The sequence below is a fragment of the Poecilia mexicana genome, unplaced genomic scaffold, assembly GCF_051168715.1.
Source record: "Poecilia mexicana isolate PSO_F unplaced genomic scaffold, ASM5116871v1 scaffold_3, whole genome shotgun sequence".
NCBI lineage: Eukaryota > Metazoa > Chordata > Actinopteri > Cyprinodontiformes > Poeciliidae > Poecilia > Poecilia mexicana.
The window spans coordinates 22,881,609-23,025,787 of record NW_028263372.1 but is presented as its reverse complement, the minus strand read 5'-3'; the positions used below and the strand labels follow the sequence as shown (position 1 = coordinate 23,025,787).

At 39.2% G+C, this 144,179-nt stretch overlaps 7 protein-coding genes and 2 non-coding genes across 14 annotated transcripts; 7 read left to right on the top strand and 2 right to left on the bottom strand.

Moving 5' to 3' along the window:
* Positions 1–43,132: 43,132 nt before the first annotated feature.
* trnar-ucg (transfer RNA arginine (anticodon UCG)) lies at positions 43,133–43,205 on the top strand. Its single transcript has one exon. It is a non-coding gene; the product is annotated as a tRNA-Arg (tRNA).
* A 612-nt stretch (positions 43,206–43,817) lies between these two features.
* trnar-ucg (transfer RNA arginine (anticodon UCG)) lies at positions 43,818–43,890 on the top strand. The gene has a single exon. It is a non-coding gene; the product is annotated as a tRNA-Arg (tRNA).
* A 5,967-nt stretch (positions 43,891–49,857) lies between these two features.
* Positions 49,858–84,263, top strand: LOC106921992 (chromodomain Y like 2). Its single transcript, XM_014994045.2, has 7 exons — positions 49,858–50,156; positions 68,134–68,740; positions 74,299–74,516; positions 80,814–80,986; positions 81,067–81,274; positions 81,375–81,518; positions 81,618–84,263. Exons 1-7 carry the CDS (start codon positions 50,133–50,135, stop codon positions 81,774–81,776), a joined length of 1,533 nt encoding a protein of 510 aa, XP_014849531.2. The 5' UTR covers positions 49,858–50,132; the 3' UTR covers positions 81,777–84,263.
* Positions 84,264–86,135: 1,872 nt separating this feature from the next.
* On the bottom strand, positions 86,136–89,214 carry cmc2 (C-x(9)-C motif containing 2). Of its 6 annotated transcripts, XM_088004342.1 has the most exons (6): positions 89,076–89,210; positions 88,915–88,961; positions 87,803–87,870; positions 87,530–87,600; positions 87,381–87,452; positions 86,136–87,266 (listed from the first exon to the last, which is right to left on the bottom strand). In XM_088004342.1, the coding sequence occupies exons 3-6, from the start codon at positions 87,837–87,839 to the stop codon at positions 87,186–87,188; spliced, it is 261 nt and encodes an 86-aa protein (XP_087860468.1). In that variant the 5' UTR covers positions 87,840–87,870; positions 88,915–88,961; positions 89,076–89,210; the 3' UTR covers positions 86,136–87,185. The 6 variants fall into 6 exon arrangements, with proteins under 6 accessions (XP_087860468.1, XP_087860469.1, XP_014849532.2 ...); XM_088004343.1 differs by lacking the exon at positions 87,803–87,870 and having other exon boundaries at positions 87,530–87,638; positions 89,076–89,207; XM_014994046.2 differs by having other exon boundaries at positions 88,915–89,203.
* Positions 89,215–89,832: 618 nt separating this feature from the next.
* cenpn (centromere protein N) lies at positions 89,833–93,485 on the top strand. Its single transcript, XM_014994051.2, has 10 exons — positions 89,833–90,177; positions 90,341–90,386; positions 91,023–91,082; positions 91,492–91,565; positions 91,653–91,826; positions 91,905–92,006; positions 92,175–92,229; positions 92,334–92,443; positions 92,551–92,674; positions 92,962–93,485. The coding sequence occupies exons 1-10, from the start codon at positions 90,007–90,009 to the stop codon at positions 93,054–93,056; spliced, it is 1,011 nt and encodes a 336-aa protein (XP_014849537.2). The 5' UTR covers positions 89,833–90,006; the 3' UTR covers positions 93,057–93,485.
* A 171-nt stretch (positions 93,486–93,656) lies between these two features.
* atmin (ATM interactor) lies at positions 93,657–103,205 on the top strand. Its single transcript, XM_014994054.2, has 4 exons — positions 93,657–94,436; positions 97,625–97,750; positions 98,650–98,849; positions 98,954–103,205. The coding sequence occupies exons 1-4, from the start codon at positions 94,134–94,136 to the stop codon at positions 100,719–100,721; spliced, it is 2,397 nt and encodes a 798-aa protein (XP_014849540.2). The 5' UTR covers positions 93,657–94,133; the 3' UTR covers positions 100,722–103,205.
* A 1,403-nt stretch (positions 103,206–104,608) lies between these two features.
* On the bottom strand, positions 104,609–107,258 carry LOC106921997 (uncharacterized). Its single transcript, XM_088004341.1, has 2 exons — positions 106,620–107,258; positions 104,609–105,475 (listed from the first exon to the last, which is right to left on the bottom strand). The coding sequence occupies exons 1-2, from the start codon at positions 106,725–106,727 to the stop codon at positions 104,702–104,704; spliced, it is 882 nt and encodes a 293-aa protein (XP_087860467.1). The 5' UTR covers positions 106,728–107,258; the 3' UTR covers positions 104,609–104,701.
* A 55-nt stretch (positions 107,259–107,313) lies between these two features.
* On the top strand, positions 107,314–112,397 carry LOC106921998 (protein phosphatase 1 regulatory subunit 3E). The gene is made up of 2 exons (XM_014994059.2): positions 107,314–107,395; positions 107,513–112,397. Exon 2 carries the CDS (start codon positions 107,776–107,778, stop codon positions 108,658–108,660), a length of 885 nt encoding a protein of 294 aa, XP_014849545.1. The 5' UTR covers positions 107,314–107,395; positions 107,513–107,775; the 3' UTR covers positions 108,661–112,397.
* Positions 112,398–140,699: 28,302 nt separating this feature from the next.
* Positions 140,700–143,811, top strand: LOC148160223 (uncharacterized). The gene has a single exon (XM_088004340.1). The coding sequence runs from the start codon at positions 141,062–141,064 to the stop codon at positions 143,645–143,647; it is 2,586 nt and encodes an 861-aa protein (XP_087860466.1). The 5' UTR covers positions 140,700–141,061; the 3' UTR covers positions 143,648–143,811.
* The last annotated feature ends 368 nt before the right edge of the window (positions 143,812–144,179 follow it).

The following is a 144,179-nucleotide window of genomic DNA, read 5'->3' as shown; positions in this document are numbered from 1 at the left end:
CCAGACACCCTACAGGGAAAACTAATTTTGGCCGCTTGTATCCGTGACCTCGTTCTTTCGGACATGACCCAACGCTCATGACCATAGACCCAAAGAATATACTCTATACTTTTCTGGCTCATTTATTTAAGCATTTATTTCTATAGCTATGAATTTTTATTTTATTTATTGAGATGATAAAAGAAAGAACCACATTGATCAACAGGTTTTGCATGTCATTCAACACATTCTCTCTTGGTTTTCTCATCCAGGATGTCAGACACACACACACAGGCACACACACACAAATAATACACATGCACAATAAAGTATAGGTGGTAATGTTAGCTAGTTGGTTAGATAAGTAGTGTTGGCTAACTTTGAAGAAGGCTAATATGTTGATACGTGACAATAACGCTGTCACAGTACTCATGATTGACACACACAAACACATTTGTGAGGTAAAAAATAAAGATAATACTTATATGTAAGAGTTCTTGCTGTGTAAAATAATATTATTCAGGGGTGACACTTAGGTCTCACTGTGTTCGGTTCACAAAATGTTTTTTGTTTTTTCCTGACACTCACAGTTGGTAAGAAACAAAGATTCCTATTAAATTCCATAGGAAATGAATGCGGGTCATTTTGGACCCACTCAGGGAAGAATGGGGTAGTAACATAAAACATGCTATTTCTTAAAATGTATAAAAGGTAAATTAAAAATTTGAATTGCATGATATCAGTAACATGTTTCTTGAGGAATACCTGGAATATGAAGTGATGAAAACTTTTCTTTACAAAGATATTGCAAAAAGATGACCTCACCGGGTCAAAGAGGACCCACTTACGCATCTGATAAAATAACTTGTATCAGACAGCTTCCACTAAGGTTGTTATTTAGCCACTCAGTCTATTGTTGTTCTTTCATGACAGAAACACAGGTTCATTTCCTGACTACATGGATGAGCTGCCCAATTTTATGCCTGCCTTTGAAGATAATTTAATGTTGCTCGGGCTTCTCTGATTTCAACATTGTAGGAATTATTTACAGAGGAAAAAGGGGCAGGGTGGCTGTATCAAAATACTCTACGCCCCAGGTGATTATCCACAAGTCTAAGGCTGGACCTATTGATGAAATGGGCTCATGTTTATGCACGCGAGGGGGATTACTCTTTCAAACAGTCGGACCGCCATTCCATTTCTTCAATATGTAATTATAAACGGATTAGTCTGCATTCGAAATGCAAACACTCTCCTTACTTGGAACCATATCCTGTTTCAAATATCATTGCCAGATTACGCGTTAGACAATAAATGGAAGGGGTGTAAAGAAGAAAAAGACGTATAGGGTGAGACAATGCTTTTCGCTTCAAATCCACGGAGCTTCACAATGTTAAAGTCATATTGGGCTGCAGGCAATGAGAGCAAGAAACATGGTGAATTAATTAGCCTGGCAAAGAGAGAGGAGTGCCGTCCCGACCCTCTGATTTCATTGGTCGCTTAACCTGTCTGCCAGCTACATAATCACCAGCATTACTAATTAAGAAATACCAGTACACACTCTGTCCTTGTTTTCTGGCATTAGGCAGTTCTCTGTACTAAAGGTTAAATAATTAGTATTCCCAGAGTTTGCGATGTCACCATTCGTCTCCATACAATGATATTTTAGAATTATTAGCCTAAGTTTAACAGTGTCGTGGACTGACTAGTTGTCATAAAGATGTTTTTTTTTAACAGTTAAGGAATAACAGAACCAAAACATTAAACCACAGATTCACTACAAAATGTAGTCGTTGTGAAGGAAGGTTTTACATCTTACCAGCTTTTGGTTGAGCCACATAGATTACAAACAGCAATTATAACATCTACGTGACTATTCATAGGGAATACAAATCAATCAGCTGAGAAGCTTTGCATGTTGTTAATGAATAGATGCATCTCAAACAATTAGGATGTGGCTGAAAAGTTGATTTAGTTTATTTGTCAAACAAGACAAAGATAACTGATATATTTTAGATTCATTACAAACTGTGTGACATATGAATATCTATATCATTTTCTGTCATTATGGTTTAATGCTAAAATAAACCTAGGGTTATGTGTCTCAGATATTTAAAATAATAAATAAATAAATTGCATGGCACGACTGCAAATCTACTAACGCTTGACAGAAGCCATGTAGGAAACCCAAGAAACATGGTGTATTGTAAGATGAAACCAAAATGAAACTTGCTGGGTTGCATGCAAAACTCCAAGTGTGGTGGAAAACAAACACTGTACAACACAAATAACACATCATCTGTATCAAAAAACATGTTGGTGGCATTATGACGGCACAAACTGGGAAGCTGGTCAGAACTGATGGGAAGATAAATGGAGCTAAAGTCAGGGTAATCCTGGAAGAAAACCTCCTAGAGGTTGCAAAAGATTTGGGATTGAGGAGAAGGTTCTCTCTGTCACAGCAACATCACTCTAAAATAAAAGAAAACTCACATATTAAAATGCCACAGTTATCATCCCACCCTAAATATAATTGAGAATCTGTGCCTAATTTTGAAAATGAATGTTCACAGACCCTCTCTTGCAGTGTGACTGATCTACACCATGTCTGCAAAAGAAGAGCAGGTAAATAATTCAGAGACATACCCTAAAGGTCTTGGAGCTGTAAATGCACTAAAAGGTGATTCTACAAAGCATTGGGTCTGCAAGGCTGAATACAAATGAACAAAACTTATTTTTATACGCAAGAACTCGCATAATTCTTCTTCACTTTACAATAATGAAGATCAGATAAGTTCTTATTGTTACTCTATATGTATATATCTCTCTTATTTTTAATATATTTTATTATATTATACTGTTCTTTAAAAACTCCAACATGATCACTTTAACATTGTACTAACAAGATATCAAACTTGATGGCTGACTGAACTAGACATATTCAGCACACATAGGTTTCCTGAATGTGGCTCTAAAACAGGTTTCGTTAACTTTTAGAAACTAGTAGTGATTGTGTGACTCTTTTCCCTTTAATCAGTAAGATGTCCCACTGCAGTGTTATGATGTTTGCAGGGAAGCATTATTACAGCTAAGGGAGCATTTTGGCACGATAAAGAGGTGGAGGTTGAGAGAGTCTAGCCTAGTCATTCGTCCAATATGGAGGAGTAACATCAGAGACAGAAACAATAACTGCTCCTCCTCAGCAGTGGAGCCCGCATGCATCCAAATGCAGAAAAATGACAGGAGGTGACGTTCCCGGCTGCATTACTTTTGAGTTATGGAGGCGATTTGCAATTCAAAGAGTCTAAGGAGTGCTGACCACAACACTATGCCTCCACAGGCCCACTGAGGCAAATAAGACCAGGGGCAATTTGCAGCACTTTTTGCTTGGAAACAGTTTTAGGCCAAGTCATGTAAAATAAAAATATGATAAATACCAAAACTAATGAGGCCAAATTTTGTTTTGAGATAAAAATAGGGGTGGCGTTGGGACTTCACTTAATGTCAAGGATACCTGCTCTTGGCTAAACTTTATTGGCCTTGAGCATGTTACGAAGCAGCTTAGATGTTCCACGGATAAATGGATGCTTTGCATATCTGCTTAGCCAGTGAAATCGCAAGTTAGGTGTTCTATTTAAAACAACGTGCACATTGTAGAACTCTAGAACCGATCATATGCAACAGGGACCAATTACTCCTGCCAGCTATAACGCCTTCATCAGGTCTGTGTTGGAACCACAGAAGTAATGGTGTAATATTTCTCAAAGCATATCTTCTAGTCGAATGCAAAAAAAACAAAAGATTTTTGGAGTGTGCACAGTAAAAATAGTGCATTTCTTTTTACCCTCACATGAGTCGTCTTGAGATTCTCGTTTTACAGTTTTAGGTCACCATGCGCATGTTTGGTCAGCTCTCTTTTGGTGGCCTATGGTGGCTCAGTGATAAACTAGCAACTTGTCACACATGAATTCATTCATTTGCCGCTAAGTTTCAGTCGCACCTTACAAAACTGGACAGAATGGAAAAAGAGCCAGAGTGGTTTCAGAGCTTTTTGAAATTCAGAAAGAGGCTGGCGTAGAAAAATGAAACAGTAAAAAAAAAAAGTTATGTGGTGCAATATTGTCCAGTGGATGAAAAAATGTTTCAGATTCACTGTAAATAAATAAAAGCTATCCAATGATTTAATTTCAAACATCTTGAAGGGAGCGATTAGTGACTAATACTAATCTAAATTTCTTCTGGGTATAGGACTGGATTTAGTGTATATATTTTAAACTTGTGTACTACAGCAATGATTTGCAGATTTTCTTGCATGACCACCTGTAAATCTAATTGATTAATCGACAAGTTGACCTCTGCAATGTGAGAAGGCAAAAGCCATTTTCTCATGCAAAAGGATCAATCAACACAACAAAAAGGGATCTGGCTGCTAATCAGAGAATGCAGGCTCAAGGTGAAGATAACCAATTTCAGGTTTTCTGTAATTAAAACCTGAAAAAAATGACACAGTCCGGTGTCATTTTTGCGTATCCTCAAGCTTTTCCATCAAATGTAATCTAAGGTAAGGTGAAAAGAGAAAACACTGAGTTTTAAGTTGTTGTAGTTTCTTGACAAGCACACATGACAAAAATCACTTTGATTATGTTTAACTTTAGCAAAGTTTCAGTCTTTTTGGTCGATTTGGTTTTGCGTTTAAACCAACAAACTCATCCTATGAAATGTGTGGCAGTTCAATTAAAACTTGCATTCGGTCTCAGTAAAACTGGACATTTTCCAAGTGTGCATTTTACACAACACAAATACCACTGAAATATTTAAATATTAAACCTAAAAAGGGCACTGCCAGGCCTTTTAAATATCTAAGAGAGTATCCACATTAAAGTCTTTGCAAAATAACAAGCTGTTTTGCATTTGAAAGAAACGAAGCACTAAAATGATCAGACATATCATCTTACATTTAACTTAAAAATGTGCACACCTCAGACTGACTTCAGAATAGCAAATATGGGCAAACGTTAATACTGGTGCAACTCCATTAATAAGAACAGCTTTTAAAAAATAACTTATTTCAGTAATTCAGCTTAGACAGCAAGCCCTACATTATATAGATTCATTACACACAGAGTAATATATTTTGATTATGTCTTGAAGCTCAGAAAAACTCAAAATTCAGAAATTTCAAGTTATTAATTACAGAGTTGTCAGTCTACTGACAAGAATGCCAATGCACTGTAAGGTTTATGATGTCAATACTCGGTCTGGTTGCTTTTTGCATAAATTACAACATCAGTGCAGTGTGGTATGCAGAGATGTGAAGTTATTAGTAGTGCCCTTCATCCCATCTGGATTGTTTGGTCTGATTTGTCCCTCATGCTCCTATTGACTATATCCGAGGCCATCTGCAAGTTTTGGGTCTGACAAGCTTGCTGGACAATCTGACACAGAGATACCAGGACATTTAACTAAAGCATCTGTGCTATTAGCAGCATGGGCAGGTATCAAGCCCTGCTGCAACATGAAATAAGCTTCTTCATAAAGAGAAGCTGTGATAAGCACAGGCTCCCCAGACCATCACTAACAATGAAACTTCACACTGAACCGTAAAGCAACTTTGATTGTGTGTCTCTTCAATCTTCAAATCAAATCAACATTTTACCTTTCTTTGGAAAGAGGCCGTTGGATAACAGTCCTGTCATTTTTTGTTGCCTTGAAGAGGCTTCACACATAAATTGACATTTGTGGCGATGTGATGGCACTCGAAACACTGACTTCACCTTGTCTATCACACTTTTTCCTTTTACTCAACTTTCCATTAACATGCTTGGATACAGTGATGCATGAACTGCCAGTTCTATTGCTGATTGGTCTCTCGGATGTTATTAATGACTCTCTTCTGGACAACTCCCAAGTTAGTTGCCATGTTTTCTCAATGCAACATATTTCTGTAGATTCTCATTCAAACCACAATTTCAGAACCTAAACACAAAATCCCAGTAAGTGTTTAAAAATAAGTAAATATATAATTGCTACAGACAAAAAGCATTGGAATTTTTTTTTCCCCACAGAGGACTCAGACTGAGAACAAAATGTTCACCATCACCCATTTCTGATGATTTTCAATTTCCTATGAGTCACTGCCTTTGGCATATTCCTGAAAACAAACTGTTTCCAAGCCCTCAAATCTCAAATAATCACCAGAGCTGCTTTATGCTCGAACTAACATCATGTTAGCAGGTGGAGAAGCTACCAAAAGATGCAGACAAATGATTATATAACACAATACAATAACAAATCCTATTAATTTTAACACCAAGGACACAGTTTTCATTCAGAACTTGGATCCTGTTTTATTATTCCTCCTCCAACCTATTCCTATGAGACAACAAACAACATAAATGCTCCTAATAGGATTATGGTCAATGAAAATATGTCGGTGCAAAGTGAAGACAAGAAGGGAGCCAAGTGAAGGAGAAGAGAAGAGGGAGGTACTTTCCAAATTTCAAGGACAAAAATAAACAGAAATTCTCTAAGGTGGTTATCAAACCTGTTTCCTCTGGATCCATAGTTAAGTGCCGAGTTGTGCTTATTTATTTAGCTTCTGAAACATTCCTCAGGTAAAGCCAACAAATAAAATAGCAATCCATGTCTTAGTATCAATCTTCTTGATTCTGCATTCCCCTTTTCTCAGGTTTTCTAAATTACTTAAAAACACATCTGTAAATGAAAAACAACCAACCTAGCTTTAGCTGTTAAATAAGAAGCAATTTATCATTAGCACTCATCTCGCTTTGCTTTTCTCATGTTTGCTTTGGCCTGAAACTGACTTCTGCCCACAAGGTTATGAGACTCAGCGGTGGGATCTAGATCTGCTGACATCCACAAATACAGGGCAGCCGTCATATTTACACAAAACGGCACAGGGTGGGAAAGAACCCCGTTATGGCAGAGTCTGAAAGGGGATAAAAAAGGACAGGCACAATTTTGCCTGTCACTTTGCATTAGAAAATAAAACCTTCCAGCTAAATGTGCACCAAGAAACTTCTAAACAGGCGTTCCTTCTAACAAACCACTGCTTGGTGATAAACGGTCCTGTGCTTCTAAAGGACCACCTACCTGACAGGAAAATCAGGTCATCCACCTGGAAGTGGTCAGAGCCACAGACACTAACAAACAGCGTTTGATTAAGGTTGGCTATTACTCAAGACTTTGGCTCACACACAGAGTAGACAGAGGTGTAAAGGGGAGGATATTTAAATTGAAGTTTCAAGTAAGCAGTGCGCTGTATGTGTTTTCCACAGAAGAGGATGATGAGGGTCACCAGAAAAAAATAAATACTTCTGAGTTTAATCTCAGAATTCTGATTTTTCTTCAGAATTAAAATTGTTTAATTCTGAAGAAAAAATATGGGATAAGCTTTCAGTGTCAGTGTGGGTAAATTGCATGTTTACAAGTCCTATAAACAAGGAAGAAGCCATTATGTGACTATTTCTCACACAGCGTGCTATCAACATACCTGAAATACATCTGAGAATGTTTGGCTATTTATTTGGATTTTACCGTCAGCCGACTCAAAATTTGTCAAAATCCACAGAATCTGATTTTAAAGTTTAAAAAGAAAAGTCAAAATTTAGAGTAAAAAAAGACATAATTCTAAGAATAAAATCATAATTTTGAGACAAAAGTATATTTTTTCTTTCCAGTGGCCCTAATCTTCTTCTGTAGCTTTTTCTAAAACTGGACAATAATAAAACAAAAGTTTAGAAATTAAATATAGATTCTCACTGCATCCAATTTTTGGTCATATTAGTTTATTTGAAAAAAAAAACTTCTTTAAATCTGGTTGTACAGGTTTAAGTACATTTTCACACTGCAGAAATGAAAGTGTGGCATAAGCTGCAGGTGCAGGAACATCTTGACAGTCAGATTTAGACGGTATTCTTGCTTGTAGATCTTTAATAATTAAATCTGGTCATACCATTCTTCCCTGGTCTGTTTCATGAACTTCTGCCATCCTTTTTTAATTCTGAAATTACTTAGTTACAATTGTCTTAATCACTTATGAGTCTGTGGGTGGAAGTAGAGTTTAGTCTTTGGACAGCAGAGGAACATCCCTGCAGTTGTTTTCCCAGTAAATCCGATAACGTCCTCCAGCAAGCTGGCCATCTACCTCCTACTGTGACACATTAATTAGCACTTCCTGTGCACAGTCTATCCCCAGCCATAAATACATAATGGCCAAAAATGAGTCATATTCAGACAACAGATATGAAGCATTGAGTAAATACAACCATTCAATTTAAACAATGGCCAGATATTAATGAAACCCAAAAAATAGAAGCAAAATTTTGCCCTCGTCAGTGGGAAAGTGGAAATTATTTCAATTTATACGTTTTAGTCAGTACAATTTCCAGCTATAACTCAGCTGTGTCACCTAAGACCAGATGAAAGTGACAGACCAAAAGGAGAACCTGTCACAGTCAAGCACAGAGAACAAGTAAATATTCTTCAAACTCTGACTTTAAGTCTTTTCTTTTTGGTCTAATTAATGTGTTAACATGGATAATAACTTTAAAGTGATCCTCCTCTCAAAAGCCGACTCCCGTCTTTGCTAAGGACGATGAAAAATGCAGCAGAAACTGGCAGGTCATTCATCTCTGTTGCCCCGGTGGGTGGCGCTGGCTACAGGTTGACTAATGGTCCTGCTGAAATGCTTCACATGTCTGAATAATGACAAGCTATAAAAGCTAAGCTGACTATAGAGTCAACTGGCTGTTTTGTAGCGTTGAAAGCTGTAAAAGTGTTAAAATAAAGAAATCGCACTGGATACGGTGATGTTGGGCCCAAGCATTTAGGCGGCACTGACATAATAGAGTCCCAGGTAAACATGAAGAGCACAAAGGTTACAGTGCATCCTGTAAGAGTGCTATTTGATTCCAGACCTTTTTTTTTAACTATTTAGAATAACGAATAAAAAGATAAAACTAAACATAATAACAGGTCATTGAGTTGTGTTTTTTTTTTTCTTATTTTCAGTTTTCTGAAGGACAAATATCTAATAATGCTTAATAACTGGTCATAAATTACATCTCTTATCTTTGATTTGTTTTTTTTTAATAACACATCGACTGTAACATTTTACTAATCAGCATTTTGGGATTTTTACTCACTGACTGAATCCACAAACATTTCAGATTGAGGTTAAATTGGATTTCTGGTCATTAAACTGGCTCCAGTGGAAATGACAAACCACACATTAAAAGCGCTATTGTTTTTTTTTTTTTTTTGTTTGCTTGTTTTGTTTTTACCATAAAAATTAAGATACCAGATTGTGTTTTAAATAATTTGTATTTTTTTTTTTGTATAATATATTTTGATCTGGAGTTATAGATTTTGAAACAGAGCTTGTCCAGATGGCGAAAAGCAAATATGTGGCATTATTCCAGGCTTTTAAAATCAAAAGCCAGTTTTCATGTTGCACTGTTTCCTGGTTTGTGCATCAGAAAACAATAATATTCTACCATTTGGCATTTCAAAGTGAATATATTGCACTCACATATGTAGATTGCTATTTAAAAGTGTAGAAAAAAATTTTGAAAGGAGAAAGTTGGATCTTTAAAAGTATGGCATTTTAAAATGTAGGGACCACGAGGGCCCAAGGAAGACAGCGCTGGCTGGAAGAAGGAGGGCTAAATTCAGGAGATGTTTTGAGTTTGGAGTTTTACCTAACCTGAATTGCTCCTGCTAATGCCCCTCCCCGCCTCCAGCCTTGCCCCCCTCTTCTGTTATTGCTCCTTCTGCTCCTCATGTCTGTTAAGTCAGCATGACATTTTATGATGCCTGGATATTAAAACGCAGTTTCTATTATGTGTGAGAGGGAAGTGGAAACAGCCACGCTCATGCTCGGTAATTAGGGGAAGCAGGCCGAGGGTGTATTTATGAATGCAGGGAAAGGCTAGAGGGGGACCAGGGGAATTGGTGTGTAATGTCCTGCCGTCAGAAACAGTTTTCTCTTTAACTCAATACAGAGCACCGTTAAGGGTGGAAATCATTTTGAATCTCATTTATGGTCCATGATTCCTCTGAATCATTTGGTTCATTTGTCCTCTGTGATCAGTCCAACAGAATAACTCTTGTTGGAGCTCTGATGAAAGTAGCGCTAAACCGTTTTAGCAAACGGCGCCGTGGCAGGATGGATTTGATTATACCTGATGAGATGAACGCAGAGGGGTAACACAGTTAGTTTAGTCTGTAACACAGTCTGCTTAGTGCTGTCAACAAAGCCATTATGTTTGTACGTTATTTTTCCTTATGTAAAAGTAATTGCAATACAGTCCAATTCCTAAGATGTCCTACAGCTAAAAATAGTGCACAAGCTGGTCTTTGGGCAAGAACTATAATAGGTCCAATAAGCATTATTCTGAATTTGCTTAGGAATACAAAAACATGCATTTTACATGACAACCAGCTCACGTGTATTTTCAGAACGTTTTGCACTTTTGTATTTCTCTTCTTTTTTTTTGTGAACTGTGCAGGATTCTGCACCTGGGAAGCAGGGAAATATAGACTTCTAACATGAAGTAAACGCTGGAGCGCCTTCTTCAATGTTCTCGGAAAACACGATTGATATATTTTTTTAATTCTTTAAGATAAAGACATATCCAGTTTTTGTTAACATATTGTTTACTTTTTTTATTTTTTTCAACTATACACAGCTGTAAGCACGGTAAATTGGTAAAAACCTAATCAAACCTTTAATTGCAAAGTGTACCGGTTTGGATTTCACGAATAATGGAGCAAATGCTGGTTACCAGGCAGTCAGACTAATAAATGACTCAATTTACAAAATATAACCTTTTTAAGGTTACACTGTACAATCAGCCATTTTAGGCAGCATTGCCAAATTTCGTAATACTATTCTTTCTTTTTCCTTTTTGTTGTTTTTTTTTAAAGGGTTTTGGCAATTTACACAAGAACAGTAAAGTGAATCAAAACAATTTTGTGATTAATATACAAATGATTCCCCCCCCAGTGTCTTTAGTTTATTGACCAAACCTGGAGATGACACATTTTGCCCAGGTTACTTTTCACATCAAACAAAATGGCGATTTTTTTTCTAGAATTTAAACAAGGAGCTCTATCTTCAGACATCAAGAGGAAAAAAGAGTTTATGGAATAAAGAGACTGTTGATTAGTTATCAGATTTGCACCTTTTATACCTTGTATATTCAAGATGTGGCTTCGGCCCAGTGAAGCCGTACTGCAGCTTGCTTTTCCCTGCACAAGAACATTAAACAATATTTTTAGTAAGACCCACCAGGCCCCCAGCTCAATAACAGTTTGGGGCTGTGAGAGAAAAGAGTGGAGGTGGTTCAGACACCTCTGAGCCTGGAGGGCTGCTCCGGGCTCTCCCAGGAACCACAAAGCAGCACAGGTCACTCTCAGGTTTGTTGCTTTTCGTTTTCTCCACAGCTCAGGGACAAAATGAAGCCTTAACCTTGTAATCCAACCAATGTGTCCCCTGGTAGCACTTCTGGATTTAAAGCTGGGAAATTACACTTCAGGCCTAAGAGGTAAGGCGGGAGAGATGTGATGTTCAGCAAAGCCGACAGAAGCCGACAATTTAGATCACAAAACCAAGAGACCCGGAGTAAACGCGGACTGTTGTTTGATCACACCTTCAAGTGCAATACTCTTTCTGACACAGGCACTGGAGTGAGTTGTTACTTACATAAACAAAGAATATATAACACCTGTGTTTATTTTTGATCTGATTTTATCTCTGATGGTTTTGTTTGGAAAGGTGGAGCAGGCTGAAAAGTGACAGCAGTCACTCTGCCACCTGTCACAGTGTGGTTTCAAGAGAAAACACACCAGCATTCTTTCTCCTCAGAGCCAGCTCAGGCCCTTCAGCCCACTCCATCTGCCGCACAATCAGCCCTCTGTTTGAGACTCTGGGTGGGTCCGTCTCCTTCCACCAACACTTCTGTGAAAACAACCTGATCTCAAACACAGACTCTCCCTCTCTCGCTATTCCATGTGTAAATACATACGGCTGAACCCACTTCTAAACCCACTGCCCACCACAGAGCAGGAGGACCTATGGGGAACCCGACCCCATTCCTGCCACTTACCATTATATTCACGCCCTTCTACTTGATGGAAAACATATGCGTGTGTGTATTTAGCGCAAAGATGCATGTAAATGTAAGTCTGCCAAGGCTACGCTGAAGCAACGTTGGCTGTGACCATGCACACCTTATTTCAAAAGCTCACAAATGTTGGCAGGACACATGATTTAAGCCATTTCATGCCTTCACTTGAAACCTTGATCTTTACCTACCAGTCAAGCATATTTCCACAAACAGCTATTCTGACAAATCTAACCGTGCCATCGTCTGACCACTGAGGTCAGATTAAATCGATGCAACAATTACACACACGGGCTTATTTTGCGTGCGCAAAATGTTGCAGGAACAAGTCTGCTCCGTTTAATGTCTGAATAAGCATTCTCATCAGACGTGAGCATCACAATCCTTTTCGACTGGACTGAGCAACACTTCTGCACAACACGATACGTTTTGCTTCTCAGATTAACAGCAGGGGTTGCAGCCACACCAGATTAGCCCCTGTGCACACAGAGAGAGTTTGCCAAAGTTTGTGTACATGTATGGTTATTTACAAGGCACATTTTGGAAAACAAGTGACACTCAGAAATCCTTATCAATTAAAATGCAAAAGAATGCTTCCAGCAATAAATGTCTGATCTTGTTTTATTTGTCTCTGAAAAGAAAATGATTTGATTACAGGTAGGCACAACAACTGTACGTTGTTTTAGTCATAACACCAAGGAGAACCCTGAAGTTTAAACATCAACAACCACTTTTACAATACTGAACAAGGATGTTATGATCATGTGCACCTGATGTGATATGCCTATATAAAATTAGAAATGGAATTTGAAAGTGGAAATGAACGTGGATGAGTCCTAATTCATTCGTCCTCATCAGCAGAACTATGGAAATCATGAAACATGACCCTTGTTTACATTCGAAACAGTTTTGTCTTTAAAATCCATGATGCTCTTTAACATTAGATAGAGGTACAAAATAGCCATGAATTTCATGTGGTAATAACAGGTCTGTATGGTTTAAGAACTAAACAGTTTTATTTCCGTTTTGGTTGAAGGAGTTACTCCAAACAAAAGAAGAAAGGTAAACTCTCGATCTTACATTTATGCCTAAGAAGGACTACATGTACTTGTCGTTCCCTCAGGTAGTCATATGATTCATGGTCCTGCTCTCTAACACCTTAACAACTCGGCTACGACTCATGACAGCAGGGACGAGGCTTTTTCTGTGTGAGCATCCTCTGTACTCTCATTATGTGCTATGACACCAGGGAAGCTCTTAATGTATAATGATGAAAATGTGCCACTTTGACAAAAAAAAAAAAAAAAAAATTCCTTGGCTCACTGAAAGAAACACATGAGCCGACATATGGTTCAGTGTATTGCAGTCGACATTGACATATTGTAAGTTGAGCTGCAGAGGGGCTTACATGAAGAGGAGGCTCGTCCAAACGCCCGACTCCATAGATCATCAGAGACAGAGAAGTCTCCCTCAGCCTGTTCGTGTTCCTGAAGTGGGCTCATTCAGTCTGAAATGAAAACAGAGAGGAAACCCATTTACGTTTGTGGAGTATGACTGCATTTGTGTGTGGCATGAATCTCAGACGGGCCCAGCAGGGCAAGTCGATTTTCTTTGCTCAGACCACACATGCAACATGCTTAAATGCACACATTTGACCGCCAGAACAACCAAATAACACGCAATTTAAAGCACAAGCCAAGAAAAACATAAGCTGCACTTTCACCACATCCATCCCCCGTAACAGAAAGCTCAAATAAGTATTTTTTGGTTGCACTAGTTAAGGACTCTCAGAGTCTTTGATGAACTTTGTCAAATGATACGATAATTACAAGTGCAAGTGTTTGCCAGAATACTCAGCCTCTACCAGCTCCATCCCCTGGGGGGGGTGGGGGGGGGGGGCAGTCAGCCAAATAAACAGATCCGGTTTCTAATAGCTGAGACATGTAATGAGGAGTCATGCCAGATCAAACTGCTACCCATTACGCTCATTCGTCCGCTGAAATATTCCTCAAGTTGACATTCCCCATTCACAACGGTGATCGTGCTGTTGCTGGAGGCAGGAGTCTTGTTTATACTGCCTTTTAGTGAGGCTGTCTCTATTTTGAGAACACACTGGAGGATTTTGTGTCTCCAGAACATCTTCGGCACACACAAAAATAGACAGGAAAGAGTAAAATATACAGTAGATAAGCTCTCACTGACAGGCACACACACAGACGATAGCCCAATTCATTACTTCTGGCACCAATGCATCACTCAACCCATAACTCACAATGAAAGGCAGTGATACACTGTCTTCATTTTGAGACAATAAAGAAGAAGAGCAATTTTTTTTATTTTTTTAAAAAAAAAAAAGACTCTAACCTGTGTTTTTTCATTACAGTTTTGTTCCTTGAAGGCCACTTTATTGACAGCAATTTTGTCCCAGAGGACACCATCTATGCTTGCTAAGACCAATGCCTGTTATCATTAGATCCTAAACTCAGGTATATTTGCGCTTGCCAGTTTCACAATATTTCAGGTGGTTAATGTGAGAACTGACCTCACATCGCGTACGTCCAACATGAATGTTGTCCAGGTGCATCTACGTAGATTGGAATAGCATAAATAAGCATATTTATCTTTTTTTTCTCAAATAAAATAGCGAATGTTTACTATATAGATACACTACACACATAGTAGTCAATTTCAGCATTAGGAGATCAACACCAGAGAGTCCAGACTGGTTCTTCCGAGATCAAGACCAAGACTAAGATCAGATCTTCCAAGACCGAGACCAAGTCCAAGGCTGAATGTTTAACTTCAATAATTATTTCAGGACATTGTTTTTTTGTACACCATAAAATGTAAAGATTAATGGGAAAAACTGTTAATTACTCAACTAAAAATACTGTATTAAACTAATAATGGTAGTAATAAACCAATATTCAAGTTATTAATTGCAGCTACACATAGATACACATTGTCTAAACTGAATTAATCAGCTGACACTGCAAAACGGTTGTATGAGAAATTGGAAGGGAGAAAAAAAAAAAAAAAGTATCAGATGTTAAAAAGCACACTGTTCCTAAAAACGCATCCTGGACATAGCGATACATTATTAGGCCTTTTAATAATATTATTAGTCCATGCAGGTTTGCCAGTTGCCTCACCCTCACAGTGGGAATTCACAAAACCACCAGAGCCAATAGAATCTATGGTATTTGTAAAAATCTCCAAGCCAACACAGATAATGCAGGGACAACAGATCACAGGAGCCAAATGGAAATATTTTCTGTAGCGCAGATCATAGCCATGGCTCGATGAAATGAGCATTAGTCTTATTCTTATTCTACCAAGGGCGTCAAAAACTCACTTCCACGTACTTAAACATTCATATTTGAAGTTTATTTATATTTTGGATTAACCAAGAGCACTGTAGTTGTTTATTGATAATATAATAATCCTCAAAAATAAGACTAGCCAAATAATTGTGCACACATTACGGTGCAAGTTTCACTTTTTCATTTGATTACCAACATAAATTCAATATTTGATTATATTCCAATGTATTCAACTTCACTTGTGTTTGGGTTTTAGAAGTTTACACTTTGATTCAAGTGGAACACAGTCTGTTGTACTCGTATGAAATATAATGCACAAAAAAGAAAACAGGCAACAATCATCAACCCCTGCTCAATAGTAATATTTTCTACCACTGTGATATTGATAAAGCTGTTTACATGTCTATAGACTCGGGATAAAGAATGTGCACATTAAGTGTCATATAGATAACTACAGTTTGGTTGATAAAACTCAATATTGACATATTCAGATAATCCTCCACCCCCTTGTCTTTTGCCTTCTTTTGCGCCATCCTTATTTCACTCCTGGTAATAAGAATCTGAATACATAAAAGATGCTGCTCAAGTCCTTCCTGTTTATATTAATGTTTTATTTAGTGTTTTGTATTATCATAATCAAAGTTCCAATAAAAATAACAAAGTGGAATAAAATATACATATCAAGTGACAGCCTAGTTCTGTAACCTGTCCCGTGTGGAATTTTGATGTTATGTTAACAAACAAATTAGCATTTAAATGAGTCCTGCATTTTATCCTTCAAGGTTATGTTGTTATGGATATTAAATTAGAGAGTGTGGAATTGCTTGTGTGTGCATGTGTGTAGCCGTGTGTGGTCCACGGGCTTGCCAACCAGCCAAGTCCCCCTGAGAGGTGTTCGAGCGGGTTTGTTTAGGGTTGGCTTGGGACGGAGCGCGGGGTGGAAACGTGCACGTTCCAATGAACGCGGTTTTCGGCCTGCAGACACTTTAGCAGAGGCCTTCCAGACATTTCCAAACTATGGAAAATGGACAACAGTTGGAGACGATTGTTTCCTTAAAGACACTGTGCATGTGGTTTCTCTGGGTTGGAGGAATAAGGTCTACTACACACAACACTTTGTTCCCATGGGCAGAACGGTTTGTCTATGTGCTGGCCTGGTTAGGCTTCTCATTGCGTTGGCTGAGCTCCTAGGGTAGCAGGAACGGCAGTAAGTGTTTCGACTGTTATTGCTCTGGTGCTACGTTGTTTAAACAGTAAACAGTGCTTAGCGGCAGCTGCCAGAAGGCTCAACTGTCAGTTTACATTGTAAACTCCAAGACCGAGACTTTCAGAGCTGGAAAAAAGTGTTTTCAAGATTTCCACAGCGATTGATCTCACGAAATTACTGCAGGGGGATACGAAAGTTAAGATAATCGCTAGTTTTTAAAGCCAGGTGTGAGAGTTTCTGATAAGTGCTGGCCGTTAAGGTTTACTAATAATTTTGCATAAAGTGGCAGATGAAGAAACAAAGGAACAAGAATTTTAAGTAAAGGGTATTATTTTAGAGAGAACTGTAACTTCTGTCACTGTCACGCGTACCACTGTGGGGTTTAAAAATATAGATATATCAGAGTGAAGTTAGTTTCATTATCCTTTCGCTTCTTCGCAGTAGGAAACACATGAATGAAGCAGAAAGGGTTGTTCCATTGCACCTTCAGAACATACAGTTAAGCTTCAAATTGTCCCTGCCACTCGCAGATTAAGGTTTCAAATATTCAAAAATTTACCAACATTTTACCAACACTTCATGGCCGCTTTGAAAGCCATTTTATTGTCACAGAACCACATATTTCAGCATAGCTACTAGTACATGGAATCCCATTAACCTTCAGCTTCCCAACCCTATTATTTTCACAACCACACAAGCCAACGTGTTACACCAACACACAATAAGGAACCCACAACGCTTACGTTGAAAGAAAATGTTGAAAAAAAAAAAAATATATATATATATTTCATATACCTTTCTTTTACAAACATCTTAAAACTGTAGCATGCATAGTCAGTCCCCTTTACTCTGAAGCCTCTCAATAAAACGCATAAGTCACCTAATTAGCAAATAGATTTCACCGGTGAGTAATTTGGTTTGATCAAAACGGAGGGAAAGAAATCAACTCCATTTTTGTCGACTGTACTTGGCAATATCAGATCAGTGTTAGTGAAGCATCTAATCAACGACATATAAAGAAACAGAACTCGCACAGTGATATCAGGCATAAATATTGGCTCTGTCTTATGTTGCAAACATTAAATCTACAACTAATATTGCGTTGAGTTCACACTTAATCTCTATGGCAAACTAATCTCCCATATAGATGATTCATGAACCTTCTCAAAAACAACTTTTTAATCTACCCCTTGCCGGCTCAGCAGCTACAATAAAATTTGGATTAACTTGTAAGATGGGTGATATGTGGATTTTTTTTTTCCCCCCCTGATTCTTATACCAGAGCAGCTTCATCTGTCTGCAACAGTAAATATGTATGCTAATACAGCACCTCATAAAGTCTTTAAAAACACCTTCCTGTGATATTATGGGCTGGAAAAGCCTATTCAAACACATGCACACTTTCTGTACGCCTGTACAACACAAACAACTTGCCTCCAGCAGCAAGTGTGCCGACTCTGCAAACTGACAACAAATATTTATTTTTTTAAAAATTAGTGCATGTGTTAACTTGTTAAGTAAAATAAATCAGACATCATTTATTTCTGTCATGAGAAAAAAATGAATGTTTTTTTTTTATATATAAATAATGAATGAAATAAAAACCTGGAAAAACTGACAGTTTTTTTTCAGGTTTTTATATGGAAATTTTTTTAAAACTAAGCTTGAGGGACTTGAGCTATTTCACTTTCAGAGACTTTCTTAGAGAGCCTTGGTAATTTTTTTTTTTTTTTTTTTTTTGGTACAATTTTTGTGGTCTACCACACCCCTTTAATCCATCGGTGGTGTCCAGCGATTTGATACACCTTGCACAGAGCTCCTTTGATTAAAGCCATGTGGGCTTGGTTACAGTTGGGTCCACTCCTGCTTGCCTGTTGCCTGAAACTGAAACATCTGAAACTGTAGCTACACTTCAAGATCACCGTTCGGACATTCCAAAGAAACACTGATCCATCACAAGGATGGAAACCTGGAAGCACTCAGATCCCCCCAGCAAATCATTTCCTGGAACCACCCTTAAACCATTATCCTGGCCATAAATTTATTTATTTGGCCTCACAATCCTGAGCAGTTTGGTTTCATTGATAAAACCTGCCTGGAGAGTTGGAGAGCTTGGTTTCAAATATGAGCCGTAAAGAAATGTTGGATATGATTCTGCGGGTTGGTAACAGGAAAAAAAGGATTTACAAATGAAGTGGAAATCACTTTAGTACTTGAGCATAAAAAAAAAAAAATGAAAGTCCATATAACAGTGCCATTTCATGGCAGCGGATCTGCTTCTAAGCCCATTTACAGGAGTCAAAGGATGTTTCTGGTTTTTATTTTACTTCCTTAGCTGTTTGCAGCGCCACAACAGCTACATTAGGCACACATGTCTTATTTTGAATTGTTTAATGACGTATACGTAACTTTCAAAGTCTTAGATTTAGTAAAATCAGGGTCAAATTTAGATCGATGTGGGCCTCCGTGCCAAAGCCAATTCCGGTCCCTTACACACACACACACACACACACCCCCACACACACATGCACACACAGGTCTCTTTGGTGTGTACACATTACAACTGTATCTGTATCAACTTCAACTACAACATGTATCAACTTCATGGTTTTTAGGGAAAACCAAAATTCTGCTCTAGTCAGAATTTTGTAAAATTCTGACTAGAGCACCAGTCTGCGAATGTATCACTCGTTAGACTTTTGCGGCTGTTTTTGTGACAAATGCAACAAAATAACTTAATTCATTTCCTATATATACGGTTTTTCTTTACAAGTTTTACATTGGTCTAAAAACTTTCCTCTTGCTGTTTTGTCAGTCACATACTTAGTTAAGTCCTTATGTGAGTTTCATTCAATTTGCTCGTGAAATGTCTGATTTACAGTTAAAAAGTAATTTCCTACGAGCTCAGAGTTCCTTCTTTTCAGGTCAGAAGTTCATCATCAAGTCGGATCTCAAAATCGAACATATCCCATAACCCACAACAGTGTAAGTTCCATAAGAAAGGATTTGAACCGCCCAACCCATTTAACTGTCCTGACAAAGACAAAGCTTCAGTGACATATGATAAGAGTCTTCCAGCGACGTCCGTAGACAATTATAACCCCGGAATCGACGTATTAGAATTTTGCAGATGCAACGATTGTGTGTGCAGACAGCGATGACAAAGCTCCTACAAATAAAGTTTTGCCAAACACAGACCAGACAAAAAAGTCAGAGTTAAACCACCAGCAGAGCAAATAAATAACTATGTTTATTTAAAAAAAGAAAAAACAAATGTTAGATTCACTTTTATGTGCATTTAAAAATCTAGAAATGGTTTGCATTCATGGATGCAGTGAACATGAAGGGAGTGAAGAAAGTGCGCTTTTCTTCCTCTCTGGCACACACACACACACACACACACACACACACACACACACACACACACACACACACACACACACAAAGATGAACGTGAACGAGGGACTTGAAAGACCTGCTTAAAGCGTTTGAACTCATCATTACAAGCTCCAGCCTGGGGATCTGCTCAGCCTGACAGCCTTGTTGATAGATTGTAATTGTATGGTCGCAATTGATTGACTGAACCTTGCTCAATGTAATATGCATTTGTTAGAGGTTATAGGTAAAGGGAGAGGGAGTAATGACTTCCCTTCGCGTCCTTTGGTAAATGACTCTATGCAAACTCTGACGGACACCTTTCCAGTATGAAAGAAGCATACTTCTTTTCTTTTTTTTGTTTCGGCATAGATATTCTGCTTCCAAGTGAAAAGAAATATCACTTGGTTCTTTTAATCAAATTTCAATTATTTCAGCAAAGAGGAGGAGACATTCCAGTTTTATGGCAGAACCGTTGTGTGTTCTCTAAAAGCAGTGTTTTCCCGCAGCACCTCCAGGTAATTAATCATCCATACATGTTTTAAAACATCAGCGACTCTCCTCCTCTGTTCTCTTACTCAGTACTTTGCCTCTGTTGTACCAAGGCGTGAGTGATTACCACCAAACTAAATATATTTCATATTCCAAAGTGTGGAAAAAACACATATGGCGTGTTCTTTGAAGCTGTATTTTAATGTGAGTATAAGCGATGGGGGAAAAAAAAAAAAGGAGGTTCAGTGGAGAGTGACTTCCAATGTGCAAACTCGAGAGGTTCAGCATTTTTCTTTATGAAACTTAAATGAGCCCAACATTTGTGTTGGACTCCACAAGCTATGAATGAGATTAAAGCAACTAGTAAACATAAATATTTATCAATTTTATGTAATTTAAACATGTTCTTGTATTCATCTTTAGAGTTCATCAACTTTCTGTTCTCCCTTGGAACAGCAAAATTTTGTTGTCAATACCTGAATATAGATATTAAGTGTTTCTGTACCCAAGCAGAGGACTTTGCTTCTCTGAAGGCACTTTTATTATTGAAAGTTAACATTAATAAATGAATTATTTGTTTTGGAAATACAATGGAAAAGCTGAACTATAAATACTCTAGTCAAAAACTATTGACAGAAGAGATGCAACTCTTCAATTCTTAATTTTTTTTATTTCTTTAATTTTACTTTGTCAAGAAAAAAGACAAAAAGGTCACACACACACACACACAGTAGAACTGCAAAATTAAAATAAAATATATATACTAATGGCCCGGTAAACATCCATGATTAAAAAGTAGATACTTGTGATCTTATGTGAATTTCATCCAGGTGAAGAGTTCTGTGAGAATAAATTGCATTATTAGTATGTTGTATGTTATAACATACTAATATGTATGTTACTACATATTAGTAATATGTAACAATATGTAATATTATTACATATATTTTATTTTATAAAATATATTTTATTTGCTTGAAATAAAATATGTTTAGTGGCTTTTTTCTTTTATTCCTACTATGATTACTTATGTTTATGGTTAAAACATTCCTCTTTTCCGCAATAAAAGTTAAGAGGTGAAGTCAAATCAGCTTACGAAAGACTAAAGACTATTTCTCGCACAGAACAGAAACACTTCTCACTGCAGATTGTGTGACAAGCACATATGGCGGAGACACATGGCTCCTTCTTAGTGACACTCACATACTTTGCACACAAAGTTCCTGTATCCAACAATACCACCATTATTCTTTTGTTTCATTGAGCAACCTGGTGGAGCAGAGCGGATCTAAATCAAGCTTCTAAAAGCTGCATGTGTGTCTGAGATGTTTCCTGGGTTATCTGACAAAGACAGAGGACAAAATGAGAGACAGATCGGTTTCACCTCCATCTATTTCTCTTCTTCCTCCCTAAGCTAAGTCTCTCTGCTCTGCTATCCGGAGATACAACCGGATGACACCAGGCCCATCTTCCTTGTAGAAATAGAGAAGGGCTGTAAAAAGCCTTTTCCTGACGTCACCATGTGAACAGGAAGAAGCGAAGAGAGAGGTTATGGGCAGAATTTTTTTTTTTTCTTTAAAAAGTCCCACACTTGAAGTGTGCTTTATGTTTTGCAATTTCTTATTATCAGGTTGTGGTTGTTTTTGTTTTTTTTCACTTTTGTGTTTGCACCTGCAGGTATAGTCAGCAGCTAATTGTTTGTTGACTTAGGGATGAAACATAAAGAACCAATGATCTTTGATGCTTTGAGATAAACTTGGACATATGAAGTAGGTGAGGTCTGGTTTCATATTATTGTTTTAAGCTTTGGCCTCCTGCTCCATTTTATGGGTCTCAGAGGACAGTGGGCATAAAGTGCTAATTGGTTCCAAAGCGAACCATAAAACAGATTTCACCAACGACTGTCCGCCTTCATCATCACAGGACCGTAACGAGTGTTTTGCAAACAACACAGTGGGGCTGATAGGAGGCCAGGTGGGTAATTGATGTGGTTACTAAGTGGCTTATTTGCATTCTTTACGCATATCAAACTGAGCAAGGAGAGAAATATGGGGATATTACACAGAGTTGGGGGAAAACTGAACACCTAAATGACAACAATGGCTGAAATTCTTATTTCAGATGGAAAGCTTTATACTGGCTGTTTTTTTGTTTTTGTTCCTCTTAACAAATTTTTTATATCATACATTTAGAGAACATAGAATTGATATTAATCTTGATATCTATTAAATCCGATCGATATCTGTCTTTACGTCAGCCTGAAGCAAAAAGCTTATTTTTAAGTTATGTGAAGTGATTTTAGGATGCTCTTTGAAATACTTGCTCAAAGAATGCTAGCATGGTTAAGTGAAAGCTTAGAGTGCAAAATCCTTTCTCATAATCTGATGATAATATCTAAACATCCTTTAATCCCTATGTGTTGTACTCTTGGATAAAATGAACCATATTAAGATATATATAGTATTTATCTTTTGAGAGTTACCAGAGTTGTGCTTTTGTCAAGATTTCCAGCTCATTAACAGAAATATTTAGCTGGCCCCTGTGACAAGAGAGAGGCAAGAAATAATAAAGGCTATATGTGGGTTATTTGTGAACAATGCAATTATTAAGCATTTTCAGACATAATTTTGCCATGCCTCCAGTGTGTTGAGCTAAGTTGGTGTGTTTGCATCTTGCATTAAAATGTGTCCAGGGCAGACATGTGTCACTCAACATAGAAAGATATCTAGAGCCATACATGAACCAGCCTGCCGTGTAAATTAAAGATGTAATCTGTTTCTGCAATTTTACAAATTCACTGAGTGAAGTAAAATTTACCATCATATAAATGTGAACATGCTTCAGATTTACTGGTGTCTCTTTTATTAAATCACAGTTTTTAAACATTTCAATAAGCCTGTTTATGTAACAGGTTTGGCATGAAGAGTGAAGAGGCATGGATAATTGCTCACGGTTTTGCCAAGCTTGACATGTTTGCAGCCCAATTCATAAAAAAGGAAATTTTAACCCCTTAAATTTAAGCAACACACGTTGCCGTGCTTTTAAAAGCTATTTGCAATTTAACCGGAGCTTAATATTTTAATAAAACAATTTTGGCAGCAGTTACGGCAATTAAAAACTAAAACTTAAAAAACTTAAACTACAGACATAAAAGCTATTTACATTCTCGTGTTTAGTTTTTTATCATTTAATTCATGTTCACGCGTGCTTGCCAGTCACATTCTGCTGCTTTTATTTCAGTAATGTGGCACACCAGAAGGCTGTACAACCTGCATTAACAGGGCAAATTACTTTATTTTCTCTGCATGACTAAATGGTCTGCAGCTCTTCGTACTGTAATTACTAGCGTACCTTGGATTATGTTCCAAAAACCTAGCAAGGTGCTCGAAATACGATTCAGTCTTTTCTCTAGCCAGGCTTCTGCTCTCTGGAAGCCCCCAGCAAACCAAACAAAAATATTTTGTTTAACTCTTCTCTTCTGTAAAAAAAAATCATAATGTGCTTAAAAAACCCAAAGAAAGGAGCAGACTGGACGTATAGAAGATCAGGAAGAGACTGGGCAACACAGAGGAGAAGAGACTTGCTGTCAGCTCCTCTTCTGGTATAAAGAATCACCAAAGCTTTCTGTGCCAGATGTTGGCCAGGATCATTAAGCGTGTGGCTAAAGGAGAGGCTTTTACTCAAAGAGAGCCATGTACCAAACCTGCATAATCAGATCTCCCTGGTCCCCTCCAGCTAAAAAGAGAGCCTCTCTTAAGTAAATGAAACTAAATAAAAATGAAAGTAATTTATCAGTGTAGCGGCCACTCAAGTTGTCACTCTTCACACCTGCCTACTCAATCATTTATTTACATCAGAACCATCAGCCCACACAAAGCAAATTTAAATAGAACCAACCTGAGTAATAACAGAATAATACTTTATTAGTCCTAAAGGGAAATTAAATAGATCCTGTAATTGAATGCCTGGATCAGGATCAGAATAATGGCAGACGTAAGCCAGAAAGGGACTTCTCCAGCTGTCCGTGAGGACAAATTAGGATGCAGATTTGGGTACAATACAAGTGGTGTCATTTCACTCCGATTAAACTTGCAATTACGATTTACCACACAAACTTAAAACTCCATGCCTGTTTATTGCTGAAAACCTGACAGTTAAGGAAAGACCATCAATTACATAAATAAACAGAAAATAAAGCAAAAAAAAAAAAAAAAACAGCTCAGATCCTGGCAATAAGAGGTTTACATACTCCTTCATGTCCAATTACCTGCTTCCTACTTGCCACATTGAGGAGATTTTGATGCTTCATTCATCACGTGAGCTGCCAACAGCTAAAGAGCTCAAAGAGTGATCCCCGCTGCTACTGTGTATCAGTGATGCTGCTCCGCTGTGGCAGATTTCCCACCGAACACACAGAAGTGGGAGACAGATTATTTTCGCCAGACTCATCCTCTCCGGGGAGCAATATGTCTGCGTTACAGTAGTGTTAGTCACACAGATAAAAGTGCCACGCTCCGCTGCAGCATGCAGAGTTTGGCTCCTTCTTCCAAAGTGGTTTTAAAACACAAGTAATTAGGCATGATGTGTTAACGTAAATGAGTGATTGTGGCACGCGCTAGCTATTTCCTCCCTTATCAACCATAACAATTGCATTGTAGTAAAAAGAGGAAATAGGAGGGAGGCTTGCAGCCTCAGCGGATAAGTCATTTTGGATGGTTTAATCACATCTGCTCTCTTGCGCTCTTAAGTGCTCAAGCAGGTGAATTAATAAATTCGAATCAATAACACACTAACCTGGGACTATCTCTTCTAGTTGTACACCTACTATGCTTAGGAACACCAGATCTCTTTCATTTACGTATACAGAGTCTTGCAAAAGTATTCATACCCCTTGAACTTTTTCACACTTTGTTTCACATACATAAACTTTGTGCTTTTAGTGGGAAACTGACATCAAGGTAATGCATAATGATTTAAAAATTACAAAGTTTTGAAACTCAAGTTCCCTTTATGAAGTTATATGATTCGTGAAAAAGAATCCACTTGTGTATACTTTAATCTCTTTATGACTATCTTCTATGACGACCATAGAGCTGTGCTAAAGCACAGGTAATAACTTTTATTTTTAAATTAGATTAGGGGTATTAAATCATATCACAGGCTTTGAACATTTTACAGCGACATTTTACACAATTTAATCATGCAAAGGCGAAATTTTTAAGTATGGCCATGCTGCGAACCTACCAAGCATGGTTGTCCACCACAACTGACTGAGACGATTAATCAGAGGAAGCCAAGAGGCCTCTGGTATCTCTGGAGGATCTGCAAAGATCCACAGCTCAGAAAATGTCAACAAGAAACACGCCGCAAATCTGGGCTTTATGGAAGAGTAGCACTGTAGAAAAATCCCACTAAAATGCAACTTGTATTATGTCACCAGCTGTTTAGAGGCAAACATTTGGAGGAGGGAACTCTGGACAGGTGAAACCAAAGTGTAACGTTTTGGCCTACATGCAAAACCCAAAGTGCCAATTGCAACATGGAACCAGTAATGCTGGAAATCTGACTGGAAATCTGACGAGAATTCAAAGGAACACAGTTGGATGCAATGCTTAAAAATCTTTTACTGCCTGAGAACTGAGTAGTTTAGATCAATTCAATTCCTTCGAACACATTCATGCGTTCGAAGGAATACACACGCAGAGATGAAGGCTTGAAAATTGATGTCCACTTTTTAATCGGACAACAAAGAAATAAACCATGCACGTTTCTCCTTCCACTTCCACATTATGCATTAGTTTGTTTTTATCGATTACATGAATTCCCATGTGTTCAAGCGGTATGAAGACTTTCCACTGAGCTCTTGAATACCAAACCTGGAAAATAATACATGCTCTTGTTCTCCTTCTTTCTTAAAGGCCATAATGAGAAGACGGGCATCTGTGGTTTGCAGCAACCTATTCAGCAAGATATCCATGTCTAATGTGGTCATAATACGCTGCAAGATGGCTCTATCTGCTGGGGAGAGACAGCTCTCTAAGCAGCCCTCAGGCCATCGCCTGAGGTCCATTTCAGGGGAAACTCTCGAGTGTTTCATAATCTGACGTTTTGATCACTGAACTGTATTATCTTGTCTTTTTAGCAGTTAGTTGGAGTGTGGACAGGCAGATCATTACATGTTTTCATTATTGAAATAAACGCCTGCTTATGTTCACAAATAGACAGGTGTAGTTTATCTTAACTGGTCACTCTGATTGAGTGAAATAATTCACTGGAGACACTGTGGGCAGACAAGCTAAAGCAAGGGGGGGGGAAGCTGCTTTTTATGAAGAAATGTTGCGTCAGCACCTGAAACTCCAAGACTTGAGATAGAAAATAAAAATAACAGGAAATGGCTTCTTTATTGCATTTTATTCTATTCCTATATTCCAGTACGTTGGTCTCGGAGGGGAACTGGCATCGATTGGTGAATTAATGCAAGCGTCTGTTCTTCCTTTCTCTCGTCACTCCTCCTCCTCCTCCAATTCAGTCTGGTTAAAATGCCTCTGTTAATCAGATTTCTCTTAAAAGCGAAAATAGAATCAGAGGTCTTGTGCCAAGATGCACTCTATGATACTCGAGTGTTCACTTCGTCTTTTGTTTTTCATCGGTTTTCCCCAAGTGGTCTCAGAGATGGGTCTCATTTTTAGCTTAGTTAAGCATGCGCTCTGAATCACAGAGAGATGAGAAACAACAGAATGGGTATATATAAAAAATAAATCTAATAACATAAAATACCTGAAACAATGTGGGGTTCTTGTTTTGCAGTTCATTGCTGTGGCTCTCTGCCAGCATTTTAGTACTTTGGAGATTTTTATCTGATCACCTTTAGGATTCTTTATGTCTGAAAAGAGGCCAGAGAAGAGGTGGTGACAGTTTTCATTGTTAACAACTGTGTTAGTCCCTTCCAAGGACCTCCTTTTGCTATCTGTGTCTGACATGATTTACCTTCCCCAAAGTTATTGCGCCGAAGCCCAGAGAGGACAGTTTGTTGTTTATTGAGCAGAACCTGGATAAATACCGGGTGTGTTTTCTGTAAGGTGTCTATACACACACGTGCGCGCGCACACACACACACACACACACACACACAAAAGGGCTACCTTTTTCTTTCAACCCTTGTAATATGTAGCATCATCCCAGCTACCGTTTGGAAAACCATAAAAGATTAAAGGGTGTCATGTTTTTTTTTTCTTGTTTTTTTTTTTTTTTTTTTGTTGAGGCAGTTTATTTACCTTTGTATGGAGGTAGCCAGAAACCTTCACAGAGACATGTTCATATAATACCCAGAGAGATAAACCACAACTGTTCTGTGACTACAGGAAGTGTTCGGGAAGGTTTAGCAGACTCTGAAGTGTTGGTTTACTGCTTGACTGGGCAGTTCCATCTGCAAAAAATATAACGTTTCCTGTCGCTACGTCACACTATTCGGTACCATAAGTTAGCATATGAAAATGTATGTTTTTGGAAACAAATTGTGTGGACTGATTATAGTATTTCTTTGTTTGATATGTTGACAGAGGAGATGGCTGTTTATTTTTCTTAGACGAGAAGTTCTTCATCCTGTAAAATTCATGGATCTGTCGTGCTTTGGGCTTGAGTTACAGCAAATGACCCATAGGACATTTACAAAGAGAGAGGAAGGGTTCAGTTGAACAAATAAACACTGCAGGAATATCTAAAGCCGAACAGAGGATATCGTCTCGCACAAGACCACTAACCCAAGTTAAAAAGAAAACCCAGAGATCTCTACATAACAGTGCACATGCTGAAAGATTTAGCGGAGCAACCTAAACACTGAAAATCAGTGTGTAGACCACAAAAAGAGCAGTGCATGAACGATGGCCAAAGATTTGAACAAAAACCCTCTGTGGGAAGCACAAGAGAAGTTAAAATAGTCTATAGCTTGCTGTCCAAAGTACAAGCAACGATCTGTGTCAAATGGGGGTGTTTAGAAGCTCTTTCCAAAGCAGGCTAAAATTTACTTTGCCACTATATTTGCCACTGTGTTTTCCTGCCTCTCTGGGAAAAAAATACTCATCTCATGGAAAAATGAACAGAAACCTGTGTAAAACATTTTCTATCATCTTCCTGCTAAAGATGATATTCATACATAACTGAGTCTTTCTGTTTTTTTTTCATGTTTTAATAACAATAAATAGCTGCCAGCACAAAATATACGATTAACTCCGCATATGTCAGCCATAGTAAACTGATTTATAACCTATTGAGTATAATGGATATTGTGAAGACATACTTAAATTTTAATTGCCAAATTTAGAAAATCTCAACCTAACTCCGCCACGACTTGCTAAGAATGATTTCTTAATAAAAGTTGCTTTGTTTATTTGTGGGGTTTTTTGTGTAATCATCAATAATACATGATGAATAAATTTGCAGATTACACATCAAGATATTTGTTGAACAATTAGCCGTTTTTCTAGAACTCAAAAGTCAAAATTGTTTAAGTAAAAACAAATAAATTCCACAATACATTTCCTTATTAAATAGCAATTTTCCCTCATTTGTGCCTCTCTTCCTTTATAAGATTGTATCCCTCTATATGATGTCAGCATGATGCTTGGTTTACTCACATTAAATAAATTAGAGACAACTGTGGCAAAACTAATTGGTGGCGAAAGGAGTCAACTTTGATATATCATGTATTTAGTGTTGAAAGGAACAGATGTGAAGTGAGAGATTCCTGACATTTAACATATTCAGATATGTACTGTATCTTCTGATAATATTGTCCCTGTTATTACAAGTCATTATTTTCTTTAGCATTACCATGAATCAGTTATGTATGGTTTCCTGCTTGTTTGATATGTTCGATCATTAAAATGTGCAGTTAAATTAAGTGTATGATTTAATTATGCAGTATGAAAATTAAAAAAAAATGTGTGAACAAGACAGTGTCGGTTTACTAACCACAATTACTTGTTGTAGTTGGATCCTTTAAGAGGCCTTACATTTCTTTGCAGAAGATAAGCAGCTCTTGCACTACCATGAGAGCTAATCATCACATTGTTCCTGATGAATGGGCAGCCAAAATGATTAGGCACTCTACAAAAACTCTTAATTAGCAAAATCTCTTCCTCAATCAAGTATCTAAATTACATTTGTACAGTTCAGTGATTACTGACTGAAAAGGAAGATTCTTGAGCTGTAAAGAATAAGCTGGCCCATAAATGGTCCCACTGAATGGGTGACCACTTACTGAATGAATCATGTCCCAATAATTAAATTGTATAGCATAGCAAGAGTGTTAACTTTAGTGGATGTGCATTGAGCGGTTCTGACTTCTCAAAAGGCTTTTAAAGAAATTAAGTGATGGACTAAGACAATCATTTCTCTTTTCTGGGTCATTGATTGTTCTCCTTTTTTTGGCTTCTTCAGACACGCTTTGCTCTGCTCCTTGATTAATATTGTGGGACCCCTGCCTTAATCCTAGAAACTCACATAAGTTAAGGCTTGGAGAAAAAAAAAAAAAATACATCGGGCTGAGCTTTACAATTTAGAATGGCAGTAATTAAAAGGTCTTCGTTGAACTTTTTGTCTCTCCGGATTTCTTTTGCTGTAGAGACGAGCTATCGACATCACCGTCAATCACTGGATTAAGTGTAGACTTATTTCAAATATAAATGTAAAAGAAATTAAACATAAATCAGCTTTGGCTTCATTACCGAAAGAAATTTATGTTCAAATGCATCAGTATGCTAATATTCAGCACAGATCAGAATCTGAATATATGGATATTGCTCACCAATCTATCAAGTTCTGCAAATGTTCATGCCGAATTTGAATGATCTCTCTGGCTCATATGTATTACTTATGTCATGCTAATGGTGGTGCTTAACCTTTAAAATGACAAGCTGGTTCGAAAAGCTTGATGATAGGGGTGTAATATCGACACCTTAGTGCCTTCTTCGTGAGAAATGTGTTGGACATTTTTTCTTACAGCGCTGATGACGTCCAAATCCTGCAGATTCCTCAGATTACATTTTGGACCTCGTCAAATTAACAACTGCTATCTGTCTGGATCTGACAGTTCTTTAACAGGTAACTGAAACAGCATTTTTTTATTTTATTTTTTTACATTTCATTCCAATGATCAAAAACAATTAGTGCTTTAATCTTCTCAAACTTTAACACACAGTTCTGTCCTTGTTATTCTGTCATTCTTTAAACATCCCCAATGTCACAGTTATTCTCTGACTTTCGTTTTTCCTACCTAATTTTTTAAATGAGTTTGAACAATGTAAAGCTTCTTCCTAATCAATAAGTAGGACCGTAAGCTAATGCCATTTATCACCTTCCAGCTGTCACTCCTGCTGAGTGATAGATCTCCCATGCAGTCTGTATCTAAAATTACTCATAAAGACCGATTAGGGTGAAATCGGAACCTTCCTCTACTGAAACTTCAACAAATCATCAAAAAAATAGCTTTCTCGAGTCAACCAGCCACATGATCGACGAGCATTTCCAAGCGCAAGGCCAGGGTATTGTGTGTGCCATGAAGCTTATTTTATAGGGTCCATGATCGATGTTGTTTAGAGCGATTTAAGCGCCCCTTATGCTGGTGTCAGCATCTGACCCCTCCGCAGTGATAAAGCTATCAGAAGGAGAGAGAAGAAGCAGAAGTGAAATACGGAGGGAGGGTACATGTGTGCCAGATAAACTCCTGCATGCTGGGCACTCGTCCAGCTCTGGAGGGAAAAAGCCTTCGTCTTATCTGCATAAAACGCAGGAAACACAGGCAGTGGTTTCATTTTTATTACCTGTTCAGTGCACCAACAGTCCGATGACACGGAAAATTGCACAAGTCATTAATAACCTATAGGGACCAGGTGAAAGGGATGGAAACAGGTGAAAATAAAAGTCAATGTCAAGGGTGACCATGCTCTTTGCAACATCACTCACTGCAAATTAACATGCTTCTAATTTGCAAAAGAAAATACATCCAAATGCAAAGACAAGAAAAGACGGTATTTGATGATTAATAACTTTTCCCAGGGAAAAAAAAAAATTTGCTGGCACAAAAGTGGTCATCATCACAGAGGTTACTCTAGAAAGGAAAATCCACTGGGACAATAACCCCTCCCATCCTTTCTCCTCCAACCTTTATAATATACCCCCTACCCCAAATGAGTAGTTGGGGCTGTCATATGAAATTGAGACCTATTGGTTGTAATCAGGAAGCACGACACCCTGTCCCCTCTAAGAGCAGGTCACCTCTGCTCCCCTGCCCTCTTCCTGTTCTCGTCATTTCAGCCTTCATGAGCCCCATGTTTTATTCCCTATTTCTGTCTGCTCACATTTGTCTTGTCATTTTTCATCCTGCTGACTGATTACTGGTTACGCTGTTGAGCAGATATCCTCTCACAGTTCCCCTTCCTCTGTGGCTTTATGACATTATTACATCTTTATCACCACCATCAATACTTCTGGACTCGTGGTGGGATATTTGAACGCTGAGTTTGTAGTGGAAGCAAACACTGCCGGCTTGGATTTAAAGTGTTGTTTCTTGGATAATGAGCTGAAACACTAACCACAAGTCTTTGACTTAATTAGTTTTCCATAAATTTTAAATTATTGACAATTCATTTAACCTGTAATATTACGCTAACTCTTTTGGTTTTCATGCTGAAGCCTGAAGGTTTTAGGCTGGAGGATACCGTGCTTTACCGGACAGAAAGAACCTCAGCTGAGCCTTTTTATATAGGTTTAGCATTTTCGCATTTTCTTCTTCGGCAAATATGGATTTTCCTGGGTGTGATGGAGTAGCAACCTGGTCAAAGTTTGTTTCCGACATACAAAGCATCAATGCATTGCACTTAAAAATATAAGAATTCACTGTATAGTGTGGTCCAAGAAGAGTTTTATTCTGAAAATGCACCTGTAAATAATGCAGCATATTTTGCATCTCAGAAATGGATATTTCTGTAATTTAAGGTTTTATTTCAATTTTTACTTGTTTGGGACATACTGTTTTTTTGCTGCTCTGTGTTATGTATTTAGGTTTTTGTTTCTTCACTTTTTCAAAAATAAATGTTGGAATGATCTGTTCCTTTCATTGTTTAATGGTATATCTGGTTTAACCAACACATGCTTTGTGGTGTGATCTGGTGTGTTTCAAGAATAACTGATCACGTTTATGAAGTTTTTATAAGTCATAGAAACTATGCAATAAAAAAATGTAACATAGTAATTCATTACATGAAACATTAAAATTCAAGCATTCTTAGAACTTTACAATATTATAAGACCAATGAAAAAATGATTTTTAATACAGAAATGTGTTATACGGTCCACAAGATCCTGGAAAACTGTGCAGTCACTGAAGCCGCAAAAGGTTATCATTAAAGAAGTTGGCTGCTAAGAGTACTGGATTCAAGCATCTCAATGAAAAGTTGCGTGGAAGGAAAAACTGTAATACAAAAAGCTGCACAAGCAACAGCGATATCCACGAATTTCAGAAAACTGTAGAACAAAGGCCAGTCAGGAGCGTGAGAGAGATTCATAAGGTGTGAACTGCAGCTGGAGTCAGAGCTTCACACATACATATTCAGAAACCTGGGCTACAACCGCTGCATTCCTTCTGTTGTAAAAATGTCATTAGAGTCTTACCTGGGCTAAGGATGGTAGTTCAGCTATCAAAAGTCCTCTTTTCATATGTAGGTGAATTTAACTGAATTTAGAGATCAAAGTCTCACAGTCTGGAGAGCTGGTGTTGGTCCGCTGTGCTTTAAAGTCAGCTCCTGTATTTAATGCAAAAGGAGGGATGACCAACAACTATGCATGTGCTGAGTAAATATTTAAATAGGCAAACATTTCTGTGGAACAAAAGTGTTTTTTGTTGTTTCATGAAAGTCATAATAATTCTTCATAGAAACAGATTATTGAAATTTATATGAATATGACTACAACTCTAACTCTAAAATAATAATAATAACATTTTGATTTACTGGGAAATCGTCTTACTTTACAATTCTCACATTTTGAAATGGTTCCAGTTTTGGCTTTGGAACCTTGAGATTTCACACAATGACCTGGAGGGTGTTCCTGGAAAGAGGGATGTCTCTGTGAACCAATGATCTGTGAACCTTAGATAAGCAGAAAACAGCAGATTACACACATTTTATCTCACCTTAATGACCTTTCATGTTTCATAATGATCCAAGCAGATAAACTAAAAGTGCACTTGAAGGTAACACTGATTTCCAAACATTAGCTCAGAAAAAGAAGTCAACTAGCTTTAATGTCTATAATAATAATTATAATAAAAACTTTTTACCAAAAAAATAAAAATAAAAAAAAACATTTTACCAATAGCCGAAATATTGGTGCCAAAACTATCTGATTTCTTCCTTTAAGTTATAGTTGCAATGTGCTGTATGTTTTCAGTTCCAGTGTGAGAACATGTGGACCTGGAAGCTTTTATCCACTTTAAATTAACTCACAGAAGGTGTAACTAAAAAAAAAACATGTTGAAATTTTATTTTTTTTGGTTTGAGATAAAAGTGTCTATCTCAAAGACACTTTAAACACATTTTTCTTTTTTAATTTAAGTGCATTATATTTTTTAATGCGCCTGTAAAATGTTAAAATGAAAAACTACTTTTCTGATTTGTTTTCCTTCTCTACCTGAATTGTTGTGTTGGTGTTGTCACGGTGGATGTCGCGTGTCTCTGCGTATGTAATTGAGTGACTCTGAGGCAAATAACAGTACGAACTCCAACATTAACTTGATTGAAATGGCAAATTTTAACACGAGTAAAAGCATAATCTTTGCCTCAAATAACACACAGCTTTAGGGTCAGAGTAGTGGAGCACTGGTAGCAATTACTATTGACATCACGCTAATCGTAGCTGAATAATTAATTCTCACTGTTTTGGAGTAGAGAGACCTGAGAGGTGAGAAGTCAGGTGACTGTGGCAGAGTCACGCTCATAATGAAATTGTGACAAATTACAACTGGGAATATTTTATTTATTCTACCAGCAAAATGCTATTTATTCAAATTTGGTTACATTTTAAAGAGGAGCCTCTCAAGGCTACAGTGTGGAATCTTTTCATCAAAATACACTTGACTTGAACCCTAAAATAGGACAAAATTAAGATAAAATGTTGGAACTTCATCTGATGTAACAAGAAGACATTGGTGCTTTATGTTTGTCGAGATATGAATCCATTCAGATAGGTGAACTAAGTGTCACGTTAACCTGTAATGAGATTTGCAATGCTTGTCTGCCCTCTATTGGACAGAAAGCTAAAATGTACTTTTGTTCATGGAACAACATTGGCATTGGTGACGAACATAAAATGTGTTTTATAGACAAACCTCTTGAGTCTCTTCCCTGTGGAAAACAACAAGAAAACAACCATGAAGTCATAAACTGAAGTTCAAAGAAGGGGTTAAGCAGAAACTAAGTAGAACATTTCTCGTTTGTCTTAAACACTTTGCTTGAGTTCTTGCAGGGTGCACTGAACAAGTGATTGGGACTTTATTAACTTTCCTGATTTAGATTAATATTTAATCTGTCCAAAGACATACAGAAAGTCAAAATCATCTGTTCTATACAACTCTAGTAAAAATAAGAAAACACACTGAAATAATTCGCCTATTTAACGCATTTAAAAATTTAAAGTTCTTACTGTTCATTGTGTACTTTCATAGATCTCTATAAAAAAAAGGATGGCCAATTTGCAAGAAAATTGGACATTTGAAGGAAGGTGAAAAAAGCTACTTATTTACCACAAAAATCCAAGCAAGAATGAATTATTGCTCTGTTAAATTTACGATACTAGGACGAAAACAAAAGGAGACACAGTGTTCTTTTCAATGGCCCTGTCTGGAATGCTGTTCCTTTGGACCTGAGATTGGTGGTCTCAGGGGGATTTTTTTAAAGCCAGTTAAAACATATATTTGTAAGCCTTTTGGTATTTTTCTCTAGCTTTTTATGCATTGTTGACTAGGGTAAATGAAGTTTTCCTTTACTTATTTTTTTTACTTTATTTCAGTTTGTTACAAAGAATCATTTCTGTAGCTTAAAAAGAACTAAAAACCAAGATGTAATTTTTAGTCTGTTACTTTTAACCTTGTGTCAAACTGATCACAAATATTAACTGAACATAATTCATATTCATATTGTTCTAAATTATTTGGTCGTAGCTACACTCTCTGGGAACCAGTTTGGCAGAGTAAAAATCAAGTGTCTTGCTTAAGACACTTATATATAGAAGACAGAGCAGGGCTCAAACCAGCAACCCACCAATTACCCAACAAACGCCTACCACCGTCCCCACCATCACCCATTGTCCTTAAACCTGGTCAGGCATATTAAAGAGACATTTCTTCACAACTAACTAATCTACTGTTGGTTGTTAGTGGTATTATAACAAGATGGAAGCAATTAGAAATAACAACAACTCAGCCACAAAGTGGTGGGCCATGTAGGCTCACACACCAAATGCAGACGTTGCCAACTTTCTGCAGAGCCAATTGATACAGACCTCCAATCTTCACATGGCCTTAAGAGTAACTAAAAAACAGCACAAAAATATAGGAAGATTCAAGGCAGAGCGACTGCACCAGAGCTTTGCATCACCAGTCTGAACTAGAGTAGTGTTCTCTGAAATGATGAATCATATTGCTTTGCTGGCAATCAAACAGATGAGGGTTTGTTTGGTAGTTACCAGGATAGCAGCAGGTAGCTGACTGCATTTTGTCAAGTGTAGAGTTTGTAGCTGAGGGAACTAAGGTGTGGGGCTATTTGTTCAAAAGAGGAGCTCTGCTCCTTTGTTCCAATAGCGGGATATCCAGCCTACCAGGAGGATTTTGGTCATTTCATGCTTCCAACTTAGTAGAAACAGTTTGGAGATGGACACTTCCCTCTGCAACATGGCTGAGCAGCAGTGCACAATCCAAGATACAGAAATCAATGGATGAGAAAACAATATCAATTATCTTATTTATATACCTTTATATATTGAAATCACAAAGGGCACATTCACATGTTGATAAAAAGCAACAGGGCCCCAGCTGCCCGGTGGCCTTCACCAGCAGGCAAAGCGGGTGAAGGTCTTGCCGATTGACCCACCCATTGCAAGGCCCCCTCCAACACAACTGTTGCCTCAATTCAAAACAACTGACTGAAATCAGATTTGAAAGAAAATGACTGACCTGCGAAGTCATGCACCTGAGTCTCAACCCAATAAAATACCTTTGGGAGAAGCTACAACAGCCAGGTCTTCTCAATGAACATCAGCACCAGACGTCAGAAAGGCACGCCAACAACTATTTTTGTCAAATTACACAAACGAGTCATACTGTAGGGTGTTCTTGTGTTTGTGTTGGAACTATTACAGCTAAACTTTAAAAACAGATCTTGTTGGTTTTCAATTTTGAATTAACTGGCTTAGTTCCAAACTACAGACAGAAATACCAGAAGTATTACGTGTATTTCCAGTGTCCTCTACACTCTAATACTTTTACAGTACATTTGCATACTTTATCTAAGTAGACATACATATATGGGGAAAATTCATGCACTTGAGATGAAAACAATTAGGAATGCACCGGCATATGGGCATCATTTTACAGGTAAGTTGTCTAATTATGACAACCCTGACACAAAGCAATTCAAAAGAGACAAGTAAATGTTATCTGACTCTGCTACCGTTAAAGTAGTTCCTATTAAATGCACTTAATTTACAGAACTACATTTATAAAAAATGTTATTTACCACTGTATAAAATGTACTTAATCAATCAAAAATAATATGTTTTGTTTCTCCTTTTAGAACCAATTGCAAATCTTAAGTTTTAGTTTAACCAATCTGTCGCTAAAAAGGTTGATTGGCTACACCATTACTGAATATAGGACAACACTGCCATCTAGTGAATGAAATAGGGATGGTTTCCCAGTCAATGCTTAACTACCATAGAACTTGCCTTTGACAACTAAAATATCACTATTTATTTTCTAAAGAAATACATTTTAGGGTACATCATCAAGCTTTTGTCCTGTATTTTCTAAAGTGAAAAATATATGTATATAAATCCTCTGTGGCATACTTTTTGTGACCTGATTTTGTCTCTAAAAATAAGGAAAAGGGGAAAGTTAGTTCAACTTTAGTTAAAGCTGGCTATTCCACACTGTAAAATGTGGCTGAATTTGTTATGTCAGGGTTTGGTTTACAAGCTGGAAGGTGAGAAATTTACTAACTAATATTTTCTTGAAAACATCTAGTCAACTTAAGGACTGCACAATGGCACAGTTGCTGAATAGCAATAAAGTCTGGAGTTCTAATCCCAGTCTGGATAATTTGCATGTCTTCCCTATGCATGTGTGGGTTATCTCCAGTTACTCCAACAGACGATAAAACATGCCGGTTCAGTTATTTGGTTACTTTGAATACCTTTGGTATGAGGTTGTTTGTCCTGTGAGTCTCCTTGACTGTGATGCTAGACTAATGACTTGTCCGGGGTGTATCCTGCTTCTTGCCTAATAACTGGTGCGCATGTGACCTGAAAACAGATAACAGGTAAAGAAAACAGTTGAATGTATTAACAGTCAACGTAAATAGTGCAGTTGTTTCTACTTGTTACTTGGCAGTCACGCACTACTGGCAACAAACCAAAGCACTTCCCCTTTGAAGAGTTCATCTTACGTTCAAAGAAAACAGGCTGGTCAACAGATCTTAATGACTACACAAATATGTGCTACTTTCATTGTGTCAGGAGATTTCTGAGTCAGAATGAATTCTGAGGTAGCATAAATGATGAACTATCTTTGCAAAGAAATCTCAAAGGGCAACAAATCTCTAATGAATCCTCGTGGTGACCTTACCTTTGAATGGCTGTGTTGAACAAGTCGAACCAGAAAGATCTGTTCCATCATGTTTACATTTATTGCTGGGTGTATAGGTTGTATTTTCTTGTTCGTTAAATTACCTCTGACTGTCAAGCTCAGAAAGTCCTCATTTTGCCATCATGAAGCTGGTTCAGTGATCTTGACGCCTGTTTTGAAGCCCATTCTGTCTCTCAGAAGACTTTTGTTAAATCTGTTTCCCATCCATCTCCACCCTTGCATTTGCCCTTCCTAGCCTTCTACCAGCATAATACATCAACAGCTACAGACACAATCACTTCTGTAAGTAAACTACAAATCACCCAGCAGGGTTCCTGGACATCAGGAGGCTTTCATATCATTGGAGCTTGAAAGCAGGGTGAATGCTCCAGATCTTTTGTCATCACCTTTATGTTAATCTTTAGCAGCTGTTGCAGGAATTTATACAAAAACGTGTCTGAAATTGGGGGAAACTGGAGTTGAATTTCTCACTGAGTCTGCAACATTAATTAGATAGGGAAAAATAAGTAAAACGTTATGGCACCTAAGACAGTTCTGTTGACGAAATCAGGCAGCATTTTGACTACAGCAGGTCACGTATCTCGTTGAGACTTCAAAAGGTTGTTTCATTTTCTTCTCTTTTTAGACCCGGACTTCCAAAGCCTTATCATTTTAACACATTTTGACAAATTAGCCTGGAAGTAAATAAATATAAAGAAATTAGTATCCTAAACAGGATTGCAATGGCATCAATAAATGTGCAAAACACTCAAACTACAGCTATTTTGACTTCAGAATTGAAAACTGAAACCCCCAAAACGGTGATTTCAACATAAAATGGTTGTCTAATATGTAAAAATGAACTTTGCTCAATATGCAGAGTAGTACTTCATTGCACATTCAAATCAAGCTCCAACAAATGGCCAAGAGCACAAGAGCTCTGTCCATGAATCAATAATTTATTGATTGGAATAAGGAAGCCCTGTTTACTTGAATTCTATAAATGCTAACGCAGCTTGAGTTCATGATAAAGCCTAAAAAATTATGTAATGGAAATCCCAATTTCTACCAAGTACGTAGGTTTTTCAGGGAATTTTCTTTGTTATGTTTGATTAAACAAGTTCAAAATCTGCCAAATTATGTGTTTAATTTTGTCTTGAAAGTTTTAATGTATTTTAAATTTTAATTTACAACGTCCTATAAGAAGTATTTTCTTACTTATTGCAGGTGCTGCAGCAGGTTTTTCATCAACCTGTTTTTTTTTCCATTTGTTACAAATCCCAGTTTCTCTAAAAAAGCTAATTAAAGGCAAAGTGAGATAAAAATGGTCAAGCTGTTTCTTAGCCTTGGCTGCCATATTAATCTGTTACCCAATGGGCTTTTCTTCACAACTACTTATTTAAGTCAAGCTCAAGAGTTAAAGGATCTCCCTTGCCCAAGATGAAGTGTTGGCAGTTGGGTATGATTTGAACCTTAGCTACTTTTTCACAAAATATTTATTTAATGAGGATTACAGAGAAACACCACGGTATTTTGTTTTGATTGATAAAAAGTTAAAAAGGTTTCTCATTCTTTCTTGTCTTATTAGCCTCCTTAGTTGTTTGTTTTCTCCACAACAGAGCAGCTATGATGCAAGATGACTACATTGGAATACAGTCTAAAACTGGTGCAGATTTGAGCTGCTGTGCTTCACAATTTATGTCCTCCTACATCTCCGAGGCAGAATTTTCCATCATTTGTGTAGGTGTCCGCAAAAATGGATGGAAGAAAAAGCTATCCTTTCTGGGTCATCAATCCTGATTCACTCTAACACAAATCCACCACATCCTCATATTTTGTAACACTTGACACATACTACAAATGCACTGCACAGTGTAACACAGCACAATTTGTGAAAAAGATGGTTAGTAACATGAAGTCCAGATGTTAATCAGGACAGCTTTGATGTGCATAAGCTTTGTAAGCATATGCGAAAACAGAAGGTGAAGCAGACTGAAGCTTTGCTGTGACTGCACAGAGCATGAGGTTGTTTAGTCCATGTGGCATTAATCTTCAAAGACCATATTAATCTTTAAGATTGTTGTTTGGCTGCAAATGAAGAACTTAGCTGATAAATTATAAAGCTGACTGGGAGATCTTGGGGTGAAAATGTAAATCAATAAATTATAATAATGTTTTAACTCCCATAAATATTAACCTATCCATGCTGGCCTTAACCTTTGTCTCAAACAGTTGGTGAGTTAGATAGCCTAAACTACATGTATTCCAAAATGTTTAAAAGTAATTACTATGTTGTTGTTTTTTTTTTTTTTTATTTTCAGATGAAACTGTTTCAGTGGATTGTGAGAATGATCGTGACACGGATTTATAGGGAACTAATAAAACTCACAAAGACATTGAAAAATGTTAAGCCTCCATATCACTATAACATCAAACCTAACAAACTGAATACGAAATCCATTAAAAAAAAAGAAACTGCACCTATTTGTTTTCCATGATTATAAAGTGTGGTTATCACTAGTGGCTTATACCTTAAATGAAGCTCGAACAAATTCTGTGAACTACACTCACAATTCTAAGAACGAGGGCTGTATAAAATGCAATTTTCTGGCCGATCACCAATTGTGAAAAAGCCTGATCTGCCAATTGCGATTTTGGCTGATGCCAGGTATTTTACCAACTGGGTGGGCGGGTTTGTCAGTCAGCCCTCTCTCACTGCAGGAAAGGAGCAGTAGCCGATCTTCAGACCTTTCAGGAGGTGGATCAGCTAAAATTAAGGAAGTTGGGGCAAATCAATTGGTGCATCCCAAAAAAGAACAAAATTTGAAATCAGAAGGCAGAACTTTCAAGCAGTGGCAATTCACATGACTGCATACTGATGAAAATCCCACTTTTCAATGCAATGTCCTCTATACATGGCTACACAGTGCCAGACTTAATCATAAGCAATATGAAGGTTTTTAAAACTGATGATAAATAAATAAAAGCTCTGGACTTTAGTTGCCGTTTGTGTCAATTTCTGTACCTGGCCATTAGACATATAAAGCCTGAAAAGCTACATACAGCAAATAAGCAGCTTTTGGAAGTCATGTTGTTAAATGATGCAATATTTCTGAAACACCTAACTAGTGAGTCATTCAGAAGGCTCCAGTTGTCTGAGAGAACAGCATTACTCATTGCAGTTAAGATTTTTTTCAAGTGAAATCATTCAATCAATATGTTTTACCAATGTTTTATAGTCTCCCTTTAACTACTTTTAGAGTGCCCTGTGTCAACAACTGTGAGCAAATGTACTCATATCTAATAAAACAAGCAAAAAAAAAAAAAATGTTTGATTGTAAAATTCAATCACTATTTAAAACTTTAAGGACAATATTTGATAGTCTGAGGATGGACTCACATTCAGAATCCTGCAGAGGCAGTACTTTCCAGGCACGTTGTGCCGTGTTACAGCTCAATCAAATGACTGTTGTTATTAAAAAGTTGTATTTATCAAACATGATTTAAAAGAAATTTGACAACCTTGCAATTGTTTATTTCTCAAACACTCATGAAAGATTCACAGGTATGTTTTTAATGAGGCAACAACATTACGACATGATGCAAAGCTCCAAAAAATCTTACATAATACCCACCCCATTTAAATGTTCAAGTTATATGGATGTTTCGAATACAGATCGGATCAGACTGTGAAAAGGATGAATCTGTAAACTGATTCAAAGACAAAAACTGCAGCAGGTATACAGATTAATAGACAAAAAAATGTTTTACCTGATGTTGCTGTGCTACGTTGACTCCTAGATACATTTGTTTCTCTTTTTATGTCTTTTGCCCTTCTTTCTAGCTGAGAGCGTGTCTCTTGGTTTGCTTTTGTCCATCTCTGCTTTATTTATGCCCCTGAGCATGGACACCGTCTCCTGCTAGTGAGCGATCTGCTGTCATCCCACCTGCTCATCATTACTTTATCAACACTGCAGTAATCGAATCTTTTCTCTCCAAATTGTTCTGTCTTCCACTGCAGCGAGACACTCTCAGGTCAGCCAACCTGCTTAAGTTAGGTCCCTGTTATTTTTCGCTGTGAACCTCAGGTTGTCCTTCATGTGCCTGTCAATGTCAGTCAAACTCTTTACCATGTCATCCCTCATGATGTTCACTGCTGTCATTCTACTTCTAAGAACCATCATCCCCACTCTCTGCTGTCTTTCGCACACTCTCGCTTTGGTTCACTCATTCGTTGTTGTTGACTTGGCTCAGTTTGCCTCAAGCTTCTTTTACTTTCCTTCTTTGGAGGCCCAAAGTACTGTATTTGCTGTTAACATTTTAAAATATGATTTTAACTTTTTATTTGTATTCCCTTTAGTTGCAGTTCCCTACATCTACCTTTTATTTTTGAGTCTTTTTGCTGTATTTCATTTTATCCACTTCTGGTTTATAAACGGAACAACTTTTTAAATACATATGTGTCGGATCATGGTAGAACTTCTGAATGAGTTTTCCTGGACCACCTCATTTGTGCCTTTACACCTTTTGAGCTGTAAAGGTTACACAACTTACCCTAAAATTAGCTCTTTTTTTCTTCAAATTGGCTTAGCCCTTGAGATTCTTTTTTTTCAAGAATGTCAAGAGTACAAACTATGCTTAAGCTAAATGCAGTACCTCTGTGCTTCTTACTTGGTACCTGTATGACTCAAACAGCCCAGGCTTTGGAAAGTAGGACCACGTGGCCTAATGGACAAGGCGTCTGACTTCGGATCAGAAGATTGAGGGTTCAAGTCCCTTCGTGGTTGTTTTTACAGGATCGACACAAGTATCAGATAGTGCATCTCTGCAATATTACATTCATATTTCTGTTCATGTTAGTCAATTAGCAAAGATCTTTCTCTACATTACATTAAGATTTAAAAAAAAAAACGCACACATTTCATGTGAGCACTCATCAACACAGACTGCCTGACATGTTGTTCATGCAAGACAAGCCAAATCAAGAACAATTTTCTGACTTGCATCTTAAAATTCTAAACACTTCCATAAAAAAGTCTCAAGATGTGGAGTCCCTATCAAATCCAAGCCAAGGCAAAGTCAGTTTGTTAAAAATATTTAGGCCACACACTACACCAATCAAAGTTTAGGCTTATTTTTTTTCTTTGTTCTTCTATTTCTTCATGAGATATTACTGATTGGAATCTACTACAAGTCTATTATTTTTCCAAGCTTCTTCAAAGAACCATCCATTTAAGATGGCTTACCTCTTGAGATTTCATTTCTTTTAAGGATATCAGCAGTACCACAGATGCTTCCGCTAACTGCAGTGCCTCTCAAAGGTTATCTTACTTGACCTAAGTGGTTTGGTAACTGCTCAGGACTTGGCCTTCCAATCACTACACTGATGCAGAACCCAGGACCACGTGGCCTAATGGACAAGGCGTCTGACTTCGGATCAGAAGATTGAGGGTTCGAGTCCCTTCGTGGTTGTGTTTAAAGGAGAATTGGCAACATGTCTCCACATCATCCCTTTCCTATTCCAATGAGGTTTGACAAGAAGTAGAGGCTGTTGTCATGATAAAAAGACTGGACACATTGCATGTAATCCTACATCAATAAAGGCTGATGCTCTATTCAGGCAAGATTAGCCAGGCCATACAGATAATTCACATCATTTTTGTCACGGGGGGGGGGGGGGTGGCAGACCCGCAGCAGAAGAATGGTCCCGAATAAACCGGAGCAGCCTTGGTTTATAGTGTCTTTCAGTTCAAATTTGTATTCAAAAATACATTTATGGCCATTTGCATGTTATACATACATCAAAAATTGTATTTATATGCAATAATTTACTATTTCCTTTATAATTATATTTAAAATAAATAACCATTTCTATTTCTATATGTATGTTCTTTAGCTTTAATAAACACATATTACTAAAAAAAATAGTGCTTTCACTTGGATAAGTCTGTAGCTTTCCATACAATAGCGAGCTTACTTTTAATATGCCCAATTTATTCTTCTTGGTTTGCAAATCAATCCTTTGTTTATATTTCTCCAAATCAATAATAATATTAAATGTACAAATGAAACTAATAATGCTACTAGAACCATTTCCTTTTTAAAACAGTAACACCTTAAGTCCATAACAGCGTATGGGATTCTACACTACTAGTAGAGTAAAAGTGAGGGTGGAGCGCCATGTCTGCGTAACAAGCACAGCCTAGCCGTTCTGTTTTAACATGGTATAACTTTGATAAAACCACACATGAGTTGGTTTTAAAGCACCGAAATCATGTACAGTCCTGTTATTTGTGATTTTGTATGCTTTTTAACCAATATTACCTGAAACAACAGGAGAAACCATGAGACGGGAAGCAGCATGCTCTGGTTTGAAGTTGCCTCAAGGTTCACAAGAAGGTTCCCTCCGTCTAGCAGACCCTACTGCCTTTTACACTATACTGCCCCTTGTGGCGCACTCCACAACCGCATTCACCTCAGGCTCATCAGATAGATATTAAGTACTTGCTAGAATTATTTTTACCTTAAAACTATTCTCAATGTAACATAAACAAATGCTGCTGCACAATTTGTGTGTGTCACATTTTTAAAGAGGCACGGTATTATATGTTGTTTAGACACATAGTGCCGTTTTGTCGCACAGTCAAGTAACTTTTACTGTCAGTTGTTTTAAAAATGCTGCACATATGAAACATAACTCCAGCATCACAACAATGCTTCTCCATAATGTCATTTCTTTTGAAACTCTGACAGAATATCTCCTGTCTGTCTTTCCACCATCTCCCCTGTTTGGGCCACTGTTAGGCTCACTAAAAGTCATCCTCATTACTTCTAACATTTTGTCACTTTAAGGGCTCACTTGAGGTGTAATGTGCTTAGTACTAAGTTCAATTTAACCAACACAATTTTATTTGTACTTTTTCTTCCACTCTATCCATGGTTGCTCTTAGCTGACCCGATTGAAAAGTACATTTCCTCATCCAAAAACATTTCTAAGCATTTTGAGCAAGTATGTTTACACATCAGAACTTCAACATCACTATCACGCTACTTTGTACTGTACAGTGTCATTGGCGTTTCATGTAAATGCACGTACTGAAGCTGCTGAATGAATGTTTTACTACTGAATGCAACTACTGATAATAAAACTGAGCGATAGTGAAAGGGATGACAATGTGCCAGCCTTTTGGGGGAAAGATAATAAAGTATGAGTCAGATTACACAGTAGATGTGCTGCTTAGAAAACTGAAAGGCTCCTTTTAAACTAGACTGAACAATAAAACTCAAAACTCCTTGAAGTTCAAGAGATGTATAAATAATACGCAGCCATATATTAGTAGTTGTTGCTCAAGTTGCTCAAGATTTATCTAAACTGTTTCCAGGAAGATTTGTACATTATGTCTAGGCTTTGCAACACAATGTTCAGTTGACAACAATGTATGATAGTTCTAGATAAAATAGCTGAGCTGAGGTTTTTGATTTACTAGCTTATCAGAATTTATCTGCTATGAAAGTCCACAACCGCTGTCAACAGTTGGGATCTTTAAAAAGAGCTTCAGATTTTTCATTTCAAATTGTTAGATGTTGTAATGAAATCCAGAATTAACGGTAAGTTTCTCCGCTATTAGCTTATCCAGCAGCATTGATTGACAGCGCTAAGACTCTCTGCCTGTTCTCTGAGGCCTTTTTTACGCCGCCAAATGTTTTACTCCACACTTGCAGTTAGTCACTTAAACTGGTAATCTTACAACATATGTCACAAGCAGACTTTATACATACAGAAAGAATTACTGGAGAAATATGCCCAGACATTCTTTATGAGGATCTGAAATTAAATTTTTCCCTATTTATTTATTTTCTCCAAAATGTTCTCAACTTATAACAAAACAGAAATGATTCTGTTTAGTAGTAAGGACTCTATAGTTCCTCTCAAAGCCCTTTACCATCATTCAGTCAATCCTTTATTATAAACCTTGGAGTAACTTCTGATACCTTTTGCATTTCTTTAGCGATTTAGTTGATGGTAGTAATTATTTTCTTGGTCGTGTTAGAAGATTTTGAACTGTTCGTGAGTTACCAGATATTTGAACTTAACTGTCTAGTAGAATGTAATGAACTAGGGTAATTATTATAGAAAAATCAAGGAAGTCTAACCAGAATTAATTTAGCTAAAATAGTAAAAGCACCCTGGGATTATAATCCTCCTGTATAAATTATGGATAATATGCTGTTTAAACTTTGTGAAAGACTTTGAAACAACAAAATTTAATTTGAATTCAAACTTAAACCAAAATGATTATTGTACAACCATAATTTGTCTATTGTATGTAAGTATATCTAAACCAGTATTTAAATTGCCATTATTACATAGCATGCTGAGGGACTTACTTTCATCAAAATACCAGCATATATTGCAAGATAGGAAACATTGTGGCAGCAACATCATGCCATTGTGCTATATAAACTTCTCACTTTTTTATTCATTTAAACGCAATATCGCTGCCACAATCCAGAAAGAAGTATTAGTAAACTGATCCAGATCACTGATTTTAGGATTTTAAATCACTTCCATCCCCACAGGTGTATAAAATCAAGCACTATACAGATGCAGGGCAACATTTATGAAAGAAACAGTCTGTTTCAGCAGTGTGTATTCCAGCATGGTACTGTAATGGAATACCACCTATTATGACACAAGAAAAAAACACCATTTGGGTGATTTAGATAATAGACTAGAACCTAGTGCTTCCAGTCCAACATCAGTGTCTGACCTCACAATTGTGCTTCTGAAGGAAGGATGAAAAATTCCAAACAATTTGATTGCATAACTTGTGAGAAGCCTTCAGAACAGCTGATGCTGCAATGGCTGGGCAAATATCATGTTGAACGCTGTGAATTAAGAATGGCAAGTCAGTCAAATTTATATAAGTTTAAAGGGAAATGATTTTGCTAATATACTATACATAGCAAAGAAACCTCCTCAGCATTAGACATATATTACAGGTATCTGCATTTCATAGACATAGGAGAAGCACCAGTGCCAGTGACTGTAGATTGATGATAAAACTTCTAAATATCTGCCCTCCACAATGTAGCAATAAACATAATGTATTGGAGCATAAAAGACCTGAGTAGCTGAGAGTTTTGAAGTATTTTCTGTCATGTTAGTATATTAATACTTTAGTTTGATGAGGAAAAGAAGACTAATTTTAGTTAATATTTTCCACATGTGCTTGAGAAAGAGTATTGTTTAGCCAGCATGCCTAGGTGGGCCCCATGTGGGAGGAAAGGAGGGCTGATATATGGGTCCCATATGGGTTTGTCCACGAGTTCCACGATGGCCCCACATAGGTTTGCCCATGTAGGGCCACAGCCCACATGGGCCCTACATGGGCCCTAAATGGACAAACCCATGTGGGCCACCACCATATAGGGCCCATGTAGGGCCCATGTGGGCTGTGGCCCTACATGGGCAAACCCATGTGGGGCCATCGTGGAACCCGCAGACAAACCCATATGGGACCCATATATCAGCCCTCCTTGCCCCCCACATGGGGCCCACCTAGGCATGCTGGCAGGGAGACAGACAGATTTGCAGTTATTGTCAAATGAAATGTAAAAACAAAACAAAAACATCAGAGAAGCTTCTCAAATTGTCTTCAGATTGTTTTAGCAACTACTTTGGGGGTTGGTATTTTGACTTTGGTCTCATACGGAGAATTAGGTATGTCTCTTCTGCAAATCTGGAGGCTTGTAAAGTAGAAGTATAATATTTTCTGCGAGCTTATTTGCACAGGTTTCTGTACCAGCGTAGTGAAACAAGTTTGTTTCTCCTAGACACAGAACATTTCCTGAAACTCGCTGCTGCATTTTTTTGTTAGATTTTTAACTGTCAAATGAAATAGGTTCACGTTAGGATAGGGGTTGTGATTTAGTTTCTTTTCATAATTTATTTATTGGTTAAAGCAGAGTGGAGAAGAAAGTGTGGAATATATAACAGCTCTAAAAGACAAGTCAAATGGAAAGGAGTAATTAATTGCTTTGTGAAATGACATACTTAATACCTGCCTAAAAGTTATTATTTTCAAAAGATACTTTTAATCAGACAAACAAATCTCATTGGAAGGCACATTCTAACTCAATGAACATGACTGATAGGTATTTGCTGAGTGATCAAGCACAGTGATACCAAAAGTCAATAAACACGGTATTGGCACTTTCGGCAGGAAATACGGGTGCAAAGTCCTTCTTAAAGATTAAATCATCATCTCCTCATCTCCACAAAGCTTGCCAGCAGAGGAAAACATGACGTGCTCGAAAATCTCCTGGGAAGGTGTCTGCACTGATTTTAAACTTGATAAAACAAACTGAAACAACATCATCAGATGACAGTCCACATGTAGAGAATATCCCCCAAACTCCTGAATGGGCTTGCTTAGCAACTCTCTGTAGAAATGTGATCGTACCTGTTCATTGTACAGCTTTTGGAGCTACATGTTTTCCTTCAACTCAATTTTCCATTCCTGTAAGGAGCACACTGTGAACCCCCAGCTTCTTTTGCAGTTATTGATTACAGTTTACCCACCTGGTGGGTGTCACTATCTGCCTGCTGGAGTATCTTCAAGTCACCAGTCCAGCCCATACAGTGGAGTAGAACATAACATGGCCATAACATTCTCTGGGTTAAACATCCTTTTTATTGCCATATGTAATCTAATTTTATGATTAATTAAAGCTTGGGTTTGATTGGGTGTAAAAGAGTTTGACAGAGTGAAATCCACCTCCCTGTGATTTTCACTTGTTGAATTGAATTGCTGAAATAAAAGAACTTTTTATTATAGATTCACCTGTATGCTGCTCAATTTTGTACAGGTATGTTTTAAAATACGAATAAGCAAATAAAATAAAATCAATCTTTGGATGTTTTATTTAATGTATTTTCTTTCTCTTAATATATTTCCTGTACAATCGGAACACATAATCATAGTCCAGTTTTTCATTATTATTATTATTATTATTATTATTATTATTATTATTATTATTATAGAAGGTTAAACAATACTATCACACCCCACAAACACCCAGTGATCTCACTCATATCACTAAAATAAAATTACCAACATATTTACATACATTTAAATAAAAAAAAAATTAGATGGGGAAATTTAAAATTAATGATGCACATGTCACTGAGCCAACATGGGTGGTCTGGTTCCCATTTGGCCTCCAGTCACTGTACCCAGCATAGTTACTTTAAAAAAAATAAATAAATTAAGAATATCAGGTCAGAAAAGTGGGCAGGTAGAGTAAATATTAGGAAATGATCTTCCAGCTGCTGTGAGTAAATACAGAACATCTAACATATCCCCCGCTGAGTTGTTGGACTGCAACAGAGCTCGGATGAGCTTGGTGCATGCAGACCATCAGTGCTGTGGATTCTTTAGCCGGGGACTAATTTCCAGACCTCCACTTGGGTCTGGGTAAACAGCACCGCCCCGATGGTTGTTTGTTTTAAGTGTGGAACGATCCGTCGCACAGCGCCGGGCTCGATTGACACTGTCTGCTATCTGCTACTGCGGATTGCTCAGAATAACAAGGCTGCTCGCTAATTCCCGTCTATCGGGGCTTTCGCCGAAACACCGAGAGAGTAGGGTCCAAAAAAAAATCCAACAGGGCAGGCAAGAACGCCGCGCCGCCGTTGTCCGCACCCCAGAATGGCTTCAGGAGATCTTTACGAGGTAGGATAAAAGCACGTCCACGGAATATGCTCTGTAATATTGACGAATAATGGAATTAGGAAGTAAAGGGAAGGGCGTCACGTATGTAAAAAAGCGGTGTCCTAAGCCCTTTAACAGGCGAAACTAACCCTCTTCACGCTTTACAAACACGGGGTCGGCTTTATTAATGCTTCTACTTAAAGTCGCTCCTGATATACTTTAGCATGATTCTTATCGGCTGTGGTAAATAGGATGTAATAGAGGGGCTGAACTCCTCAGTGTGTCGCCGAGTTGAAAGTCGTGGTAAAGTGACAGCAGCAGCGCTGAGCGGACGGGCATGGTGAGCTGCCACAGACTGAGTGATGGGCTCTCAAGGTGCGCATATAACATACCAAAATGTGTTTTGTCATGACAGTGTTTATTGGTTGGGTGAGTGTGTGGCGAGATCAAGCAAAACAAGGCGGCAGTTTATATTTAGCGAGCGCTGAAAAGTGGTTGGAGTGTGCGGCTGGCCGATGTCTGTATTTGTGAAATAGTGACTCTCGCAGCGTGGGGTGGAAAAGTTGCCCCCAAATTGGAAGGTCACGCTGCCCCTTCGTGCGCGGCAGCATCTCTCTGGAAACAGAAAATACCCGAAGTCCTGGCACTTTAGCCTCATTATCCTGTTATGGTGTCAGATGTTGTCAGAGATGAAGGTTTGATTGCGCGATGACGTTCTTTTCAGACAAACAAGCATGCCTTTTCCATCGTTTATTAGCCTGTATGTGATGTGGTGCACATTGTTTAGACTTGCCTCAAAAAGTCCAGCAGATAGCTGCGGCTCTCCCTATTCTCATGTAGATAATCTCTTAACTCCATAGAAAATACTGCAGGATGAGTTAAGGACAATAAATGAAGTCAAAAACACTAGGTCATAGTTTTCACCCTGCTATTTTTTTAAAATGTGCATTTCAATGTGTGTTTCATGTATGAAACCGTAGAACAATACCACTTTGATTGTTCTCAGTTCTAAATACTTTGTTATCCACTTTTAATGTAGAGGAGATAAATTCAATTGTAGTTTATTTTATGAATAAATCTTTGCCTCAGTCATGTGAGCAGTACTTTTAATAGAACTTTTATAGTTCTGTCTACCAAAATTAGACATCTTCCTGTGCAACAAACACTGGTTTTGATGGTTTTTGATAAGAAATGGGTATTGTTTTCATTAACTATGTGAAGTATGCATTTTGTTTCTCTGTTTTTAAATGCATGATTTAACCAATGCACTCAAAACTAACTGAGGAAAGGCTGGTTTGAGTTGTTTCTCTTCCAATATGATAACAAAACAGATGTTGTTTAGAATGAGAATATTCTGGAAGTGTATAGGTAGAAGACATGCTTCACACAATAAACTAAAAGTATCTGGGCCACCAATAACATATAATTTAAAAAAAATTACTTTTAGGGCTTATTTAAAATGCATAATGTCTATTTACCGTATCTAAAATAATTTGTAATATGACGAAAATCCATAATCCAAAATTGAATTTATATAGATTAAGGACACAGAGTGAAGTTTGGCATATCAAACCTTCATTTCTTGTAGCTTTTATAATTATGGCTTTCAGTTAATGAAAACTCAAAATTCAGTGTCTTAGACAATTTAAATATAATTGAAATGAACTCAAATATTGAGTTGAGTGACAAAACCATATATAACTTTCTCACAGCATTAATTTTTTTGAAGTGTGCCTGTATAATTATCTATGTACAAATAATCCATATAAGTTGTATTTCCAACCTGTCTGTCTGTCTGTTATTATAATTTTATCAATATTTTTTTCCTCAGAAAGTATCGATTTTTCATCCTCGAGTATCGATACGTCAAATTGTACTTTGAGTTTTATGTCAAGTCCACATGATTTAAATGACAGCTATCACGCATGACATTTTTTACCCAGTTGCACATGTACATTAAACTGTTATAATTAATGAAATAATGAAATGAAATTGAAAAATTACACTATATCTAATATAAAAGGTTATTTTTCTTCATAACCATATCCACAAAGCCACACAATTAACATTTAAACAAAGCAAATGCATAACAGAAACATTTATTACACCACCATTTCAATTAATTCAATTCAAGTCTATGGAACAGCCACAAAATGTCACCAAAATCACCCTGTCCATCTAAACTCTTTCAGAAAATCTTAGAAATGTATCATATCAAATTGTATTGTATCATTTGCTGAATGTCGTGATATATATCATACCGTGAGCAGAATATCGCACATTGCATTGTATTGTGAGGTAAGTGTATCGCTGCAGCCCTACTAGTTTTATTCTGTGTCTAAGTTTACTGCTGACAACACAGGGGTATTTGAGGCCAGGTTTAGATGCTGTTCTCACAAACATTAGTTGCAATGCTTACTTTTCCTTTAAGCACTTCTGGGAGAAGCAGTTTTGGAAATTCCTTGAGGGTAACTTCCACTTGTGTATTAGGCTAAAGATTTTTTTTTCTTGCACTAAGAATGTGCCTAAAAGCCTGTGGTGCTTGATAGCTGGTAAAAGTTGTTTATTTTTATGGCTAGTAAAAGACAGTGTCCATCCAAAATGTTGTGATTTATTTTTTTATTTGTCTGGGAGTTTGTAAAAATAATAAAATAAATTAAAAACAGCTGCTGATTATGGACGAGTTCTTTGACTCGGGACCATACTTCTGCAAGTTTGACATCTTTCCTTCATTGAAAGCACCTGATTAAAATAAACATGCCATTGGGAGGCTCGTGTAGGTCTTGTTAAGAGGCTGAAGATATAATTCTTTCTCAGGTTCATTGGAGCACAGACATATAAAATGTGTACTTATATTAACCCTTTTGCAGTACTCGCACACACATTTGTTAAATGCCAGTTTTAGTACTTCGCCAACTAATCCCACACTTATATCTGGGCCAACAGCTGCACACCACCTAACACTTACTTCCTGTAATGCTAAATGTGTAAACTACCAGGCCAACTAGTTTCCCCTTGATGTTCTGAGATCAAATTAAAAAGTAGAGGTGACTGAGCATCGGGTGTGGCTGCCCCAAGATTGTTGACATAGCCATACTGCTCAGACCATAGAATCATTCAAATATTTGCTAGATTATTTGAGAGTTTTGGGGGGAGGGTTTACCTTTCCTTGAAAGTTACGTGAGATACTAAATAGTTTTTCTTTTACTGCATTTTGCATTCTGCATGTGTTGTATTGTTTGCTTGGGAACTGGTTTTGTGATACGTGATAATACATTTGACCTCAAACTCCCACTTTTTTCAGTCTGTAAACACAAAATGTATTATAATGTATTTCTTTTCCCCACGTACAGTAAAATTGCATGTTTTATTCCTCCGAAAAGCAATGGAATAAAATTGGAATTAGCAGATGAGACTGGGGGGGGGGGGTAATTACAGATTTGGTATTAACCAATAAAGGCTTAATAATTGCATTTTTAATATTTATATAAATAGAGGAGTAGGCCTGGGCGATATGGTCTAAAATCAATTTGAAAACCTTGATAACGATAAATGGACTTTAACACATTTTATCAACCTCCCCATCTCTTTCACTTCTTGCTACAAACTGGATAGGTCACATGACTCCAACCTACAGACTGTACATGTAGTGCAGCGTCGTAAAAGAACATGAGCATAGCCTGTGTTAGCTATCCTTCGCTTCGTACAAAGGGTCTGAACGCCTGGCTATTGAGAAACGATTGCTTGCTGGAGGCATGGACGTGGTTGAAGATGCACCTTTACACAGCCGAAATGACAATACTTTTCTTTTTGTTCGTTACAAACACCAGAAATACCAACATGGGCAAAATGATGGGAGTCATTGTCCGAATTTTTGGTGTCAGTTAATTTTGAGTTTATCACCAAGGCTTAGAGTGGATAGTGTCCTTTGAACTAAGCCTTCTTTGTTGCACATTATGAAAGGCTTTTAGGCCATTTTTAATTTGAAAGATCCTTATGTATAGCTATGACTCACAAGCAGAAGCATGAATGACGCTGCTGTCTTCTTGTATCGTTTTTCTGCTTTAAGAAACGATTAATGAAAAAGGCTTTAAAGTGTGTACAAACAGACTTCACAATTTCACTGCTAATACTTTATTACTCAGGTATGTGTTTTGTACACATATATATTGTTACTTTGACACAATTTTTTTTTTTGTATTTCCGCTATACAAAATTAATTCTGTCTTGCTACCTTTGAAGTGAGATTTTATTTCTGGTTTTGTCATGTTTTTTCTTTACCATCACAAGGATTCATCATTTCTTTCATTAATATTACGAAGGAGCTCATCTGATGACGCCATAAACAAATGAACATTATAATGCATAGTAATTGATTAACATGCAATGATGCAAATGCATTTCCAAAAGCACTAAGCCAGTGGTGTCCATTTCCAGTTCTCGAGGGCCAGTTTCTTCCTCCAACAGAGTGGATTTAAATGGCTGAATTGGCTCAACAACTCGCTGTGAAGTTCTGCAGAGGTCTGGCAAGGAAACATCCTTTGATTCAGATGTGTTGAACCAGAGAAAATATCTAGATTATATTTACCCCAAGGGCTGACATTGAACACCACTGCTGCAAGTCATTCATTTGAGACAGATCAGGGGCTGCTCATTTTTCCCATGGTTGTGCTTAGAACCTCTTTACTTGTGAACTTTACTTTAAAAACGTCCTTTAGCTTTGTCAGTGTGTCCTTGTTAAATTAAGTAATATAATTGAGCATTTTAAAGAAATCACAATAAATTTTCAAAGTTTTCCACTCCTGCGCACTGTAGAAGGAACTTGGCAATTACCTGATATGTCACATTTTCAGTTGTCGTCGAGATTTTTCACCAGACTACATTTTGCTATATAGTTAGCCTGAACAGCAGCTTTGGGGGGTTAAAGGTGAAACCTAACTTTCCAAAAGTACTCCTGTGTGTGTGTTTGGTTTATGTTTGTTTCACATTGTTTAGCTATTTGACTTTAAAAAAAAATGCACATATACTCAGATGGCACTCATACATTTCATATTAATTTGACCTTTCAAGTCATCTGGCAGGCAAGGAATAAGGTGGAATATTTTGTACAAGGACATCTTGAATTAATTGAACTCCTCGTAGGAGATTGGTAAGTTTTAACTTTAGGTCATTAGCTGTCTTTTTTTAGCTCTGTCATAACAACTGCTTCAATAAGATGTAGTCAAATGGATGCAACTTAAAGACTGAAGGAACTGAGATTAGCCAGGTCCTGAGACAGACACTATGGTTAAGAATTTGACTTGAACACTTTGTCACTGAATGAAATTTGGAAAGAGTTCAATGTTTGACTTGAGATGGTATATCCAAATTCCATACCGAGTATCTCATGCTGATTTTTTTTGTTTTCTATGTGGAATACTCCACAAATGTCACTTATGAATTTTTTAGCCCATTGTGAAGTGGCTACAGAAAACAAAACTTATTTCACAAAACATACGGAGAAAACAGGAGATTTATTTTGTATAGTCCTTACGTAAAGCTATTGGAACACCAGTACGTCACGCCTTTTCGTAGAGCAGAGTGCCATGGCGAGCATGCCGTTCTGCTTCCTGCAAACATGTTAAAATAATTTTTAGATCAGCACCATAGATCAAATTCCAGCAGTCATAGCAGTATTACGGTATGCAGTACTTCAGTTGTAAATGACTGTTTGGGTGGGTGGGTTCTCTGGTAGGATATTCCTATGACCACCACCATTATGCCACACATTTTTCTATCCTCAACTCAATACTGAGCAACAAATGCTATCCTAATATAAAGCCTTGTTAATTTTTATCTAGCCCTAATAATCTTTCCAAGACCTGGTTGAGATGGTGTACTTTATGGCTAGTTTCAGTGCAGTCTAAATCTAGCATGCAGGGGATTCCTCTAAATGAGATTGAACTTGGAAAGCTACAAAAAGTCAATTTTGTATCATAACGTAATGCCTCCATCAAAAACATACAAGGAGTGTTGTTGCTTTCGCTCATTCATCCATGTTTGAGAAATCCTTGAATCTCCTGTGGCAGCCATTCAGAGATGCCTATAAACCCCTACTTATACAATGTACCACCTATTTACCTGAGGCTCCACCTTTGAGCTCAGTCCTCAGACAAGTTTCCACCCCACAGAGCAGCCCTCCCCTGCAAGAACGGAAAGAAAGTAGTTCTCTCTCTCTCATGGTTGCATGAAGAATATGACAATCTCTTATTGCACCCAGATCAAGGAGTTCTTGTAGCTTTTTTTCATACATCTTTTTAACAGAACCTTTTTCTTGCATGGTGTCTGAAAACTAGTATATACAAATGCCATAGTTGGCGGAACCTTAAAAACTTCAGTTTTTGTGAGGTATGAAATGCCGTGGCAGGAAATAACTTTGCTCTGGTTCTTGCCATCTCAAGTAAAAGTACTATTTTCTGCTTTCGAGGAGCATGTTGGGGTTAAGACAGGTGGAGCAGTTTCCTAAGGTCTATAAGCACACTGCAGACTCATTTCCATACTTAGACATGTGCTTGTATTCAGAATAGAAATCAAAATTACAGAGTGATCAAGCAGGCATAGCTTTGTGCCTATTTGATCTGAAGAAAATGCACCATTAATCACAGCATTAGTCATCTCATGTGTTGAGTTCTGTGGCTCACAAATTCAAAATCTTAAGCTAATAAACAAAAAAGCTTTGTGTCATCTTGACAATTTCTCTTCTTTGGTGGGTGGTGTAAATCAGATTTTAACAAGAAAAAAAATAAAACTATATTTTGAATAATGGACCACAGCAAAGTAAGTAGTAAGTACATAAAGGTTATTTATTAAGCCATTTTCACTGACAAAAGTCACAAAGCACTGTTCAGCATAAATCACAATTAATCTTTAAAAACAAGCTTAAGAAGTACAATAAAATCCTAACAAACCTCTCATTAATTCCATGTAATAAGTTCTTAACTGACTCTAACTATTGTATTTTGTTAAACAATTTTAGGAATTTATGTAATAATTATAAACATATTCTATTTTAACGGCAATCCTGCTGAAGCCCATATGGTACTGGTGTTGTTAATCCAAACCAGAGTAATGACTTCCAACTTACCCAGGTAGATATGACCAACATTGACTGGACTGGAAATTAAAAAAAAGAAACCAAATCAAAATCAACCAGGGGAAGCTTTTAAAATGTGTCCTTTGTGCTCATTGTGTTTTTTTTACGTGGATCTCTCTACTCATTATGTCTTGTGGTAGAAGATTCTTCAGTGTAATGTTTTTCGTCATTTTATGACCAACTCCATTAAGAATGGCTTGATGGAGAATGGCTAAGAATTATTAGAACGGCTAATTTTAGCATTCTTTTGCTAAAAAGGATTTCAAGTAGCTTTTCAGTTTGTTTGCTTATTGACCAAAATGAGTAATGCAACAGGTGACTCCCATGGTGCTTTCTGCTAATCGTTTGCACTATGTCTTGGGGATACGGGTGTTTTTCTCAGTGTGAAGAAGAAATGATCATTTGTAGATTCTGACCTTTCCTATCTCCAGTATGGCCAAATATTGCACTAACGAGTTGCAGGGGATCATTTTTCTACAGCTGTGAAATATGCAGAAAGCTTCATATGCAGGAAGCCTCATAGTAGTACATTGTGGAAACATCAGAATTGACTGAGTGTGTTTTCTTTCTCTTGCTGTTTACACGTAAACAGTGATCAAGCTTAGTGACTGCAATTGTCTTTTACGTTTACTTTTGTTTGTTTTTGTTTTTGCAAAGGGGATTCAAAGATTTTTTTTTCGTTGTTTTCCACAAATAAGCATTTCAAAGTGCAGTGTGCATTTGTGGTCAGCTCCCCTGACTCTGTGCTTAGTGGAAACAGATGCAGCCGCAAGATTTTCAGGTCTGTCTACCAGCTTTGCCAGCATTTGAAGAAATTTTACACACATTCTCAATCTTCCCTTCAGATCTGACCACTTGACACTAACTTGTTGTAAAGAAGCATCCACACAGCATAATGCTGCCTCCATATTTTGCTCTGGTGATTCTGTGTCTTCTATTCCCACCACATAAAGTGATTTATATATATGCTGTTACGGCCCAAGACCTTTTCCGTTGCGTCTCTAACATCCATGTTTTGGACTCCTTAATTGGTGCTGATTGGAAGTGGAGACAGCTGGCCAGTGTCTCCAGATGAAGTCAGATCCACCTTAAGATGCACCACTTTCTCTGACTAAGCAGCTCATTCTTTCTGTCTCCCTGCCACTCTCTCCCCTTTCTCACTTTCTTCCCCAATCAGTTATGATTTTTATTAAATAAATTCCCTTTGAAGTTATCCCATGCGTTGCTATGGTTTAAGAGCCAGACCATAACAAGGCCAAAAAGATTATTTTTTATTTCATCTGACCAATGTCCCCACTTCCACATATTTGCTGTGGCCAGCTTGAATTTTTGTTTTATTGCAGGTTTTCTTTTTGCATCTCTTCCCATTGAGGCATTTGCTCTGTGCATGCAAATAGTTTTCATGTCAACTCCTCTCAACTATCCCACCTGTGTATGGGAAGTAAATCTCTTCGTAAAACTGAGATTATACTAGGATTAAATTACACACAGGCAAATTGTATTTGCTAGCTGGGTGACATCTGAAAGGAATTAGTAACTCCATGGTCAAGTGGAAGAAATCTTATTGGTCTGATGGGACCAACATGGAGCTTTTTGACACATCAGATAAGACACTTAAGTTTGGTGGACACCAAACACTGCACATCACCACAAACACACCATCCCCACTGTGACGCATAGTGGTGGTACTGTCATGCTGTGAGGACGTTTCTCGACAGCAGGCCCTGCTAAGGACTTTAATTTAACACGTTTTCCAATATTTTTGTGAAAATATTCATACAGAAATATTCGCAAACTTTTCCAAATCTTATTAGAAAGCAGAACAAATTGGTTATAACTACCTAAAATAAAAGGCCAGTTGCATACCTAATATTTTTTCATGGTTGTAAATTAAATCATATTTTGAGATCAGTTTGAGATCAGGCTTTGAGTCATGGAATATTTCACTACTGAACCAAGTTCAAACAACTCGCAGTTGGGTAATTTCAAGCATGAATCACCAGTCTTTGTCCTGCTTGGACACCTTGTCACTGATGAAACATTAAAATGATTTTGATTGAATTGTTTCTCGTCTGTATTAAACAGATTACTGGCAAGTTCAAACTTCAATTTCTGAGATTCCCTGTCAGCAAATCGATTTGTGCATTCGGTACTAAGTAGCCTGAGGTTTTAAATAAACAAAAGCACATCTGCCTCTGTATTTTCAGATTCTCTTTGTTTCTGGCTTTTCACTTGGTAGTTTAAATGTTCACCCAGGTTTCAGCTTGAAATGCTTCAAAGGGCAAACACTGGGATTGCAAGGCTTGACCTAATGCTGTCCAAATGGATTTGTAGTTTAACTGAGGGGCCATTATGGAAAGTATGATACAATAAACTAGTCAAAACTGTAACGCTGCTCTTGAGGATTACATGTATGTTACAAACTCTTAACTTTTCGTAAAAGAATCATCAATATTTCTCATTGACAATATACTTGTGGCTGACTTCTATTGCCTTTGATTAGTAAGTCCGGTCAACCCGTTACCGGTCGTGCTTAACTTTAATTAGCTGTGATGAAGAAAAACATACATTGTTTGACTTTCAATTTTGTTTTAGCATAACTCCTATCTTTTCTTGTTTAATTGTTGATTAGATACACACTTATTCATGTTTACAACTCGCACAGTACGCTTCATATTTTTTTCACAATAACTGATTATAATTACTGTAGATATCAAAATGCATGACGTCAAGTACTAGGCAATTGGATACACAGATCAGTAGCAGCGAATACGTTCTCTTCATGTAAGTCTAGTGCAACATTGAAGTTGGCTGTAATGACAGTTGCTTGATGTTTATGTTGTTTACAATAGTTTTGCATGTAGTTCTCACTAAAACCAAGAAGATAGAGCACATAACACCAGTTTTAAAGTCCCTACACTGGCTCCCTGTAGCTCAGAGGATAGACTTTAAAATACTGTTGCTAGTTTATAAATCACTGAATGGTTTAGCACCACAATACATTAAAGATCTGTTATTGCTGTACCAACCGTCTAGACCCCTCAGATCTTCTGGTTCTGATCTGCTCTGCATCCCCAGAACCAGAACCAAACGAGGAGAAGCAGCATTCAGTTTCTATGCACCACGGATTTGGAACAAACTTCCAGAAAACTGTAAAACAGCTGAAACACTGGGTGCCTTTAAATCTCAGCTTAAAACCCACCTGTTTAGAGTTGCTTATGGCAATTAATGCTTTCAACGTATTTGATGTTTTTAATCTTTTTAACGATTTCATCCTTTCTTTTTACTTTCTTTTTATTTTTCTTTCTCACTGTTTCCTTGTCAAACGATGTTTTGAAAATCATGTAAAGCACTTTGAAATGCCTTGCTGCTGAAATGTGCTATACAAATAAAATTTGATTGATTGATTGATTGATGTAGTGAGAAGCTACTTCCTTTTCTCACATGTTTTAGTGCTTGTTCAGTAGGGTAGTCTAATGCTTGTGGTCAGAAATGTGTTCAGCTGCACATGTAACCAAACTTAAAAATGATGTCAGTTGTGTATTTTATGAGCCCCACGCATCTATAACGGGCTTTTTGTAACCTCTTGATTTGGGGTGAAATTTGTGCAGGTGAGATTTGATAACATCAATAATTCCAGCCGTACTTCACAAATAGATTCTGTTTGAACTTTTTCTAAACTGTTCTTCCAAAGTGTGGCACACGTTGTTTATGAACATTACTCTGTTAGGCTTCTGTGTGACATAGGAACTTTTTCTGCTGAAGTTCTTGGTTTTTCCATATTTTGTCAATAAAACTTTTTACTGCTTTTACTGTGCACAAAGCATCTGAAAGCATAAAGTGTTACTACATGCAAGTCACATTTGAATAAAAGAATAGACTGAAAACTGTCACCACAGGAATGGAAATTGTACTTGTGGTTTTATCATGCAAGTTGGTGTAAGAAATAATGCAGAGATTTCAGAAAATCAATTCATCTAAACATCACAAATTTGGGATGCAAATACTATGCATTTATTCAAGAGAATGAATAGAGAATGAGATCTGTAATCCAAAACCTTCCCCAAGTGCTAGAGACTAAGCCTCACAAAAGAGAAGCCCGTGTTTGCCATATCAGTCATGAATCAAAATGCAGAGTATGCTGAGATATGTCCAGAGACAGTCTGACACATTTTAGCAGGTTTAACATGAAGACAGGTACAAGGAATTCTATAATCTGGAACAGTGTTCAGGAAAAGTTGTGCCAAACATTTATATATAGGCAATCTCATGATGTACCTTGAGTTTGGGTACCAGTTTCAAGGTATACCATAGTTAAAAAAATTCTACAGTTTTCACAGTATCATTGTTTTCAGTAATTCCATTCAAAACCAAATAAACCGCACATGACGCTAACATGTTTGGTCCTAAAGTTTGTGATGTACAGCCACACAGCAGAAGCAGCACACTACACACAAATTGATTTACTTAGATGTCAGTCGGAAAATCTTGCAAAACCTCTTGAGGCCAAACGTGACTTCAGAGTAAACAAATATGGCGGACTGAGCAAATGTGATAGTTCATGGACTATATTTAACATAGAAAAAGCAATAAAAGATGTCTCCAATGTCCACTGGACGCTCTGGTGCACCATGGCAGTTATTTTATCTCCGTTCCACCACATAAAGGACCCCACATTAATACACACCAGTCATAGTCAATGAGAACTTTACACTGTCTCTGCATAACTGCCATGCGCAACACCTCCACATCACCATCTGTCTAAATTAGAATAGATCTTATTTTCTGCCAGACACCAGAACAGGTCTGGACTCGATCTTCAAAAATCACACCACACCAACAGGAAAATTCACAAGTACAGCATCCGTATTTTCAAAATAATTCACCAAGACAGACTGCGTTTGCTCAAAATACTAGCCACATTAACGAAAATATGGGTACATTTATACTGTCAGCATCTATTACCTATGTCTATGCATACACACAAATGTGTATAATTCTGAAACCTATTAAGTCAAGTTCTCTTGCTCAATTCAGTGCGTTTGAATTGAGGCAGAGTATTTTATGATGACACTCATCCTTTTTATCACTGGCTTTATCGTACAATCTCTCTTTTCCCACACATGCTTCTTGGAGGACTTCTGAGGTTCGCAGAGGAGCGGAGTCTCACATAGTGTAAATTACATCAGATCCGTTCATGATTCCCTTATCAGCAAAGTGTGCAGCAGAACAGAGATGCATGCAGTGTAAATCCGGGCTTAGAATATGTTTAAACCTTCAAACTTGTACATTCATGGTAAAGGACCAGATTATGATTTTTCAATGCCTAATCTTTTTGGTTCTGTTGGTACATTTACCCAATCATACACTAATCTGCACACATGAACTTTAGCATCCCTTTATGAATACAATGAAACCTCCAAATATAAATCACATTTGGTTGAACAGACAATTACTATCTTGAAAAATTGTATCTGGAAACAAGTTAACTCATTAAAAATATTAAAACAGTTCCTTCCCAACCCCTAGCCATAGCACACCCAGCATCCAGTCCCTATGTAACAAGCAATAGATGATGAAATATTAATGAAACACAAAGAATAAACACAATGAGCACTGTGCCTGTGGGACATCCACCTGTTTGACATGAATACAGTTGAGATGATGTTTTATTCTTTTTTTTTTTAAAGGAAAAAGGCTATTTGATTAAAAAATCAGGGAATATATCACGATTCCATCCTACATTTTGCACTGGAACCATAAACAAGCATTTAAAAAGAAACAGCTTTCTGGAAACATCCAGCTGCCTGCATTGACGTTGGACAAAATGACTTGGCTCACCAGCCCTGTTTTAATTCATTCCAAAGGTACTCAATCAAGTTTAAGTCAGGGCTCTGTGCAAGCCACTCAATTTCCCAAATCTGTTCATCCATATCTTTGTGGAACTTGATTTGTGCACCGGTGTGCAGTTATGTTAGAGCTAAAATACAATAATATACACACATACAAACTTTAATGAAGATGATGTTTTGCTCTCTGTGACACTTTTTGTTTTAATCATATATACAGCTTGTATGACACACCTTTAAAAACAGAGGCAGGAGACATGTATACTCTAAGGTGGCATCACATCGGTCAGCAGACGTGAGCTTTTGCTGAGCTTTACCAAACTAGAACCTTTTGTAGTCTGTTAACGTGTTAGCTAACAGCTGATGAGCATTCTGCTAGTTTGTTAGATCAACCAAATAGTTCATTCATGAACCCACTATCTAAACCCGCTTATCCTGGCAGGGTTGAGTGGGGGCCTTTTCATGAAGGTCCCTGGGAGGTTGGAGGGCATGTGAGCCCTCTTAGGCTTCAAAGAGTTTTATTCTCCAGATAAGTGACAAAACAAAGGCAGTGACAGATGAAACAAAGACCCATGCAAGCTCAATGGTACATTTGGAACCACTAACTATCCTAGAAAACGTTTTTTTTTAACTGGGGGATGAAGCTGGAGCACTTTAAAAAAAGCCCCACGTGTACAAGATGAGCACACAGGAATTTAAATCTGTAATTTTCTTGCTTGTTGGGTGACAGTGCTAACCACAAGAGCTCTAGCAGTTCTTGGTGTGGTTTCTCATGCTGCTATGATTTTTCTTGTGCATCATCAGATCTAAGCTAAAAGATTTCTTAAAGCTTCGAGGAATATCTCAGAAATGACTCCAATTTGCACAGTGAATTTGAAAGGACGCCAGATAAAGATGTGTGAAATCTCTGACGATTCCTTGCTTAAAGCAGAAAATAAATGGTTGAAAATATATAGCACCTCTTTAAGCAGTAATTGCTTATCACTCTAAATATCACATCTATTAGATTATGGGGATCTTGGTCCTAACTGCAGAGAAAGGATAGACTTTGATCATGACAGAAATTAGCTCAGAATATTTTTCCCAAGAGAAGGATGAAAAGATTATTTGGCCTGAGAAAGAAAAAAATAATTATTGGACAGCCACACAGAATTTCTTTCAAGTCTAAATTAAAGAATATAAAAATCTGATATGGTGACAAAAAAGTAATAATAACCAGCCTGGTAAACACTGGAAATTAATTAGATAATTGCTAAGAACATAGGCATTTTTTAACATCATTCGCCGATGTTTTGAGGCGTACACGCTGAAGGTTAGCCTGCTTCTAATTGCAGGAGGCTAACCATACTAAAACCGACCATTGGAAATATGTTTTTATTAAACATATAAGTAACCTTCTAGTTGTGAACTACGTTTTCAGCATCATTTACCTTGCGATTCTCAGGAAAAGCTTCTTGTTGGGACTATCAGAGCAGCGTGAACCCATTGGAGGGGGTAGAGAGAAAGTCAGTCAAGCTATGATGAGCTGTCACAGCAGCGTATCCATCTATCTCAGATGTCTGGTGAAACATCAAGTGAAAAAATAGGTGTCTGTAGTGATTCTCCATTCGTTTTCTTCACGTTTCTGCAAAAAAAAAAAAAAATCAGCAAATACTGACCTAGTTACTGCTGTAACTACAGTTCCCTCAGGATGAGTGTGATGGGTTTGGACAGACATCGCTCTTTTTTTGTTGTTTTTCATCTATTAAGCCCTCTTCAGATGGGGCTACATGGTATTGATTTCCACCTGGAGAGTTTGGTAGGTGTAATTTGGGGCATGAGATAAGTTGCTTCAAACAAAGCATTTTAAACATTCCATAAATGTAGAATCAACCATAAAATGGCCATATTCTTACAGTAACATAACATAATTAACATGTAATCTCTGAAGGTTGCATCTGTTAGGATTTTGCCAAGCACATGTTGGTCTTATCACTTCTGAGCAGGGGAATCAGCAAGCTGCACACTTTACAGCAGGATAGCTGATCTAAATGTCTGCAAATGGAGTAGAAGAGATGGGGTTCAATATGTGTCACCTTCACTCATTCATTCACATCCTCTACAAAATCCTGTCGGCTCTGGTTCTGTATCAATTCTTCTGCCTTTGTATTTGGTTTTTCTTAAACATGTCCTGTTTGTTTTTTTCAGAAGACTGCTGGTAGCTTTTTTCTGAGTTGTCTTGCTGCAGTGAAAGGCTGCAAAGATTTGATTAGTTAGGACTCTTGAATAACTTTTTGCTCTGGTGGCACTAATGTGGCTAACGCATTTTTAAGGTGCACCCAAATTTTCATTTGTTTTACATTTAACATTGAAGTTTTACAGGTCCCCCCTTCCTGTCCAATCAGGAAAGGGGGGGGGGGGGGGGGCACTTATTTTTATTTAACAATCTAGGAAACAAAGTGTCCGTACCACAGCCAATAAATATCCTTATACACGAGGTAAAAATAATGCAACAAAAACATGTGTAATACATGGAGCCATTTTGGTAATGGTTTTTAGCGGGTCGTGCCCAATTGAGGGAGAACCAATGGAAAACATATAAAACACAAGCAGATGAGAAAATGGGTAAATAGAAATTCCAGTTGAAGAGGAGTAGAGCTTCTTCAGCTGCAGCTTAGACTGTCATACTGCTGCAGTGATCGTTGCATCCAGCAGGCCCATAATGAGAGAAAATCAGAGGATCTCCGCTTATCCTTCTCTGGCCCTGTGGGTCGACGCACATTTATGGGTCGGCCCGGAGCTGTCATAATTTAACCAAAAAGTATGTTGAAAATCATTTTTTAATTGATATTCTTGGAAGAACGTCCAATAAAGTCTCTCAGCCCTCATTTGTATGCTTTTCTAACTCATGCCATGGTTCGTTCTGGATACTTTCCGCTACTCTTCATTTCAAAGTGCTGATGTTTGTGTTCTCTGAGGTCTTTTCTGGTGAAATTCTACTGTAAAATGCCCTGTTACTTGTGGTCTGACATTAGAGAAATAATAGCGCCTCACAGCTTTTCTGGGCTGCAGTGTGCTCACTTATCTTTCCTTTTCAGAAGGCTAGCTCTTATCTTGAACTTGGCAGATGTTGCTAAATGTACCTCAAAATGTTGTCACTCCCCGGTTAGACTCATAATGGAGTACAGCAGAACGTTTGTCTGTGTTTGAAGGGTTTTAGTAGATGTGTAATTTTAAGATGGTATTACTGATATTTAAGCTGTTCGTAAGCAAAAAAAAAAAAAAAGGAGCAGAGAGCAGATCCCAGAACATGCCCTGTGTAATGTAACGTGATTAAATGGGGGGCTACTTCCTCCCTTCCTGGTTGGTGTGGTGGGGATAAAATATGTTATCAACATGGCAACGTTGATAAAGACAGTTTTTAAGTCTGCTTGTTTCAGATTTGAAATGCTTGTACCACCTTTGACAGGGAATGATGTTATAATGGAGTCAGTAAAACCAGAAGGTGACTTTACATTCTTACATTCAGAGATTTTTTTCTTCTAAGGATGGAAAGGTGCAACAGATGATGCTCAGAGCTGTTTTTATTATTCTTCGTATTGCTTTCCGCTTCACAGCCGAGCGGCCAGCTTCGCATAGCTACACAGATGTCGTCGCAGTCTTCAGTGGTGGATTGGTAAAAGCTCAGCAGCTTTAACTGTTTCTTTGCTGCACCCTGATGTGCCGCCTACAGTAAATCACTGCCATCGCTTTGGTTCCCCCAGACAGTGTCTCGGTGACGCATGTCCTTCCAGGAACCTGAAAGATGACGCTCTCTCCTCACAGTTTCTGTTCATATGGGGTCAGACAACATCCTGCCTTTGTCTCCTAAAGTCAACCTACATCTATTTGGCTTTGCTGGTGTTGAGCAGCAGGTACGGAGTGCTGCCGTGCCAGTTCCTGAACCTCCTTCATGTGTGCTGAGTCATCCCCTCCAGTAATAAGTCGCGCCACTCTAGTGTCATCTTGGAATTTAACTCTCTCGGATGTGTCAAGCATCAAGGTGAGGAAGCAAAGTGGGCATGCTTTACCGGCTCGTGGGTAGCTGGTGAGGAAGTCTCTGATCTAAGCTTAGATGAGGATAAAGGAGATATGTGTTTAAGGGTCAATTCGTAAAAAGTATCCTGATGGTAGTTCTTTGTGTTTTTAATTAACCACTCAGTTCATCAGTGTGCCTGGGTTCCCTGTATACAAGCTGGTGTAGACCAAGTGTAGACAGACCTTATGACAAAGTGAGTGTCGCAGATTCAGTGGTTCATGACTCTCTTCATTTATCAGCATCTGTCACCATACCCAATAACTCCTTTCATTACACCATAAAATGTACATGTTTATACCAGGACATGCCTTACACAGAGGAACATAGACTTGCTGTGATCAGCTGCTAGGGTTGTCATGGTGCAGGGTATTTATATGTGTTGCCTGTGTATTTATTTTCTAATGGGTAATTGATACACATTAGCTAGCATCAAGGATTACCAGCACCGTTTGGCCTTTCCTGTTTGTCAGCCTAATCAGCGAAGTTCCTCAGAATAACGCTTTTGCTTTTGCTTTTGCTTTTGCTTTTGCCTTTTTGACTAAAGAGGTAGCTATGCTACCAGAGTTTTTAAACTCCCAGAAGCAGCTCACCGTTGGTTCTAATGATAGTTCTGTCCCCCTCTGCAAGGAAGTGGAGGGGCAGATTGCCTGCCTCTGCAGTGCTCCCCAAGATATTTTCATCTTGGCGAGATGAAAATAGCTTAGTTTCAATATACTCATTTGTGTCATAATCCACACAAAGGATTCCTTTTTTGCATCAGTCATATTGAAATATTAAATACTTTGGTAACCCTTTGCTGTTCTCCAAAAAGGTGCAGTTGTTACCAGCCTAATATTAGCACCAAGTGGTGGGGAATGTAGTTTTCATGCACACAGGAGCCATCTTGAACGGTCGATGAAATATTTTAGCCAACCTTTTGTTGTATCCAACCCTAATGTGCTTTATCTGTGCTCCCCTCAGGTGGAGCGGATTGTGGACAAGAGGCGAAACAAGAAGGGCAAGTGGGAGTACCTGATCAGATGGAAAGGTTACGGGCGTAAGGAGGACACCTGGGAACCGGAGCATCACCTGCTGCACTGCGAGGAATTCATCGACCAGTTCAACAGCTCAAGGTGGCATTCACACAAACGACCCAAGATCCCAAAAAACCGCGGGGAGCCGCTCACAACCAGCCAACACTCAGCTACAGAAAACTCCCGGGCGCGGTCTGAAGCCCGTAAGAAGAAAAGGACTAGCGGTCCAGCTGTGGGGATGAGAGTAGGACCCGTTCTAGGAATTGGAAGTGGAGGGTCGGGACTCTCTCATAAACAGAAGAAAGTAGGTTCTGGAGCTGGGAAACCTCCTTTGGGGGAGAGAATGAGCAAAGCCATGACATACAAGGCTCATCCATCAAGTGGGCCTCACTGTGTTGCCCTGTTGAGGGTTCCTCATAATGGACTTCAGAACGGAGAGATGGAGCCTCTTGCGTATAGCACAGCACCAAGGTCACATAGACTGCCTTCAGATAGGGGGGAAACAGAACTAGGACAAAAAGATACCACTGGACCACAGTTCACTACTGAACTAGGTAAGATGTTAACTGAGCAAATTATATGGTAAGCCCAGATAAGATTACATTTTAAAAAAAGTTTATTTGTTTCACAAAAGAGTCCACAACACAAACACAACACTGCCCTGCTGGTGGTTAATGCAAAAAAAATGAAAAACTGTTTGCCTGTAAAGTAGAGATGTCATCGTCAGTGGCTAGTGTCCTGCATGTTATAGATGTTTCCCTTGTTCAAGGCGCCTGGAGGAAGCTGATGGTTCATTTCCAGGTCTCTCGGGAGCTTGACAACATGCCGAGTCAAGTGAATTAGATGGACACATTTAAGATGTGCAGAGAAGCCCGCTCTTGAAGAATGGAGTTGGGAAGCATTTATATAAAGTTATCGCTCGATTGTAGATCCTTAAACGTTCACATTAGCTTCAGCCGCTTATTGTTTTATATATGGGAATTGATGCTAAAAATGGGTTCAGCAAATGTTAGCCAAGTAAAAAACTGTCCTAAATCACTTTTAGTAATATTGTGTTTTTGAAATATGTCATTCTTTTTTCACAGTTTTACATAGTCTAACATAAAACATAAATTAAAATTAATAGTTTTTTCCTGAACTTAACCTTTTCCAGGAAAATAAAATAGTTGAACTCTGTACTTTGTCAAATTACACCTAGCGAAGATTGTGGCAAAAATATTAACCATCCATTATTGTTTTTCGCTTTATGTCACAGTTCATCATCCCCTTGTCATTAATGATGTACAAAACACAGGTGGGTGTAATATTTTGACAGATAGCTCACTCCACCAATTACATTCAAATATATGGCTATAGTTAGATTCACAGGCTTTTAAAATTCCCTGGGAAAGAACTGGTGCACAGAAACAGGATATATATTCACCAGGATACATTCAGAAAATTATGAGAAAGGACATGTGGGCACTGATGCTTGTTGGTAGCATACTAAGGGTAAAAACCCCCACGGTAATCCTGGTGGAGCTGCAGAAATTCACAGCTTAGGTGGGAGAACCTGTCAACAGGACAACTATGCAGCTCACAAATCTGACCTTTAAGGAATAGTGGCAAGAAGAAAGCCAGTGTTGAAAGAAAACATAAAAAGTCCAACTTGGAGTTGGTCACAAACTACTTGGAGAATACAACTGGAAGAAGGTGGTCTTGTGAAAGGACACCAAAATTTGGACATTATGGTCCACATGCAAAACGAAAAAGAAAAGTAACTCCCCATATCAGCCTAAATACACCATCCCAATAGTAAAACAACAGCATCAGACATAAGTTTGATACTGAGAGGGAAAGCTGGTAAGAGTGTAAGAATGTGGACAGAGTTAAAATACAAAATAAGTCCAGAAAGAAACCCGTCGCAGGCTCCAGGAGAGTTGAAACTGTATGACATACCTTTCTACTATAAGCTTTATGATTTGAATGAAGCTTTACTGCTGTTCTGGAGTTTTTGTTATCCCTTTAACTGTATTGCTGAGTATTTTTTCACAAAAAAGTATCGAGCACAGACTGCTTTCTCTGAACTGGTCCAGAAGCATGGTAAAACATTGCCAGCTAATTTAATTTAGGGGGTATGCGACATTATTTCTTGGGTTTCTAGAATTAATGTCATTTTTTTATTATTTTGTTTTTAACTGTCGGGACACAAACAAATATTTTTACCCTTGGAAGAATTTCCCTCTAAGCATTTTCATGCCACTTTTCACAAATCTAATATGAAGAAAACTTTAACATTTATATGTACCCAAGTTATTAATCTCATCCATCTGTTTGAATCCAACTACATGGCATGAACGTCCACATAGGCTTAAAAGCTCTGAGTAGCCTGATCGATAAAGAAGCTGAAAATAAGACAGAAGTAGGTTATCATTTAAAAATCCTTTAAGCATCACATTTTTCCTCCAATTATTGCAATTTAAAGCTGACATTTCTAAAACGCTTTTTTTTCCCTCTATGACAGAGTTTTCCTATTCCATGATAATCGATGTACTCTATGATAAAGCTTAGTGCTGAATACTTTAGCAGCCTCACATTTATAATGTAGAGAGCTGTGGTTTTACACACTGGGGCTTGTTAAAGCTCCCAATGAGAGGTGATAACACCTTTTGAATTTCACTCTTGGGTCACAGTCCAGGGTCTGATCCATGGTAGTTAATCATTACTGCTGTTCTGAACAAGTCTTCTCTTCTTTTTTTTTTGATTTAGCAAAAAATCTGTATCAACAGGGATTGTATTGATGTGTAAAGAAAAGTCTGGACAATTTGTTATCTTTCTATTTCTTGGTGCTACATTGGTTTGTAGCTGCTTTAACTTTGAAAACAAAGAAATAAAGTAAAAACCTAGAGATTGGATTTTTAGGGGAAAAAATGACTAAAGTAGTTAATTTCCCAATTCGTGAGATTTCCCCTCCAGGCCCTTCGCTAACCAAAACCTATATAGGAAAAGACAGCAGTTCAGGCATTTACCATCTTGCTTATTTTCCCTTTTAATCATGGAATCATAGCATTAATATAACTGTCAGCTAAATAAACTTTCTCTTCAAGAAAGCTTAAAAGGTCTCCCTTAATATCAAATAGTTTCCATATGCTACCCACAGTTAGCAGGTGCACCAGAATGTGAACTTAAACATGCTTTACCAAGATAAATATTTTGTCTGCCAGGTGTTTATCCATTTAACATGCTATTTATGCTAACAGGTTCACATTATTGTGTTGTCTTATAGCAATCTGTCACTCTGACAGCCACTATACATCCTAATCTCCTAATCCTCAGAAGAATACTTTTCTCATCTCATTCAACACTCATTAATCCACTGCAGTATGTTAGCAGTCCCAAACTGTATATGGTTGCCAATACTTGACACAAACGTTCCAAATCTTTAAAGTCACAACAAATATTTATTATCAGAAATGAGAATAGACATTAACATATCTATTTCTCTATGAATATCTAAATGGAAGCAGGACAAGTGATGAGTTAAAAAGAGCATGTTTATGGAGAATGTTCATTATTTTCCTTATCGTTTTTATAGGGACTGTTCTCACCCAGTCCATAATCTCATGAATTCTCAAAACTTTGCAGCTTCAAAATAAATTCTCGTAGGCAATAAAATCTCATTGGTTTTGGTTCAAAAATTAAATTCACAAAGTACATAATTCACTTTTAAGACCAATTAAAGACTCTTCTGGAGGCACGCTACTTTTGCCACAAACTATCGAGGGACCAGTTCACCGTCAGCTGAACACAACCATGTCCTTAACAATGCTGTCAATTTTAAAAAATATTCTTAAAGGACTTCAGAGGTGAAATCAAGTCATTGTTTCTTAAAAAAAAAAAAAAAAAGATCAGTCAAAAACATGCTTTTTAAAGTCATCCTTCTGAATATTGGATGAATTGGCAGTGCAGTGAAAAGGCCTCACCGCATGGGTTGTTTTGAAGGAAGTGGTGTTTTTTTTTTTTCTGAGTGACTTTTTGCTCTTGTGCTATTGTGTACTCCCACATCATGTCAAGATGTTCTTGGATAAGACATGTATTCCTTGCTAAACTTGTTGTTCTTTGTTTTTTTTGTTTTTTTTTATGTCATAAGCTGAGGTTGTGCTTTTGACGGAAATCCTCTGCTCAGTGAAACTGCGCTACAAATCAAGGTTGCAGCTCTTAAATATTAATGAAATCAGGCTGGAATTCACTGAAGTCCACCATGAAACCTCAGAGAATGAACTGAGAAAAAGCCTTCATATGATGCAGATGTGCTATGAAGTTCATTCAGAAGTGACTCAGTTTCCTCCCAAGTTCTTACATAATGTTAGGCTGAAGCTGAATCCCCCAGATGTTGTGTATTTGAGACACAATGAGATATGAAAAAGAAAATTAAAGAGAATCATAATAGAGCAAAATTGATAAGAAATGACGTAGGAAATTGGATGATTCTGTTCAACATTTACATTAAAATATAGGACACCATGCAACACCTGTGTGTTTGTCTAACACGTTTGGATTTATGAACGTTTAATATCTATTTCAACAACACTAAAAAAAAATCAAATTTAAATAAGCAAAGAAAATTGAAAATGTTAATGAAATATAAAAAAGAAACTCAATCAATTACAACAGCTCCACATGTATTCCCACTTAGAGTAATTGAAATTACACACAATTTTATCACATCAGGTGCACGTGATTAAATGGTCTGTGTTAAATATTTTGAAGGAAGTTTATTTTAGTCATTTTGCTGATGGTGTGCTCCTGACTGCTTAAGTGAGAGTGAAAAGCATAATGAGACACAATGAGATGCCTCAAAGAGCAGGACTTCTAGAATAATGTTCTTTGGATAGATTAGTCTGAATTATTTGCACAACAGGACTGAGGGCTTTTTTGTGTAAACAAGCATAGTTGGAAAATAATCTCAAACCAGGTGAGAAGCATAGACCTTCATATATCGTGGTCTGGACTGTTTGGCTGCTGCAGAACCTGCACAGCACAATAAACATAGAATCCACCGTGGAGTGTATCTGAGGGTGTTTTTGACGAAAATGTGAGACCATCTGCAAATATGCAAATGCAATAGAGACGACAATAGCCCAAAATATACCAGTATTTTGGGCTACTGGTATAGCCCAAATATTCGATAGAGAGGCAGAGATCTGCCTCTCTATCGAAAGGCAGAGATCTGTGTGGAGTTGAACCCCAGATCTTGATCTAATGGAGATGCCATGGGGAGACTTGAACCAGGCTGTAAACTCAAAAGATCTCTTAAAAATCTCACAGCTAAGAGTGAGGGGTGGGACACTCTTTTTTTTTTCCAAGACTAATGGTAGAGACTGGTAGGTCCCTATAAGAAGCATCTCATTAAAGTTATTTCAACCAACTATATCAACTAGGGAGTGTCATCTTTTTTTTAGAAAACACACTTGGTGGTTGATGGCTCTCTTTGTAGCAATCCCTCTTCCTAAAGAAGCGTGAAGCGACAGCGGACAGTTTATTGCATTGTGTCATTACTTTGGTGGAATACATCATTGTGAGTGTGCAGGTGCGGACAGTTTCTATATGTTAAAGACATAAGTTTGAAGCAGGAGTAGCTCCTTTTGTGGCTTCATCTAGGAGAGACGCAGCTAAATATATAGAGGCTGATCCAGAAGTAAAATACATGTCATGAAAAGACAGTTACTCACAGCAATGCTCCTTCACTTTCTTTGTCTAAGAGACAAACTCAACACAGGGTGAAGTAAAGTTCAGTAGAAAAACAACTGGTCAGTTTTTGTCCTTCAAACTGCAGGTTCAGATAACAGTGATTTTATCTTTTTTTTTTCTGAACACAAAGCTAATTTCTGCTCCAGCGTAGATGTAGAAGCGATTTCTTTCCTTGTTACAACAAAAATTATTCTGTAAACTGTCCCCCCCCCCCCCCCCCACCACCAATTCGAATGTGTTTGACAAAATTCACACGAAAAGAGCTGAAGTCACACTGAGCTGCAAAAAAAGAGCAAATGGAGCTTAATCATAAGTTGTCAAATACGAACTCCTTGGGAAAGAAATACAAATGATCTTTTCTGTCATCCCTCATCCGTGTCAGGCTCCCCTCTCGCCAACGGGAAGATGCATCTGCACAGCTCAGTGAAGAGGAAGTTGGCGGAGGAGAAAGGCTACGTGTTTGACAAGCGGCTCAGGTACAACGTGCGACAGAACGAGAGCAACTGTCGATTCAGAGACATTGTGGTCAGGAAGGAGGAGGGCTTTACGCATGTCCTGCTCTCCAGCCAAACCACAGACAACAATGCTCTAACGCCAGAGGTGAGAGGAAAACCTGCCAACACTTTCTTCCTTTTTCATTTGTCTTGTCCCTCTTGGGGGTATTGTTCAGTGTTGTATTGGTAAATAAAGTTCAATGCAACTTTTAAACGCCTCACATTTAGTACTGGGTTGCATTTAGGAATAATCGCTGCGCTGTCATGTGAGCTCATTCCTACAGCATCATCCCTACATATTACAAAACTGATTTCTATCCATTGAACTTTTTTCCACATTTCGCCAGATTGCATCCATAAACTTCAGTGTATTTCACTGAAAATTCACTGGGTAGCCCTCCCTAAATAAAACCTAATCCAGTCAATCACATTCCTGAACAGACACCACCTGTGTGTAGTTATTATGAATTCAGTTGTTCTGTCCGGACCTCAGATCTTTGCCAGAGAATATTCATGAACAAACCAACATGGAGAATACCAAAGAACCCACCAGACAAGTCAGGAATGAAGTTGGAAAGTCATTTAACCTGCTAAAACCCTTAAGACGTGGCCACCTACATGAAACGAGGCGAGAGCAATAATCAAGAAGCCCATAGTGACTTTCAAGTAGTTGCAGAGATTCACAGCTGAGGTGGGAGCATCTGCAAATCTAAGCGGTGCGAGTTATTTTTTTTTTTTTGCAAGGCACCGTAACCACTCCAAGTGAGCTTTTTAGGAGCCAGATCGAGGAACAGCAGTTTTGTGTGACATCTGCCCGGTGTGACGGTGTCAGCTGCATAAAGCTGCCATTAGCGTACTTCTGGAAAAAACGTCTTCTGCCTCCTGCCAAAGCCAGCTTCGAAAAGTTTGCTATGAGGGCTACAGGCCATTAAATCCAGAGTTCAGCCATCTGTTTTCACAGAGGCAAGATGATACTTGAACAAGTGAAAAGACTACGCTGGTGATTCAAAGAGGAAAGACGCTTTTGAGAGAAGTGCAGACCCTAAAGAAGATTTCCAGTGATCTGATCTGATCTGTTCAATGCTGCACAAACATTCAAGTATTTCCAAGAGGGTCACTCTGATTGCAAAGATGTATATGTTTTGTTTTTTTTGCAAATTTCCTTAGTGCAGGAGCGTCTTTAAAAGCAACAAATATTTTTTTTGGCAAGGACTGAATGCATTGCACCCACTGGTAGCGGGGTCTCCCTATTTTTAGAAGCATTTCTGATTAGGTCTGGTGTACCAGCTGTGTTCTCTCTACAGGCATAAAAGATGCAAAATCTGCACCAAGCTGCGTTTGCCTGTATTTTCATAGTCTCCTCGATCACCTGCTGACGCTACGTCAGTTAAACTCCCTTCACAAAATCAACCTGGAGCGACAGCTTGAACAGTACAACCTGCCTCCAGAGTTTCTCCCGACTTAATCTGGTGTCAAATAAAGAAATGACTCTCAACACTCTGAACACAGAAGGTGCGCGGAGGATAAAATCTCTCCATGAAACGGCATTCAATTCTACAAACTGAATTGTCAGTGGCGGTGAAAGTAAAAAAATAAAATAAAATAAAAAAAAGGATGAGTGGCAATTCAGGATATCAGGTAATGGCTTTCTTCTCAGCTGCTGCGTGCGTTGTAAACTGGCTGCCTGCAGGATTCCACCAATATGAGATTGGATGCTTATTTCCACAATCAGTCAGCAACAAGCTGCCGCATTTCCTGTGGATTGATTAAGTTACTTGTTCTCTAGCTGCATGCCAGCAACTCTTAAGTTGTCGTGGCCTTTTTTGATTTTGGGAAATGTTTTGTGGTAAAAGTTTACACATACTAGTTTGTCTATTTTTGAGCGTTTATCTCTTTCTTTTCATTTTCAGCATTGCTTTAATACGTGTTTCTAGAGTTCAGGGTTGGGCAGATGATGATGTGGTGGATCACAGTCATCCACCTCAGCCTGATAACTAACTCTGAGCTAACAGGTTTTTCTGCTGCTCACGTTACTCTGAGCCTTCACACAGGATTGTCCTCGCTTTGATGCAGTGTGGGCAAGGCGGCCTGTACCTCACAGGCACTCAAGTGGCCGAAGCGAGGCTGTGTTTATGTGTGTGTGTGTGTGTGTGTGTGTGTACTTTCATGTGTGACAGTAAGCCCATAAGATGTGGGCTTATCAAACGGCTCTGATACGTCCTTTTGTGCCTCTCGGTCTTTGAAGCTGCAGAGACAAGACAATCTCTGGATGTGCTTGCTGAATGGGTTCACTTTAGAAAATCTGGAAATTTATCCCGGAGCATTTTTCCCAAGCGCCGCTTTAGAGGAAGGAAAATCTTTCCGAGGCCTTAAGTAGAGCACTTTTTCCTGTTACAGAAGCTAATACGTCATAGCATTCCTGTTTTCTGTGCTGCTGCAGAAATCATTGCTTTTCAAATCATTCCTGTTAAGGTTTTAAGGTGGTTTGACTATTACTTGCAGGACAGATATGAATGAAAATGATCTTTGGAGTACACCAGGGATCCACTCTTAGAATCCTCCTGTTTTCTTTGAACATTGTCATAGCGTTCGTTTTCCCTCTTATGCATCTATACATCTATTTATTTCCTTCTAAACTCAATTTTACATACAAGCTGCAAGATCTGTAAAGTCGGACCTATCCTTTAATTTTAATTTTTTTATTTTTTTCCAATAATCACTTTATCTTAAGTAAGCATGTCAGTTTAGTTTTTAAAAAATTTAAATGCAGCTTTTGAGTCTCACGAAGATCAGTTCAAGTTAATCAAATAATGTACTGTATCTTGAGATAGTGATTCATGCAAAATTTAGACTGCTGTGACTCATTGTATCTTCATCTGAGCCAAGAAAGCTTACACTCACTACAGATGGCTCCAAAGGCTGCAGCCATACTTCTTTCCAAAACCTTAAAAAAAGAGACCACATTGATAGAAGACCATCAATAACTACTCTGGGATCTCCTTTGAAGAATATCTCAAATCTCCAAACCCGTCTCCCACCTGGCTGAAAAGGTCAGCTCCAGGCCACACCACACATTCAGCTGAGGTTGAGGTTTTTCGGTCAGGTTATTGATTTTCCTGAGTCTCCGACATGTGAACTCATGTTTATCTCCAAAATGTCTTTTAAAAACGGAGTTTATAAGCAGGTAACCCATGCCTTGTATACAGTAAGCTATGTTTTACATGTGTTCTAAGGATTTTTGTTCTTCTGAGATGTCATTTCAATTGCAAGTTTAATTAGTTGCTTTTACTTGTTTGTCCTCTTAATTATTTTAAATCTTGTGCAGCACTTTGCGACTTCTGTTTGGAGAGGTGCAACATGAGTACTTTATTAGTAGTAATTGTAGTAGTAGTTAGTTACAAGTAGTGATTTTTTTTTTTTTTTTTTGCAAACTAATATTTTGAGACATCTTTTTAAGATGACCTCAAAGCGATAAATCTGGTAGTCTTTTCTACACCATATGCACCAATTTTACAATATGTTTTGTGAGCCAGTTCACCTGTGGTCTATTCAATAAAACGTACCCTGTCCATGGACACACACACAGAGAGAGAAAAACTCAGAGCTGCTGCAGCACCATTAGGGGTAAATGCTTGGTTAGAGTCTTTTATGAAAGTCCTTCAGGCAGTGGAAGTATTTCCAATCTTTGATATTTCATCTATTCACTTTGAAAAGCTCTTCAGTTGCTTTGGCAGTGGTTGCTGGCAATTTGGCTGCTTGCTGCCTTCCCCATTGCCATCTTAAATGCTCACCACGGAGGTGGGGGGTCCAGGGGATTCTGAAACCAAATAGATACTTCCTGGTAATTATTATCGCTTGTTTTTGTAAGTGTAGCAATCTTTTCTGCTTTGTTGTTATCGTTGTTGTTTTACCCTTCCTAATGTCAGGTCAGAGTCATAAGCATCCCCTCGTGATCAGTTATTTCGAAAGTAAAAGAGCGAAAATAAAAGACTTTCCTTTACTGACTGCGATGAAATGCAAAATCTAAAGCAGCGGAGACTAGATGATTGTTTGGGGCGTACATATCCCTGACTTTTCACTTCCAGGAAGCTGTTGTTCGTATAGTTTCTGAATCGGTGCCATATTTGTTTGTTTCCAAACACCCTCAAGATGTCTCCTGGCTGCACTTGAATGTCACTTCGACAGCGCCTCTTCCGTCTTTCACACAGAGCTGATCCAGCATCTGTTCGTCTTTGCTTCGTGTTTGTGAGCTGGGTTTTAATTTGTCTCGCTAAAATGCCATCATTTGTTATGGAACAGAGAAAAGCAGCTGTTTTTTTTTTTCCTATCACTACCAGCGGGCATTACGTCGAATCAGATTAATTTCCTGTACACTCGTGCTACTGCTGAACATAAAGCCTCTTCTGTAACCTGAGTTGTTTTACAAGCCATCAATCTGCATTCATCAGACACTCGATGTGTCTATCAAGAGGGACGGGTCTTTACCATGTCTGTCAAAAGGCTTACATCCCTGCAGCATAGGGAAAATATAAGCTCAGACTGAGGTCACGATCAATTGGACAGGACAGATTATACGCTTGATGAGACGTGGAGAATTAAGTTCAATTTGAGGTTGGATATTTAATATAGGTCAAGGGTGATAATCTGATTAAAACGCATTATCAGGATGCCGATTGACTGTAGATGGTGAAGTGGGTGGCGGCTGCAGTTTCTAGGGAACCAATATCAGCCCACTCCGGTCTTCACTGCATGAGACAAAGGCCAAAACATACAAGTTGATACAAACACTTCTTTCTCATTTTAAGTGATTTCTGGTGCTTCATTTTAGCGTTTTTGAACTGCACATTTCAGGAGGTTTAAAAAAAAAATAAAATTTGAATATGTCTTTGTATTAAGTAGGGATGTAGTTTGCTTAAGCTACAGTACAAAATGAATGAGTTGTGATGTTGACATGGTAAAGTCGGCAGCTGTTAGCAGCGAGGCTGTCAAACAAATGAGATGCCGAACAACTTGGCATGTAAATATTTTACTCACACTCCATCCTGGGAGAATATTCAGAGCTAAAAGTAAAGTCTTTTTCAGTCTGAGATTTTTTTTTTTTTACAGAAAAAAATGCAAAAACAAAATCACTCAACTGTTGAGATGAAGTGAAATGTGGCTCAACTGTAAATGAAAGGTATACCTGAAACTGCATTCAGATTCTAATATGCAGCCCAAATCACATAAACGTCTACACAGTGTCTTTCAAAAGCATTCATACCCCTTGAACTTTGCCGACCACAAACAAGTACATGTGAACACAGCACCTTTTGAAGTTTTACATAAAAAAAGATAGAGTTGTACTTAGTCTCCACCTCTCTTTCAGTTCTTCTTATTTCCAGCTCCTCTTTGCAGAATAACTCAAACTTAGTCAGATTGGATGAAGATCATTGATACACATCGATTTTAAAGTCACTACAGATTTGCAATTGGATTTAGGTCACTTTGAGTGCTTTATTTCCTGAGCCCTTCCAAACGCAATTGGTTGCACTGGATTTTTATATAAAGGCGTCAGAGTAAGTGGGGCTGAAATCAAATGCATACTTTTCAGTACAAAAATGTAAACCGTGTAAAATAATAATTTCACTTCCAAATGATGTACCACATCATTTTGGTTTATCAGATTAAGTGCTTACGAATTGCACTCGTGTTTGTTGTTGGGTGACACAATGGAAAAAGCTCTGTTTCAAGTCGTCCACTGATTTAAGTCAAGAAATGCGTTACTTCATCTTTATGTTGCTACAGAGAGCTGACGTGTCGTGATGACTGAGATGAAGTAATGTAAACCGGTGAGGAATATTTTCCTACTTGCAGCAGAGCTGTGGAACATCAACAGGTCGACTGTCGTAGCTTTTATTGGACCTGTGGCAAATCCTTAGCTTCAGTGTCTGCTGTCTGGCTCCACGCAGGTGGACCATTTCCAGGACCAGACAACTTTGTCCTGACAAATTGTCTGTGACACAGTCTTATGTTCCAATTTAAGATTTTCTTTTCTTTCTTTTCCTTTTCTTATATTTTCTAAAAGGAGCAAATTTTGTAAAATCTTCTGGCTCACATCTCATTTAAAGTTATTATTTATGACCGAAGACAAATTAATTCACTTCATTTTCACACCAAACATTTCCTGCCCTTTAAATTTGAATTCTACTACATTTGTTGTCCTCATTTAAATAAGCCGAAACACGATGAGATCAGCCTGCTATCAGCTTGTGCAGACCATTGTCTGCCGATATTGCAAACATTTCTCACTTGTCTGTTTGCTTACACCTCTACAAAAGTTTGCTGCCGCTTCACGTTGCTCCCTACTTGACCAAATCATACTCCTGCCTGACAAAGTTTGACATCTTTCCATCTGTCTCTACAGATCATGAAGGAAGTCTGTCGAGCTTTGGGGAATGCTGCTGCTGATGACAGTAAGCTGTTACTCCTCAGCTCTGTGGGGACGGTTTTCTGCAGCGGCCTGGAGCCCTCCTACCTCATAGGGCGTCTGTCCACCGACCGCAGAAAAGAGAGCAGCCGAATCGCAGAAGCTGTACGGTAAGACAGAACCTCAGTCTTTTCATGATACGCACTAGTTGTGGACAGAATCCGCACTCATCTCTCCGATACCCCTTCAGGGACTTCGTGTTGGCGTTTATCCACTTCAAGAAGCCGATTGTTGTGGCAATAAACGGGCCTGCTTTGGGTTTGGGGGCATCCATCCTGCCTCTGTGTGACGTAGTGTGGGCTAGCGAGAGAGCGTGGTTCCAAACGCCATGCGCCCTCCACCTCACCCCCTCTGGATGCTCCTCTTACACCTTCCCTCAGATTCTGGGTGTAGCTTTGGTGGGTCTTCGGTCTATTTTTGATCTAAATAAACCACACGAATTTGATAAATGTAAGGATTACATGATATGCTGAAAAAAAAAACCTCCTCTAACTGCAGGCCAATGAGATGCTGTTCTGTGGAAGGAAACTCACAGCACAAGAAGCATGTAGTCGAGGTCTGGTGTCACAGGTTTTCTGGCCAACCACATTTAACCAAGAGGTGATGCTGCGTGTTAAGGAAATGGCATCATGCAATGCTTTGGTAAGGCTTAAACTTAAAAAAAAAAACTTGTAAGGACTAACCTATTTGTGATATATAACCCTAATTAGCATTCCATTGCTCTTCTTTTTGTTCCCAAAGGTTTTAGAAGAGTCTAAATGCTTGGTGAGAAGCATCCTCATCTCCGTGCTCGAAGAAGTGAACGAGAAAGAGTGTCAGATGCTGAAGCAGCTGTGGTGTTCAACCAAAGGACTGGAGGCGCTCTTCAGCTACGTGCACAATAAGACCAGTGAAAAGTGACCATGCGGAGTCTGAAGGACGAATCCGGTCGACGTGAGTCTGAGGCTGCCCGAGCAGAGATGATCCAGAGGAGGATTTTCAACGCTACCGAGGGTCTTTGGTTCACTCCATCAGAGAAGAGTTTCTGGACTTTTGTCTACTTGTCTCTCTAAAGAACAAAATAAATCCCATCATCATCATTTTTTGTACCAGGGTTTCTTTTTGGACCCACTGTGTAATAACGTCCATGTTCTTTATGTAGCAGTAGGGGCCGGGTGAACATCACAGAGGGACTGTCGCCGAGTAATCTCACTGCAGATGATAGAGAAATCATATATATTATTAATATATCCTTATATTTATTTCAGATGTATAAAGTAGCTGTTTTCTGTATTTGAGCTGCATTTTTGGGTGGGTTTTGTTATGCTCACCAATGTCTTGAGTTGAAGGGTAAACCAAAGTCTGGTTAAGCAGTCTGTTTGGTTTTCGACATGCACTTTCACATTCACTCCCATGTATGAAATCTAAAAAAAAAAAAAACTACTGCTGCTAGTAATTCAGTCCGAGGGATTGTTCAAGAATAGAGGTCAAGAAGTACCACAATTTAATAACAATGATGACCTAAAGATGACCTCAATGTGGATCTCAACAAATAGACCATGATGATTCATACCTTTCAGAAATTTTGAGTTAGTTATTTTTCATTGAACCAGGCATATATATATATATATATATATATATATATATATATATATATATATATATATATATATATATATATATATATATATATAAAATATGTGTGTGTCACTGGTATTTTAACATTTTTTCCTTGTGATGAGCTGCACGTCTAAAGTTGGAAAGCCTCCATCCCATCTGTGCCCTTCTCCTTAGCGCCCTCCACAGATTTCCTCAAAGATTACTTCCAATCAGAAGAAACTTGTTGGTAAAATGAAAACATTACTTGAAATTGAATACTGCCTCGGGTATAAATTATTCTCAGTTAAATTGTGCAAAGCAATCTTCAGTCAACATGTGTCTTCTTTCTTCTGTTTTCTTCAGATTGCGTAATCCTGAGATATATAAATTATAATTGTTTGAAATGACATCTACCAAACTTTACCAAACTTTTCTGAATCTGAAAAAGTAACGATAAATAACACTAATTTGTCCAATTCCCTCATAGCTGCACTTACGGTATCTTAGTCCTATAAATTATTTGTGGTGTTGGAACTATCAGTTAGGATAAATAGTGCTGGTTATTGGGGAGGTGTGAAAGGTTTTTAATTGCTTGACACTCAATAACTAAAGTATTTTTTTAGGATGAATAAAAAATGTAAAAAAAATATATAGAAAATAATAATTTAAAAAAAATGCTTTGTCTTAGGATGTCAGTAAAAATGTCAAAATTCAACATTTGTCACTTGAGCCAGCCTGGTCCTGATCTGCATGTAACAATGGAGGATTTCATTGAATCTGATATTTTGCAAAATGTATTATATTAAGGGATCTATTTTGCTTTACCAAAGTGTATATGTATGTAGGTCTGTGTAAGTCGTTTAGTAAGAGATGTCAATAATTTTACAGTGAAGAGGTATTTGCATGTAATATATCGTATTGTACGTACTTCAGGGTATGTTTTTGTAGCATTGTAATTATTTTTGTATTTATTTTAGATAATAATTAAGGTGGTGAGGTGTCATGTGGCTTCCCTTTGCTTTTAGTAGCACTGCAGCACTTTTCATCCGTCTTAGCCTAACTTATATGCCCCAGAGGTTACCCTCGGATAAATTCAGAGTAAAAACTGATTTTAAAAAAGCTTTTGTGTTGATCAGATGAAAGTCAATTTCTCATCTTTTGTGTTTTGCTGAGACCTATGGAAGAGAGCAGCTTGAGAAAATGAGGTTTGTTGGATTTTAAACATAAAACTGTTATTTAATGACATAAAATTGGTTTTGCTTTTGTTTTTTTGTTTTTGTTTTTTTTTGGGTTATGGATTGAAGGGAATTATGCAAGATTTCATAGAGTTTTTTTATTGTTGTTTTAGTTTTTTTGTTTTGTTTTTTTTTTACCAAGTGACAAAAACTGAGTTAAAATTTTTAATCAAAGTGAAGAACAAGGACATTTTCCCGGAATTTGTTTTAACAAGTAATCCTTGGGGGTTTGTAATAACTATATATGACTGTAAGTATAAGATTACAGAATATGATAAAGATGACAGCTCTGAGATTAAGCAAGCGGGGCCCTCATGCTGTGATTACTGTGTCGGTGAATGCAAAATCACTACATTCTGGCGACTTTCTGGCATATTGATTCTCTGAAATGAGGGTTTATCTATCTATTTATTTATTTATTTTGTTTCATGAACGTATCCAAACTCGCCCACTTGGACATGTTTTTAACAGGACTTCAGATCTAAATGTTCACGTTTAAACTGCTTGATAATTGAAGACAATCGGTTGTTACTTTTGCCCCATCGCTGATCATAAATGACCATATTTCCACCAAGTGTCTGAGTTGTTTTTGCTTATTATTTTTAATCACGCGTGTTTGGGTGTGTCTCACGTTGTTTTCCCTTGTTTGTCTAAAAGCACACCTTGCAGACTATTTCATGTTTTGGTATGGAAGAGGATTAGGACCACTGGGAAAAAATAAATAAAAAATTCTGACTTTATTCTCAGAATTCTGAGAAAAAAGTCAGAATTCTGACTTTAATCTCAAAAATAATCATTCTGACATTAATCTCAGAATTCTGAGAATAAAAGTTTTATTTAGTCTCAGAATTCTGAGACTTTTATTCTCAGAAAAAAAAGTCAGAAAAAAGTCTGACTTTTTTTCCTCAGAATTCTGCATTTAAAGTCAGAACTGTTTTTTGTTTTTTTTATTATTGTTTTCCATTGACCCTAATTCTCTTCCTTAGTTTTGGTGCTAAAATGCAGAATCAATATGTTTACAGCTCCATCCAGCAGTTTTTGTTGCATGTTTTGTTTTGCATTTTTATTGGTGCATTGCTGCCATCTTCTGCTATAGATAGATAGTGTGTTAGACAAAATTCAACCCCCCTTTTTTTTTTTTTTTTTTTTTTGCTCAACAGAAGTTTCCTTTAGCTTTTCTACTCCTTACTACAGCGTGTTGGATTGCTTCACATAAACCTGTGTGTCATTTTGTGACAGCTTTTAGTATTTTAGTTCCCCAGGTCAACCTGGAGGTGCAATCTATCCAGGAGAGCAGTGCCAGCCCCGAGGCCCTCTCTCCCTGAGGGACCAATCAGAAGCACCACTTTGGCTGATGTTGTGAAGGTTTCCAAACCAGATGCCTAAAATACCTGCCCCGCCTTTTAGGTAATCTTGTCCTTGCAGTCAATCTCCATATTTCATGAGTAGATGAGATGTGGAGATACGATTGTGTTTGGCCATATCTCTCTTGACAACATCAAACCTGTACTGCACGGTGTCCAGAATGTGGTCCGTGGGTCATTTGGTGGAACAAATGCAGCCCTTGCAGCACAATTTGTTTATGTACATTTAAAAGAAAAATCTTTAAAGCTTAGATGTTCACTAAAAAAAATCACAAAATTGGAAATTTGGATTAATCTACTAAATGTTTCTCTCTTATTGCCAGGGTCATGTTTAATCTTCCAACAAATATGACCACAGGCGTATTTTTACTCATAAAGCAAATTTGGATCTTTGATGAAACTTGGCTAAGTACTTTAAGCATTTTCAAATAAATGCTTTTTTTTGTCAAATAAATCTATGACAAATGCTTTAGATGGAAAAGTCAAGAGGAAAAAAAAAGAATGGACGAAACATATCTATTGCACATGTTCCTCCAATGCATCATTCTCCCTATTTTACAATCATTTATTCACAAAACTGCAAACATTTCAGCTAACCCTGCCTAAGCCAACAACTCACTCCCAACACAGACGGAGCAGCCTGCTCTTTTCTCACTGTAGACCATACCCGACTTGAATAATCCAGAGATCTGAAGCTACGAGCTCAAAGGCTTTTCCAAGAAGCTTTGTTCCGAGGGAAGAGGCCAGAACAAGGATAATTGGACTATACTTATGATGGATCCTATAAAGGGAACCAGTTACTTAACCTAGCATGTAGGTCTTGAGTAAAGTCCTGTGGGTTCTTCCTAGGCAAAGTCCAAGCAAGCCGTGTGGGAATCCCACCCTTCGTGGGGAGTGGACGGGTTCAGTTTGATGTCATTTGGGTCTGTGGTCTGATCCCTGACTGCCAATTTGAACGTGGTGCGACCTTTAATCTGTTTGGATTTTGAGAAAATTCTACTGTTCTCATCTCAGTCACGCATTTTTAACATAATACAGGGTTTGATTTTCTGGGAAATGACAAATAAATACACTACATAATATTATTCATACCTATTTTATCAAGTTTAGTCAATGTCAGACCTGACATTTATCAGTGCCATCACAGGATTGTCTCCCAGTTGTGGGAGGAAGAGGTGAAAATGTCAAAACCATTACCTGTGAAAATGGTTTTCATTTCTTAAATCTTGCTGCCTCAAACGTCATCAGCTAAATATATTTCACACGCTCAACAAAATGTAAACGGTAAACAGATTGCGAATAGTTTTACAAAAAGGGTTGCCACGTGTTTTAAAATGCCTACAAAGAGTTTGTTAATTACATGGATGCAAAAGCCTAAAGTGGCAAGGATCTGAAGATCTGCAAGAATCAAAAAGGTTTTGCTGAAGGCATCTCGATTGAAATTTTCAGACATTTTTATACCAGGCTCATACGGGAGAACATCACAATGCTGTTTTTCCACTGAAATAGCTGGAGCCATGTAATATAAATATATATATATCAGTGGACGGGACAAGTGTGTTATTGACTGAATTAGTTATTGCAAATTTGAGTTTAGAAATGGAGAATTTGGCATTTTATTTAAAAACAAAAAATCTGGAAACAATCTAAATCCCCATTCAACAAATTTTCATAACAATAAACATCTTTGTCAGCGGGAGAGAGATTCCTGAGCGGTGTAGTCAACAAGTACGACGACTGGAACCATCACATGAAAATAAAGTAAAAAAAAAAAAAAAAAAAAAAATCTAAGATCAATTAAACATTAGAGAAGTAAGAGAAAGACAGTGTATATCTGAAAAGCTAGATGATTCTTTTCTCCAACTGACCTGCATGCTTTGGTATCCGTACTTAGAGCAGATTCCAATAGTTACTCTGTAATTACGGAGGTAGAAACTCTGCACCAACCAAACAAACGACACAGTTGTGCAACAGATGATGGTACGATCAGCTGTAAATAATATTATAAACCACACTTCAAATTCACAGAGAAACATAACCGCCATTGTTCCTCTGTGTTGACAGAAAACCAGTCATGGGAGCCTTGTTCACGGTCTCATGTTCACTTTTATGTCCAAATGTTTGTGGATGTATTAAAACTGCTTGGGTCCTTCCTTTATCCTCTTTTGCATTTCTTCTGCGTGCTTCTTGCTGCGCTCTCGTTTTTCCAATCGCTGTGAAACGAAAGGAATCAAGAGACACAGGAGAAAATTATTAGCAAAATAAAATGAATACCATGGCAACTTTTACATACCGTTTCATAATTAACTAAAAACAAACTGACTGACCTCTTTCTTCAGACAGTGACGCATGGCACGGTCGGCGTCATTACATGTGCCAAAGAACTTCATGACATTGTGCTGATGGAGACGTGAAGAGGTTACGTGGCTTAGTGAAGAAACGGGTGGCGAGAAAACAAGGTAGAGAAGCGGCTCACCTCTTTGTGGCACTGTCGCAGGAGGCTTATGAGTTCATTGCACTCATCTGTGTGCAGGTGAGGTGAAAGGTCAGGGTGCATTCTGAGTCAAGGAACCACTGCAGCAACGCTGAAAACAACAAACAAAGGTGGCGCTAAGAATAAGACCGCACATCTGAAAAGCACCACGAAACCTTCCTAGTTAGTACTCTGGAGAAGCATGGCTGGTTCTCACTGTTTCCAGCATTACATATACATTAACCACAGTACTGTCAGAGGTCTTCTAAAGGATACTAATGCCACCCCAACCCTCTCCTTCTTGCTCTGTCATTGTGACGACCGACTTCCCTGCGGACACTTACCTGCAGAAACAGAAGACACGAACATGCAACACTGCGTACAGCAAGTCATCAAACAGAAGTGAAATGGGAGACATCGCCTCATCCTAGTCAAAATAAACACACGCATGTTAAGCGTGACTTTCCTCCGTTTCACGTTTAGCATGCTCGGATGTGACCCTGATGATAACCGGACCTTCTGGCAACCCTTATCGTTGTTTATTGCAACTCTCTTGTCAGTTCAGCTGCTATCCACATCATATTCCACCACCAACAAGTAACAGTGCCGTGATCAGGCAACTCGTACAAAGAAATCAGTACGTGCTGAGCCCCCAGTGAAATAAGGCTGTGGAAGTGTGTGGAAGTGCACCTGCACCTCCAAATTGAGCATGGTTGCTGTAAAAATGAATAAAGTTGAAGAGAGGGGCTTTGTAATGAGTAATAAGAAGGCAGCAGCAAATTTCTTGTCATCATATTATTTTATTTTTTTTCTAAAATTCCAATTTGCCAAACAGAATAAAATGATCATGGAAGTGATGGAAGACTGTAGAGTGGGCTTATTTTGGTGTGAAAGAGGGCTGAATCTGAATGTCCATCACACATGCATGAGAAAAATGACAGTCACTATGAAGAGGCAGTTTAGGGGTGTTGATTGATGTCAAGATTAATCAGAATAGAAATATCTGGCAAATATATTTTTACGAAAAAGTGACATTAAATGGTGGTTATCGTAGATCTAATTACATCTTAATTTACAAGTATTACTAGAAATGCTTGACTTTTATTGTTGCTTACACAAATGCATTATATTTGTCCAGAGAAATAGTTCGTTTTGATCTTTTAACTTCTATTCTGACTAGAAACGCAGTCTTTAATCCATTGGAGATTATTATATCCTAGAACATACCGATGAAACATTTTGCCCATCTACATTCATCGTGTAGATTTATAGTAGTAGTAAGGGACCGGAAGAAAATGACAAGGGTCTCTAGAAACCGTTCGTTTTAATGCTGTAAATCTTCTAAGCTATTTGAAGACACTGAGCACTGTCAGCTGAATAAAACTTACCAGAGGTAAAGCTGTGTCTTCTGAGAACCTTCCCAGCACACTGCGACCTAATGTCAGGTTAACTAATAGCTAGGCCTTAGCTAAAGCAACACACATATTTACATTCACGAAACAACGTATTAGCACTCCAGAAACAACAAATCTGTAACTCGATGCAATACCTGGTCTGGTTTAACTATCTATTATCAACGTTAGAGCAGAAACAAGCACAATCTCCTTGAAAGACGTGGAGCTGTAGGACATTAGAGATTCTCACAACGCTTTCATAACTTTTGGCACAAACACTGTGGGACAGAGCAAACAACGAATCATCGTCCGAGTTTATTTAATTTTGACCAATCGTGTGCGTTTTTATCAAGAAAAGGCGGGACTTGTTGGTTCAAAGGTTTGGAGGAAATGCAAGAGAATTATCTACTACTTGTATCCGAGTTTGCTTTCTTTTTAATGCTACATGTTTAGATAAAAATCTATATTTAAGTTTGCTCTGGCGTTTGAGTTTATTTAGTTTTTTTTATTTATCAAACTCTATTAGAAAGTCAACGTTACAAAATGAAGTAAACAAAGGATAAATCAAAGTAGTCAACAAAGAACAATAGGCAAAGGCCAAGTCTTTTAATCATACCATATTAAACAAGGAGCGAAAATTTATAATTTATAGCAGTTTTTACATTATGGAAATTATCGCTTCATTCATAAATCAACAAAGAAAATAGTATTGAATTATAAAATATGAATTTATCAATGTGATTTTTAGACTGTTAAATATGTAAATTAATCAAAATTGGTCTACCTATTTGGGATAAAAAACAATATTGTGGGTTGTTGTTTTTTTTCAACCTTTTCATTCGCACTGACTTTAGTATAGTCGGAAACGGGAATGTTAAAAGCAATACTACTCCAACTCACCAGAGAGCGCTAAAGCACACATAGAACGATTCTTGTTAGTGTCTGATTGGTTGATTCATCCTGTCTGTGGCAGAGGCGGTTTGTTTGGAGTGTTTCAGTAGCTCACAGTTGCTAACGCGTCTGTTAAACAGTACAAATATAGTTTTATAGTACGCAGGTTGGGTTTTATTTGTTGCCTAAGGAAATATGGATAATTTGGCGAAACACTTACTGCAGCGACTGATGCGACGGATCCCTGCTTCGATGCTTAAATCCACGCTGGACAAATGGGGGCGTCTGACCGCAGAAAAGCGAAAATCCTTAGATTTCACTCAGTCAAAATTGACCATAACCCAAGAACTAGTCGCCCTTTGTGAGGTATATTGAAGCTTATTCTCTTGAATAAGGTGTATATATATTCGTTTATGTTTTAAACAAAGTGTTGTGCGATTAAGCAACAGCAACTATTGTATGTAAATGTGATATTAGTTCAAATGAACAATAGATATTATTGTTTTTAATTTCTCATTTTTCTTAACAGGAAAGTGAACTGACTGTAAAACACATCACAGAACTGGAGATGATATGTAAGTACAGTTCGTAAACTGTGGTTTTGACTTTGCGATACTTTTTCATGTATTATCTTACAGAAACCTTTGTAAAAAAAAAATGCATGCAGATTTTATCAATGAAACAAAAGTCAAACTTTTTTTTTTTCTTTTCAGACACCTCTGCTTCTTCTCCCTTTATGGAAATAGTGTTTAGGTGGTGCATAGTATTCATAGGGAGCTATCATTTATTCTTAGAGCCATTCATACAAACCTGTTGTAAAATTGTACCGATGTTTGAAGGAAGATGGACAGACTGTGTCTTTTTAAAGTTGGTTTTCCTGGATACAGACTTACTTAGTTCACCTGATTTAAAAAAAAAAACTCACTTTAGTTATAATAGGACACTTGTTGCCCATTAAATCTAATTTTAGATTAGATAAGTGAAGAGGCTTTTATTTGACAAAAGAAAGTGAAGCAAAGCGAAGCCCAAAAATACAGTTGTCATAGTCAGCACTTTAGTACCGGTGTGTAGCAACATTATTTACATAAAGTCAAAGAAACATAACTTTTGGCAGTCTGAACACAATCTTATAACTGCAACCATTGCTGTTAGTTATTTAATTAATGGACTACAGTAAAACTTAATATTTAACTTTGGTTTCATTGTCTTAGATGTCACTGAGAATCCAAACCAGGGAATGTGGCACACCTTCCAGCTTGTGGATCCTGAGGGTAGGTCAGAACAAGATTATCCACCTTATAACTTTAAAATATTAAAACCTGATAGTTTGCTTTAATTTATCTAAAAAAAAAAAGTGGAACTGATATTTCAATTATTAGTCTGCTGAAATCTAGGTCATAATGTGCACCAGTATAAATATAATTTCAATATCACATATTTTATATTTTTGCATTTAAAAAGATGTTATGTTTATCCATAGTAAATAAATATCAGTTTGGGCATCTTTTGTAAAATATAGCTCATCTCTTTAAAGATGAATAGACCTTACAGTGTGACCATCAATTTGGAATTTTACTGCTGAAATAATTGTTCGTATTTTTACATCCTTTAAACGAGATTTAACCACTTTCTATCTGTTCTATTTTAATTTTTAATTTTTTTTTTTTTTTTTGTTCACAGATGACGCTCACTCTGTGGAGCTAATGCAGTTTAAGGAACAATTCAAATCCCATCTCAGTGAGCTCAAAAGAAATGTGAGCCTAAAAACACGTTTGCGGTTGCATTTGTCTTTAACGTTCTGTTTGAAATATCGATGATGTCTTTTTTGATTTTGATCAAAGGTGTCGGTCAAAATTAAGAAGCACACAGACGAAGCTGTTTGGATCCGAGTTGCCTGGGGAGACGGCTTGTCTCGGCCCAACCACCTGAAAGCAACATATGTTGTTCATTATCTCCAGACCCCTTATGTTTTTGTTAATGCTTTGTCTTCAAAGAATAAGCCTCTGCTCTTGCAGGTGAGGTGAAAAACTATTTTTTTTGTGTGTGTGCATTTTAAGTACTTTCCATCTTCTAAAAGTGATTTTTTGCTGCAGGCCTTGACTTTGTCCACTAAACATCAACAAATTAAGGCTGCTAACCTGAGTGGACAGAAGCTGACCGCTCTCAGGGACCTGCTGATGAGGCAGTACCAACAAGTAAGCCAGCCTCCTCTGATGAGGTAGCAAAACACTCCAGTGGTTTAAGATTAATGTTATTTTTTTTTTTGCCGGTTTCTTATTTTAAAGGGTTAAAAGAGTTGTTTTAACCACAAATTAACAATTCTGTTGGAGAATTATCTGATTTAACTTTTTCTCTCTCTTTAGGTGTTTCCAACAAAGTATCCCAGCCCTCTTCCAGAGAGTGACCAAAGCATTTCAAGTATGTTGAGTGGAATTATCTCCAGGCAATCTATTTATGTTGGATATCTTGCTTTCTTTAACATTGCAATTTTGCCGTTTGCGTGCTTGGTTGTGTACATTTAGAGCTGCGCATTGAAAAAGTGCAAGCTGAGGCATCAGCAAACAGACATCGAATGGCGGGAGAAACGTTCGGCGATGGGATGTTACCGGCACTACAGTCTGCATTCTTTCAGGTAAAATGCACAATAATTGAATATAGGTCATGTTTGACACAGAAATGTAATCTTGCTTTTATTTGATTTTTTTTTTCTGTTTTTCTGTTGTTGTTTTTTTCTTTTAGCTGGAAACAAAATTCAAAGACCCTACTAATGAAGCCATGACACAACGGGATGAGCCATTCATATGTAGTGTTAAATTTTCAAGTTCCAACCTCCTTGAATCACTCAGACATTGTGCATCCTCAGGTACTAGACATGCCATAAAGAAAATTATACATTTAATATATTTTTTTTTTGAAAACTTTTCTCAGCACATGCAGTTCTCTAAATATGTCCACAAGAGGGCACACACTTTTTGTAGAAACCACCGTGCTTGTTTGACTCTAACTGAATGAGCCACATCTTGTATTGATGAACTTAACATATTTTTAGAAACAGGAAGACTTTATTTTTATTTTAAAAGACAATAAGTTGAGTTTTGCGGTTTTCTAGTGTCAGCCTAACTCTCTCTTATGTTTTCTTCCACTTTGCAGGAATTGCCTCAACCCCTGTCACACCCTTGTTGTCGTCTATTCCTCTAAAAGGCAGGAATTATTTTGTCATTACCGACAATGTTCCTACTGCTTAATCATAACTGTGCCAGACACAACCCTGATTTAAAAAATTTTCCCCTACTGGAATGACTCACAACTGTTCCCACACTTTCAGGTAACTTATTGTCCATAGACAATTTAGTTTAAACCAGACCATTTCAATAAGTTTCTCTTTTCTTAAAATAAAATCTCTTTCACTTTTTTTATGCACCTTATGTCATGTAAATCTGGATTTTTAAAGCTAGTGTTGTTTTTTATTTTTTTACTTTATGTTGTCAGGGGTAAGGACTGTACAATTAATTGTTGCGTTACTCTTAGTTAAGTTCTTGAAGATAATCTTTTTAGTACACCCTGCAAATAAATTAACACTGCAGTTTTTTTCTGTTATGTAATGAAATTTAGATGTGATTTTGGATTTGCAGTTTTGTTTAAGTGTAATAAAAAGGCATGGTTTTAAAACAAAACATTGTTTCCTATGTCCTGTATTACTGCAATATTAACGTATAGAGCAGATTTGGTTCCAGTAATAAACTATGTATTGACATTCCTTTATAGTATTACACCATGCATCAAAAATCTATTATTGTTTTGTAACTCAAGCGTGTTATGAGTATTGTTACTGTTGTTTCAATTGCTTCGTCAGATGAAAGATGAGGCCAACAGTAGCAGTTACACATGAGAAAACTATGGGTTCCTCGTGTAAAGTTACTAAATAAATAAGCATCTGCTTTGTTTAAAACATTTTTCAAAAGTTTTGATTATGCAAAAAAAAAAGGTACAAAGTATTAATGAAAAATTGAAGTAACTACATAGGAACTCATATTTTTCAGAACAAATTATTAAAAGATCTGAAAATTTCTAAGAATTGCCCACTCTTTTAACTCTTTATTATTTGTTTAGTTAACATTTATGCTTTTAATTAGGGTCTAACTGAAAAAAAAGTCAGTCCTACTTTACAAAACGGAAGTTTGGAAGTTGTCTTGGACGTGACGAAGCTCCGCTTTGTTAACGTCATCGTAGTAAGTGGTGATTGGCTGAGACGCCTTTCAGTCAAAGCTGAGGGGACGTTTACCCCATGCTAAGGTCCCTTTCTGTCAAAGCGGAGGGACGTCATGCCCCTGTTCATTCAATGCTCCTGCTGGGGGGGCTCTATGCGAAACAGAATGGACTGTCAACACAGAAACATGGCCGTTTCTGCAACGGCCAAGGCAAGCAGCAGGCATAACTCGACTGCAGGCGGCGTGAAATGCTGCGAGGAGCCTGTGCCGCAGTGTCGGGAAATAATAAAACCCACCATCATCGAGCTGACCAAAGAAGTTAGGACGAACATCCTCTGCACCGTGGAAGGATGTGGCAAGATTCTCCCCAACACGCCTGCATTGAACATGCATCTGGTAAAGTCGCACCGAATAAAGGTGAGTAAAGCAGTACAGGTAAACATCCCAATATAGCTTAACTGTGGAAACAACTGCAATGCTAATTTGGCTAACTCGTGATGGAGAACGCCCAAAAGCTGGAAAAACGCAAGTCATCCAACTTCGAATTAGCTCATTTACAGATGAGTAGTGAAGAGATAACAAAAACTACTCGAGCTTTTTTTCAGTTTTATATGAGTAATGCTTACGTAGTGACAGTTTACCCACTGGCTGGTTGGCTACATTAAACTAGCTGTATGTGCTACCATGTGTTATGGCTTATGTAGGTTTTGTTTTCTTTTCTTATTGCAGCCACTTCGTTTAAGAGAAAAATAAAAATCACACAACAAAACTACCTGCCATTTTTTGTTTAATATACTTCATCTTACCCCAGTAAAATGCACGTGTATGGTTTGCTGGTTGTACAAAACAACAGAAACACCAGCATTTTGTCATTATTATACTGTTATGTGTTTGCTTTGAATGTTGTAATGACTTTTTTTTTTTTTAACTTTCACTATTTTATTACAGCATGGTACAAGACAAATAATTTGAGAAAACAATTGAGCTCCTCCACCTCCTTCCAGTCGTCCTGCCATCTGCAGGAATGCCTTCTTTGGGTCAGAAATAACCAATCACAGCCAGAAGGAAGGTCTTAGCCTCTTAATAGCCTTTTAACTGGGAACTTTGTATCTAACTGGAAAGCTTAATAAGACATGGTATGAAAACCATATTAATAATAATAAAAAAAACAATGCTTATAATCATTTTAGCAACAATTAATTCCTTTCTCAATAATCAATCAATGAAACCTTATGTTTCCACTGGTATTTTCAGCCCATCTCAGATGTTATGAACTCCAAGGTTTTAGGTTGGATGAGCTCTCTGCCTACACCCTAACATTTTACTCGCTCTGCTGATTCTCTTCAGGACAAGGGTCACTTTAAAGTGCTACTGCTACGTCCAGTCTGAACAAATGTTTAACAAAATGTAAATAATACTTTAGATCTCAAAATGTCGGCTGAATGAATACTTTGGAGCTGAACTCTATGTCACCAGAGAGCACAACGATCCTAGTTAAACAACAGAACAGAAATGTGCATGATCAGCCTTTTATATTAAAATCAGTGGGGACTAAGACGGCCTGTTTAATGTGAATAGTTGGCACTCTGTAAGGTTTACGTTGGTTTGATAAATAAAGTTTAAGTAGAGACAGTTTAAGCTCTTGGCTTAAAGTCAGAGAAACGTCCTCGTCCTTTCTGTGGGTGGCTGTAATTCACTGTCTGCCCTCCATGAATGAAGTTCCTTTCTGGCCAAGCCTCCCCTTTGTCCAGTGACAGACTAAGCTCTTTGTTTAAAATAGGTGAATGTGAGAATTTGAATTAGCTCTTAGTAGCCAATGTAGGCAGGCTGGAGAAGTTTTTTTTTTTTTTAAAGAACCAGTAAACCCACTGGACTTACCATGAAAAGGCTGCGTTAGCCATATTAACGTGACGGACGGCGAACATTGTGGGTGTAGGCAAGTTTGGAAAAACAGTAGATCAACTTCGCTGACCCAATGTTTTGTTCCCGTTTATCACAATCCATGCAGTTAGCTTTAATTTCGTTAGTGTATCTGCAATGGATTTTCAGATGAAAGAAAGGAGCAAACTCTGACATTTAATTTGAGTGAAAACTTGGAGGCAGATCAATACGCTCCTTTGTGAAACTGCTATTAGTGGTGATGATGATAGTCCAGTGGTGATAAACTTCTTGGATTCTGCTGCTTCTCACTTTGCACTTCTTTTTTCTGAATTATTCACGACTTGAGGCTGCCAAACCGAGGCCTGGTGTTGGTATTTTCATAGAGGTAGACGGAATGTTTTGGTTTGGCCATCTCTCTTGCCATAGAGTAGCTCCAGACTATTATTGCCACTCATAATTGTATTTTACAGTTTCTCAGAGGAGAGAAATTATCCCTGCAATCACTACGTAACAGTTGTAGATCAGCTAGCTCTTTTAGCTACGTGCTGATAACAAATATTTTTTTTTACTTTAAGTAGGCTTCAGCACTTAACCATAAGGTGACGGATCCAAGGCAGCCAGCAGGAAGACCGACAGTTCTTCATGTGGGCTTTCTGCTCTCTCTCTTCTCGCTGATAAAGCAGAGGGCCCTTTAATCACCATCCTCAGCTTGTCTTCTCCCTCTAGCGTTTCACCAGATGGAGATGACCTTGGCTGCTGAAAGATGACAGTGTTTGTTGTGGCAGTGGTGCTGCCTGTTTATGATGTGTCGAATTCATTTAGTGGCGCTTCCTGGGGATAGTAATCTGTTTTACTGAATGTAACAACTGAGGTCCTTGAAATGCATTAAAAGAGAAGTCACGATGGCAACACGTCTTGAAAAAATAATAAATGTTTTATGTGTGGCACTTCAAATATTTTTGCTTTCTTATCTGTTACAGCTAATTATATTGTTTTCCAAGTCATTCTATGAGTTGTCAGCTAAAACAAAATGTAAGTTCAAGCCAAAGTAAACGTACATATCAGAAATGGTAATAGCATTTGTGCTTGATTGATTCTTTAGGTAACATAACAAAGAATCTTATGTCTTTGCTAAATTCTCTTGTTTGTGCAAAAAAATGTAATGAACATGTTTTATATAGCCCACAGATATATCATAACTTGCTCAAGGAAGCCTCATAGTTCATCTTCAAGTGGTGACTTATTATAAGAAAAATGCATATGTGGGTTGTAGATAATTTAACAATGTACTGATTTAATAAAAAAAATGGGGCTTCAGACTGTAGGAAAAGCACACAGTCACAGCAGCCCGGCGCGTCGTCCTCATGCTGGTCAGCAGCTTCGTCACACTCTGCTTAGGGATGTCATCCCGTTTCTCAACAAGCATTTGTGGCAATTCAGTCAATGTGCTCTCAGTGTCATACGGTATTTATTGTAAAGAAGCATTGTTACAACCATGAAATGATTAACCACACACAGTTTTACCTACATTTTTTTTAACCAATTGTATTTGGTTTAATTTTAACTTGCAGTTTTGAAATGCCTTTAAATCACTACTGCATTTGTTGAATCAGAATCAAAGACTTGTACATCTTTAATGTGTAAAAAAAAAAAAATGCAACTATTTTAAATGTCTTTTTTGTTGTTGTTGTCTTTTGGCTTTTTGCTGTGACTAACCTCTTCAGGATGGAATTGTCAACCCCACAGTCAGAAAGGAGATGAAGGGCTCACAAAAACTTTACTGCTGTCCCATCGAGGGCTGTCCCAGGGGCCCCAACAGACCTTTCTCACAGTTCTCCCTGGTTAAGCAAGTAAGAACTCTCACCCTAAAAATCCAATGATTTCTTAGCCTCTTTGTACCTTTCCAAAAGGTACCAACCCATTGGTGATGTGAGACTCACTACAAAGAAAAAAGTTTCCTCCACTTTACACTAAATCCTAAAACAAAACCAAAAGAATAGCGCGGTGCTTTTGTTCTTTCAGATGGTTCGATTGTTTAGATCAGTTAAGTTTCAAACAATGAAATATTTGAGTTGTTTGATTTTTTTATTTATTTTTTTTCACCACAAACAATTTATTTAAGATGTCTTCTCAGGTTTTCTGAAAACCTGAAGAAGTATCTACATCTGCCAGGGTTTGCAGTGACTATTTTAGTAACAAGACTTCTTTATGTAAATTTACATGGGCCTCTAATAATCTCAGTGGTTACCAACTGCAGCTTGCCATTATCATGTCATACCACAGTGCCATCAAACCTCTGTCTAATATTTAGTAGGTCTCTATTAATCTGCCAACACATCATTCTTGTTTGAGGCACGTCCTGTGAGTTTCAGGGTGGGCTCTCTGTGGATCAGGCATGTGGAGTTCACGGTCGTTCGCTTGGGGATTTATGAAGTCAGGCCGATTGCTTGGACTCTGGCATTTGCACTGAGTCCGTATTATATGGAGAGTTATATTCCAAAAGAAAGAGGAAAAACAACATGCCTGGTGCAGCATGTTGCCTTGTTATGGGAAGCTGTTGCCATGAGGGATTGTGTTTTCCCTTCAGCAGCATGTAGGTGGGTGGTATCCTCATGAATGCCAGAAGCAACGATTCCCTCAACAGAGCATTGTTTAGTCATGTAATAATCATTGTTCTTCCTTTTTCCTGTTGATTTTTGTCCAGTTAATAAACCTTTTTTTTTAATCACTTTAATATGTGTCATTGTAGCATTACATGAAGATGCATGCGGAGAAAAAACACAAGTGCTCCAAATGTAACAACGGCTACAGCACAGAATGGGACCTGAAGAGGCACATCGAAGACTGTGGGAAGACCTATGAGTGTACATGCGGCTGCCCCTACGCCAGCAGAGCTGCTTTGTTGTCTCATATCTACCGGACTGGTCATGAAATTCCTACAGAACACAGGCATGTAAAAAAAAAAAAGGAGAGAGAGCAAATGGGCAATGAGCAATACTCACGATTTATTGATTGATTGCTCTTTACCTAACTTGTTTTCTCTTTGTTTACAGAGTTCCTCCTGTGAAAAAGCGGAAGATGGAGAAACTTCTGAGTGTTTCTGAAAAAGTGAAGGTTCACGATTCGACTGTTCAGATGACGCCCGCTGCTAAAGGGGCAACAGAGACGGCTCTCCCCTCTGATTCAGCCGTGTACATCCTAGAGCCAATGAACCAGAGCGCCAACCCCCACAAGGGTCTTCAGAAGTTGCTCCTCCCAAAACCCAAGATGGCTTTAGTCAGCGTTCCAGTTATGCAGCTGGCCCATCTGCCTGTCCTTCTTCCGTCCACAGAAGGTGGCCCTCTGAGGTCTGTAGTGCTTGCAGTAGACAACCAAGGCTCTGTGAGCACTCTTCAGCTCCTGCCACAAACTCCAGGAGCGGTCCTACCGCAGCTCGATGTGAAAAGTTTAGCTTTCAAGGATTACATGCCTTCCTCACGTTCTAGCCAAGGTCCTATCAGCACAGGGGTTCAGGTCAGCCTGGATCCTGCGAGTACAGACGACTCGGCCGGCGGCGTGGCAGGACAGCGCGGTAGAAGCACCTCTACCAACATACAGACGGACAGGTCCTACTTGTCAAAAATGCCTCCGGTGGCCGGAGACGGAATTGGACTGTGTTCTGTGAGCGAGTCCTCAGTTTCATCCTGCTCCCAAACAGACATTAGTGTGAGCGCCCAAGTCCTCCTGCCAGTAAGTGTTGAAACTCAAACGTTCGTTTCCAGAGCCAAAGCCACATCATCCGTTGGAGCTCAGACTGACAGTCAGTGCCTGAGTCAAATTACTTCGCCCTGCTCATCTGTGCTGCCTTACAAAACTAAGCAGACGCAGACATATTTTGCAATGCCACAACTGGAAGAGAAGGCTCAGGATCAGGCCGCAATGTGCGCCGATCTGTTTGAAAACGACTCTCTCAGCGTTTCTACCCAAACGTGTGTGGATATAAATGAGACCCTCAACGCTGCTGGAAGCAATCTGTACGAGGACTCAAAGTCCGTGGCTGGTTTGTGTTTTGGCGTGCAGACACACGATCTTGGCGGAAGCAACATGGCGGATAATCAGACCCAAACAATAACCCTTTTAAATGACCTGGAGAACATTTTGTCTGATCACCAGGTCATCACAGAGGCCTCTGCTGGCTGTGGGTCCGGCCCAGGCTCCGTTCAGGAGCAGCACAACGGAATAGACTTTGACTTTGAGGAGTTCCTTAACGCTGTGCACATTCAGACCCAGACGGAGGAGAGCGAACTGGGTGTCCTGGGTGGCGACACACCTCTGGGGTCCCTAGACATTCAGACTCAGACTGATTTCCTCCTCATGGATGAACTGGACCAAAGTGAAGGACAGAGCCGGTCTCAAGCCAGCGACCTTGAGCTGTTTGACACTCAAACTCAGACTGACCTCAATTTCCTGCTAAATACTGGAAGCAGCATGCCCCTGAGCAACATCCTGCGACATTCGAGCTTTTCTATAAGCACAGAGTCCTCAGATACTGAAACACAAACCGACCTGGCCTCATTTGCGGGAGGTCCTTCCTCACAGGCCCACACGGGTCAGGGCGAGCCTGGAAGGATGCTGAACAGCACAGAAACCCAGACCATGACCAGTCAGGCAGAGGGCCTGGGGCACCTTTTCCTGACCAGCAATGAAACACAGACTGTAATGGATGACTTCCTGTCAGCAGACCTGGCATGGAACATGGAGTCACATTTCAGCTCCGTGGAAACCCAAACATGCGAGGAGCTTTGTGCTCTCTTTCAGCACTCTGACAAACCAAACAGCTGAAAACCCTCACAAGGGAAGATTTTCCCCCCGAGCCGCTTTCTTCCAGAGGAATGAGTCTGTGTTGCTCTAGTAGCCGTTCGACCATTCCAGAGAGGGTGTCACTTCCGGAGCATTTCCAGGTCTACATCCTGACACGGGGTTCCTGCACAGTCTGGGAAAAATTACAGGATTTTATTTTACCATTTTGCAGGTCTGGAGAAGTATGAAAAGAGGAACGCAGAGGATGGGCAATGTTTGATTTTTTTTTTTTTTCTCCTGACTTTATTTTCTCATTTTTAATTTTCAAAAGGACATACATCCAATTATGTTTCATGAACGCTGTGGCTTTTGCATTTGCTTGTTTTTAAATCACTTTCTTTACCTTTGATTTACCACACAAGAGCTTGATGTACAATTCTAGCCATCCAGCATTCAGACATCAAAAAAGGAATCAGACATAAGAAAACTTCTGATGAACGTTTTAATACAACAACAACAAAAATGCCACACAGAATCCAGTTTCAGCACTGTTTCAGGATGTGTGGAACCTATAAATAAGGTTTCTATTCAAGATCTTCAAGGTTGATGATTTTGTGTTCAAACATCCAGAATGCTATAAAAAGTAGAACAAACTCTGGAAATTTCCGTCTGGGAAAAAGTATGAAATTTCAAAAATGAAAAACTATGTAGAGACCCTGCTGATAGCTTTGGTGCACTTTATTAGATCAGTGGGCATGATTTATTAGCTCCTGTGACAGTTTACATATTTATTTGCACACAGAGTAACATGTTGTATGTGTCTTGTCTGAAATGCCATTTAAACCCGTATATTTCCACCGCGAGTGGTTTGTGACGTCGCGTCTTTTACAGTTTAGTTTTTAAATCACCAGGTGTTAAAGCTTTGTTAAAGCTTCTCGAACTCCTTGCATCTCAGCAGTGTAGGATGCAACAACACACATTGTTTACATTTTTTTTAAAAAGCGCGTGAAACCTTCGCAAGTTTGGCCGCACAACACGTCCGTCTTCTCTGCACCTGTGCGTTTGACGGCTGCCCTCCTTGAAGTTACAGTCGGCCCGAGGAAGGCTGTACGCTCTGCTTTACATGCTCTTAACATTTGAAGTTTATGAACGACGTGAGCGACGTCTTAAGTTGGTTTTCCTCTGAAACACTGAGTTCGCCTCGACGTAACCGATCCTTGCTCCAAGCAGCTAAAATAAATTTAAAATGTACAAGTATGCATTCATCTGTGGCACAAGTTTAAAAAAAAGTAATTGTTGAACAGTAGTGAGTTTTTGCACACTTTTTTTTTTTTTTCATTGAAATGTGATTGTGATGTTTAATGTGGGAAAACTAAAACTTTATTATTATGTTTTTGTTGCTTGTAGTTAATCGCTCCAAGTCGTTTAATGGGCTTGCCTGTCCTTGTCTATGACTTATTCATTAGCTGGGTGTAAGTTCATACAGTAGCAGCACTGTGTGCTGGAGCAATCCTGTATTGTCACTGTGCAGTAAAAGGTGAGTTAGACCTAGGATTAGCCCTGTTACTGTCTGTTTACCACCTGATAGAATGAAAGTAATATCTTTGAGATAACTTTTTAATTCTGTGTCTTGTTCAAAAGTGGCAAATTTTTATTTCTTTTTCTTTTTAAATACTATTGAACTTTTTACCTCACAGCAGAATAGATTATGTTTGTAAAAGAGAACATAACCTTATAGGCCTTTTTTTGTTTGTTTGTTTTGTTTTGTCTGTGCCTTAATTCTGGTATTAACTTTGGTTTTGTTCCATAATAATTTGCTGCTTTTAGAGAAAACACGGACGACAAGCATATTTACAGCATCCATTTGTCCCAACATTGCATGCGTAGTGAGATCAGGAGGAATGTTATCAACATGGTTGCATGATGTACCAAAATATTTCTGGTTGGATTTGATCATTTTGTCGTAGGAAATGATTGCTGTTCAGCACATCATTTCAATAATAAGATAAGTTTCCATCTTATTATTTAATGGGTAAGTAGTTTTGTTGTTACAGTTTAAAAACAATTGGAAACTGAAGAATGTATAGAAAATAGCACAGTGTCTAAGTGTACCATACTCATTTACATTTTTTGCACAACATCCTAAATGATGATGGATATTTCCCTGTCTTAAGTTTTTTCTTTGTTTTGTTTTAGGTTTTTTTTTTGTCACATTGTAAATTTGACTATTTATTGTTTTTGAGATCTAGACTTCTAGTTTGTGGTTTTTGAATTCAGAAGAACACAGCATTGCTGTTTCCAGCTTTAGTGGAACAGACAAATGCCTTGCTTTAGAGAGAATATGTTTAATCTTTGTTGGTCTGAATTATCAGCAACAGTATTTTCTCCCTGTAAAAAGGAGTGCATGCACAATTTATGTTTAGAGGAATTCAGCTTCAGTTGCCTCAATGCGTAGTTATCGGTTGCCTTGATTATTTGTTGAAGCTACTCTTCAGTTGTCAATAAATATTGGGGGGGGGGGAAAAATTGTGCTATCTTTTTTTCAAAAGTTTAAAGAAGTCATAAAACGCTTTGTGAGAGCTGCATGTTAAAGTAGTTGACTGATGCACGATGGAAACCTTACAAACAAATGATTTAACAAGGCTGTTTTGTGCAAAAATTAGAATGACTGAAATTCCAATCTAGTCTAGAATTGAATATGCACACGACATTGTGCATATTTAATTCTAGACTGTTGGGTGTTGCAGCTCTAGGGTGAAACTCAACCTTTAAAAGTCTGATTTATTATGTCAGTAATTCAATTCAAAAAGTCAAACTTGTAGATGTATTACACACACTGATGGGTTTTTTTTTCAGTATTACTGGTCATTTTCATTTGGCTTGTATCTAACAAATCCCAGAAAATTAGAATATCACATGATTCATTAATCATATGTAGAAATGCTTTGCACACATTGATAGATTGAAGACTACAACTTAACAGTTGACCGGTTGTTAATTTATTGCTCTGTGTTAACTCCTCTTTTAAGATGAATATTATTTATTGGCATTCTATTTGGAAATCAAAGCACCAGAGTCGTGCTTTCCAATATGTCCTTAAAAAAAACATTCCTTATTGATTTTATTTAATAATTTCTTTCTAGAAAACTACATTTTTGGTAGTGGATTTGTATGAATTTGACTATTTGAATTGAATTGTTGAAATAAAATGAAGTTCAACTGTGACAATAGCCTGAGTTATAGAAATAAACCTTTGGCAAGTTAGATTAAAATAATGTAATGTTCCAGAATTTAGAAAATATCTTAAATCAGTCGCAGTTGAACAGTTGTCACTGTCGGCTCTCGGAGGCTAATTTAGACCATTTTCTTCCTGTTGATTATTGCTTGTAGTAGATATTAAGGATATGAAAAGCAGCAAACATATTGCTTTCCTCCTACAGCTTCATCAGCAGCAGCTGTCTAACTGTTAATGGTGCTAGATGGTTCTTAAGGAAGCAAATGTGGATGACCTATTCAATCCGAAAAAACATTTTTATAGTTATTGATCTAATTTACTAGTCTTGAGAGGCACAAACTGTAAAAATGAGTATTATTCTAATGCCTTTAAAATGGCAAACAATTAAATTTAGTGCATAATATTTCCTCGGTGTACTTAAATATATATATATGCTATCATTAACCTTAATTCCCTCTGCAGCTCATCTTCAACTCTCAACACAACTTAAAATAGCATTATATTCCACTGCACTGGGACAGCAGATATTGTGCTCCGCTCACCAGACACATTGGTGGTTTCAGATTGCATTTAACGCCTAAATAGGTATGAAATATAATAGCTGTGCACACAAAATTCATTATAACCAACAGAAACAGTCAGTGTGGAGCCATCGGAAGCACTGAAAAAGGACCGTCGGTGTATAATAAAACACTTAAACTTTCCATGCATTTATTTGATTGAATTTAACCGTCAGTGATGAGACGTTTGTTTCAAAAGCCTCACGCAACACACAAAGTTCTTATTCCTAGATGAGCAGACTCTTGGCAGGCACCAGGGGTTGAATCATGCCTCGTGGCATGTTCTTCCCCAGAGAGTACACCGTGGGATGCAATGTGTCCATTCTGGGAGATATGGATGATTTCCTCCTGTTTGGGACAGAAACACAACCACTGAGGGACAAGTTGGGGCTTTGCTGGCGTTGCTGATGGCTGTCATTTGAGGAAGAGGAGGAAACGGGACGCTCTAAGTTAGCCGTAGCATTCAGTCCTGTCCGAGTTGCTTTGATCCCCTTCTCGAGCCTGCAAAGACTTTTTGCATCTGCCGTCTTCTTGCCTTTGTTGTCTTTCTGGAGTGAACTGATGGGAGGTAAAAATTTGAAGTTTTTGATGGGAACCATTGTGACGTCGTGCCTAACAGTGTGCTTCTGAGCTTTCGAGGATTTGCTCTCTGGCGGAGAAGATTGTGAGGTGTGGCGAAGCACTGGACTTGTCTCTCGTGCCACCCATTTCTTCTCCGAGGAACCCGGTACAGATTTCTGAGTGGCACTGTGGCGAGGTGACGTTGCTTGATCTTGAGGTCCTAGTTGATGGTTCGGCGATGCGGCTTCCTTTACGTTAGGCTGGCCCGTATTCGGCTTGCAGTGCTGCTCCATCAGGCTGGCTGTGCTGCCTACTTTAGGGGGCGTTCGGTTGGTCCCCGAAGTGGCCAGGCTTTCAGCCTCCTTTTGCTTTGCCATGTCCTGGCCCTTCTGATTCATCATTACGCAGCACAAAGGAGAGACTCTGTCCCAACCGTGGACCTGTTGTAAAACCAGATTTGAGATTAAACTGAGCAATAGTTTTATGTCTAGACATAAAACCTATGAAATAAATTACTCCAACGAAAAGAAATGATGTATGAAACTTTTCAAAGCACGAGTGTTGCCAAGTGAAGGTTTTAATAGTGTAAATGCATTTTGGTCATTTTAATAATTTCCTGTAACCCCTTGGCCCTCTCCTATTTAAATAATAACTTATAGTTAAATATAAATATCCATATCTTTCAAAGGTGCATACATGTATTTCTATCTTTGATCTAATAATGCAAGCAATGGACAATTATTGATTTATATATTTATCTAAAATGCGCAGGGGATAACAACTAGGGATTCACTAATTGTTCACCAGATGAAGTGAAAATGTCAACCAGGTTTAGTTAAAAATTGTATTATTTATTTTTTGGAGATACACAAGTCAGACTATCACTTAGATTTTTTTTTTTATTTCTCTAGCCGATTTAGATTATGACAGATTCTCCAGGACTAAAGCAGATAAACAAGAAAAATAAGATCTTGGCTCGAGGTATGTAATCTGACAAAGTATTTTAAAAAATAATTGAAAGAATTACAAAATTACATCTGCAGCGTTTTGAGCACAACCACTGGCAGAAAATCCCCTTTCAGCCCTCTGGCTTTCATTAGTCTTGAGGAAGTGTTTAAGTGGTTTGAAAAGAAAGTACACCAAGCAGTAAGTACACAAAAAAAGCCACAGACCTGTAAAGGACTGGTGTTAGTGTTGGAAAATTATCAGGCCAAACTTTGGAACTTAATCCAGGGGAGAGGTTGTTAAAAGGCTTGAAGCATAGCTGGAGTTTCAAAAAAACTAATAAATAACTAAGAAATCTGCTGATGCTCAGCAACTGAAAACTGGCTATTTTAAGGTTTAACCAACCTGATGTGAGAGAAGTCACGCTTAAGTGTGGAAAGTCAATAAAACAAAATAAAATGTGATAAATCTTTTAACATAGATTCAGATTGGTTTGGGTAACCTTTTTTCTCAGAAACTGTAATTTGAAAGTCAAGGTATCATTATGTCATAGTTTGAAGAATTTAGATGTGACAAGCAGAAGGACAGGGGACATGCATTTTCACAAATATACTCTTTAAAAGCATAAAGATTACTTACAGCATGTTCCCAACCGGGGTAACAATGCCACTCATGTGGTTCTAGGTCTCTCATGAAGCTCTGCTCGCTAATATCTAGGAGGGCATCGATATGTTTCCTCTCTGGCATCTCCAAAAGCTTTGACTCCAAGTCTTCTATGTCTATTGCTGCCTTGTCATATTTGTGTTGCTCCTCCTCGTCATTGTTAACTTGTGGTGCGTCTTAGGAGTTGATATGCGATATGTATAATCAAGTGCTGTTTCGGTTAACACAAGATACAATTCCAAAGCTTTTACTAACCAAACTCACCAAAAACACTCACACTGACTCCTTTTAACATTTTGAGTGCGTCAGTCCACTAACCTCTCAGAATAGCATGCCGTTACTAGATGTGTTTACTCCTGAACTGCAGCGGAGGAAGTTGTGAATGCCTTCAGAGAGCAGCGGTGTCGTCGTCATGGTAACGGGGAGAGCGTGACGTTGGGACCACTACACCGACAGCATGTGGGGGGTGAATGTCAGGCGGCAGGCTAATCAAACAGTTCAATTAAATACAAAACTAATTGTATGAGTTTGGATTTACACATGCGTCGGAAACTCTCGAACAGAGCAGAAAGCTCCTTTAGATGTGAATAATATATTTTTGAACTGCGTATGTGTTTGGGCGGAGCTGCGTTTAATAACGGGGAAGTTAACAGGTTTTGTTGCTTCAGAAGGAGGAAACCATTTTGGTCAGTTGATACGTGAACTTCTGCACGTAGGCTGTCGTGTACGTCAGTACGCTCAATTCATGCAAGGTAGCTCTCTGAAAGGAATGCTAGCTTACTTCTTTAAAATGCAAGTGGCTGTTACTGACGATTTTTACTCGCTCTTCCTCTCTCTCTTTCTCTCTGTTTCTGCTTTTCATTGAGCAGAACGTGAGCTCGAGTTGCCGTCTCCCCGCAGCTGCAGTCCAGCTCTCAGCTGCGGAACAACAATCGCTCGGTTAATTGGTCCAGAGCTGCGGAGTGTCAGCGTCTGACGCAACAGGAGCACCTATCCGCGAGGGGGACACTGATACCTGAGCACTGTATGTCTTGACTCGCCGGGTGTACTTCATCACGACCAGCTCGGTTCTGCAGTGCAGGTCGCCCTGGCGCTCAAGCAAAGCCCCAGTGTGTGCGTCCCATCCGTGGAAATGCTGCCTCCGAAGAACTGCCTCCCGAGGAACTACAGCTGCATCGCGGGGCTCTTCGGAAGCCTGACCGCGGCCAACCCGAGACTGGAGGATGGAGAGGAGTGTGATGTGATGAACGGCTCGTGTGAACCCATGGAGGACCCGGTGGTGGACGAGAGGCCACGGGGCAGGGAGATTTTTCTCAAGACCCCGCAGAGCCCGAATCTCCGCCGCAGGTGCAAATCGCTCCCTACGCCTATGGAGAGAGCGAAGTTGGAGATCGCACGCAGCAGAAGTCCGACCAGTCAGAAAAAGGTGCGCTTCGCTGACTCCCTGGGCTTGGAGCTCATCAGTGTGAAGCACTTCGACGATGCGGACGACCCGGAGGTGCCGGAGCGCATTTTGGCGAAGCTGCCCAAGGCGACGCTCCATCACCTGGACACAAAGTTCCCCCGGGCTCCCGCGCAGTCCGTGTTCATGGAGCTGCAGTTCACAAACCCAGGCACGCTACCTGACTTCGAGCAGAAAGTCAGAGAGGTGAAGGTGCTGCTGGAGACGGTGCAAACGGACGACTTCACCCTCTCCGGCTTTGTGCGCGTCTTGAATCTGGCCTTTGAGAAGAGCGTCTCTTTGCGCTATTCCCTGAACAACTGGATAACCTTCATGGACAGCTTGGCCACCTACGTTCCAGACTCGAGCGACGGCGTCACTGACAAGTTCAGCTTCAAGATTGTCATGCCCACCTACTTAGATAACGGGGGCACCTTGCAGTTCGCCATTAAATACTGTGTCGGCGGACACGAATTCTGGGACAATAACAACGGGAACAACTACAAGGTGCGTCGCCATCGGCTAAAGATGTCGCCACCTCGGGAGTGGGAAAATGGTTGGATCCACTTTATCTGAGTGATGGGGCTCCGATTTTACGCACCCGATTAAGTGCGTTATCTGCGCGTAATGATCTCCGGGTAGACCTTAATGTAACGACTGTAGCCTGTTAAATGTTTGGATTCATTTCTTCTGTCATAATCAGCCACTAACATGCTGTGACAGAAAATATTGACCCATGCTATTTCCAAACAGCTGCCCTGTTGTGATGACATTACATTGACTGGTTGAGCCTGACAGGGGCCCAGCAGGAGGGGCGGGGATGCAGTCTGATATATATATATATATTTTTTTTTTTTTTTGCCTTGATGTCAGGGCTCGGTGAAGCTTGGTGCCCTTTGGGGGACGGGGTTGGGGGGTGTCATGCTCAAATGATGTAATATGCCACGGAAAACGCCAGCTTCAGGCTTTACTACTCACGTCAGGAGAGGTTGTAACATTTAGCTGCTTCGATTTTGCATTTTTGTGTAGCGTGCTTATAGATTTAACGGTAAACAGAAAGCCTTACTGCATAGCTGTCTGGGTCCGGAGTCCCTCAGTGATCTCCTGCAGTCTTTGGACACCTCTGCTGAAACGGGGGACAAAATCTAAATTAAATAATTTAACGTATATTAGATAAACATCAGAGATATTAATATGAAAAAGATATTTTATGTACTAAATAATAATTTCCTATGAGATTCTATCAAAAAAAAGCCTTATTCTATTTGAAATATATGTTATTTTTGTGCAATATTGTCACCCTTTTGGAGAAAACTAACTATTAAATAGTTATCAAGCGATGTATCCAGCCAGCATTTGTCTTTGGTCGCCATGTGAATCTTACTGTGGCTGGTTTGGAAACTAAAGACTTTAAAGTTTTATTTGTGACTCTTTGAGGCCTTTTAGCTCAAACATTCTCAAAGTACAAAGATAAGAATACCAATCCTACTGGGGTTTTTTTTTTAAGATGACCTTGATATAGTTACCATATTTAATCACAACTCTTATTACAGCCCCCCTCCACCCCCCAGATAGTAAATGGTACAGTTATTGCACAAGCCTAGTTTTAAGTGGACCCTAGTGTACAATTGGCTACTTGTCTGGAACCTAAGATGAGAACCATGAAGGCATTTAGCTGGATTTCCAATTATTATTAGGAAAACTATTTCAATTTTAGAAATCCATCTAGGACCCATATGGATGCATCAACGCTGTAGACAATCCCATTTGGGACCCATTATTCAGCACAGGTCCTTCTTGAATGTGCTCCACATGTGAATGCTGGCTGGGTTGGGGGGTGAGGCGGGACGTTAGTTGGGTTGTAATAATTTGCCTTCATGTTATTTTAATCTGTAGCATTAATTCGATATTATTTCCAGACAACAAAACAGTGCAATTCTTTTAATAGGGTTGTGTTTATACACGATGGGAACCACTTCTTCTTACATTGCTGTCTTGAAAAATGTTTCTTCCCACCGACTGCGCTGCTCCGACATGGTTGTTCTTCTAATCAGGAAAACGTATGCAGAGGCCGTGTGAGCAGTTAAGTTTACCTCACTTTATTTACATACTTCCTCCTCTTCAGGTCAGCGGTGGCGATGGAGCAGATGGTATTTATAGTAATTATTTTTACATTCAAACAAAAGCGTTTTATTGTATATTCACAGATGGAAATATTTTAGATTCTCGATTGCACTGTTCGCGTTGTTTCCACAAGGCAGTTTTGTCTGTGGAAACAGACAAAACAGCCTGCTTTTAAACAGCTTCTGCTGCTGTAAAGGTACTCGATAGTCATCACTTTGCAAGGACGCTGTCCCTTTGCACTTCACAGGAATGACCAAACAATGTCAGCCGTTATTTATTTCTGCAGCTCGTCTCACCGCTTGTTTTTCATGCCGTAGTCACGGATTCATCTGATCCATGCCGTGGGTTTGTTTCCAACATAAATTGGACCTGCAGATATATATTTTTTATTGAATTCTTTTTAACTTGGTCCCCTGTGCATGGTGTGCACAACAGCTTGTAAATAAACTTGAATGCAGATACCCACTTTGCTCTTTCCTCTGGAATGATAATGCTTGAAACAACAGGAAGCAGAGGAGGAGGAGGAACACTCGGCGTGCTTTTAATTCCAGTCCTCTGAGTGTAGTCTGAACATCACCTTGGCCTTTATTCACATCCCCCGGGGCCTCAGAGGAAAGTTTTTCCACTGGAAGAGCCCGGAATGTGGATGAAGGCTATTCCTGTAACCACTTAGCTTGGGGTTTGGAGCTGTTCCCACTATGAATCCGTCGGTGGTGTTGGTCTTCAACTTTTGACACATGTCAGCACCCAAAGACTGAGGCTAATAATTGGCTCTGATGAGGTGCGAGGGAGACTCAGTGACATTTGCTACCACACATCTTTATTATGTACATAGCTGCAAATTGCTGTGGATATAAAAGGTCTAGTCATGCCAGATTCTGTTATGCATTGTTGAAAACAACGCGTTGTCCGCCTATGTGTACTCGTTGGTCAAGCGGTGTAATATCTCACCTTTGATTTTCAAAGGTGAGATAACAAATAGATAGAAACACCAAATATATATATATATCCCAGCCAACAAAAAGTGAATTTCTTACATCGAAGACTTTCACCGCCACCTGATCGGATTTTCTATGTTAGAAAAATCTGATGAGGCTTCTTAACTTGAATGACTTTTCACATTCTCCTTTCTCGTGGTACTAAATTGTAATAAACGTGCACAAGTCAGTTTTAGCTCGATGTTGTTCTCGGTGCATCCCGATCATAAAGTCAACAAAAGGGCCTGAGGTTTCATTAGACACTCACCTGTATGTAAACATCATAATTTGCATCAAAACACAGAAATATGTTACCGTGTATGTAATTGTGTCCGTGTTTCACGCTGAATGTCTTCCTATTGGTGTTCTGTGTATTTTTGAAGCATTTCCAATCCTTATTGGTGCAAATGGTTCAGTCATTCAATGCTGCAAAATTATAGGAAGTTCTCTCAGTCAATTAACACACAAGTCTAATTGTAGAGCTGGAACATGTTATTATGTTTAGTCTTGCAGTAATTGTGGATGTCGGTTGGATTTGCTTGATTTTTACCCTGATATTAGCCAGAATTTGAGTCACACATCTGGGGAAAAAAAAAAAAAAAAAAAAGGCATGTGCACTTTGTTTCGATGCAAACTGCTCACTGTGTGAGTGATTCGTATCACGGTTGATGGGGGACGCAAGTGAGGAAAGATTGTAGACTTTATGAACTCTGGACAGCAGCTGGGGACATGTAAAGCCTGAATAGGAAATGTCAGATGCACTTTGGTGCTCGATAGCTTTTTGCATGAATGGCTCATGATTGTAGCTAATACTGAGCAGTCGAAGCAGGTCGAATGCAGGCAGAGGAGGAAAAGGGATGTGTATTTGTCTCTGAAAGTTTCTCCTTGGAAATATTTTCCAGCTTTTAGCACATTGTGCTGCTCTTGTGTCTCAGTCTGTCTAATGTATTATAACTTGATGACACTGGTATTTTTTTATTATTATTATTATTATTATTATTATTATTATTATTTATCTTCTTTTATTTGCATCTTTTCAGAACTATTTGTTTTAACATCTACACTGTGAGTTCCGTGTCCTTTATTCTGTGAAAGTTCTTCTATGTTTGCACGTTAAGCAGAAACGTACTGTCATGTTTACGTTTAGCTTGTAATGTAATTCCATACTTTGTTAAATTAATGCTTAATAAAAGCTTTTGTGATGGAAAACAATCTTTCTCTGTCTTTTGAGCTCACGGCCACCCAACTAGAAGTGTAAAAATATTTCTCGGTTCTTCGAAGTGACTGTATTCCCAAGTAGTTTCAGTAGCAGGTCAGTCAGACATCTCATTTCAGTAGACCTGCCATTGGCCGCCACTCTTGAAGCAGATCTCTGCACCGGGCTTCAGCACGACGCCATTATGAACCTGCCTAAGGACATGTCCTTGAATTGATTTCTGCTCTGACACCGCTCCTCTGTTTACAGGAAGGGGCGCTCGAATCAGGAGAAAGTGCAGGAGAAGGAGCCAAAAAATGTGAGGCATTTCAGAAAAAAGAAAAAAAAACAAATGTATCTTGTGTGATAAAGACTAATAGTACAGTTCTTTAACTAGAGAATTAAGAAAGGTGCATTTTATTTTTTCTTGAATTATTTTAACGTTTATAAAGGTTATGTTGACAGAAGATGACGCCTCTGTTTATGAAACGCAGAAGTACACGGTCAACCTTTATTTCTCGCTACCGGTTCATGTGCACACACGTGCATCAACAGCATTTCTTATCGTATATTTAAATTCTTCCTATGCAGACCTTTCTTCTTTATAGTCACACAGAGCTTAACACTCTGAGGTAAACATTGGATTCACTGTCTTGCACTGAGGACACGACATGTGGATGGATGGAGTTCAAAGCGCTGGCCATGCAGTTAAAGAACTCCCGCTGGTCCATTGAAAACACGGCCATATTGGATCTAACGTGAAGGATCCACACATTTTATTCTGACATACATGTTTTTCTTGATCTGTTTTGGCAGTAACATATTTACAAATCCTCTATTTTTGGCAAATTAGGCCAGTTACTTAAAATATGCAAATTATAACTTGAGAAGATCATATAGCAAACCCCACTCAAGAGTTTTAGGAAGTAGGCCCATATTTCTAAAGGGAAAAATGCTTTTAGGGGGATCTTGAAAAACATTCCGGTCAAAAACTGTAAGACATAATAATTGAAGTGAACGAAAACAAAAACTGTTTAAACTTAAATGAGAAGTAAATGTTTAACTTTTTGGATTGACTTGCAAAAATAATCTTACTCTTGGATTATATTTTATGTCTTGAGATGCACCTGTGCACCCTCCAGAGTTAATCATGCAGAAGGTAAAATAGCAAACACCTTTTGCAAAAAGGAAAGTATTTCAATTAGTTTGAGTTGGCCTTGCTGAGCACCTGTAAAATTAACCAAGAATAATTGCATTACTGTTTGCGTTTATGCAACAGTTCAAGTCTGTGTGTGTTGCACCTGGGTTTCTGGAGTCATATTTAGAACATGGTGGTTAACATGTTAATCTGTTTGTTAACCAGCAGAGTGCCGTCACTGAGCGGTCTTGGCTCACGGTCAAAGGAAGCTGAGTGACGGTAGCATTGAAGGCTTCCTGACAGTTGGTGAGTGCTCTGCGTAGCAGCTTAATCCTTTCAGCAACCAGTGAATGTGGATCCATATGGCTAGTCAATGAAAACCTGCTGTGAAGCTAATTTGATTCTATGATTGGACCTACACAGCAGCTTGCTCAGTCAATCTTGTGATTCCCCAGGATAACGATAAATGTAGATCCATCCAGTCTCACCGAGAAGTGAAGCAGGAAATTAAGATGTGGCTCATTTATCTTTGTCTTTTATGTGTTTATCTCTTGAAGATGTGTTGGATTTGCAACCATCAGCAAACCGTTTCACAGCAAGCTTAGGCTTCTTTTTTATTTTATTTTATTTTTTTACATCATTCTTGTATATTTTTAGCCATTCAGAGCTGGATCTGTTAGTGTGCTTTGATCATTATCTTGCTGCATAACCCACATTCGCTTTAGCTAAAAGTCTCAAACTGAGGGTCAGGCATCCTCATTCAAGATTTCCTGCTAAAATTCAGAAATGATGGCATCAGTTATAGCAAGTTGTACATATTCTGAAATGATTTTCAGAAAAGCTGGGAATGCATTGAGGCTTCAACATCTGCTCTGAGGACATGTTGACATGTATCCAGGATCAAAAACCTCCAAATCTGGACAATTATTGAAAAGGCGGAAAACGCTCAAGCCACAGCTGTTAAGACCAACCAAATGAGTATAATCAAATCAACAACAACAACAACGTGTACGGCTTTCTGTGCAGCCAGCCGTGATGATCAGACAACATTGTCATGAAGTGCAACAACCAACAGCTGCTTACGTAACTCCTGTGTTCATGTGATGATGACGCGCTCTTCACTTCCCCTCCCCAGGCCTCGGCATTATTAGGCTGCAACAACAGACCCTGGGACGCTTTTCCAGACCAGTGCTGCTTCTCTCACCTCACCTGGAGCGTCCGTCACCTCCAATAAAAGGAAGCCACTCCAGAGCACACAAATGAGTTCTGTAGTTTTGAATTTTAATCCTCTCAGACGAGGCGTTCACAAAGATTAAAAAAGAAAAACGTATCCAAAGATGCTGATTCAGAGGCAGCCGCAGCCACACGGGGTCAGGCCATAACCTGGTCGAAGTGAGCACCAGATCTGAATAATTGATCTGCTAAGTGATCTTCTGCTGCTATGGAAAATTCATTATGTTGTTTTGAACTCACCGTGTTTGCTTCCCTGCGTCGTCACGTCATAGCATTCACTTAGACACTCTCACAAACAGGGAAAGACAAGACAGGACAGGAGTCTGACTCTATCTTCTTCAAGCTTTCCCAACCTCCCTCTCTCCTCAGCCCACTGCTACTCATCGGCCTACCTATTTTATCACAAATACAATGTAATGTGAACAATCTACATCTCTTAAGTCGGGACGTGTCAGCCATAGTTTACATACATACTGAATAATTGTTTTTTGTGAAACACAATAAAGTCAAGCATGCGCGTAAATCCAATTCATATTGTAAAAGGAGCAGCTTATCTCCTAAACCTCCCACCTGTGCTTTTAGACATGTATAATAATTCATGAGGACGTCATGAGATATTAATAGAGACGGCAGCCTTAGTTTTGTGACAGGTAGTTGTTTGTGACAAAGGCAGAGTTGGTGTTCTCCGTAAGAGCCTCTATCTCTCTGAAACTCACTGCTTAACGTGGAATTTATTTGCCTTCAAGCCAACCTTTGGTAAAGCTTTTGCCATGAACCTCCCCTCCATCAGAACTCACCTCATTCTTGCAATGATGGAAAAAAAAAAAAAAAAGAACTCAGCAAATAATGTTTTGTTGCTTTATTTACATCCTCCAAAATCCGTGGAAAGCTTCTCAAAGGATGAATCAACTAACCTAAAAAAATTTGTTTATGAGTGAGCGCCACAGTTTGTTTTGCCACAAACCATATTTGGATGCATTTCAGGAAAATTAGATGGAAATGCTTCTGAGGGAATACTTTCTCAGCCAAACAATGGCCCTCAGCCACTACTGCATGCCACATTTCAAATTGATATATTAAGGGCCGATGTAAGATTGTATGGGACCTTAAGCAGAATTTGATTTGGAGTCCCTTTTGATGTCAGGAACATCAAAACAAATATAAAAAATATATATCTATTTGAGGGAATTCATATGAAAGCATGTCTGGGAGGCTCCGTAATGGTTTGGGGGTCCTAAGTAGTGGCTTACTTTGCTTAGAACTTGTCCTGGCTTTTGGTGTATCCCTTTGATAAAAGGATCTGTTTAATCAAGAAAATAATAAGATCAATATCTAATTACATGTACACAATGGCCAATCTGGTTTGTTCTTTAAACTTTAGTTTTTCTTGTTCTTTGCTATCCTGTTTTTTTTTTCTGCCTTTTTGCTCCAGTTTTGTATTGCTTTTGAACTGAGTGATCATGTTTGATTTGATTTTCTAAATTTACATTTAATTAACGTTTCCATAAAACTGACAACTGTCTGCTGACCTCTCCATAGTACAACACAATTACCTTTTGTTTATTGTCCACCTGTCTGTTGTAATCAGTTATTTATTTCATAGTTTTTAGTTTTTATTTTTATACCCAATCTTTCACAGCTTTTTGTAAGGAGTAGTTTTTGTACTGAAGCTGTTACTCTTTCTTTTCCAGTACGGACAAGTCTGCTGTTCCATTAAGTTGATGACTGTGACTACTGCAGCCACAGTAAATTTTTGCACAGTCAAGAGCAAATAATTCTGGGCCAGAGGCGCGCACATAAATTATCCACTGATCCTGACAATTTTCAAGAGCAAACCAGCGATAAGCGAAATGACAAACTGAGAGAATCGGAAACAGACAGAAATAAACAGGCAGGAGGCAGATTAGAGAGAAGGGCACGTACGGAGGAGCTGTGTGTTTGAGCGATACTTAACGGACTATTATCAGTCCCAAGCTGACAGGTCTGTCACTGCCACTCAGAAAATGCCATCAACAGCAGCTACTGCCGAGGTTTGCAAAGAGGATTTCCTTTTCAAGTAAAATGTGATTATTGAACATAGCTGAGTGATTGCTACTATATCTGCTAGTGATGAATATGATGAAATGATAATTTTGTTCACACGTCACTTATCTTGGTGTTCCTGGAAGCACCAACTCTGACTAACACTGTTTTAACTCAGACTAGGACTTGATCTGGTATTCATTATCTTCTGCAGTTTTAGCTTCAAGTATGACAACATTTAAGTAACATCAGTAGCTATAGATCAGTTTCATCTTCAGCTATAGAGACCAATCTACATCCACTACTGATCTACTTTATTTCATGTTTTATTTCCTAACCAAAAACAAATAAATCAACACAGACAGTACGGTATTGACCAAATCATAGTGGAGATGATTTCTCAGGGCCTCAAGACATTGTGCTATGTCTCATTTAAAATCCCTACAGAAGTGTCTGTTATGTGTTTATGCACAAGGTTGTGCAAGAGGATCCATTGCGCATTGAATGGAGAAGGTCACCCTCAAATACACTCAATGTTTCTTTCTAAGGATGCTTGTCGAAGAAGCCCTGGATGTGCAACTTTTTCTAGCTTTGTATCTCAGGTGACTTTAGATGCTCATTTTTGTCTCCTCCACCGGCACTTTATCACAGAGAATGATGTCAATGACTGTCACTCTGGCTCTCATTTACAAAGGAAGGGGAAAGAAAAGACAAAAACAAAAACAAAAAAATACGACACACCACTATCCGCTGTTGGGAAGCACAGCCTGACGCGTGAGTGATTCAGCAAAACGTGACCGCTGTCAGTACGGATATTTGTTAGTGGCTATCCCTCCCTGCAGCTGGAGCCTCTGTGTATCCACCAAGCAGCAGAAGCGATCCACGAATATGAAAACACAGTGAACTTGTTCAATGCGTACGTATTTGTGTGAGAGGGTGTGTGTATATTTAGGCTGCCCTCTGCAAACGTTTCTGCCTTTGGTAGCCCGAATCATATCCTTTTCAGCCAAAAGGATATGATCTCTGTATCTCTGTGAGCCCTGTATCTCTGTGAGCCCTTGTTGCCTTCGGGTGCACAGGATTCACAACAGGTCTCATAAATTAACGATGGCGGTGCACTCTCTCACACCTCTCGTCTTGTCTGGCTTCCATCCCAAAGCACTCTCCGCGTCTCTCTCCGTCTCCCTCGCAGACACGGGGAGGTCACATGGAGCCAGTGTGTGACGACATGAGCTGGAGTCTTGCTTTTGGAGAAAAGAAGGACGTTCGACGCCAAGTCCAGTTGTATGGGTTTTTTATTTTTTATTTGATGCAATACGTGGATGTGTACACAGCGCTGAAATATGCATGAGGAAATATTTCAGTTTATTTCAGAGCAGGAAATGCCTGCAGACTCTTAGGTCAGCTGCTGAGCTAAACCTCACTGAAGAGTTCAGTTGTCTGAGTATTGTTTTGGGTTATACCTACATAGCACAGATGCTTAAAAGGTGGGATTCATTTATTTAACATTTCAAGATCAATATATCCTATTTCACCAAGTACTCCAAAATATAAAAAGGTATTTGAACAAGTTCAAGTTTTCAGAGCCTTTTAAGTCATTTTTGCTGTTTGCTAAAATAATGATTCAACATGCACAATAGCAGAATTACATCTGAACTGTTTTGAACACCGAAACAGTTGCATCATGCTAAAGATAGTTTTCCGTGTATTTATTTATTTTTTTTACATTTTTTTATTTTTTTTATTTTGTGCACACGTGTAGAAAAAACGGTTTCAGTGTGATGAGTCAAACTGATGATCTTCATGCATGTGTGCACCCAGACTCCATATGGTGTCTTATCTGGGGAAGCGATTCAGGCTCTCTGCTGCCCTCTGGTGTTCTATCATCTGAAAACTTTACAGAGAGAAATGGATGCGAGGCCTCAGGTGTCTTTTTGGACAAAAGTCAAAAAAACATTGTCCAACAAAGTTCATCCTGGACAAAGAAGCCAAGATTACAAGAAGATAAACTTTCTCAGTGAACTTCTGTGGGAAGTTATCGAAAAGGCCGCAGACGGTCCAACTCTGCATCTTGTCAGACAAACCTTTGAGGAACAACATAGCAAAATTTTGATCTTGCTTTTGAGAAAAACTGGAGGATTAAACGTGGACGTACTCTCGGAGGTATCAGAAGAGCTAGGTGAAAGGATTTTCCAGAGTATTGCGAGAGATGCATTCCACTTTGCCTCTGGACTGCATTTAATTGCACTACTGGATTACCCAGAAGGACACAAAGTAATTGTATAAAAATTCAAGCGTCACCTGGAGAATCCTGTTCCTCCAAAGAAAATGTTTAAGTCTACAAAAAGAAAGATCAGAAAAACTTTTTTTTCCTAATGAGGACTTGTACTGTACTTGAAAACTGCCTGAATGACGAGTATACTAAGGCAGGAATGGATCCTGAAGAATTTTTGAAGGAAGCGAACAAGATGGGTTTCAAACGTGGAACGGAAGATGAAAGGAGAGTTATGGTGGAAACAATTCTTTGGAGATTGATTTATAAGTCTAGTAACAGATCTAGTTATGCAGCTTACAAAATAAAGCACACCGAACCTGTACATAAAAAGCTTGCTCCAAAAATCTGGGAGGAAGTAAAATACATTGATTTTGTCTTTTTTGAGAATATGGAACGAAAACTCTGCCGAGACATCTTACAACTTCTCTGGGGCAATGAAGATGTGGTTCGAGAGTTGTTGTTCAAGATGATTAAAAGTGACAACCCAATAGTAATTTACAAGGTGGTAGAGAGCTTCAGAAGGAACCTGGCACGACCGACAAACAAACAATCTTCAAGAAAACTTCCTTCAAAAGACATGGAAGGTCATCAAAAAGGCTGCCTGTTGTGGAGACGCTTTGGACACAGAAGAGAGGCAAGAACCCTCTGGGCATCTCAGGTTGGTCCACTCAGCGGTCAGGTCTGTCTCCGAGTCAGGATCTGCCTACAAGACAAGGCCTGTCTACAAGACAGGATCTGCCTCCTGGTCAGGACCTACCTCCGGGTCAGTGGCTCTCACACTCGCTAGTCCTCTGCCTCCTTCCTTACGGCTTGTGTACAGTCTCAGAGTGCTGGATTTGAGGTGGAACCCTCCATGCATGGTTAGTAGCTTCCGAGTCTTAACATCCGTGGCCTTTATCTCTTCCATTGGCCAGCTAATTATTCCAGCAGAGTATCTGATTACTGGCAAGGCATAGCTGTTTATTACACGGATCTTGTTCTTGCCATTGAGCTGGCTTCTCAGGACTTGCCTTATTCGTTGGAGGTATTTGGCTGTGGCTCCTTTCCTTGTGACCTCATCGAGGTTGCCATTTGCTTGTGGTATTCCCAGGTACTTGTAACTGTGCTCTATGTCTGCTATTGTTCCTTCTGGGAGTGAGACCCCTTCTGTGCGGGCAACCTTCCCTCTTTTTGTAACCATCCGGCCACACTTCTCTAGTCCGAATGACATCCCAATGTCAGTGCTGTAGATCCTGGTGGTGTGGATCAGTGAGTCGATGTCTCGCTCGCTCTTGGCGTACAGCTTGATGTCATCCATGTAGAGGAGGTGACTGATTGTAGCGCCATTCTTGAGTCGGTATCCGTAGCCAGTCTTGTTGATGATTTGGCTTTTGTATATGACTGTATAGCTCAATGGGTAAGTCACCAGTCTTCCACCCGGGAGACCTGGGTTCAAATCCAGGCTGTGGCAAACAGTTGCAACAGTGAAACTGAGCTGTGCAGTGTGGGTCCTTAGGCAAACGTTTGTGCTGGTTTGTGCTGCAAAAATTTTCGTTTGTGTCGCTATCATTTTTATCATTTTAAAGATATAAAGAAAGTTGGATTTCATAAAAGTTGGGGGGCTGGTTGACCTTTTGACCTTTACACTTTCATTAATATCTTCAAAGCCAAAGCAGCACAAACGAAAATTTTTGCTGCACAAATCAACATAAATGTAGTTGATTGACACCCATTTTGTCTGATTTGAAGAAGGTGGGGGGTTGGTTGACCTTGGATGACCTCTGGAAACATTTCTTTATATCTTTAAAATGATAGCGGCACAAACAAAAATCTTTGCTGCACAAACCAGCACAAACGTAGCACAAACGTTTGACACCAATTTTGTCTAATTTGAAGAAGGTGGGGGGGCCAACTTCACTCAGGTGGGGGGTGATAGGGGAACGCGGACACACAGCGTTTTTGGCCATTCTTGGCAGTGCTCTACAATTTTCCACTCTGACAAAAACCTCTTGCGATAGCCCTCAATCTCCTTGCGCACGGCAGAACTAGGTGTCAATAGCTGTCGAAAATCCCACTTTGCATGCAGTGTAGTAGGATAAACTTTTAGCGAATAGCGAATAACGAAACATGGGAAGCTCCAGAATAAAAACATTTCTGCAGAATGGGATCTGAGTTGATGACAAAAATATATCCATCCAGTCCAAATATTCATTCAGTGTGACTCTTTTGTAGAATTGCACATAACCTCTTTGATTTTCGATGACTCCCATCCTTTGGTGAATCAGTGATTCTTGAGAATAGGGACGAAATGGGTTTTAATTTTTCCATATTTTTTTGTTGTTGTTATTTTTCAACCTTATGTATGCAAATATGACAAATAATGTTTAGGAAATGTAAAGATGCTAAGGTACAGGCTCACAGTTGCAACATTTAAAAAAAAAAAATACATTTTTAATCGACCTGACCTAGAATGTTGTCATCACCATCTGACAAAAATAAATAAAAAATCATTTTTAATGACCCTATTAGTGATATTTTTACTCATTTTACAGACAAATGCTTCTCAAGAAACAATTTAAAACCAAAAACAACAAAAAGTCCATCTGATGGAGTTGACAGTGCATGACGGAGTTGACTCAGAACTGAAGGTGGTGACAAACTAAAATGAAAAATGTGGTACATGTGAAGTAATGCAATTTATGTAAAATACATTAAAATGACTTAGTTGCACAATTAAGTGAGATTTGACAACAATTTCACTGAAAGAGTCAGAAAAACTCTGACATCTGACGGAGTTGAAAAAAAGCCAAACTACCTCAATTTATATGACGTTATTCTGAAGGAGGCCATATTGTAGCTCATCAGGTCCATTAAATCTTTACAGTAAACCAAAATTAAGCTTTTATTTCACAAAATTTCATCAAAGTTTTCGAAATTGTCAGTTATGGTGTTGACACATCATGGTTGTGACAAGCAACTTAGGAATAAAACAGAAGCAAAAACTAAAGAATAACTTAAGCTAACCAGAGCTAACTAGCTCTCTTAGCAAAGGAAGAGAAAAGACGACATCATGGACATCATGGACATCTCAGACGTTCTGGTGCCCCCCAAAATGCCTGATTTTTTTACATTCTTTTAATTTCTGACGGTGTTGACGAAAACTAGGGACAAATTTCAATGGAGTTGGAAAATATATAAAAATGATTTTTTAATTCAATTTATTGATACTTTTATAATTATTTATATGACTACTGTTGAGAAAATAAATTTAAAATAAGCTAGTTTTAAAACTTAACATGTCTTGATTCAAATGGCCTAATTGTGGTTTTGAAATTAGTAATGTATTCTGGCCTATTGACCTTTATGTTACCTGTAGTTCCAGCAGATGGTTTGCTAGGATCGTTTGAACTGCCTTTTGTCTGTGGGAAAACAATACAGTGGAAGTTGTAGCTTTTCACACTCATCTGTGAAAGGCCTAAACACGGCAGGGGTTTCTGGCTTGAGAGAGGGTCAGAGATAGCTCCTGGTTGGATGAGCAAAGATACGCCTTATTTGAATAAATTAAATACAAGAGGATAAAACTTTCTACACAGAAGTAACAAATCAGATTTGCCCTTGCAATTCTCCAAAGATGTCTTTGCACGTCTTTGCTTTTCTTTCTTTCCTTCTTTCCATTTATGTCAGGTAAATGAATGTATGTCTCCGTTGTTCTGCAGTTTCTGGTGTAAGTTTGTGCATTGTCTTACTTCTAAGTTTATACATTGTCTTATATTGGATTTAACTCTGTAATTCTGTGACGTCAACACGCATTGTTGTTTTCCTTGTGGCTACACGTGGCCCGCCGAGAGGACTTGGGATCCAGAGGAAGAGAGAGAGCCAAACTTTTTTCCAAAGTTAACCTATTTAGAAATTTCTTCCTTAACACTACTTATACTTAATTGTCACAATATATAATTTTAGTATTTCTTTAATTATTTTAAACTATTATAATGTATTGAGTTCTGCTCCTGGACAAGGGCTTTTACAGGCATCATCCACCAACTACAATTTTTAAAATAAAAAAAAATATTCAGCAAATACCTGGAAAATATACATTGTTGTGCTCACATGACCCAGGTTAGTTGAGTCCGATATTTGAAAAAATTATATTTTGCGTATATTTTATTCAATTTTGTGCTTTATCCATAGGACCTGTTTTGTCCCTATTCTCAAGAATCACTGGAATAATTTGACCTAATCATTTCCACTGACATTTTTTAAATACACTGATTAGTGCAACGTGTTTTCAGACGTGCAATTAAATCCTTTTAAAACAATGTAGTTGTGCTGGGATTATTAATAAGTCTTTACTGGCATGACATCAGATTACTTGAGCTCCTGTTCAAAATCTCCAAATGTTTCTCATTTATCTGACTACATGCCACATGTTCAAGTGAACACAATCCAAAAATGTCTTCCCGAGACATGGGCCACTACCTCCGTCTCTGTCCTAGTCTTTGACGAGCAACATCACAGCCTCAATTTGTCTGGATTTACGCCTGCTCTCCCTCCCAGTTCACCCTCTCACACTCCATCTGGTGGTCCCTGCAATCTTCACGTCCCAATCTTTCTCTGAATGCATTAGCTCGAACATCATCTAGGAGGATCACATTTAGACTCCCACCTGCTCATTTAGTCCTTCTTTCAGGGGTATCTTTCCTCCCCCCTCACCCCCCCCACAAAAATAAATATAAAAACAAATCATTCGATCATCACTGCTGTTTCTCTTCATCAGGCTTCACATAGCTTTTCTTAGATAAGCTGACACTTCTCATCCTGTCGCCCTCTCTGCCTCTCCAAGGACTTCACTGCTGCCATGGTGACCAGCTTCTGCATCGCAGGTGCGACCCCGACCTTGTGGGCCAATTAGCCTTTCATGTCTGTGGATTAATTATACCTGTGTTTCTTGTTGCCTGCAGTGTGTGTGTGTGTGTTTTTATTAAAAGTAACAATGCTTTTCTCTGGTTATCTAACACAACCTTGACTTGAGGTAGAGGACAAAATGGCAACCAACTGGTTTCAGAAATCACCTATTCAGAAAATACTGTTCACCTGTGTGTAATTTGTGTCAGCATACATTCAGCTGGTCCTCAGAAGTCTTATAGGTTTGTGAAAGAATATTAGAGAACAAAGTATTAAGAGGAACAAGAAACGCAAAGGACACAACTGCAAACCTCTGACATGGAATTTCTCCTATATTGAAAGCTGGGCAAGGAGGAAATGAATTACAGAGGCAACCAAAAGGCCCATGGTGACTCTAGGGGCTGCTTACCAATGCTATTAAAGATATTTGACCACTCCTCCTCATCATACGGTCTCTCCAGGTCAGGAGTGCCGTGGTCCAGAATTCAAAAACAACTTTCCTGGAGCCTTTACTTGCGTTCCTTCTTCACACACCTGAGTCAGGTGAATGGCTTGTTACCAGGCCTCTACAGAGCTACATGTCACGCTGAAGAGGGAAAATAGTCATTTGATTCTGGACGCTTGTTGATGAGAAGCTCAATCTTTTTCTCCATCTAAGTGCCAGCAGAGTTTAGCCTTTGCACTGTGTCCCTCCCACAAACCGCAGTCCTTGGGGGGGACCAGTGTCAACATATCTGGATCCTATGATTATGAAATAAGCCGGACTCTGTTTACCTTGATTCACAGGGAGGTAACTCAGCAATTAGATTCAGGTGTGTTAGACTTGGAAAACATCCAGAAAATGCAAGAAATCAGGACTGGTGTTTGACACCCCTAGACTAACGGTTGTTATGCAGACCTTGTGTCCTCAGGATGCCCTTTGCTGCAGTTCTCTAACACAGACCATTGGAGAGCTTTTTTCTCTCTTACAAGTCTGCCACTTGGTGAGATCATTATTGGACCTCATCTTGGTAAGGGGTAAGAAACTTATGTTGAATATACAAGTTTTTTTCCTGAAGGTAACAAACAGTCATGTATTACTGATTAGAGATTTTGAACTACTGATTAACTTCAGGGCATAAATTGAACAATACTGATGTCACCAACTATGACATCAGTAATTTGGTTAAATTGATTTTAAAAAAAATCTTATCTTACTCCACTTCAGTTTCTTTTCCTAAATTAGAGTTTCACTGCGAGATCAAGTGCAACATAAGATTAATGTCATGTCATGTTTGAATATAATTAAACATGACAGCTACTCCAGTGAACAGTCAAATTAGTAATTATACATGAATGAACAAAAGACAGCAGACACATGAAAGCTTTGTGGATGATTCTGAATATTTTAATGTCGCATATTGGCATTGATGAGCATCCAAATGTAGAGACGAGGACTGTAGGTGTATGGTGACAAGCAAACAAATTCAAGACACAATATAACAGACTGTTGAACAAGAACAGACATTCTGATACTCACTGAGAAAACTATAAACTTTTTTTTTTTTTGCTGCAGAGTGTGATTTCTGGAATGCTGGATAGGTGAGGTAACAAGTAGATGAACGACAGAAACTCAAAAATAGTTGATTTTGACACTAAATTTCTGAAATATATTTTTGAAACTAATGCAGGTGTGTATGTTTATGTGCATGTAAATAGATGATCCAAAACGTAATTTTGACGAGTGATTGTTATCCGGATGAAGGGGAAAGTTGCTGTTCCAATTCTTAACCACTTGATGGCAGCATAGGTTTAGTGTTTGGGCTTATGGCGCAGAACAGAGGTAGACTTAACAAGCAAATAAATTGAAACCTCATCCTCTGGGCCTTTGAGGAGTCTTGTAAGGCGCTGCATTAAAATGTTCTTATTGGCTGTTTCTGCCCCCCCCCCTTCCCCCCTCGAACCCCCACCTCTTCTCTCTGTCTTTTGGGGAGGGTTTGTAAGGACTGCTGCCTATTAAAGCGTCTGTGAGAGCAATGTGTTGAAGAGGGGCCAGCTCAGCTCTCAATCTGAAGAATGTGTTGGCATATACAAGGGGCGCCACTGAAATGGAACTTTAATTAATTTACACGAAAAGCTGAACAATCGTAAAAGCAGACCTCAGCGCTGACAACTAACAGTTTAGGTAATCCGGGCTGGAACACAGCTTCCTTTAACCTGAGAATTAGACTTTTATGAGGGCTTGTACTTGAAGCCTATTCCTAAGTGTAAGAAGGGGAAGATAGCACCTGAGTGTGTGTGTGTGCGCGTGTGCGTGTGTGTGTGTGTGTGTGTGTGTGTGTGTGTGTGTGTGTGTGTGTGTGTGTGTGTGTGTGTGTGTGTGTGCGTGCCTGGGCGTCAGATGGTAGAGGTGGGCTGTGAATGAGCCTTTCATCTATCCAGCCAAGTTTCCCCTGTGGACAGCAGCTGTTATGATACACACCGTCTAGTAGCAACAGATCCTCCCAAGATGGTTCCCCAGCGCTCCTCTCCACTCTCCTGTCCTGTTTTCTCTTTATTTTCTCCTAAGGCAGTGATTAATGAAGGGGAAATGAAAACAATAGCCCTGCCAGTCTGCAGGCCAGTGGTAGTCCTGCCAACCTGACAGCAAATCAAAGAGAGAAAAACTGTAGGTGAAAGTCTGTGATGGAGCAGAAACTGTTTAAACTGCATTTTCATGGAGGTCTTTTTATGAGTTTAAACAAGGGAGATTTATTGAGCAATCCAAACTGATCATTATGAGGGTCGTTTACATACTGAGTATGGTTCTTGTTTGAGTTACATCTACAGAGAGAAAAATGATAATACAGTTTAATGGGTATGTGTTAATATAAGGTGCTTTGTCCCAAGGAACAGCTTTTATCCCAAGTGTTTGTAAAAGATGGAGCAACTCAAAGATTCATTCTTTCATATTCTATACGTTTTTGTGACTTGTTTTTTGTAAATATTATTAGTTCAAATGCAGTATTTCAGACCTGCCACGCTCTTTTCTCTTCTAGCTCAGGCATGACTGGGTCTTCTGAATGGGGAAGGACCCTATTGCCAAATTAGTTACTAAGTGGCTTAAGGACTGGCCATGATTTTTGTAGCCCTTCCAAAGCTCTTGTTTCACTCCCATAAATCTATTTATGGGCAGAGGAAGGTGGCCTACAAACCAGACTCAATTGCACAAGTTCTGTCAGGAGAAATAGACCAAGAAATGGTCCATCAAGCTCATGTCATTGATGCGAGTCATGCAGTTTCGTGGCAATGTTATCTAACCTTGAGATAAAAAGTTGTTAAACCTCTAAATCTGAGGGAGGTTTGAAAAATGTCCAGAAATAATTGTCTATTGTACTGGCATTTTCCAATAATTTCAGTTATCTTACCTGTCTGATTAAACGTCACAGATTTCTATACACTGTACTTTGTGTGTTGCGCATCTCCTTCAAAAAAATTGTTGTGTATCAGCAATGTTGCTAAATGTACTTGTGAAGTCCACCAGATTCACAGATCCTTTGCATCTCTGTGCAACTTTTCCCAGTTTTTCGTACTCACTTTAGGGGTAGCGTAAGCTGCACAAAGCCGCAAAATTGTGCACAAGCGATTGGATAGACAGAAGACTGCATTCATTGATTTGGTCGTCATTTACATCACTCCAAACGCCAAACAACAACATTTTAACCGCTGCAGTGGACCAGCGGACATCCCATTGCTACACAGTGTGGAATCGCATGACTGTGAGTTTAATCTTGAGCAGCAGCAGCAGGAATACATGCATGCATGATTTTGCTGTGTGAAACACTGGAACACTGTACCCTGAAAGTGCATTTTAGTCTTCGTTTGAACATTTCTTTTAAATAAAGTTCACATGTGGATTTTGGTTTGCATCTTTTGACTGCACTACCTAAATTCACAAGGTCGCATGTTTAAGAAATAAAGTGGCGCAATCAGAAATTTGAATTGCTTTGATTATGCTTGGGCCAGCAATGAATTCCTAAAAGACAAAATGGAATAAATGGGGGTATTTGCCTCCATCAAAACCACAAACTCAAGATTCTCCATTGCTGAATGTTGCTGCAAGCGTCATCATCAGAGCTATACAACCACAGATTCTGTGCGCTCACGGCCCGTCCACATTCCCGTAATAGTGAAGGACAGACTGCAATGGAGATGCTCCAAACTGGGGTGGAACCTGACCAGGCTACAGTGAGACTTGACAATGAAGAAACAGCTTATGTGTGCCTGTAATGCTCTATTTATCGAATTATTAGAGTCTAAAACAGTAGATGACTAACGCAAAGACAAGCATTAAGAGCATAAGATAAAGATCTGACTTTGGTCAATCATTGTAGTTTTTAAAATGAATTACAATTTGATTTCATCGAGACTTTTCCCTGTCCTAGTATTCAATTCCTCATCTTTTTCGTACTTTAAAAGTGCAGTTATACAATGACACTAAGCACGTAAACTCTACATAGAGGTACGATAAAAATGCAAAATTACTTTAACTTTTCTTTTAGAAATTTTCAAAGGGTGATGTGCGCTTATCAAAATACTTTCAAAATAAAATCTTGTGTTTTATGATCTCTAGTTCTCTGTGTTGTTGAATGAAGGTTTGTGGAGCAAACACACGTGCAGCGCAGTGTGGTCAGGACAGGGCCGAACCGCAGACACCCATGTGAAATGAGTCAGTGAACAAGCCTTTATTCCTCCTCTGTGCTGCTCTGTTATTAAACTACCTCAACTAAACTCCCAAACTGTGGATAATTCACCTTTGCTCATTTATTCTGATGTGCATTGACGCAAAAAGTGGCCGTTCTACCTGGACACGTCAGTCTGTTCTGTGACCTTAAAGGGAACTTTCTCAGTGTGGCCTAATGCCAGCCAAGGGGTCGGAGCACCATTTATCCCTGTGGTACCTGTCTAGCACGGCGATTGGGTTACTAAGTGTGTGTTGGGTACTTATTTGGCCATTGACAGGCCAAGCTCTGAACCCGTGTGCAAAGGTCAACAAAGATCTGTTTACACAAGTTTGAAGCACAAGTTTCAGATGAGGTGTGCATGTTCACATTTAGAAACCAAGACATTTTCCCCTTTTTCCTATTATTGCCATGACAAACATCTCTTCCTGTAAAACAACCACTTAGTTCAAGGATGCATCATGTACAGTACGTTTAAAAATCCACGAGGCGTCATTGAAGTGGTTGGTCCAATAGAGATGCGGCTTTCTCTCGTGAAGCAAGCCTAAGCATGACAAATGTGTTGTGAATGAATATCGTGTTGCTGCTTCGCCCCATCTCTGTGCATGGAGCTCAATCCCTCTCCGCTTCACACCCCAAATATACATCCTGATCCACACACAGCTAAAGCTCCCCCCCCTCCCCCCCGGGGGCATCAGTCAGTGAACCAATAAATCACAGGACATTTGTGTTGATGTGATGAGGTGGGAAAAAAAAGTGTAGCTAAGTGAGGAAGAAAAGGACAGATGTGGGGTTAAAGATGAAGAACAAGGCAATGGGGGAAACACTGTAAAGGGCTGATCACAGTGATGGATGAGGGAGAAGATGGTGGTTGATAGTTACCCTCCTTTTTTCATTAAAGTTTTTCTCAAGCAAGAAAAATGAATGTCTGAAAAAAAAAGGTAAAAAAAAAAGACAAAAAAAAAAACTGGAGAGAGGCTGAAGCCAGTGGAGTTTAAAAGGAGTGGAAAAAGAGAAAAATCAAGACAAGCGAGGTTTCCCCTGCAGGGCTGTGTGGCTGGCTGTGTGCTCCTGTTCTGTTAGGCAGCCGTGGCTGGCTAAATAAACAGTCGTAATTGGCTGTGGAGCCCCACTAGTCTGGGGTTTCACTCGCTTTCATCCTCTGGAAGCTGCTGGGAAGCTGTGGGAGAGAGGTGAGGTGAGGCATCATGAGAAGCACACATGTGCTCAATCATGCGTGCTCACGGGGACCAGCGGACAGATGTGAATACGGTACATAGGTGAGCTCTGAACATAAAGAGGCCGTGGCTTCATTCCGTCCTCGTTCTGTCTCGACATCAATTTATGCCACACTGGAATGTGTCGGTGAGCTGCCGCCGTCTCTTCCTGCATTTCAGCTCAAAGAGCGTATTATGACCACCTGCTCAGCACGTCGGGGGGGGGGGGGGGGATGGGGGGGGGAACACGCAACATGTATATACGCACACTTCCTTATGTTTCCTTTAACAGATGATCGCTCATAAAATCAACAGCGTCGGTGACTGAGCATATTCAGAGCTTTAAGGAAAATGACAAAACTGAAATCGACACCGTGGTCCAACAATAAGGCACCAACATTTTTGTGGTTGGCGGTTGATGAGGAAATACAAAGGGAAATACAAATCACATCAACACCCAAACCGAGTGGAGTTGAGTAAAGTCAAGTCGAGATGAGGCGAACAGGTACAAATGGGAAAGAAAGCCAGTACTCTTACAAAGACTTTTGGCTTTACTTTCAGCAAGAAGTTCCTCTGACGTATAAACTCAGGGGAGCTCAATAAAGTGCATACAACATTTTTCAATTTTTAATTTTTTTTTTAAACCATTTATTCCTTTTCTTCAGCTTCTCAATTATGCCCTGCTTTGTGTCAGTTTCTCACAAAGATAGAATACAAAGTTTTTAGCTGTAACATGGCAAGATGTGAAAAAGTTCAGAGTTTGAATACCTTTTTAAAGGAACTGCAAGTCATAATAAAAATAAATGCCATATCCAACTGCCATGTGGATGTTTAAAGTTGAGACTTAAAGACAATGAATTATTAATTCCAGGCTTCAAATAATTTTGAATGAACTCTAGAGAATAACACGTTTTTTTTTTTCTCTTTCCTCCTCTCTTTTCCCACGGCCAGGCTTTTCTACATTGTTGGTTCCATTTGGTGGGAACCTGCCAACAGAGGGTGTCCTATGAAAAGAGAACACCTATAAATACTAAAACTGCATTCTCAGTGCGATGGAAATGTGCTGTCTTAGTAAAAGAAAGTGGAATATAAAGAGACTCTTACTCTCACCACGCTGGCCCTTGTCCCAGAATGACTGGAGAGAAAGTATTGTGAAAGAGGTTGTCATGGTAGAGAACAGTAGGGCAGAAAAAAAGGAGAAGCACTAGAGGGCGAAGAGAGGAAGATTTGCTGTCTTGATTTCTTTTCTGTGCCTTTTTTTTTTTTTTTTTGGCTTGAAAAGGGAAAAGCAAAGCAGAAAGGAAGAGACAACATGACTGATCAGAAATTGCTTTATTGTGAAGCCAAAGTTGCGCTGCATACCCAGCACAGGGCTTATAAACAGTATTTGATATAAATCGTTCCAAAGAATGAACTGTTCTGCAACAAACAATGTCACTTGTTAAAAATGTTGGTGCTTTGCGAAAGTTTAACATTGGGATTGTTATGTTTATGTTTATTGCCCATGTCCTTTACTTGCTGGACAAAAAAAAAAAACTGCAGTCACAAATAATAGTGGTTTTTATCTTCAGTGTTATAGATTATAAATCCCAAGCCTCTACATGACGGCTGTAGAAATCATGCAACTCACACATATATGTTAATTGACTGTGAGAATGCTTCACATAAAGTTGCAAGAGTGAACACAAAAGTGTTTTAAAAAGACATTTCTCACTGAGCCGGATCATCTCTCTTCCTTATTTCATATAGTTATGACTGCACTGAATTATATACTGTCTAAAACGTAAGCGTAGACATTTTATATCTACTTTCTATCATTTTAAGTATTGAAATTTACTCTCTGAAGAGGACGTCTGTTTCCCCACTGTGTTTTTGAGCATCTCCTGAAAATTAAAAAGGTTCGCAGTGGGAACATTTTTGGCACAGGAGACCCCGATTGTGATTTAAGGAGCCAAAGGCGACTCCGGCCTGAGATCAGGACCCCATCCTCCCTCCATCCTCACCGAACGCCTCTCTCCCCTTCAACTTGTCCGACTGCTGACTCTTAACACGGCTCCTCGCGCAACCTACGCACCCCAGGAATCCACGTGTCATGAGAGGATATTCTGTGTCCTAACATACACATGGGCGTGCGTGTCTTGTGGAATCAGAGTCTCCTTATACAAGCTGTGCATGTGTCAGGCACCTCATGTATCAGACAGCACCTCTGCTCGCTGAAGCAAAATGAAAAAGAGGCGACCGGTTTTCCTATATCTGGCTCATATATGCCGCTCAAGACCCAGAGACACACACACACACACACATGAATAATTGAGTTCAAAGGTAGAACATGAAAAGAGCATTTTCCTTTTTGAAAGCTAAAAAATGTACATATGAATATGGTTGTAAGGAGTTGACAGTAAGCACTCCCCTTTGGGGCAGAGAATAAGTGATTGGTCTGCCGATGAAAACGCAAAGCCACACAGAGAGCGACAGAGGAAATAAGGATGTCATGGGATCGTTACGGAACAGTGAATATATCTGAAGATGTAGAGAGCAGACGAGGTGCAAGATTATTTAATACGGGCAAAAGTGGATGGCAATAACTTTTTCATAAGAGCTCCCTGAAGATGACATTTTATCAGCAATTCCTTTGCAGCATGAAAGAAAGAAAGATGGAGTGGACAGAGAGCTTCTTCCGAAAGCGGCAGGCAGCCAACAACAACAGCCGACTCCAGTAGGTCGGCACAGGAAGGGGGAGGAGGGAAGGAGGGGGGGGCAAGAGAGTGGATCTGTGAATGTGTGTGTTTTGAGGGGCGGGGAGGGGTGGGGGGCGGTTGGGATGTGCTGTTAAAGCCCTTATGTGTGCACCCTGCTCTCCTCAAGCGTTCCCGTTTGTTGTCGGCGAGCCAGAGGGCCTTCGGCTGGACCCGGTCCCGTGGGAGTCGTTGCACGGCATTCCTTTCCCATTATTCCAGGCGTCTCTTTACGAGCAGCACCATCCCCGGATTCGGCTGGCCTTCCCTCTTGCCCCTGATGTCCTGTGTTCTCATCCTTGTCATTATTTGTTGGTTATTAGCTGCTGCTGCCCAGCTGAATGATGGGGATGTGCCAGAGGAAAGGAAGAGGGAGGGAAGGAGTGATTCCACGCGCTCCGAAACCTTCCCCGGTGTTTGAGTGTGCGCTTTCCTTTTCGTCATTAATCAAAACCGACTGTGTGTCTAGGTTTTACAAGGCCGAGAGAAGCGTTTTAAATGCGTCTCGCTGACGCTGCCATCCGAACCTACAGCAGAGAGCAGGTGTTCCACGTGTATCTTTTACCTCGTCAACGTTGCTTTTGGTTCTCCTCGTTACCTTCTGTCCAAGCTTTCGCACCGTCCTTCCTCCTTCTTCGGTCTTCCTCATCTGGGTCTCGGTGACCTGGCAAGGAAGGAATGCTCAGATCAGAATGTCATGACTTTAAAAAAAAAAAAAAAAAAAAAAAGCCTCCACCGGGAGGGGCTGGGGGCCTTGGGCCTGGGAGGGACCTCCTGACTTACGGGCTGACTGACAAGTACAGGTGAAAGTGGTTCAGGTCGTCCTTGTGTCAATGAGGACAAACACACACATTCAAACGCATACACACATATCAACAGGCTCCAGCCGGGCTATGCCTTCTGTGGGAAAGAGTGGAAAGATCAACCACAGCTGTGACTGGGTTCACTGCACGGGAAAGTAGATGCTTCCTGACCCAGAAGTCATGTGGCGATATCACATGACTATTTTTGATCTGCTTTGATCTACAGCTCTCTCTGTTTTGAGTTTACATTAATTTTGCTTCCACATGGGCAAAGAAGCAAGATGCAGCGTCACAAGGCTCAATGACACGTAACCAAACCAAAAAAAAAAAAAAAAAAAGACTGACAAAAAGGTGGATTAAACTAGAAGCCAGGGCTTATTTAGCTTCTTCCTCATTAGCTTCTGTCAGAGTTAGATAACCCAGGCTGAACTAACAAATGGTTTGAGCAATGGCATACCCACACTGTATGTTTTTTTTTTTTTTTTTCTTGTACAGAGGAAACACATTCCTTAGCTGCACCTCTGACCTTGGAGAGAGTGAAGAGATCCTGCAGAAATAAAGGAATAAATAAATAACAAAGAGTCCAGGCTTTCCTCCAGATGTTACATGAACTCTCTCCCTCTTGTGTGAGCACAACATGCTTCATTTGCAGATAAAATTACTTGGCAACACTTTTTTGTTTTTTTTTTGTTTTTTGGCATAGAATTTCGAGATGCCTCCTTTTTCAATCTAGTTGTAAGCTTTGCTTGAAAGTTTTCGTAATTGGGAACCTACTCCCCGCTCTCTTTTAAAGCAACCGAGCTGCTGTTTCTCTGGGTGGATTCCCTCCTTTGCTACCTCACCGTTTCATGGCATCTACACCCCGACTTCCTCCATGGCAGGATGCAAAACTGTTGCTGGCAGCTAAACATTGCCGTTATTTTTGGCATCAAAATTATATTTCGCTTTCACACCCCATCCGCCTTATTCTTGTAACCCACGACAGTTTAGGTGAATTATGTTTGTGACGTTCTTTCGTGTAAACAGATGATCTCTTGCAAATCAAAAGCTTTTTTTTTTTTAAATGGCAGAGAATCAACTTTTACACCTTCATCTTTGGTTTCAGGGCCATTGTCAAGAGAAATACAAACAAGTAAAAGGTTTTAAAGTAGATGGTTCTTAGTGGTAACTTTAAATTCAGGTTCTTTCATGAGATTCTTGGTTCCTGATCTGGTGATAACCAGGAGCAGTGGAACTACCCATCACAGGAAAAATGTTCAACCCATGAGCTTGTTGACGTTTTGCTGGCTTATGCGCAGCAACTGAAGTACCAAATCTTGCATGGAATATTTCCACGAGTTTGTGATTATTGAAAGACAAATATAAGAAATTCAATTAAAATGTAAATTAGTTAGTCGAAGAACATATCTCTCTACGGGTGATTTGCCCCTAAAACAAACTACTTTCCTGTAGTTTGGACTTTGACTGGACGACTCAAAAACTTTATTTTAGAAATTACGGCGTCAACATTGTCCAAAACTGATGGCTAACCGTTCTTCCTCTTCTTATTAACAGACAACAGAAATGATGGCTCCATCAATTATGACAATTTTCATACCTAAAGCCACAAAGCAGCCTCAAGCTTTTGTTTGGGAAGCTACACAAATGTAATTATTATTATATTTTTTAATAATAGTCCCACAACGCTGTTGGTTGCTGGGGTCCTAAAGCATTTGCAACCAAATCTGAGTAAAATAATAATCTTAGTTTTGATCCATCAGGGATATGAAAAAGTTAGGCCTGTTTTACAGCAGCAATGCTGCCAGACAGTTTAGCAGATGGATGAACTTCAGGTCATACACAATGATGACATAAGGATGCTGCGTAAGATGCCGCAATGGAGTAGTACCAGTCAGATGTTGGTAAATGCCAGTGTACCAACTTGTACTGCTGTGGTTCGAAACCTTATGTTCAGAGAATGTGTAGGTTAATAGGCTGTGGAAACACAATCATACCGACTTTGACCAACCCTGTTCATAGCTCAATTAGATTCTTCTCTGGTTTGTCGAATCACTGGTGCCTTAGTTCAAATGATAATGGATGATCATTTTATTTTTATAGTTTTTTTTGTTGATGTTCTGTCGGTTTTTGTTTATTATGGACCATATACGTACTTTATTGCCATGTGCACAGAAAATTAAGGTGTTAGTAAGCTAATAACTAATTAAAATGAGTTTGGGGCGCACAATGGGAGAGAATAAAGGCAAACCAATGAAAAAGAACATCAGAGAAGGAAAAAAAAACATGACAGAAAAGGGAAGGAAGTAGTAAAGAATGGTGTAGCAAAAGGTCACAGACAAGTCAGGGCTGTCAGTCAGCCTTTGCATCATCAGGTTGCCTCGGTTGGGTAGAACATGCCAACTCAATGCAAGAAACAGTGAATGCTGCTCTGACGTTTGACATGGGGGAGTATTCTTCAACGATAACTACTTGGGAACTATAGTAAATGCTGTATTCTATCAACATTCGCACTAGATGACAACTGTGCTGCAGCTTAAAGACAAATCAGATAAAATGCAAGCAGTCTTTACCGGGGGTCTTGGCTAGATCTTTGGCATCATGTCAGGAACAATGTAACCTCCCCCCTTTTTACACAACAGTTTTGAAAAGCTCACCAAGAGAGAATATGGCAGACGGCGTAAGATAGTGTAATGATGGTGTTTAAGGAGTCTTGGGTTTATTTTGTGACATAATACATTTTACACAAAACTAAGGGTGTCCTGATATCAGCCAAAAAACGGTATGGGATTTTATCGTTCTGCATCTATGTACTAGCAATCCATTTCAGCAAATGGCAATGACACAGATTTTTGATCCTGCAAATAGTCCACCCCAGTATTTTTATTCAGTAGTGCTTGTATCTCTCATGCAGAGCAGACATGATCACAGCAACAGGAATTTAACAGAGTCGTAGATGACACTACTGGAGTAGAGGCGATGTCAGCTTAATGGCAGTACTTTTCACTAAAGACCAAAAAAGATATTAAAGGCTAGCCGAGTGCAAAACCAGTGCCACAAATGCATAATAAGGCCTACCTCATTATGCATTTGAAGCAGCATCACAAAAACACAGGATGTGCCATGATGCGTTAGCTGAGTGGACCCAAATGTAGACAGGCTGAGGCAAAGATTTGATTTGAGGATTTAATGAAGACTAAAACAAAAAACCCATAAAAATTACAACAAAAAACTCCACAGAGAGTCTGAGCAAAACAAAAAACTAACAGGAACTGGGAACAAAAGGGAAGCAAAAGAACTGAACAGGATTAAACAACAGGAACCAGCGAGGTTGACAACTGAACAAGCAAATGATGGCTGATTAGAAACAGGTTGCAGGTGTGAGGGGAGAGAGCAGAAGGCAGACTGAGAGACTGAGAGACAGAGAGAGAGAGAGAGAGAGAGAGAGAGAGAGAGAGAGAGAATAGCACAGGGGTTTGGGAGAGTACATAAAGGATTAGGAAATAAATCTAACATGAATAACTACACCTAGGAAATATAATTAAACTAGAGAAGGAATAGCTAGAGACAAGAAGTAAAAATAAACAGAAGGACTGAACTGAAGTAAAACTGAAACAAGACTGATTGAATCAGAGAAAGAGACTATGAAACTATCAGAATAAATCTAGAATCAATAAATCAAACTCCAAAACAACTCACCAACCCAAGATCCTAACAGGGTGAGAGTTGTCTCTTGCAGGGAGGCTAAGAAACAAACATGTGGCTCCTTCAAACAACCAACCCCTTCCATTGAAGGTAAGAACAATCCTTTACGTTACTGGAGAGTCAACTAAGGGACGACAGATTTTATTTATTTTTTAATCACAGCCTTCATTGACGAGCGCAGGAACCAGCTCAGCATGCTTCCTTCTTTTCTTATTGGCATTTTGGCAAGCAACTAATTGGTGTGCATTACCGCCACCTACTGGAGCCTAGTATGCCAAAGTGTTTATCTTAAAAAAAGAAAAGAAAAAGATGACATTATGCTCAGACCGAAGGGTTTTAGAAGTGTGTTGCAATACATAGCACATTCAGAATCTCAAGACTCTTAAAAATTGGCATTTGGCAAGTAGTAAGAGTAGAGCAGCTTCATGATTATCGCTATAATTTGTTGCTGTCCAGCCATGTTTAAACAGGCCATGGGAACCATGGCATGGTCTCACACTCCTGCGTGAGGGGACTATAAGTGTAAGCTGAACTCAACACCATAGTGCAGATGTGGTGAATTAAGTTCACATAAACACACTGCTGTGTGGCACAGCTGATACTGAAAACCAGTTGCATATGTACCCAGTGGTGCCAGCACTTCTCATATGGATGTAGGTAACCATGAACTCTGTGTGACACCACATGTTCAGGATTTGGTTGTCATATTTCATATTGATAATAACGTCAAGTTAATTAAATGGGAATTGATCATTGGTTTTATAAAGTTGTCCGTTTGTTCTTTAGAAATAACCACAGACATGTGCTTTTCAATGCTGGTCTCACTAGGAAGTTAAAGTTCAAAATGAGTTTTTTGAAATTAAAACTTCAACAGACACATGCATTTTAGCTTTAGCATGTTCCAGTCTATGCGGTGCAGTGCTTCAAAGACAGTCAAGAGGCATATTAATTAACCTTTATTTATTTATTTATTTATTTTATTGGCTCTAGTGGCCTTTATTTGAGAGTGGTCAGACAGGAAAGTAGGTAATGAGAAAGAGGGAAGACATGCGACAAGGGTCACCAGGCCGGAACTCAAACTTGTGACAGCCGTATGGAGGGCTAAGGCCTCCATATATGGGTTGTGCTTTACCCCTGCGCAGTGGCGCAACTACACATTATTCAGGTGGATGCGAAAACATAAATCGGCGCCAACCCCCCCACCCCTCCCTAGGGAAGGAACGTCAGGGTGAAGGAGCGACGCTCATCCCCCCCCCCCCCCCCCCCGAGCCCGAGGCAACGATACGTGAAGTGTAAAGATCGCTACATTTACCTCGTTATGTGCGAGAGGTGAAGGAGCGTAAGGCGCGCTGAAGTGTATGGGAAAACATAATCGGCGCGTCGCCCCCTCCAGACGGGGTTTTGGCGCCCCCTCTGGTGCTGCGCCCCTATGCGTTGCATACGCTGCATACCCACTTTTTGCGCCTCTGCCCCTGCGCCACCACAGCACCCTTTCTGTGAATGTTATAAAAGGTGCATATGCTTTTTGGTGAGCCTTTGCTGCTTGATCAATTCTGTTATTTTATATGCGCAAAAGATAAAGTGTCTGTTCTTAATATTTCCTCGGACAAGTCCAATTTTCAGGGGGTCTCTGTGGTGAGGTGTGGAGTCCTGTGGTGTAACTGTAAAATAATGCCTCCCATATGGCCACGGAAAAAAACCAAGCACATGCAGTACCTTGCAGTAATGAATACAACCAGACCCTGGGACAGTGCATGCACACATTTTAGTAGTCGTATAATGTGAAATCAGAGCCGCTTGTGATTATCTGTATTAGCAATTTGCAAATGTGACAGGAGGAAAACAGTTTTTGGTGAATTTTGCCTGTATCTTCTGTCTTAGTTTTGTGCATATTCATGTATGCCAGTTTTTGTTTCAAAATGTGTCTCCGTATCCTTTATCTCTGCAAGCTGACTTGCGCATATGTTTTTACAGATATGCTAATACTCTACCTTAATTAATCTCTTTTCATACCAGAAGCAAAAGGAACACCAGCTCACTTAAACCTCAGGCTCTTTATTATATAAAAATACAGACACATTTTTACCCTCTGCTTCCAACATAAAATTAGTAAAATAAGTGTTGGGCATGTCAATGTTTTTCTTACTAAATACATGTGAAATAGTTCCATTTACTCCTAGAAATTTAGCTATGTGCAATAAAATGTAACAGTACAAGGAATAAGAATACAACACATAAATAAAATAATTTGCATCGCTGTAGCTATGTGCAAAGTAATATCAGCTAATTTAATAACTTCTGGACTATTTGTAAAAACAAAGAAAACAAAAAAAAAAACCTTTGCAAAAGATCTTACCATTGAAAACCATGCAAATCACAATCTTACAGATGACTTTCTAAACTTCTGCACCATCCAGTGAACAGCACTAGAACAATAATAATAATGAGTGAAAATAACATAATTTCACCATAAACCAGCCATGATCAGGCACCCCTCAAAAGATCTCATATATCTGACCAAAGAGAATATGTAGTAGAGCTGTGCAAAAATAAGCCGCGAGAATGGCCCAGTCAATCGCCTGACTTATATGAAAATAAAATTAAAATGTCAACAGACATTTAAAAACAAATACTTAACTGCAATATGCCATCACAACCCTCAGATAAAACCCATGACAGCTCTTATGTCCATAATTACAGTGGCTTGTTGTGAATAACTGCATAGTCAAAAGATATGAGCTGTGACTAGTAGAAGATGAGACAAAAAAAAAAAAATAATAATAAAAAATTTCAGTTGTAACGTACCTGAAGCTAGTCCCAAGAAAAACGTGAAAATCATCAGCATCTCTGATGTGTCAGAATCTGGCAAATTTCCAAGGTTTGTCAGAGCAAAAGCGGTGATTGTTCATTGTTAGACCTGTATTGTGTGAATTAAGAAAAGAACATGACATTTCAGCATTAAACAGCAAAGCTGAGTGTACCTGTGTCCTCTTTCTGCTTCTTTCTAAGTGAATCGTAACTCACAATCAGTTGTACTTTGGAATAACTAATGAATAATTACTTATCAATAACTCACAATCTAGTAAAAAGGTGAGACAGTTGTTCATAGTTCAGATGTGCTGAACTGCGAATTATGAACTATAAACCACTATAATAGAACTGAATTATTTATTTGTATTTCTTCTAAACAGCTTTGTTTTCAGTTAAATTGTGCAGGATAAATGTAATATGTGGAAAAAGTTTTAAAGGATTTATTAATTAACATCAAATAAACCTGACATTTGTGATTTATTATATCATTAACAACGATAGATAGATAGATAGATAGATAGATAGATAGATAGATAGATAGATAGATAGATGTAATGTGTACGTCTTTCACTGAGCCACGGTATTCCAACTATTTTTGCTCATCACTCCTTGAATGATTGCTGCAAGAGTTTTGTTTGCAGGTGATGCATTGTTGTTTTTATATGACAGTGTGATTCTAATCAGGAAAGCTAGCATCTAAGCTAATACTGGGGGGCTGGCTGGGGGTGGAGGTTGTCTTTGGGGTGTCTGAGCGGGTCCCATGAATCGGGGATGGCGCTGTGTACAGTGTGAGTGAGTTTGCAGCCAAAGTTACACAGCGCAGGCAGGAAAGTTTTTCTGGATACGACAAGTGATCTCAACTTCTGTCATGCGGACGTTCAGAACAAACACGTGGACTAAGGACTTTACAAAATAAGGACTGTCGTGCAGTTACATGGAAGTTTTGAGGGATTTTCCTCCTTGTCCTTGCGGGTGAGAGCAACGCTTAACCGGACTGCTGGCTTCGCTGCTGCACGCTGTTTGTTTCAATGGACTGCCGTGGGTTTTATCACTCTGTAAGTTGGACAAAAACTACTGCATGCTCGGAGACAAGTGTTCAAGACGAGTTATGACCTAACTTGTTGACGTTTTGCTATGTAGCCTAGCCTCGGGGGTTTAACAACCATGAACTCTCCCCGCGACCAGGAGCTGGCACCCTTATCTCGCAAACACCGGCTCATGGCTGCATCGATGCCCGGTGAGGACAGCGCATTGCCCCGCAGCACTTCCAGGGCTGATCGGAACGGATTGGGGGGTCTCGTTCACTGTTTTATATGCGGGAGCGGGGTCACACCTGGGAAGGAGTTAAGGCTGCAAGTGACATATCAGAAAGAGAGGTCGCCTTTTTTCCCGTTTCTCCAAAATCAAGAGCCAGCCCCGGGTGCGTGTGAACTCAGCCCGGATGGCTGTGCGCTGGTGTGCGCCGTGTGCCACTGCTTCCTGACGGAGCAGTGGAACTCATTTGAGCGGAGCAGGACGCCCATCGAAAAGCGCATGTATTGGCTGAAACGACCCTACCAGTGCGACTCCAGGCGGGTCCCACAAGAGTGGAACATCTCCTACGACCTGGAAAGGAGAATCAGCGTGGGCAGCCACAACTACGACGGAGGCGCAGAGTCTGATTTCTCATCTTTTTCTGAAAACGAGAACCTCTCAGACCAGGAGATGGATCTGGTGGAGAGAGTGGGCAAGGACAAGTGTCTGAGGGCGCCCGTCAAATTCCCAAGAGACAGTAGCAGGAAAAACAATGTCATTAGTATTAAAAGCAGCCCGGATTCACAGCGGGCAGTGCGTTGCGCGGTGGGTGTTTATGACGCTCGGGAATTGCCTAAAGCTGAGAGTGTGCAGCCGGCAAGGCGCGGGGCTAAAATTATGAATGTCAGTCAGTCATCAGAGGCTCCGCTGAAGCCCCAAGAGAGAGTCCCTCAGCGGTGCTGTGGCAATTCTCTCACTGATACACCTGTGCGAGACAACGGGGTCATTATGCGCAACAGGCGCTGGTTGGAGGAGGAGAGTGTCAGACATGTGGAGCAGCATCAGATCCAGCGTGTGGCCGACAGCAGCTGCGCTCCGTCCAGGCATCCATCTCTGCTGCATCGAGGGAGAGCCGAGAGCAACTCCAGCGCCGCGCCGTCCCCCGTCATCCCCAAATGCAACTCGGCCGTTGCGAGGGAGATCAACTCTGACAACTCCGGAGAAGACCAGGAGATAAACATCACAAGTGACGACGAGCGGGACATTCGTTGTGCCAAAGCAGGGCCAACGACTCAGCTGAGGGCTGCCTCAGATCCTTCCGCCAGGAGGGTCTCCCATCACCCTGCAAGCTCCTCTGCAGAGGAGCGGGTTTGTTATATCTGTGGTTCTGGACTCAGACATGGTGCCCATTTCAAAATCAGTGTTCAAAAACAGGAGAGGGCGCAGGGAGAGCCCTTCTTCCCCTTCCTGTGGCTCCACTCCGCTCCCCGGGGCGCAGTGCCCATCAGCCCCTCAGGTACAACCATTGTCTGTGGCAGTTGCCACTCCTCTCTCATGCAGCAGTGGGAGAGCTTTCAGTTGGCCGATGTACCTGTCCTTCAGCGCCTCTATGTCGTCCCCCTGAATCAAACTTCCAGTGCTTCCGGTCTCCATCCATCCCAACACAACACGCTTGACAGACGAACTCCAGGTTCCCTGGAGGTCACACCTGAACCAAAGCCCTCCCATGAAGCATGTTTCCTCTGTGGTCAAGAGGGCAGAGGGGATTTGAGGGTCGTGTATGCAAAAGCTGGCATAGGGAAGTCCCGTGCTGTGATGTACTTTCCTTTCATTGGCTTGTTGCCTTGCCCACCCAACGCTCAAGCGGTGAAGAATGGCCGTGTGCACTGCTGTCCACAGTGCCACGCTATTCTGCAGGATATCTGGGGCGCGTATCGACTCAGCCTCAGCGAAGACCTCATCACATCTGTCAGCTCCTTTCTCGTTCGGTACCATTCCTCCTTATCCGCCGATGGGTCCGGGCCCGTCCACTCTCAGGTGGGGGTGGTCTCTCGCCACAGCAGCTCCCTGTCGGTGTGCTACCTGTGTGGAGCTGAGCTGAGTGCAGGTGCAGAGTACCAGCTGCATGTCAACCCCCCCAGTCGTTTTGTGGAGAGGGAGCCCTTCTTCCCATTTCTCACAGTTTACCCGCCTGCACCAGGTGCTAAACCAGTCGATGCCACAGGCCTCGTGTCCGCCTGTAAACTTTGCTACCACGACCTGCACTCTCAGTGGGCACAGCATGAGAGCAAGGCCCTGAAATCCTCCAGCCCTTTTACCTCTGGCGTACCTGGTGCCAACTCTCACCCGCCGAGCTCCCAGTGGGCCCGTCAGTACAGCTGCGAGGCCTTTGTGTGCTTCTTCTGCAGGCAGGAGCAGCACAGGCAAGGCAGGCTGTGCGCCGTCACTGTGGCCAGGCTACCCGTGTTCCTGTACGCGCCCCGCAGCCCTCGCATGCTTCTGGTGGATGATGGCAGGAGGCTGGTGATTGGTTCGTGCGTGGATTGCAAAGCGGTGGTGCAGGTGGGACAGAGCATGCTGCAGGATGGAGCCACGCCGGGACATGGAGCCGCACTTGGAGAGAAGAGTGAGCCTGAACTGGATTCCCCAACACAGAAGCACAAGGTAAGAACAGAACGAAGTGGTGCCTCCTGGGTTGTGTCATCCATAACCTGCAATAATTATGGTTTAAAGTAGCAATATAATATCAAAACTGCTCACTGCTCTGTGCTACACTTTATTCTTTCCTGGACAGAAGGAGTAATTCTCCTGTGTGCGTCTCTGTCCGACTGAAAAGAAAAGGAAACTAAAATATATATTTTTTTTTATCAGAACTCACGTCTATAAACAAAAGAGGGAAACTATGGGGATCCGGAGGCCATGGCCGGTCCAGTGTTTGCTGCGTACATGTGTTTATTTTAACAAGCATGACTGAGTATGTGTCACCTGGTGCTAAACAGTTTGTTTTAGTTTGAGCACACTGAGGAGCATTTTCGAGGAATGCAGTTTAGAGCTAACTTTTATTGTATTTATTGTGACAACGTTGAAAAATCTCTTTGCAAGGAGGTGAAAGGGTTGAGGTCAAGTTAATCCTTCAGAAATATGGTCGGATTTGTACCGTGTCCACATTGTGTGTGTGTGTGTATCAAAAGAAGTTTGGCAGTAACTCATGCTTGACGACAGGCCATTACATCTCAGCAGTTGTTCGGGCTGTTTTCTTATTTTCCTC

Coding starts and splice junctions, on each gene's coding strand:
- LOC148160223 (XM_088004340.1), top strand. CDS start 141,062: ATGAACTCTCCCCGCGACCAGGAGCTGGCACCCTTATCTCGCAAACAC.
- LOC106921998 (XM_014994059.2), top strand. CDS start 107,776: ATGCTGCCTCCGAAGAACTGCCTCCCGAGGAACTACAGCTGCATCGCG.
- atmin (XM_014994054.2), top strand. CDS start 94,134: ATGCCCCTGTTCATTCAATGCTCCTGCTGGGGGGGCTCTATGCGAAAC. Junction 94,437..97,624: donor TAAAGTCGCACCGAATAAAG/GTGAGTAAAGCA, acceptor TAACCTCTTCAG/GATGGAATTGTCAACCCCAC. Junction 98,850..98,953: donor GAAATTCCTACAGAACACAG/GCATGTAAAAAA, acceptor CTTTGTTTACAG/AGTTCCTCCTGTGAAAAAGC.
- cenpn (XM_014994051.2), top strand. CDS start 90,007: ATGGATAATTTGGCGAAACACTTACTGCAGCGACTGATGCGACGGATC. Junction 92,230..92,333: donor GAGTGACCAAAGCATTTCAA/GTATGTTGAGTG, acceptor GTGTACATTTAG/AGCTGCGCATTGAAAAAGTG. Junction 92,675..92,961: donor CAGACATTGTGCATCCTCAG/GTACTAGACATG, acceptor TCCACTTTGCAG/GAATTGCCTCAACCCCTGTC.
- LOC106921997 (XM_088004341.1), bottom strand. CDS start 106,727: ATGCCAGAGAGGAAACATATCGATGCCCTCCTAGATATTAGCGAGCAG. Junction 105,476..106,619: donor ACCCCGGTTGGGAACATGCT/GTAAGTAATCTT, acceptor GTTTTACAACAG/GTCCACGGTTGGGACAGAGT.
- LOC106921992 (XM_014994045.2), top strand. CDS start 50,133: ATGGCTTCAGGAGATCTTTACGAG. Junction 50,157..68,133: donor CTTCAGGAGATCTTTACGAG/GTAGGATAAAAG, acceptor TGCTCCCCTCAG/GTGGAGCGGATTGTGGACAA. Junction 74,517..80,813: donor ACAATGCTCTAACGCCAGAG/GTGAGAGGAAAA, acceptor CTGTCTCTACAG/ATCATGAAGGAAGTCTGTCG.
- cmc2 (XM_088004342.1), bottom strand. CDS start 87,839: ATGACAGAGCAAGAAGGAGAGGGTTGGGGTGGCATTA. Junction 87,601..87,802: donor AGAGGGTTGGGGTGGCATTA/GTATCCTTTAGA, acceptor GAATGCACCCTG/ACCTTTCACCTCACCTGCAC. Junction 87,453..87,529: donor TGCGACAGTGCCACAAAGAG/GTGAGCCGCTTC, acceptor CGTCTCCATCAG/CACAATGTCATGAAGTTCTT.